The 105700-nt window shown below is 49.6% G+C and overlaps 1 protein-coding gene across 4 annotated transcripts; it reads right to left on the bottom strand.

Moving 5' to 3' along the window:
* Positions 1-420: 420 nt before the first annotated feature.
* On the bottom strand, positions 421-90319 carry SIL1 (SIL1 nucleotide exchange factor). Of its 4 annotated transcripts, none has more exons than XM_042826361.1 (11): positions 90255-90319; positions 87280-87399; positions 68765-68879; positions 65396-65531; positions 40639-40759; positions 38955-39051; positions 36574-36765; positions 31959-32080; positions 4532-4628; positions 2345-2509; positions 421-864 (listed from the first exon to the last, which is right to left on the bottom strand). In XM_042826361.1, the coding sequence occupies exons 3-11, from the start codon at positions 68867-68869 to the stop codon at positions 514-516; spliced, it is 1386 nt and encodes a 461-aa protein (XP_042682295.1). In that variant the 5' UTR covers positions 68870-68879; positions 87280-87399; positions 90255-90319; the 3' UTR covers positions 421-513. The 4 variants fall into 4 exon arrangements, with proteins under 4 accessions (XP_042682295.1, XP_042682297.1, XP_042682296.1 ...); XM_042826363.1 differs by having other exon boundaries at positions 87292-87399; XM_042826362.1 differs by lacking the exon at positions 90255-90319 and adding an exon at positions 89522-89637.
* Positions 90320-105700: the final 15381 nt, after the last annotated feature.

Raw genomic sequence — 105700 nt, 5'->3', positions numbered from 1 at the left:
TCACAGCCTGCTCTACAAAGCGGCTCAGCATTGCAACGTACTTGCAGCAGGACAGCACACAAGCAGGATTTGGGAGTTTGCACCTTCCTCATCCGAGGCCTTGGGCACTACACATCACTCTCTGCAGCCCACCTCTAAGGGCAGGAGGAAGGCAGGCAGGCAGCAAGAGGTTCTGCACAGGGTAAGGCACACTTCACCACACCACGCTCTCCTGGGATGGAAGGAGCGGACCCAGAACCACACCATACTGGGCTCAGAGGGCATCTGCATCAGGTCCTTGTCTAGATGGCTGCAGTGTGAGCTGGAACCGGCCTGCCCCTCCAGGGCACAGACCTCTATTTTCCAGAGTTGCTCAGTGCTAAAGATATGTGCCCCCAGCACTTCCATCCAATAACAAACTCTTGGCACATTTCCACTGGGGAGACTTCCTTAGCTCAGCCATTTATTCAAAGTGCACTTACACAGGTGACACCACACATCACACCGTTATCCTGACCCATCCGAGCTCCGGCCTCAGCCCAGCTCCTGCAAGATGCTGTTCACAGAGCCCAGCAGCTCCTGGAAGTACCCATCCCCATCGCCGTCCCTGCGCTCAGCAGCTGCCAGCTCCTCATACTCACTGCGCAGCAGCCCCAGCGTGGCACTGAGGGCCGTGTCCCCGCGGAAGCGCTCCCTGCAGAACGCCATCAGCACAGCCACCGCCTTCAGTACCTTCTCACGTGCGTCGTGCTCTGGCAAAGCCAGCAGCCCTGGCACTGCCACACACCAGTCCTGTTCCAGCACCGCCGGCACCAGCTGCACCCGCCGGTACTGCTGCACCTTCTCCTCTGCTTGGTCGCTGTGCTGAGAGTCCTCCAGCAGCATCTGTGGGAGGGCAAGGGGCAGATGATGACAAGGAGACGTGCGATGCACGCTGCTGCACATGCAGCTCAGTGCCAGGGATCTCAGGTGAGGTGAAGGAGGATTCAGGCTTCTGTAGGGCCAAGGAGCAGAAACCCTCAGCCAGGGGAGCAGAGGCAGAGCCGTGCCTCTCACAGTCCCTGGGGACAGTCCTGACCCCAGGGTCAGCTGGGTCCCCAAGGATGTCCGTGGCGCCTCTCCAAACCTTTCTTCTGCTACCCCCAGGTCAGCTGCTCCACCACAGCACTCTGTGCCACTGAACTGCTGGGCATAGAGATGAGGAGAAATGATACCACCACAACCCTAGTTCCCAGGAGCACTACTGCTGAATGCCCATTTGTACTTCGACATTCAGGATTTGGGGTGAAAAAAAGAGAAGACAAATGTCGTTCAGATGCTGCTCTGTACCTCAGTGCAGAGCTGGCACTCACAGGGGCTGGTGTTACTTTATGATTTTAGACGCACAGTTTCACCCAGGCAACCCCAAACCTGGCCACATCTGGCCCAGTCCTGCTCCCCACCAGGTTCCAGCATCCTCCTGCTTCCCCTGCAGGTTCTGGAAGGGGCTATGCCTGGAGAGTTGTAAGCAGCAACAGCCACATGTGGGCACAAACCTGAGGCTCTGCAGGGCCTTTGGAGCTCCTCCAGCCAGAGCAAAGCTGGGGCAGGTGGCACTGCATGAGGTGCACACAGGCAGGCAGAAGGAGCCAGGCCCATGGACCCTTCTACTGCGTGCAAAGGGGCAGGGCAGCACAGCATTACAATCAGGAAGGTCAGCGCAGTAGAAGGGCAATACAAGAGCACAGTAGCAAAGGGACTAGTGTGAATGGAATAGTGTTACAAAGGAAAGGTGCTCACCCATTTCTGAAGATCCAGGCTCACAAAAAAACTCCACAAAGGAGGGATCTCCAACCAGAGATCCTTCCCCAGTGGCAGTCAGCCCTTAAATGAGGTCTAAGAGAGGTGCAGCCAGGCTCCACCCCTTCGAGTCACACAGCTGAATTGCCTTCATCAGTGCTCCCAGGGCCCACCGGATCCTTTCCCCAGGTGCTCAATCAGCGGTTCAGGCTGGGACTCAGCAATTCCCAAACAGGGTGTCAGAGCCCACACCTGATGGGATCTCAGGCCCATCAAAATAATGTGCACCTTCACAAAATCCCGTGGAAAACAATTGTTTAAGAACACAGCTGTTCCTCTGCCGTGCCTGGAATCCGAGTGTTAAAGCAGTGATAATCTGCAGGGCAAATTGGCTATAAACAGAGTGAAAGTGGATTTAATTCCCATTCTCTGGAGTAAGAGAGACACACAAACTAAATAACAAATGGTGACAAGTAATCCACAGTATGTGAAAATAAGGCTGCAGGAGCTGCAGCTCCAGCACAGGAGCTGGGAGCGACCCTTCCCCTAGAGAAGATGCCCCGTCCCACTGCCCCACAGCCCTCACCTTCTCCACGAAGAGGTCATAGAGCAACGTCACAGCACGGACACACAGGGCTGAGGTCCCTGGCTGTCTGAAGAGCCCACGCAGCACCTGGAGGCCGCCCAGCTTGAGGAACTGCTGCTGGGCATAGGGGAAGTGCCTCAGCAGCGAGGAGAGAGCGAAGAGTGCCTGCAGGAGAGCGGTGTGTCAGCTGGGGAGCAGGGCTGTAATGCTGCAGCACAGAGGGGTGTGGGCTGCCCTCCACAGCTCCCATGCAGCCCGTTGGGTTGCCCAGCCATGCAGAGCATCCCAAACCTCTCCAACACCACCCACTCCAACCCTTGGCTGATGTGCACCTGAACTCCCTCCCCAAGCATCACTGCAGGAGTTGGTGACCCACAGAGACACATAGCCAGCACCTGCACTATCTCAGAGCATCAATCCACGCAGTTCCCTCCCTCTGCCCTCAACACTGAGCCTGGCCATGGGCAAAGATGCCCAAAGAGGACAAAGCAGGGCTGAAGGTGATCTGGACACCAGGGACACCATCTGGACACCATCATCTCTCTTGCCTCATGAAGGGAGAGGACCAGTCAAGGAGCAGTGTCACATACTGTGAGTGTGGCAGCAGCCCACGTATGCTCACTTCTAACAGATGTCCCTAGCAGACAGGTTGGCATGGCAGGGGGCAAGCAGGGGTCAACAGACCCATTCTGATGACTGCTCTCAAGCACAGTGCTGGGCTGACACCACCCTCAGGCAGAACTGCGGGGCCGTGGGTGCCTCATGGATCCAGCAGCACCAGCGCCCCGCACCACAGCGAGCCTCGTGCCCTGTGCTGCGGACAGATCCGAGCTGACAGCCATTGCTTCCTCGACCCCATTTGTTACTATTTTACATCCCTGGAGTTGCCTCCGGTAAATCAGTGATGTTTCTGTCTCCTTTTTTCCATAGGCCAAAGGATCAGGGAATGAAAAAATGCACTTCTGGCCTCGCGCCGCACAGTGCTGAGAGCATCAGTGTGGAAACCTACAGCCTGGGCACAACCAACTCATCATGGGCACCTGGCCTGGGGAGCTGGGGGCAGTGTGGGCACATGAACTGGCTGCAGAAATTTTGTCCTCCTGGAAAAGGGCCTCAGCTCTGCCCTTGGAAGCTCCACAATGCCACCCAGAAACACAGATGGCACTGAGCTCATCCCTCTCCTCCACTCTCCTCCAGCTGCTGCCAGCAGGACACGTTTGTGTTTGCTGAAAGGAATGGGTCCATACCCACCAAGGGTTCAGGAGGTGCTGGTCAGGCTCTCTGCATCCCAGCCGTGCTTCCTATCCCACAGTGAGCTGCAGGTTGGTCCCTGAGCACTCTGAGGAGTTTCAGTGCAGCAGCTGCCTGCGGGCACTGCTCCAACCCAGCAGCGAGGGTGCAGCCAAACAGCTGGGGACCGCCCAGCCCCTCCCAGGGTTTTGCCTTAGACCAGAGAGGAACATGTTTGTGGAAGCCCCTTGTTAAAACTCATGCAGCACTTCACTGTTTGCTAATGGCGAACAAAAGTGCTGTGAGTTGCATCGCCCCATCAAATTCCATCTTGCAGAAGGTCACCATGTTAAGCAGTGGGGCTGGATGTGCAGGAGACGATAGAAAACGTTGTGGCCAACAAACAGTGGTGGCATCAGATGCCAAAGCGAGGGTAATTAGATCTCACGCTCTGGGGAGCACGGCGGGGAGGCAGCGAGGGATCCCCCAGCCCAACGGACAGCACTGCACATTTGGCTGGGGGCTCTCTGAGCTGCTCACCACGCTGCGAAGCCTCCGCTGCCGGCCACTGCCAGAGGCAGGGCGCAGGGCGGGCTCTGGCAATTAGCTCCTTCCAAATGTCAGCTCCTGTGCTTGCTGCCCTCTGAGCTTGTTGCCTGCTGCGGGCATCCTCGCCTCTCCCCCAGCAGAGCTGCAGCATCCAGCCTGTGCCCCAAGGCGGGGATGTGCACCCCTGTGTGCAATGAGGGTGAGACCACAGAGCTGGCACCAACCAATCAGGGCTACTGAGCTGTGACCCGGCCACCAGCACCATGCTGGAGGGCACGGAGTCATCAGATGCCCCCAGAATGGATGCAGCACAGGTCTCATGCTCGCGTGAGCAATTATAAGGTGTGATACCCTGTAAAGAGCTGCATCCCAAATGGCTTTACCCAGAGGTGATCCCTGCCTGCTCACCTTCTTCTTGACAGCCTGTGGCTGTTCCGCAGCCACAATGACCAGCAGCTTCTGCAGCGCTCCTCCTTCAATCGCTTCTATCTGGACTTTGGGGTTGCTGCAGAAAAAACACACAAAGATGTGTCACACACAGGGGGCCGAGGGGATGGCAGCGCAGATGGGAAAACGCCTGCTGGGCCACTCATGCTGCCCTGCTGTGTGCCCACGTCCTGCCCATCTGCCCCCAGCAAGGAGCCCTCCCTCGTCCCTGCCTTGCAGCTACTGCTCCATTAATCCTCCAGCTCCGCACTGCCTCTGCTCCTTAATGGCCTCTGTGCTGGCACTCGCCTCCCCCTCGCTCACTGTTGCCCTACTGATTTACACCCACACTCCCCTGCTGCTGCGTGCCCACGCTGCAGCACCAGTCCTGCCCCAGCTTCACCTGGAGGAAGGACCCGCTGTCCCCGGGGCCTCTGAACCAGACTGTGCCTGTCTGGCCACCCACACATCTCTCATCGAGTGCTTCTCAAGGACTAGAGGAGGCTGAGTGCATCCCTCTGTCTAGAAGAATGGGGTGAAACGACAGGGCTGGGTGTGAACAGCTGTCCCAGCACAGACCCCACTTGCAGCACACCCTGGGGCTGTGCTGGGTGCAGCTGGCTCTCTTTTTGGCAGTGCTCAGTCAGAACACAGCATCCTGGAAGTCTCACACTGATCCCAGGTCTCATCAGCTCTGAGGGAGAGCTCCAGCACTTCAGCCTTTGGGCTTTGAAGCAGCAATTGCACCACATTACACAGAGGTCAGCATCCCTGCTACAGCAAACACCCACTGCTCTCACTGCTGCAGAAAGCTGCAGAACAGCCAGCGCAGAGAATCACACAAGAAATGAGACAGAGGCAGACAGGGTCATAAAAAAACAAAAACAGAGGATAAATGGACTTGGGTAGGGAGCAGCCTCGAATTTAACTGGTGGCTTGCTATTAGCTCACAAAAACACAGCAAAACCCTCAGCTCTGTGTATTGCCCCCAGGCACACGCAGCTCCAGCCCAGGGCAGCTCCACCACCACTGCTCCCAGCTCCAGCTGTACCCACAGTGAGCACATGCACAGGGGCTGCCCACAGCATCCCAGTACTGCTCCAGCCTCAGCCACTTTCCCACTTCCCCAGGGCAAAGATGGAAGAGCACGATGGCAGGACAGGTGAACATCAGCTCTCAGAGCAGTCAGGGTTGTGCTGCAGACGTGTCCAACACAGCCAGCACACAGAGGTGCCGAGTAGGACACGAACCCCCAGGCAGCAAGAGGGAAGGGAGAGCTCCCCCAGAGAGGTGGATGAATCCTGCATCGCCCTTCTGCCCAGGTGAATTTAAGGCAGACATATTCAGGGCTTGCGACTGGGCTCCTGTGGGAGTCCAGAGACACAGAACCTAGACAGGCTGTGCTGCAAGCCAGGCAGCAGGAGGGTTTCTTCCAGCCCTGTTTCCAGCAGTGACAGCTTTGGTCTCTACGTCTGTGTGTACAGCTGGGCTGTGTTTGCTTCTGCTCTGAGCTCTCCTGGTGAAACGGAGATGCAGGGGTTCAGGTTCTGCCTGGCATCTCATCCACAGCGCTGTCAGGCACTGCAGCTCCATTAGTGGCGAGGACGAGAAGGAGAATGCTGCACTTCCAGACTCCAAGGAGGAGCTGGCAACACTCAGAAATACAGTTTCTGATCCTAAAACTCCCTCCAACCTCATATTAACGTTACTCCAGGCAGGGGGGGGCAGGGTGGGTGTGGAGCAAGCTTGCAGGCAGCCACATTCTGGTTCACAGTGCACAGAAAGGAGCTCTCAGACTGCAGAGCTCTTCGTGCCATTCAAAGCAAACTGGGATCTTGAAGTTCTTTGTCACATCTATCTAAAATAAATAATAAAAAACTCCACAGCAAGGGATGTAACGGAAAAACCGCTATGCCTTTTAATGCTTGGCTGGTCACCCGGAGTATCAGATCTAATTAAAATCTCTGAACCATGGAGCTTTTGCCAAAGAGTACCTCTGGAGGTTAGGAAGCCTTCCTGGATGCTAGGTGTGCTGCTCACTTCTCAGCGTTTCTGTTGTTTAATGTCTCCACCATCAGTTGTCCACTAACAAAAAGCTCATTTGAGGGTTTTGAAAATTCAGCACAGATCTGTACAAATTACACTGTCAAGCCCAGGGAAAAGCTGCCTGAACAAAATAAATACAATGAGACAGACTGTGGACTGCTATCATAGAAAATTCAACCTGTGCTAATCTGTCACTAGATAAGGGGATGCTGGCATCAGCAGCAGAACGGGCTGAAATGCAGCTGGGAGAGTGGGGCAGAGCCTGCAAACAGCCTGCAATGAGCAGCCCTGGTTGCATGGGGAGGGCAGAGGTGTGGGTGCAGGTGAGACGACGCAGCTTCAGGGCTGGGTGAGGGTCAGCCCCATACAAGTGCTGCACTCAGGCTCCAGCAGCTTCCCACCAGAAGTGATGGACATGGGCACCAGACCTTCTTGGTGAAGATCCCAGCTGCCAGACCTTCTCCAGGGCCTCTGGTCTGCTTCTCTTCTCTGCACCTTAAAATCCCAACCCAGGCCAACTCTCCAAGCTCTTGCTCTGCAGACAGGCAGTGACTGGGGCCACCAGCACTGCCTGCACACTGCAGCAGTGAGGATGCCTGGTTTTAGCCACAAGACAAACAATACTTATGCCTCCCACTGCTGCCTCCTCCCCAGGCTCCTGAAGCTGTACCTTTGCATAGCACCAACTTAATGCACCATTTTATCAGTCCAGCACATTTTTGCTCTTTTGAAGGAGGGTGACTGTGCCCTTTGGCTGAGAAGGGGAAAACAAAAGCAAGGAGAGAAAGCGATAAGAAAACCTCTGAACCTGCCTGCTGCAGAAGGAAACACTCTGTTTTCTGCCGGTTTATATTTCACTATGCCAGAGTTATAACTTCCCACGAGGGGCCAGAAATTATTACAGCTGAGGCCTGTTTGCCAAAATACCACGAGCCTCAGAGAGAAAAATTAATACAAGCAAGTGCAGGCATGCTGTGATCAGTGGTGCTGCAGCTTGGAACGGGCAGGGAAGCTGAAAAAAGCTGGCACAGAGCTGTGGCTGAGCAGTCCTGCCCTGGGCAGGCACAGAAGGCCTCCCAGGCACCTCCCTACAGCCATCAGGTCAGGCTGTTTGCTCCAGTCTTTTTCCTCCCACTAAAGCGTCCTGTGGCAGCAGCAAGGCTGTAGGACAGGGATGGCCAGCCAGAGGGCCCACCAGTGAGCAGCACGGATGTGCTCCAGTGTAGCTGTCTGCAGGCTGGGGGACTGCAAATCCTGCACATTCATGTGGAACCAGCTCCCATTTTGCTGAAGAACAGACATAGAGAGTGCTCCCTGCTGAGGAATACCCTTACACTGTCACCTTGCAGAGCCCCCATCTTCGGACGACCCAAGGCACACATGCCCAAATTCGAAAGAGTCTTTTTCAAGTTTTTCCAGACTGCACATTGGAAGGGCGTGGGAAGACTGAAAAGCAGCAGCACAGCCCTGAGGCAACAGCGGCTCTCCAGTTAGACAGGAGCTTGCAGTACAGCAGCAAAATTAGATTTAAATTAAAAAAAAAACCAGAAAAGTCAAGTGGTGTGGAGGGGTTTGGGGACTTGGAAGCACAGAGCAGGGCAGGCAGGCAAACGCCCTCATCTCTACTGCTCTGGCAAGGACACACACAGAATATTTATTTCTTGACCTGCTTCTTGCCAAAGCAGTGTACGAACCACACAAAGCATAAACGAGACCCTGGTAGGAAGGACTGTCTGCTTGCCCTGAGCGTCTGCTGGAGCCAGGCACGGCGAGGAGCTGATGGGGGTGGGCAGTGGAGCAGGGGCTGGGCACATCCCCAAGCACAGGCCTGGATGGGAGCGTGGTGTGATGCTGGAGAGGGACGATCATCGCCAGGCTGGGCAGCACTTAATGGGCCTCTTGTTTCTTCAGAACCAGCGGACTGTGATACCGTGTGGGAAATCAAAGCCAAGGATCAAAGCCTGTGAAGCAGCCTAAAAAATTTAGTATAGTCTATTTAGCTTGTGCTGGAAGCCAAGGATCAGAAGCAGGCAGGGAAGTGGTGCGGCTTCGCTCTGATAGCAAAGAGCACAACAGCACCCAGTGGTGCTCACAGGACATTGGGGCTGCCCTAAACACAGCCCTGGGCTGAGAGCCCTGCCTTCAGAGCTCTGCACCCGGCTGGGAGTTTGCAGGGTGATGGAAATCTCTGAGAGCACTGGAAACACAACACAACGCAAGCAGTGCCACAGCAATAAGGCCAACAACTTGTCCTGAGAGGCCACTGAGTTTGGAGCTCCTGTAGCAATCATAATGTTACGACTACTGACCAACAGCAGATACAGAAACAAAACTGCCCATTGCAATGTCAGTGCTAAAAGGTTTGACTGGGATTCAGTACTTGGAGCCTCAGCCGCAGCTGTGAATTTGTGGCTCTGAATAAGAACAGAAAGGAGATGCTGGGTGATCAAGTGCTTGCTAGTACTTGTGCAGCTGAATTTCAAATTACAGCTTTAAGGAAAGAAAGCTTAAAAACGCTCCAAGTGAGAAGTGCTGTATGCAAAGAGCAAGGTTCCCCATTGCATTCAAAGCAGTGGCTGCAGCATGAAACATTCCCACGGGAAACACCCGTGTCACAGCTGCAAGGGGCTCTGCTACCAAAATGATGCCCCAGGCTCACGAGTGCCCACTAGAAGTGGGAATGGCCCAGCTGTGCACCCCTGAAGCTCTTCCAAACACGCAGCACAGCTCTGCTCCTTGCCTGCTGCACGTGGCAACCTGCCACTGCTCCGCGCCACACGCAGGCGGCTCCGGCCCCGCAGCTTCCCAGGTGCACGTGAGCTGGCTGCATCTCCTTCTGAATTTTCTATCTGAGGAGATCTGAGACACCTCAATGCAAATAATGGTGCAGCCCCCCCACCCTGCAGACCAGCCACCCGGCCCCGCTGCAGGATGCAAGCCCAGCAGGCTGCCTCTGCTGCAGCACAAAGCAAATGATGCTGACGCGCAGAGGGGAGCGAATCTCTCACAAAAATACATATTTAGCACAGAGGCTTTCCATTGCTGCAGAGTCTTGCACTATGGAAAAAGAGATGGGACATTTGAAGGCACAGCATGAGATATGCTGGGCAGTAAGATAGCCCCGAGCCCAGCGAGGCCACCAGCTCACAGCTGGAGGGGGTAGGAACACATAGCGCAGAGCCCACCCCAGGTCTACACACAGCACACCTGGCCCAGAAAGCCTGCTTTCTGTGCATCAGCCCCAAACCGGGCCCATCAGAAAGGCCTTCAGTGCTACGACCCAAGGAGACTCAAAAGCACCCAGCCAAACGGAGCCTAAGAAGTTGTGCCGATCAAAATACAGCGGAGAAGAGAAGTGGGGTGAGGGGGGAAAACTTGACAAAAGGAAAACTAGGTTTCAGTCGGCAACACAATACAACAATTTCGTATGAAAGATGTGAAGCATAAAAGAGATGTTAGATGTTCAAAAGCAGAGAATATAGGAGAGACATAAAAAAAAAAACCCTGAGAAGATGAAAATCTCCACTTCAATGCAATGCTGCCTTCTCACTTTCTACCAAGCCAGGCACTCATAGCGGTAGCGGGGGAGCAGCAGCATCCCTGCGAGAGCAACGTGTCTCAACGTGACATAATGGATTACATAGATGCAAGCATGGTTTTTAATGAGCAATTAGGTTATTGAGTATTTGTTGCTAAGAGGAGAAAAGAACTGCGGAGAATAAGATGGAGCTGAGAGCGTGATTGTGGGGTTTTGATGGGCTAATGTGATACTTAAACCAAGGGAGCGTGATTCATGCCACAAAGGCAGAAATAGCACAGAAGTGCCTGGCAAAAGCTAGGGACCTTGGCTTGCTCTCTGTGTCCCAGATATCAGCCAGAGGTGCCTGGGCTCATTAGGAGCCCTGCAGTGTCCCTGCTCAAGGCAGGATGGCCATCAAGTCCCATTTTCAGAAAAGGCCACCATGCCCAGAGCTGCCTGGGGACAGTGACGTTGGGTTGAACTGGGGAGGGCTCTGCTCCCAGATATGCTCTGGAAATGCAACCACCCAACATGGGCCCTTTCAGTGAGCTGAGAAGCCTGAGCCAAGGACGTCAAGCTCGAGGCAGAGCTGCTTCATGTGGTGCTCCCAGGATGGAGGGCCCCATGTGTCCATGTGCTGGCCTCACAGAGGAGCCCACAGCAGGTAGAGCCAGGCAAGGGTGATGTTTTGGAACAGGAAACGATTAGGCAAGCTGCAGTGCCATTATGTAGCATAACAGATGGATAATTAGATTTATACAAAGAGCTGTAAAACCAAGTCATTAAATAAAAAGATGGCACAGTGAATCGGAAAGCCCCCAGGATGCAGCAGGCCAGGTATAGGGAGCGGGCAGTGGAGCCAGAGCCCAGCATTTGTCGGGGTCACCACGAAGTGAAGAGTGGCCCAGGGCAACTGTTCCAGAGAGGAGCAGTGAGAACAGAGGAAGCACGCCGGCAGCACGGCAGAGCTGCAGCAAAGCAGTAAAACCCCTCTTGCTCCTCACCTCGCCGCGCAGCAGAGTAGAAAAGTGAATACCAGGTCTGGACAATAAAATCTTAGGTGCTGTAATAAAATCAGCCGCGGCAGGTTGTTCTGCTAAACGCTCACAAACAGCAAGATGACGGGCTGTATTTATATCTGTGGGTATAAAAAGAACAGCTGGAGATGTCACGCAGCAGCAGAGCACACCAGGCAGGACAGTCACACTTCGGCCCTGGGTGCGCCCCAGGACAGCCCTGAGCTGCTCTGCAGGATGCTGCTCACACGAGGTCTCACTGATACCAGTGCACACAGAGCCTCAGGTGCAAGCTCAGCTTCCAGGAGTTTAATCACAACCCCACAAACGATTTATGATGAAAAGCTTTCAGGTTCTCGGGGGCTATCAACTTCACACTGTCAGCACAGAGCTGGAGGTGAAGCAGCACCGCAGACGTTTGCCCAGCTTGCCTGTCCCTCCTGATGGTGAGAGATGGGCTGGGCTGCCTGTGCTCTGTGATTTAGGGGCGGCCTGGGGGACTCACACCCCATCCGCAGCCATCAGGGACGGCACCCGCTCCCTCGCAGGGCTGTGCTGGATTGCTGATCCCTGTCGAGTTACTGACGCCCCAGGTAGGGACGAGCAGGTGCTCTGCGGTGCGTGGAGAAGGGCGGCACAGGAACTCCCTCAGTGCTCAATCACCCACTCTGCTCTGAGGCGTAAATCAGCCTTAGGGCTGTATATGCCATCGTATGAAACAATATGCAATTCTGAAAGGCTGTTATTGCACCATAGGTCAAATCTATCTCATTGCCTAAGGATGGGTTTTGTTTCATCAGAGGCTGCGCTAATAAAGAGCGAGTGCTTTTCTATGAGGGCAAAACTCATTTATTTCTATGTAATTTTAGCCATAGCCAACAAGAATTGTGTTGATTTCTTTTCAAAATCACAACACAGCAAGGAACAAGAACAATATTGCAAGATTAATGCTGCGTCCTTGAGTTCCTCCAGTGCTTTTCATCAGAGCCACTTCAAAGCCCTCCCTGATTTACGGACAGGGAAACCCGAGCACGACTGCAAGTGGTGGCAGCAGCCCCTGCCTATGGGCCCCATGATGGGCTGTGCCTCTGGGCACCTCCAAACCTCTGCTGGCTTCTGCGGTGGCAAACACAGGAGCACCCAAAAGCTCCTACGTGGCTCTCTGCTGCTGCTGAAGGCCCCCGGAGCAAACCCTGCTGCAGCAGCACCCTGAAAGAGCCGCAACATCGCACTGCGTGCCTTGAATTATGCTGTAAGTTCCTCCAACAGTGAAACAAAACCCATTTGCACACCTTAGGTAAAACAAAACTGCAAAACACCATCAGAGCACCACAAGGACAAAGCCTCGGTGTCGGCTGCCAGATCCCAGCACTCCGTTTGTGTTCTTGAGAGGCAGCAAGCGCCTGGAGAACGCATCACACCAATAATCCTGGGAGACGTTAGGAGGCGGCTTGAGGCCAAGGTCTCTGATTGTTATTCTATTTATCTGTTTGCTTCCTCGTTTGAGCTGTTTTTTCTTTAAGACAAGTGCTAATAATAAAAAAAAGCATTTGTTCCCGCTGGGACGGCCGGAGGAGCGCGGGCACTGAGCAGCTCTTCCACGAGACACAAAGCGAAGTGTGAGAACAGCACTTGGCTCTTCCCTTCCAGCAGCACCTCCGAGCAGCACTGTCCTATTTTAACCCTGCCATCTGCTTCTCCACTCCCTGCATTCCTCTGGTAACTGCAGAACACAAAGTATTACATCAAGTAGATCCTGCCATCCTCCCCAGCCCATTTTGCCCCCTGAGCGTCCCCCCCGCTCAGAAGGGGCTGCTCCCAAACCGAAGGCCCATCACTCCCAAGCCTTCCTGCAACCTCTCCCACCCGATCCAAGTGCAGGAGGAAGTGCTGGATGGCAGGGGGAACGGCACCCGGTGCAGTTGTCACGTTTCCAACTTTGGCTGTTCCCGGTCCCATGGGGTTTAACAGAGTGCTATTAGAATAATTTTAAAGTGGAAAACGAGATTTGTTTCACTGAGTCATAATTCAAAGCTGAGACTCTGCTCCATTTACAAAAGCAAATCACCAGCTCGCAAATGCCAAGCACAGAGAATTTCAGCTCCAAAAGAGAAGCCTGGGGAACACTTCCAGCGGGGAAAGTGGAGATAGAACTAAAAGCTGCATTTGCAAATCTCTGTTTTTTATTTTTTATAAACACAAAGTACGACCTGAGGAATACCAGGATTCCTGGATGAATCTCCCGGGCTGACACTCAGTCAGTTGACTTCCATGCATTAACAGAGGGCAGAGTTAGGGTTAGGCAAGGTCCTTCCACGCTGGGACAGAGCGGGCTCTGCGATGCCGCAGCCCTTGGGCTCCTGAAGCCAGTTCCTGGGTGGGAAGCCCTCGAGGAAAAGCTGGGAGTCACAGAAAGCACCAGCAATGCTTTCTGCCTTCTGATTCATCCCTCCTCTGACACCCACACGCTACGGCAGAGGAGGCTGGAACTGCTACATTTAGGATGACATTTAAAATCAAGGTTGTGCTGCTGATGGTCATTAAAAATCCAGCAGCATTTTTCAGAAACAAGTGGGTACTCACAGTGGCGTCCCTGCCAAATATCAGCACAGCAGTGATTTTTCTAGTAGCTTCAGTTCAAAGATAAAGGAAAACTGCACCCACATATAATTACTGTTATTATTGCTGTTGTTGTTTTTTAAACAGTCTCTATGCACCTTTATATTTTCCAAATGTAAAATAAGACAGAAACATTTCCCCAACATTTCTAAGTGTTGGATTCATTTCACCTAACATTAGACACCTAAAATTAAGATACCTAGTTTCAACGTGCTGCCTGGGCTCCCTTGGTGGCATGTTCCAATCTGTGTCTGTACATCCCTGGAGAAGCAAACTCTGTATTTCCAAAGAGCCTGCCCAGGCTAATTCAGAAAGGTGAGTCTGCAGTCAAAAGCTCTACGTTCTCTGTAATGAGATCTATGTCTATTTGTTTTTAAGTTACTGAGTTCAGTCACTGGAAGTGAGGTAAATGCTGACTGGCCCCACAGCAGATGGTCTCAGGCCCTCCTTACATGGAATGATCCATCTCTGGGAGCTGTCTTTCTGCTGGCTGGAGTGCAGCCTGCAGTTAGCTCAGGACACTCAAATAGGAAGGCTGAAGCTAAGCACCGTGGATCGCATCGTCTGAGAAAGGCCATGAGAAATAAGTAGGAACCAAGCTTCCAAGGACTTCAAATGACCAAGCCAGCTAAAAGAATATGTTAATCAGGCAATGAATATGCATGCATAAGAAACAAAGCCACAGCAGGTACCACAGCTGAACTGAATGCTCAGAAAGGGCTGGAGCAGGAGGCGAAGCACTTTCAGAAGGGAACACTCTGCATAAAGAATGCAGTGGAATAAGACACTTATGCAAGAAGAGGGCAATTTCAACAGTGTGTCCTACATCAGTGGGATGGAGAGAAGGGACACCTCAATGCAGAAAGCCAACATATCAATTAAGTTTTCATGACCTTAAAGGCAAAGACTAAAAGCTCTCCTCTGCTCCAGTGGAGGAGGGAGCCAACAGGCAGACTTGGCAAGGAAAAGCCTGGAAGATCTTCAGATGAATACTGTAACAGAGAGCAGTTACAGGAGTGCCAGAGGTGTGATCTGCAGGACAGGAGGTAAGGGCTGAATTCCTGGGGCAGAAAAAGCTCTCAGATCTGATGAAATGCCTGGATTCAGAAACAGTTTAAATAAGAGGAGGGAAAGAGGAAGGGGGGTTCCACTTTTTCAGCACTCCAGAACTATGGAAAGACACATGCTGTGATGGCTGCATCCCATCATCCGATGTCACTGGGACGGGGTGGGAAGGTGACACAGGAGTTCACACACGTGCTGTGAAGGCACATTAGGAGAGTATACTTGTCAGCAATTGCATAAAAATTGCATAAAGCCCCAGTTGATCAAAGCCTAGTAAACAAATCTGGGTTTGCATTTCCATCTGTCCTTTGTAGGTCACAGGAGAAGAGAGGAGAGCAGCTGCCCTGCAGTGCACTCACAGCCACACTGTGTGCCCAGCTCTGCCAGCCTGTAGGGCTGGGGCTGGGGGAGGCAGCACCGACCTGCAGGAGTCACACATACGTGAAGGAAACCACTTTGGGAGCTAACAGTTCTTCCCCAGTGCCTCCTGCACAGACAGACCTCCTTGGGGCAGTGTCAGAGGCACAGGGATTGGACGTCCCACACCAGCATCATCAGCTCAGCATCAATGCCACAGGGGAGGCTGCCCCAACCTCAAGCTGTGCACACAAACCCAGCGAGGTAAGGAGCCTCCTGCACTGCACTAATGACTAACAACATGAGTGCATCACCCTCCCCGGCCATCCTCTGAACTATGAAGCCTGGCCTCCTTCCCAAGCAGAGCTGCTGCTGCTTCCTGCAGTCAACATCCGTTACGGCTGCTGCTGAAGCCATCCGCAGCCACACACCTCCTGCAGCTTCTGCCCTCACTCTGCTCCCCCAGCACCAAGGGCAGCATCTGTCCATCAGCCCCAGGACCCGCACAGCTCCACACCGTCCTGTGCCACACTGGCTGCCACTCTGGTTGGGTAACCCAGAGCTGCTGGTACCCAGAGGTAGTGGCACAGCAGGATGGGATGTGCCACCCAGCCACGGAGGCAAGCCAACACACCGACCCTGCTGCTCCCCCCTCCCATCCATTGGGCGAAAGCAAGGAAAAAATCTCAACTTGATCTCAATTGATCGATGTGATATTCAGCAGTGGGTCTCAGCTGTCCTTCACCCCCAGGAGGGATCCCTTGACAGCCACAGAGAAGCCAATTACCACACTGGGAAATGGCACTTTGCTTTTAAGTCCGTCTTGCAGAACCACTGTTTAACTCAAATTCAACTTCTTTTTGTAGGCTTTCTCCGTAATTTCCCCAATTCCAGCACAAACCTTCCAGTGTGTTTGCCATGGGATAAATCTAGGCAAGCTCCCGCTCCCCAGACATGGCTCTGTGTCCATGTCCTTCATGCTGTGCAGGGACATTACATGTCATGTAATGCCTGTGAAAATCTGGGACCCTTATTTGTGCCAAAGGACCTCCACGTTCCATGGCACAAATCTGAGGACGTACAACTAACTGGGGACACATTTCTTGTTCTTCAAATGTAGGCCACAAAGCCACTTTAGTTCTGCTTTTGCTTGTAAATCAGAGGCTTACATATGTAATTGGCCTAAACCATAAGAGCAAACAACAGCAGTGGTAACACAGTGCCAGCAATTATTCATGCCTATAATAAATGCCTGTAAAATTCAAAGCCAGCCTTTAAAAACCTGGCTCCTAAATGCACGTACCAAAAAGACAAAAAGCTCATCTGAGGGCACAGCCAGTGGAGATTTTCATCTCTGGGGAGAGGCTGAGGGGGTAAGGATTTTTTTTTTTCCTTCAGAATTAGAACCCTTTACAAATATCACTCACATCCACGCTTAGGTCATGGGTTATTCTGGCTCAATTTCAGAGTTTTGGAGTGAACCCAGCAATGTGCAGAGGACGCGTCTGCCCTCCGTATTAACAGAGATCACTGGGAAGGAGCACAGCTGATCCCAACCCTCAGCACGCAGGGAGTCTGCCATTGTGTGCCCATCACTGTGCCGAGCCAGCTGCCGGCCCGCAGACAAGATGCCGATGGCTGCAGATGACATACAACCCCAGCCCAGCACTGCTGGCCAGCAACCACTCGGTGCTGTGCTGCGAGAGCAGGCGTGCTGACCTGGTGTCACAGGCAGGTCCCCGAGTTAACGATGGCATTCCTGCTGATAAATCACCCATTCGTGCTGAGCCAACAGCGCCCGCCTCGCTCTGTGCTCCTCCTCCAGCAGCAGGGCATGCACTGAGGGAGTGAAAGTTGGAAGCTGTTAACAGATCGCTCCTTTTCACCCACGTATTTCTCACTCGCAAGATGAGAGCAAGCCCTATAAAATACTCTGCTGGAAAGCAATATCGTTTCCTGCTGGCAAAGACCCACTGGCAACAGGAATCTGCCCGCTGGGTGGTCCTCGCCAGGACAACAGGCTGCTGAGATCCTACCAACCCTAGGGATGGAATCACAGAACATCCCAAGCTGGAAGGGACCCATAAGGACCATCACATCCAACTCCTGCATCACTTCAGCAATTAGCAAGGCTGAGAGGTGTTAAGGAGCAAGCTGGGTGAGGATGCTGTGTGAGGGCTGGAGCAGACACGCAGCAACGTCTCAGGTGTCCTCCTGGACCGCTGCTTGGTGGCACACGTCACGCAGTGCTACAGGCATCCTTCCACACACATCCCATCGGCCAAGGGCTGGTGGATCCAGCAGCTCTGCCAGCCTCAGGCTCCTCCAGCCTCGTGCCAACACCTTGCCCCCAGAACCAGCAGACTGCTCCCCTCCAGCACCAACCTGCTGCCCAACAGCTCAGTGGCAGGGGCCTTCACGTTGCTTTGGGCTTCTGAGGCAGAAGGGCTGAGCTCCTGATGGGAGCTTCCTTAAGCATGAATCCTATTTCATATCTTCCTTTAGCAGCTCAATTTTTTTCCCTGCTTCAAGCAGTATCTGAGCATGAATGGGAAGAGCCCTGTAAGGGCTGCTGTCCCTCTCTCTACTGTGGAAAGCTTCCCCCTTCAGAAATTTTCTGTAACTACCGACTTTTAGTACCTTCTGAAGGTAACCACATTCATCATAGCTCAGAAGGGACCTTTTGGCCTAATCCTCACTAGAAAAACTGCCAAAATGATCCTCCCATCACACAATTAACAGTGACAGAGACTTTGTGATACTGGGCTATGCGGTGCTGCTATGACAACAGGAACGGGAGCCTTGTTAAGGGTCTCATCTAGAGGGATAACGAGCAATCAGGGCTCACAGAGAAGACAGAAATCAATGAGAGCTGTTGGTATTGCAATATTTCCCAGCTCAGGCTGGGTATTTGGTGAGCCTGAAAGGTTGACTCGCGTTGTTGCAGCGTAGCCACTGAGTACAACTTCTGAGGACAGGCAGATTCCTGGGGAGTACGGATGAATATTCATGAAGGAATTCAGTTTGGGAGAGGAAATGAATCAAGTGTGACAAATGCTGCCTATTAGGAAAAGAGGGTGGTGTCTATTTTTAGTGGAGTTAAGCAAACATTAAAGCTCACTCTCTAAGAACTCCAAATAATACCACTTGCTGGCTCTGCCTCCCCACCGCCAGGGAAGAATTTAGCAGCACAGCCAAAACCTGCTCGCCTGAACAGAAGTTTTCTGATTTAGCCCCCGTATGTGTTTTATAAAAATACAAGTTTTAATCTTCGATCTGCATAGGAAGACGTGACAGCTTCCACCAGGGTTTTTTTCCCCCTCTCCAGCATCAGAAGGCTCGAAGGAACCTTTTTAAGACGGAAGAAAACGCTGCATTCAAATCTCCGAAAAGAGCACTCACGCGGAGCTGTAATCACTTCAGATGCACAGAATTATCAGGAGGAGAAAATTCATCTCACTTAGAATCAAGACCCAATTTGAGGCAGAAAGGAAGAGGCTTGGTTTGCCACCGTGCCAAGCACTCAGACTTTTCACTGAAGTCAAAGAAGCTCCAGCTGCTCGGAGCCATTGAAAATCATGCCCAGAATCTCTAGTGAAACTTATTTGCAGAGATGACAGCAGGCTGATAAGGATGTTGACGATTCCAAATAGGCACACATTATTTTATATTTTTAGAGATACTTAGCCCAGCTATTATTATTATTAAGCAGAGGTGGAGTATTTACTGCCTCCTTCTCTGAAATCTGTGAAAATGCTGCCTTTCAGCAGGCTCTTCTTTTCTTCCCTTTAATATTAGAGTTTCCTCTTACTTTTCAGACTTGGAGAATGTTCAATTAGATAAGACAACAGAAAGAGAATACTGCCTGATAAAAAATAGCATGGTTCCCACAGTGAAATTTGAAAGGCTTTGATCTCATAACCTAAGCTGCACCCAACCTGAGCTTAAGATCAGAACATCTGGAGAGGTCTTTTCAGTGCTGTCCTAAGAGCGAGAGCTCAGAAGATGCCCTGGGCAAGACGACAGCACAAAGCAGAGGCAAGGGCCCAGGCTCAGCTCCAAAGCTGTTAGCTCAGCCGGTTCCCACACCATGCACCAAGCAGGCAAGGACCAACTCTCCCAAGTCAAAATGCCTCATTTCTTACCGACTCCTCCAGCTCCAACACCACAGGGCATTTGTTACATCACCTCATTCATAGCCTCAAAGACAGCTCACGAAGAAGCAGCTCTGCCATTTGACTTGTTGTGTACTCGTACCTGATACAGAATCACAGAAACACCAAGGTTGGAAAAGACCTACAAGATCATCCCGTCCAACCTCAGCACTTGCTGTCACCACACACGAAGAGCAGGACCCACCAGGCACCTTCCACAGCCTACCTGCCTTCTCGTCCCTTCCTTGCCTGGGAAGGACAAGAGAACTTTTTCAAAAGAAATGCAGCACCTAATGCAATTGAGTCCTCTTGAAACTCAAAGAAGTGACTCAGTTGATCAAGGTACTTTCCTTACCTTAATTTTGCTGCTTAGCAACAAGGGGAGGATCTATGGGTTAATGCTGAATCTACCCAGAATGAAAGCAGTCTCTGGAGTCCAAGTGAAAGCTCAGAGATTTGGGCTGGACAAGCTTCTGAAAGAAGAGTTGTTTGCATCCCAGGGAACCAGAAACAAGCAGAAAGATGCAGTCTTACCCAGGGCAGCCAGGCACTGGGACCTCTGTTCACCATGCACACAAATGGTGTGAAGCACATCTGTGTCTTTGGAACAGGAGGTTGTGCCTCCTCCTGATTGACCACCCCTGTGTTTCCTCTGGCTTTCAGTTAATGAGTTCCCCCTTCATTTGGAAGGGAATGCACCATCACTGATGAAGCACGGCTCGTGCCCAGCTGCACTGAGGCAAACCACACCCCCAGGACAGAGCACATAGATGTGGCCCCCTGAGAGCAGTGGCACACAGAGCTCACCATACGTTGTCCCCTTGGAGCATTACAGTCACTTATTGGTAAAGTTGGGTCTGCTGCCCTTTAGAAAACCCAGCTCTGTCCCTTGCTGTGGCCGGCCCTCAGCAACTGTTGCCATGGTTATTACATTTGAGTGCTTTTTATCAAGAAGATGCTGCAACCACTGAATTGTCTCTAGCAAGAGTTATTTAGGAATAACTAGTTAGTGAGTAGGAATAATGGGTTTAAACTGCCCACAGAAGCCAGCGATCCCAATTATTTTTGCTTTGATCTTGCCTTCTTTCTGGTCTCTGCCAGGTTCAAGTTTAAAGAGTGAGTTAGAGAAAGCAGCAAAGACTGAGTGCTTCCTGAAGGGAAACACACTCATCTCTGCCAGGAGATTAAAGGTCTCTCTTTATAGAAAGCCTCTGCTTTTCAATCAATCAGAAATAGGCTATAATAAGGCACAGCAATAAACCAAGAAACATATATCCTCATCTGTCAGGCAGAGTGGAGAAATGAGATGCACGTCTCAGTTCCATCACGTTAATTGTTAATCAAGATATGGTGGGCAAAGCCCCAGGGCCCTCCACCAGTCCTGGGGAGCGGTGATGCCCCAGCCCTGTTCTCCCACTGCAAACCTCCAGGCACGGAGCTGGGGATGGGCACGAGCCCACAGCACTGTTGGGTGCTGGCGCCTGGTGCTGAGCCGTGCTTCAGACCCACTTTCAAGATCACAGAGTGAATGAATAAAGCCTGCTGCAGGAAGCCAAGGCCTTTTTGTTTAGCTCTAACTAAAAGCTCTGAAATATGTCTGGGTAACAATGGAGTTGGTTCCCCCCCGCAGACCAGGTCCCGCAGCACAGCCCATCAGGCATTTAATGACACAAATGGCTTTTACTGCTCTGTGTTACCCTGGCACAAAATTGGGTGAGGAGGTGCATCCCATAGGGCCTGCAGAACAGCACAGCTGCACGCTGGGACCCTCTGCAGCAATCCAACCCCAGCCTCATTCACACCATGAGCGTCAGCACAAGACAAACACAGAGATGTGAGCCGAGCACATCTCACCTGGGGACGGCCAACGACCCCTGCTGTGCCGTGCAGACTCTCAGCAGAGCAGAAGCACCACGTGTCAGAAAGATGGGCATGCAGGAGCAACCAGAGGGCTGCCTGAGTTGGCTGGAGCATTGAAGCCAGAGCCACCAGGCTCTGCCACGCTGCTCCTGCGGTCTCAGGTCACCTGGCTGTGCTGGCAGGCTGTTGGAGGAGAGCTGCAGCCCACCATGGAGCTCTGCCTACAGCCCCGTGCAGCAACACCCACGGGAGATGATCTCTTCTAGATGATCTCTTCTCCTGCAAACAGGCTCCACTTTCATAACAGCAACAGGCTGAAGATAAATAGCTGCATTTCTGTGACGTGATGCCCAAGGAGATCTCGATTCAGCTTTTTCTGAGGTACCAAAAGAGACAGAAAAAGACTTCACTTATTCGAGCTAAAGCAGCTGGATTTAAAGAAATTAAATTTGTCGGTTCACCAGTGTGTAACATAGAAATGAAAAACGCATTTCAAATTCCTGATCCACTAATCCACAATCCACTGATCTGCAATCCCTAAAGTTCCCAAGGAAAAAAAGGAAAATCCACAGCAGTCTCCTACTGTTTCTCTGAGACTTCCTGGCCATGACCTGCAGAGAAAGCTCACATCATGCACCATTCCTCCCTTTACAAAATACACTGTGGCACGTTTCCTGCTGTGCTTAGAGGGTGTCACAATAACAAAGCCTCAATTGCACTTGTCAGAATAAATGAACTATGGATGTTTTGTGAGGTGCCAGGCTAGATGCTCCACCTGTTTGCTCAACTCCCTATTGATTGGCAATTTCAGCTCATTTGCAGCAGCCCTCCCACTCATTAGGACAATTACAGAGGTCCTATTTGCATTCTTAACCTAAAAGCACTGCAGGAGAGCATGCTAGGAGCTGGGAAAGACTGCCCTGGTTGGCCAAAAAAGATGTTATGTCCCTCTGCTCCCTTCTGCTCAGCTGATGCCCATCTGTGGAAACTACTCCTCATCCATCTCTCTGCCCACTGTACACACACTACACTACGACTGTTGTGGACAACATCAACTTTCTACACTAAATCCTTCATTAAATTACTATAAAACTCTCTGCCTCATTTCACCGGTCAGGGTGGAGGAATCCAAAATCCTCTTTGGTGAGCGTGCCCCGTGCCAGCACAACCCCAGTCCTGTGCAAAGGGACAGCTGCAAGCCACGGGGTGAGAAATGAGGCCATGCCTTGGGGTGCCAGCACTGTGCTCAGCTGTCCCCTCACTGCGCTCTCTAGGCAGGCACAACCCTATGGGCTGCCATGTTCTGGCCTTTGCAAAGCAACTCTGCCTTCACTCCCTGCCTCCCCCCATCGCTGAGGCTGCTGAGAACTCGCTGCCCATGCTTGGCAGTCTGAGCTGGATTTGCATGGGGAGGCCTCGATCCCATTAGATGAGGCAGAGATGTCCTTTCTGCAACACTTTTTCATTCTCCTTTCCAGCAGCTAGGTGAGAAAAGCTCTAAAAGCATGTGAATCCGGAAACATCTGCTAACACCAACACCAGCCCAGACAATACCACCCTGTATTTCTCTATTGCTCCCTTTCAGGGTAGGTGAACCCTCCACATCTCAAAAGTAAAGATGTCCTACGCACACACATGAGCCCCTCTGCCTCTGCACCTCCACGTTCCCAAGTTTGTTGGAACCCCTCCTTCCCCTTCTGCTCTCCATCACCACAGCCACACAAGAGCCATCAATGAAAGCACAGCTGTGGGAAGCTCAGGACCAGAAATAGCAGCTCGTTACTAACGCACGTCATCACGCACCAGGGACCCCGTTACACCCTTTGGTTCCTCCACCCATCGTTGGCACAGCTCTACCAGCTCTCAGGCCCTTTTCCAGGAGCAGCATGCAGCAGCAGCCACGTCAGATCACCTGGAGGGGGACAATGTGGGATGGAGACATCAGTGGTGGCTGTCACACGGGGATCCTCACCCACTGACCTGGTCTCAGGACCCTTGACTGGGCAGGACCACGCTCTGGTTCCCCGCAACTCTTGAAGGATTCACTTAATCACAATGCCAAGCCCATTTTGGGCTCCATCTGTCTTTATTCCTTCAGGGACTGATAATGCTGCGCTGTGTGTTTTCACACACTAGCTGAACTGAAATTAAGACAGATTTCAATATGAAGTGCCTGAGAAGAAAAAGCATCTTTCAGAAAGAAAATTTCAGAGTAGTTACCATTCTCAGCTTGGAAAATGCTCTTGTTAAATAAGAAGAGAGGCAAGGTATTAATTCGGAAAACATCACAGGTGAATTCCTGCTTAGTGAGAAACATGCAAACACACCAATACCCTGTTTACGGGCTCTCCTGACAAGAGGAGGGATGGGAAGGCAAGGCAGCCTGCTTCCAATGGGAGGCAAGGAGCTTGCAGAGGGAGATCAGAGGGCTCACGTGTGCAGCAGCCGACCGGCGGATTGCAGTCGGCCCCCTGCTGCACCAGGCATGCACCAGAATCCAGAAACCCTTTTAAATTCTGTCACATTGACAAAAATAGATAAAACAACAAGAACCCTTGCATCTCATCACATATGGCAGTTTTTAGCTGCTTAAGGCAGGGGAACATCATCTGCATTTCACCGTGCTGTCACCACCTTGAGCTTTTTGTTCCTACCTCCACTGAATCCAGCCACAGGTGTGTTCTGACCAGACAGACTGCACATCCACGTTAATAAGGCAATTCCTATGTTGATCTAGTGGTTTACACAAAGCTGCAGCCCTCATTATTGATCTCAGCAGATGGAGTCAAGGATGAATGGTCTCCCAACAGCCACGGCGGTGCCCACCAGCACCACGTTCACTCATTTCTCTCCCAAGGAAAGAGGCGATCCTGAGTCTGTGACAGGCAAGACATATGCATGGATGCTGAATGCACAGGGCAATAAACAGAATCAAACATCTGGGCAGGAAGAACTGAGTTGTGAACGTGGGGAGAAGTGTTGTGATGGATGGGACCTCCACCATGACCCACGTGTCCCATGGGCTCCTGCTAACACCATCCAAACCCTGGAAGAGTTCCTTCTCTTGCCCATCGCTTATTTTCAGGGCATTCTGAAAATTCTAGAAGGAGAGACAGTCTGGAAAGGGTGGTTGCAAGACATTATCTGATGCATTCCATGAGAGAATCAAGAGACAACGCCAGTTAGAACTGCGAGGAGTGTGGTGTGCTGCAGGGACAGCCAGGCACCTGTGACGGAAGCGGGGACACAGTGCTCTGATGGCTGCCTTCTGGAAGTGGCTGCACTACCTCAGAAACTCATTAAATGCAGCAGAAAGGACAAGTGACGTACAGAGAAGCAAATTAGTTTTCAAATCCATTCAGACCTCGCACAGGGGTGTCAAGGGGCTAGGACTCGGTGGGCAGCGGCAGTGATAACGTCCCTCAAATGTTGGTGATGGCTTCAAGCTGTCCCCCACGAGACCGAGAGGCTGAGAGCTCTGCCCAGCTTCCCAGGCAATCCAGCCCGTCAGCCCCTCCAAACCACATGAGGCAGCTCCAGGGCCTCCAATGGACATTTTCTTTTAAGCAGAAATAGGATCATCTAAAATACAGATCAAAACCCAGCTCACGAGAAGATGCAGAATGTCAGCACCTGAGGGAAGAAGCAAGCAGTCAACAGTGATGATGAGTTTCTTCAGAAAAAGATAATTTCCAGTAAGCTGTTGTTTTTTCTCTTGGCAGAACATTACCCTATGCAAACACGTGGAGAGCCTTGGAGGGGCTGAGGTTGGAAGCAATCTGGTGGAAGACCCGAGGAACTGTCTTCGTGGATGAATAACCAACTGTTTCAATGAATCGGAAGGCACAGGAGCAGACAGAAGAGGAGAACTTTATCAAAACACAGTAACTGGAAAACAGGCAGGCTGGAAGATGCCAGCCTAGGAACGAGGTCACATACTGAGCCTTGGTGGCTTCTCAGCCAGCACAGGCCAGGGCCAGCCCCAACGCTGTGAAAGCCTGCAGCTGCTGGCTGGATCCCCGCAAGAACTGCAAGCAGGTCCCCGAGTCCCCTATGAGAGTCTGATTCTGCCTTCACCACTCACACTGCAAACCAAACCTGGGCAGACCTGCCTCTGCATGCTGGTGGCGTAGAGCCTCCTGCCAGCAATTAAATCCAACAAAAGCTGCAATCAGGAAAAGGGTAGGAGGTGCACGTAGCAGGACCTGCAAGGAAGGGGATGGGATCCAGATCTTCCTATACATGCTCAAACAATTGACGTAATCGCTGGGTCAGTTTTGTCCACCCCAAACCCTACTCAGTGCAGGTACATAATTGAGGCTAGATCCTGCATTTCCTGCTCTCATTGTTCGTCTTCCTTCTATTTTTTTGTTTCTTTGTTCTATTCAAAGCACTTTCTCAACCTCTCTTCTAAAAACACATTAACGAGGGGCTGCTACAGCCTCTTGCACAATGTGATTAAAGAGTAGACACACATGCCTCTTCTTTGTGGAGCTTTTTGCACCTATTACTTGGAGGCAGTGCAGGGAACATGCAATGTTGGAAAAGTCACTGCAGGTCAGGAAAATAATGTAATAATGTAGGTGTTATGTAGGAAAATCTTTGAAGCCTGTGAAGCCATTAACTGAGCACGGAGGCTGTAGCAGAAAGGATAAACAGAGAGCATGGATGATGAATAAACAGTGGCTGCAGTGACAAAGGAATACATGTTGTGTCCAGTGATGAAACACTGGCTTGTGCAGAAAGTGGTTAGGTAACCAGTCTGAATGCATATTTTAAATGAAAACCACAATAACTCAACTACTTAAGCAGAGAGCATGCCTCACACATTTACTAAATGAGAGAAGACAGAAGCAACATGTTTTACGTAAGGCAGGAGCTGGCTGTGACGAGTTCTTTCTGCAGGTTGTGTCACTACCTCCCTGCTGAGGGCTGTCCAACACTGAGCCCTGTGAGCTGTGCCTTCAGGGCAGGCCTTTCCCAGGCTATGCATGGCTCTGGAGCCTCACCTCCTGGCCAGGGATGTGGGGATGGCATCCCGTGCATCGCCCAGGCTGAGCCCCGGTGCAGTGAGCAAAAGCACCTGGGACTGAGGAAACTCCAGTCCTGCCCAAGTCTAGAAAGGGCAAAGCTGAGTGATGCTAGGAGGTGAGCTGCAGGTTTTCTCACTGCTGGAGCATGAGCTAAGGCTAATCACTTTGATTTCAGCCATCAGCAACTGAACTTACACTTCTGAGCCTCCTTCCTCCTCTCCTTCCAGTACTGCAATCCAACCCAAACCCTTGGATTTGGTAAATACCTGAAAACTTCCCACATATAACAGAAGTGAAAACGTCCTCAGCCTTGAAAACAATCCCTCTGGGGTAGCCTGAGACGTCCCAGATGTCCAGCTGAGCCCCTGCTGCTGCACCCGGCCAGCTTCCAGAAACCAGCATTTAGGCAGCATTTAACCAGCACTTAACCTATCAAAGCATTCAGGAAAATGAAAACAGAGGCAAACCTTTGATTCTAGATTTTTCTCCTGGGGTCTGCTCTCCCTGTTCTCCTGAGAGGACAAGGATGGCAGTTTACTATTTAATTGTTAATTACATTTCTTGTTACATTTTAGACGCTGAAAAATGTTTAGGGATTGATTCTTCCACATAATTAACCATGATGATGAAACACAGTTTTATACCACGCTGCAGTTTTTGTTAAGGTTATTTATAATGGGGAAAGGCTAAATAGGTTGAGTTCATTATCGCTGCTGAAAAAATTGATGTGACCCAATCAAATTAATTTGAAATTAAGTGCAGTGAGGCTGCTAACTCTACACGAGTCAGGAGTTCAAATAAAAATAGAAGAGAATCTACAAAGCAAGAAATTACCATTGGGCAGGGAGTCGAGCGAGAATGACTGCATCTGAGAGGTGGCAAGCACACAAAGTTGTCAAACAAGGCCGCTGAAGCAAACAGTGAAAATGAATAAAGAGAGAGGAAAAGATTGTAGGGTGTAAAAAGAGAAGCCGGGGGAGGAAGGGACAAACATGAAGATGGATTTGAAATAAATGGGTAGGGACAGTGCTTGTTAAGCTAACTGCGTGCATTTTGCCGCCTGGAGATTCTTATGTCCTGATGAGACAGAGCTGAAGCAAGGTCGTTAATTTCACTTTTCCTGAGTCTTATTGCTTAACGCTGGACCTAAATATCAAACAGCAGTGAGCATCAACCAGTTCCATGGCGAGGTCAACCTGAACTTAAAACCACTAAATCTGGTGGGAACATCTTCCTCTGACAAAGCCACCCTGGAAGGAGCCAGCACTCCTCTGACACAACACAGCAGCCATACACTGCAGAACAGGCACCTCCGAATGCACACACAGCAGGGACGGGAGGCAGCATTCCCCCAGCCCTGCCCCCAAAGAAAAGAAGATGAAAAGCAGAAGCCAGACTGAAAACAGCTGAGCAATATATGTGCACCTGAGCAAGCCTGAAACACACCCTGGGGCAGGTAGGGGGAACAGCGGCTGCTGGGGTATTTGTGATGCACACGGGATTAAGGGATTAATCATCTCAAACTAAATGGGTAAGAGAAGCAATGGGCTGACATAAGGCATCCCTGGGAACCTTACCGGCAGTTACAGGACAATGCTCAGTCTACCAGCTGTGATGAGCTTGCTCCCAACACTTCACCAAGCCGAACAGCAGATCCTGGCAGCTCTGGGCTTACTGAAAGGTCTCCCAGCCTAAGAAGCTGAGATGGGACTGCCCAGCACGCTGCCAGGACGCACAGCAAACACAGGCTCAGAGAACTGCTTTGACACCCTGCCCGTAGCCATGCAGCTTCAGCAGAACTCCCCATGTGGCTCATTCTTCACTTTTTGCCCTCTCTGCCTCTCCCCACGAAATACCAACCGCTTCTCTTTGCCTCACAGGTTGCATGGCTTAGCTTCTCTCCATCCTCACCTCTAATTCACCCCTAAGCATATGGGGAGCATTTGGGATAAAGCTTCAAGAATGCATTCGACATAAATTATTGTTCCCCTTTTAAACGGATTACAAAAATCCTTTTATTACAAAATATTAAAATGTTCAAATTATTGGTGTGGAAAAACGTTTCCTGGTGGTAAAGTTTTTAAAAATTGAGGTTTTAATCACAAACATAATCCTTCCTGGCTAACATTTCCAGCCTCGTGAAACATCTAGATACAAATTGCAGAGGCCTGGCTGCGCTGCAAACAAAGGAAGATGCTGCCTGTAAATAGCTTAGAGGACATCAGAAGACACTTCTCTCATCAGCAATCTTTTTAGCTTAATATAGCTCCTCTTTGCATAAAACATTGACATTTTTGCAATGTTTGGACCCAGTGGTGCAAATGCTGATTGTCACCCGCAGACACTGGAGCGTACCTTCAGAAATAAGCAAGAACGTTTTACAGGCAGTAGTTTCACTTGCCTCCAAAATGCCGTCTCTTAATATTTCATACTTTATATATATTTAAATGTTAGTACCACTGGATAAACGCTAACGTGCTTTTATGCTAATGCAATCACTGAAAATCCAGATAATGCTGTGTATTGGCATATTCTGTTAGTGAATTATGGATACCTAAATGTACAATCCCACATGCCTGGCAATTATTTTTGTTAGCGCATTTAACTTTTATTTGCAATCAGAGCACTTGAGGATTGTTGAAATGAAGTTTACTTTTGTAAACTGCTGAATGGAAAACATTTTGTTAAAGGTTTAAGAACAGTGAGACTGCGATGAGGTTGCAGAGTTGCAATAAGGGCAGCGCTCAGAGAGCTCTGCCAGATGGAACGATGTTTGATTTGGTCACAAACGCGGCCATTAAACCCCAAATGTCAAAAATGAAGGACGTATAAGAGAAACAAGAGATGAAACTGTGATTTCTTTCATATCAGATCACCCTCTTCCAAGAGGGAGGCTCACAAACAGAGGCAGATGGATACCTGAAAGACAGCATCCGCCCCAGCAACACCCAGGCAAGCAGACTCTGTGAGTCCTTGCTCTGGGAGCCAGACTCCTCTGTGCTAAGGTTGCTTTCCAAGCAAGGAGCAGAAATCTTGAATTGCCCCTGCTGTGCCCTCTGCTTCCTCCTTCCTTTGCTGATTCAGTATCTTGCACGGGTACACGGCCCGAGGGCTCCAGTTGCTGATACCTGAAAACCATTCTCTTCCAACTGGGTTTTCAGCTCAGAGCCAGAACTCAGCTGGGCTGCAGGCAGGCAGCTCCGGTGACAGCCTGAGGCAGCACTGCCACCCATCCTACAGCAGCAATCCACAGTGAAACCATGGCCAAAGCAAGGGGAGAAATCTCCAACTCCTGCTCAGCCTGCAGCAGGTCACTCAGCAGTGAGAAAGTTCCAAGTGTGGGGACAGAAAGCAGCGTTTTGGTTTTAGACTGTGAACTTGGGCAATCACTGGACTCTGTATGAGAGCACAGCTGCTCTCTGTGCAGCAGAGCAAGACCAGGGTGATGCACCTGGCTGCTCCATCCCTCACCGGCTTCCTACCTGAACAGTCGGAGACAAAGAATGTCTCAAGGACACCTGAATACTGTTTTTTCTTTTACAGCTTCTGGCTCTGACTCAGACTGAGCTGAGACTGCTCAGAGCCCTGTGGTTTTTTTGGGCATAACACAGCTTTGCCTATTCATGATTGCACAGGTAAAGCTCCCTCCTCCAGGTTCAGCTACAGAAGGAGCTCCAGCTATCCCAGGCTGGCTGAGGAGCTGCTACAATCACAATCTGATTTTGGGGGGGAAGGTTTGCTTAGCTTGAAACCTCTGTCCTGAGCCAAGCTAGCTGCTCTGGTAGGTGGCCAAGCAGCCGCCAGGTGGTTGTGAGCAGGAGACTGCTGCCTCTTCAGTGCCCAGACATCCAGCACAGGACTTGGTACCAGCACGTGAGCACAGCTCACAGCCCCACAGCCCAGCATGCTGCACCTCCAGGCGCTTCAAGAACATTCCTACAGCCTGACTGAGCCCATTAGGAACAACTCTGTGGGAAAGAAATAAATAACAACCCCTTCGAAGAACAAAACTCAACCAAAAATGCGTGGCATTAAGTACTTGAAATGCCCCTGGCAGCAAAAACAGAGCACAGAGTAACCTGAGAAAATGTATGAACAAACAAATTAAGCAGCTAGCACAAAGCAGATGAGTTGGCATGTAGGTGTCTACTGAGAAAGCTTAAGCACAGCACAGTGAGGAGAAAAAAGCAAACTCAAAACCCAGGCATAATATTTCCTCACATTTTGGAACTGAGCTCTCAGACAGTGCTTCAGCTGAACCACTAGAAATTACCATCTGTCAGAATATCCTTTAAAGAAAAAAGGCTTAAAAGTTTCCAAAGTTTTATTTTCACATTGTCACGTTAGAAAAGTACAGTTTCTGTCCAAAGAAAAGCATCTCCAATTGAGGAACACCAAGCAAAGCATTAGTTTAGTCAGCCACTGCTGCATGCTCATATCATCAGACAATTAATTTCTCGAGTCCTGATAGTGTCACATTAGCTAAGTCAGGGAAGACAGGATTCAATAGTCCCTTTTTACTTCGTAGGTTTTCTTTAAATGTTTCCAGAGCCCCTGCATGACTTTCTCTTTATGAAACATAATTAAACATCCACATGCCATTAAAGATCCTACAGAAAAGATGATAACGTTGTTTCAAAATATAAATGCGTGCTGGCATAGGAAGAGCAGGTCTGCATTTCTGAAGTGAAGGAATGAATCTTATTGTGATCAGTGAGTCAAAGCTCTGCTTCGAACCACGAGCTGGATCGTTTCCTGGTGTAAATCAGGGCACCTGCTCTGTCACTGAAGCCACATTACTTTACACACGCTGTAGACCAATTGCAATGTATATAAGATTGCAAAAGAAATGTAGATCTGTGGACTACATATTAGAGTAAGCGATAAATAATTCCTAACGGTGGAGAAAGTGACCATATTTTCAGGCATAAAAATAGGCAGATACAATAGCCCTGACTTTCAATCTTCAGTCTGAGCTTCTGACCTTGAAGTTTGGGTCCATCCAACGCATTTCTGAAGTCTCAGCTGAATGCACAACACGTACATGCACAGGACAAAGCCCAGAGAGCCATCGAACCAAACGAGCGCCAACACAGCCCCTTCTGCCCATGTGGCATGCCTGAGTGACACAGATTCCCAGCAGGCACCAGGCAGCCTGGGCAGCTCCTTTGGGCAACAGCCATCCTGTAGTGAATCACAAGCATCCTCCAGATCAATCTGTAACGCTGTGCCTAATTGAAACCCTTCAGGTTATGCCTGTAGGTCGGAGGCATGCGTCCCCAGGGCTAAAAACCTTCAGAGACCATGAGAATTGCTATGTTTCTGAAATTAGCATCTCACTGTCCTAAAGCAGCGTAGGAGCAAGGAATAGGAGGGAGAAAGGAGTTCTCTGGGCAATCATAACTGCATCGTCCTTGAAATCTTCCCTCTCAAAAGGCTGCTAAGGGGAAAGGAGGAGAGGCAGCACTATTCCCCTTGGATTGTGCAAAAATGAGGAGTTCAGTGAAAAAAATGATCAGTTTCCATGCTGAATTACTTCTGGCTAAGTCTAATGAGCAGGGTGAGGATGCACTGAAGAGAAGCCTGGGGGAAGCAAAGGGCTGCAAGGAAAAGGCTGGGTCAGGGAAGAGGAAAGTTGGGCGCCGCAGGAAGAGAGAAGTTGCCAGCTCTGGCTATTGAAAATAAACCAGAAGGCCGAGGACAAGCACCTGGCACACCTGGTCTGGGGGCAGAGCTCACCTGGAGAGTGCAGCTCCCAGCACAAAGGCAGCGTGCTCCTTCAGGACAGCCTCTGTGCTGTTCAGGCCCTCGATCACCAGCCGCAGTCCGCCCATGGACAGGAAATCCTTCGCGTTGTCCACCTGGGAGAGAGCAGATCCCTGTCAGCACGGAACGGCCGCAGGCCTCGAGACCCAATTCAGCAGTTCTTCAGGAGCTCCTTGCTTCAGAAAGAGCATCATCTCCCCGGCCCTCCCCATCTCATCAGCTCTGAGCTTTAAAAGCAGTGCTAGGAAAACAGGGCAATCGTGGCGGCTGGTTCATGCAATGCTGCCGGTGAGCGATGGACGTCACGCGTGCGCTGACAGGTGGCTATTATCCGATGCAGAAGGCACTGCTGACACTTGGATCAGCTATCCAAACTTCCCTCAGCACGTGCTTTGGAGTGCAGGAAACCTGGCCGTGGCAGAAGAAAAAATTCTCAGCTCGCTGAGAGCGAGCGGGGAGCGGCCATTACTGGAACCCAGGGAATCATCTGTTTTGCAAACGCAATTAATTAATTAATGCGCTAATTGTAGCACCAGGAGCTACAAATGTCTAAGAGCCTATCAGCAGCTGCATGGCTGTTCCAGGCGCTTTTCATGACCACAATCAAAACTTCCACGCAGATGTGAACAGCAAGCAGGCAGCCCCTGTTTGGGAGCGCCAGCAAGGAGCTTCTCCCTGGGGCAGCCCATACAATGATTGTTCTAAATCCGACAATATTGGACTAAGTGCCACTAGGGAAAACTCTAAACGTTAGTGGGAATTCCTCCAGGAAATTCATCGGTCTCTGACTTGAAGGAGACGTGGGGCAAACCAGACAAAAATCACAGCGGACATCTGTTCTTAGGGAGGAAATTAAAAAAGGGCTCTGGGTGGTTTGCAAACAGAAGTCAGAGAAACAGAGCCAAGTGCTTCCAGTACAAAATTCAGTCCAAAGTCAAATCGATGCATTTTGGTTTTAAAGGCTTCTTTTTGCAGCATAAAAGGAAACGTCTGACAAATCTGCCGAATTGCTCGTGCAAAAAACTTCTTTTGTGAAAGACACAAAGACAACAGCGTCATGTTGGTGGACGCAAAAAGAACATAAAAATTAGAATAACTGCTCCAAATGACCTCCTCATTTCAGTGAGAGCGCTGAGCTGACAGAGTAGGACAGAATAAACACTGCACACCGCTTCCATGTTCCCTCTTAGCTGACAGTTCCTTCGTGCTCAGCTTTATTTTTATCTTGACCGTGTGCCTTCACCAAAATTGGCCGTACGTCAGACACTTCAGGTACCCAAGAGAACGAAGAAACTATTGAGCTTTACGTCCTACAAGACTTTACAAGCACAAACTGGGGAGCTACAGCTCGTCCGTTCTCCCCACTCACACAATAGCTGCCAATTGCTGCCCAGCTGCGAAGCTGCCAACAGAAAGCCCATCTCTGTGGGTTTGCTGCAGCTCATTCAGGACTTGCAGCAGCTGTTTGATCCCTTCAGATCCTACTTTTAACTGACCCTATAGGCTGGATCTGCCAGACCTCTTACTTTTCTGCAGGACCATCTTTGTCTACAAAGAAACCTGTACAGCAAACCAAATTCACCCACTGGCAAGGGCTTTGATGGCTCCAACTGTAAGAACCTGGAAGCTGTTTTAAGGCCAGAATTGGACATTTCCTTCTGCTCAGGAGGGAACAGACTCACTGTAACAGCCCAGAAAGTTTGCATCCAGCAGCAGCTGGGATAAATCCAACCACTGTGGCATCCTCACTGAGAGCAGAGTCCTGCGGGGCAGCTCTCCTGCCAGCCACAGAGCTCTGCCACAGCATACTAATTGTGCTGCAAAGCTCATTTTGAAGATGCATTCCTTTTTCAGCACCATCCTTTTCTTCTCTGGAGTATCTCCAGAGTGGAGTGGAGCTCCTTCCTCACCACTGAGAAAAAGAACACCAAAAACCACAACAGAAGTCCCAAACCCCACAGCTCGGAGGCGCTGACCTCTCTGGGGAGCGGAGGCTGCTGAGAGGCACTTTGCCTCGCTTCAGCCCACTGAAAACAGCACAAAGAAAGGCAAAGATCAAAAGAGCTCTTGACTAAAGTACACAGGCAAGGATGGAGAGGAGAGGGATGGGGGAAAAGCAAATATGACAGCAGTTACTCAGGGAACGCCTTCAAATTGGAAGAGAAAGAAACTGAGGAGGGGAGATGAGAGAAAAAATGTTGGAGAATAAGAGCGAGGAAAAGCTGTATGTCAACCATCTGCAATGGAGAGGAAATTAGCAACGAGAAATGGTGTAGCATGTCAGAGGAGGGAAAGGAGAAAGATAAGGAGAGTAAATAATTGAGAGAAAGAGCCTGCAAAGCATGGAGCCGGGCTTGGCTCCACACACTGTTGTGCAAGCACCGTGAACTCTGTTTATAAATGAGTTATGCTCTGGCCTCTTCACATTTGCATTTGGTTTTTATGCATCACAGATAACCTAGGAAGCCAATCCTTCCTCCAAGATGGGCTCCCAAACATGCCAACTTGAATCCTGACTGATGAGAAGCAAAGCACAGCTGGCAACCCAAACCTCAGCAAGTACGGAGCCCTCGGGCCAGCACTCGGGACAAGGAACTCAGCCCCTGCCTGCAGTTCTCCTCACGGTGAGTCAGGCCCAGGATGCCCAGGACCGCGCTGTGAGCAGGACGCGATCCTTAGGGCACAGTGCGTGCTGCCCCACAGGCGCCCTGGGAGATGAGCAGTCAGCACAGCGGCAGCAGGTTGCCCCGCTCTCTGCCTGTGCCCCAGGCTGCCGCCCCGGGCCTCCAGCAGCACAGCTCTGCAGAGGGCTCCCGGCCGTGGGTCAGCCCGCCGGAATGCGGCGCGGGCGGATCTGGCTGCTGTTCAGTAATTACATTAAGCCAGTGCTGCTCAAGTCAGTACCGAGCGGAGATAACGTTCTGGTCCCTGGAAGAAGAAAGGGAAGGAAAAGCCATGCTGGCTTACAGACAAGTCATATTTCTTATCAGCTTCCTGCCTGATGAGAAGGTGCTGCCCAGCCATCTGCCCCAGCAGCGCAGGCACAGAGCGGCGTTGTGATGGATGCACAAAGGAGCCCTCTGTGCTCCGCGCCAGCTTCCCTGCCATTTCCCCTGTCTGACCCATTTGATGCTGGATGCGGTTCCCTTTGATGCTCTGGTCAGCCCCTGGCCAGGCAGCAGAGATCATTTTCCTGCTGCTCATGATGCTCTGACATCATTCACCCCAAGCAGGCGGGATTTTCTGCTGGAATAATCCAGAACACGATGTTGAAAAGCAAAGGATCCCAGTGTGTTTGGGGGCTGCTTCTTAGCATGCTGGCCTGATGCTCTGGCACCTTTAACCACAAGAATTAGCCCGAGTATAAATAAATACAAAGCTCTGAGGGCGCCCATTGTTCACACTTTTTCTCTGAGTCAGACAGATGCCGTCAGTGAAACAAAGGCACAGAGAACAAACAGCAAGGAAGCCTCTGCGTGTGCATGACAGAGATTCAATGTAGAAACACAAGACAAAGAGCCCTGGAAATAGCACTTCTATTAGATGGAGCATGGGACTCCATCCTCAGCAGCTCACTCCTTCACCTAACTTTATTATTAAAAAAAAAAGTGTTTATTTTTAAATAAATGCCATTGCAGTGAAAGGTCTTGCACTGCTACCTCTCAAGAGTTCATATTCACCCTCAGAAATGCTGAAGTCAATGAGAGCGACTGCTCTCCCAGTCTGCTCCAGTTCTCCCAGTTGCTGGGCTCCAGTTCTCCCAGTTGCCCCCATCCTCCCCACAAGGCTGTGCACAGCCTCAATGCTTGGACACGCAGCGGCCGACCACAAAGGAGGAGCGTGATATGCTCACAGCCTGCAGCAAACCAAACCAAAGCTGAAAACGTGTGAGCATAGAGCACACAAAGAGAGATCTGAGGGGGGAAAAGAAAATGTGAGTGCAAATTGAAGAAGACAGATTTCAGGAGATATTTAGCCTCACACACAGTTAATTAGCACGGCTCAGCTGATGCTCAGCAACTGGCCGTGTGCCTGAGCTTTCAGTCATTTTTGCCACCAGCCCAGCACTGAGAGAGGCTCTGCAGACCATTTCTTTCCCATGCCAAGATAAAACGCAGGCCTTGGGTGTCTCTTGTCTTCCCTGGTACAAAGACATTCTCTGTCAGCTGGTGTAAGGGCACCTACCTGCAGCCACAGACACTTCCCATGGAAGGAGCGAGAAAATACTATTGCTTTCTTCTAGCAGCCACCACTAATGCTCACCCACAGAATTGCAGTTAAACCCATTTTCACAATATTAACACATATATAAAGAAAGAAAAAGAGGACAGGAAAAAAAGCCTGAGAACAGACAACAAATCAAGCAACACTAACCCCTAGGAAACTGCTTGCTACTGTTACGAGTGCTGATTTATTCAAACTCGGATAAAAAATAAGCCTGCAGTAGCCCTGCACTATCTGTTATTGTCCCAGGATTATGCTAATTAAGGAATTTATATTACCTGATACTGATAAGAAAAATAAAACCGCATTTATGATACCTTAGTCCCCGGATTTTACATGGTAGATACAAATGTGTTTTTGTTACCTGGTGAACATAATATTCAAGATCATAAAGCGCCGCTACTTTTTCATCCAGCGTGGAAGCAGAGCTGTTAAATTTGCTGATCAGTTTATCCATGATTTCATAATCCGTCTCCATCTTCACATTGAGCTTTTCAAACTCTTCCTTCAGTTGCTCTATGGGACGGAACTTCTTCCTTACTTCTTCCTCGTGGGCCTTCAAAGCAGGAGAAAACCAAATGAGAAGGCAGACGATGAAGTTTAGCACGCAAACCCAACCCAGGTGTGCAAGGGGAACCCAGCTGACTGCGGTTACCACAGTGCGGTGGGGGGGGGCACCCTGGGAGAGGGAATGCTTGCGGAGCTGGGCAGCTGCTTCTGCAGCCTGATGTACTGCCCTGCCTCACTGCAGGTCCCACCACACACGGGTCTCTGTCTGTGGACTGCACAGGGCAGCCTGGAACCCAGAGGCTCACAGAGCAGCACTGCACCATGCAGCACTTATCCAACCGAGTGCAGCACAAGCAGAGCAGCCTGTTAACTGTAAAACACCAGCACACATTCCCCAAGCAGCTTAGCCTGCACCTGTACACCTTTTCTACACCTTGTGAACCTTTCAAAACAACATTGAACACAGAGGTAACAAGCACTGCTGGTCCTCATTTGCCTGTATGGGGATGTTCTCAAGACCTGACTGCCCACAGCCCTGGGCAGGCTCCCCGACGTCGCAGCTGACCATGCTGAGCAGTGTGTTGCACAAAGGGAAGGCAGCTGAAGCACTGTGCCACGGGGCCCATTCTAGGACAGCAGACATTGTGCAGCACTGCTTGTACAAACAGCACCCAGAGGGCTTTGAGGAACCAAGAGCAATGGAAGGGTGTGTGGCAGGGAAGGTGAAGGCTCTGCCAGAGATCTGAGCCCAGAGAGCTGCAGTATTGGTGACAGGAGGGGCAGAGCCTGCTGCTGCACACAGGACACAGAAAGCAGAGGGGACACACTGAAGGTGGGCTTCCCAAGAGCTGGGGAAAGCAAGAAACAGAAATGGAGGTAAAAGCAATCTAATGATGTACAATCTGCACTAATGATTGCCAGCCTAATCACTATAGGAACTGCACAGACACAGAGAATGCTATCCCAACTCCAGCCACACAAAAGAAATTGCTTTTGCAATAGCATATACAGGAACATGCTTGGTGTAACTCAATTTACTTTGACACAGTTACTTCAAGGATGAATTTGCTCCCTGCAGGAGAGTTTTTAAATGGAGTACTTTAGGTCCATTAGATATAGCTGGTTTTAGCCCAGTTGCTGGGACAATAGCTATTCTAACAGGTTTTTCTAAAATATGGCTTATTTTCACATAATAGAGTGTCACTAATTTTTGCATTTAAATGACACTCATTTCAAGAAGTCCTGCTATCAGTAATGCTGGCTGCTGCATAAATAATCTTACTGTAAACAAAACACTGCCCTGATGCCAGATACAGGAGAAAAGATTTTCTGGACTCAAAGACTATTGCCTTGATTCCCACCTCGATTTTCCTTCAACTTCAAGGCAGCAGGAGGAGCTAGGGCTTAAGGAAATACTTGTAAGCAGAAAAGGAGAAAAAAGGCTTTGGTAAATGTGATGGATCATATATAATCCACCCATGCCATGCCAGTGGCTGCTCCTGTCCTAGGAACCAGCTCCAAGCAGCACACATATTCGGTTCGACTTCAGATCATCTCCTCTCTGTAACCAAACAGGAAGTTTACAGCTTCTGTAGGCAAACTTCAGCCTGTGTTTCAGCACAGCCATCTGGTTTTCGACACCCAGGCACTGAGTGAGACTGAAATCTTAAGCCATAAGATCCCTTCTAGATCCAGGCGTTCAGACCATGCTACATCCAGTGGTTGCTCACCATCACTGAATTCAAAACAGAAGGGACTGAGCAGTATTTTCTGTACTTCCTCATTCTAATGAGGACAACAAACAGCATGTAACTTCCTTTACAAACATCCCCACACTGAGATTCATTCCACTTTGGGGGTTTGCAGACATCTTTGTGAACTAAGTGGCTGTTGAACAAATAAATCAAAACAATGGATAAAAATACAATGCAAACAATGGAAAGGAAATGAGTACGTGGGTTCACATAAGTGTTTGCAAGTAATGTTTCTGTATTATTAATTCAGGTCTAATCACAATAGTACCCAAAGAGAAAACTCTCAGGGGTCAGTCATCTCACTGACTGCACCTGCTCTGGGTTCCCAGAAGAGATCTCACAATTTCACATCAGCAGTGGCACGCCAAGAATGACAGCAAGAAATGTGGTGGCTTGCTTTAACCATCATATTTCCAAGAAATGCTACATAGTGCATTTGCATCAGCAGACCGTGCTTTGCTTTAGAAACAACTGTCCTTACCATTCTTTCTGCCTTCTCACTTTCCTTCATTTTAGCCAATGCCTTTTTGAGCTCCTGGGATGTGAAAGAATTTGTGTCAATATCCATCTTGTTCAGCCTTGCAGAGGAAACAACAACAACAAAAAAGAAGCATTATATGAGTGAACAATTTTATCTGTACTATTTTCACCGTAATATATCAGCACAGAATAACAGCAGGGGAAAAGAGCTACGAGCACCAGATTACATGTATCTCACTTAAAACTGGAAAAACGCCACACTCGACAAAAGATCAGTCCCAGTGCTGCATTCTGTGTGGTTTGCTGACACCTCACCCTGACAATCACAAAAGGCTTTAGAACCTGCTGACCTCAAATCTCAGGTCCTAACGCAGTAAATACTGCTAATTAAAAAGGCTTCTGCTTTCATGTAGGAATACAGAAAAACAGAAAGCGTTTCAGAATTTAAAAAACGATGGAAAAGGACCATTGTGTCACTAGAAGATCATGCAAGCTTGAACATGGAGATCTACAGCTGAAGTTATGCTCTTCATCACACACAACGTTCCACGCAGGGTGAGTCCAACCAGAAGTTCCTCAGAAATGTTAAAAAACAAAGAAACAAAAACGACACTGCGTTATTCTTTACATGGACCTCGTTGGTTCAGGGAACTTATCTGAGCCATAAACACCTGCACAGGAAAAAAGGAAAGTCAGTCGTTGAGGCACCAGGAAGCATATGAGCTTCTTTGTACCGCAAACTAGAGAAGTGCCATCTGCAATGGCAAATGCAATGGCAAACCCCTGTGCTTCAGGGAAGAAAGTTCCTCTTAGTAACTGAACCTGACTTTATTAAAGGAAAAGGGAAAAGCCAGCATGAGAGAAACTTTGGACATCAGTCTGGGCGCAGGGAAAGCTGTGTGATCTAAGGAGCCCATCAGCAATAACTCGTGTCAACGTACTGGGCTCAGGTCAACACAAATGAAGTCCCTACAGCTGCTCCGATGCTTTCAGATAAGATTTCAAAAGACTAAATGTAATGCAGAGATGTCACACTGCAAATGTAGCTTTGGCATAGTAGAATGACCAAAGGAAAGACCTCTGAGATCATTCAGTCCAACCACTCACCTCTCACCAATAGCTCCCATTGAAACCTTGTCCCTCAGGACAACACTGAAATGTTTCTTGAGCACCTCCAGGGACAGAGACCCCACCAGCTCCCCAGGCAGCCTGTGCCAGTGCACGACCACTCTTTTGGAGAAGTATTTCCTAACGTCCAACCTGAACCTCCACAGGTGCAGCATCAGGCCATTCCCTCTAGTCCTGTTGCTGTTACAGGGGAGAAGAGGCTCACCACAGCTCATCACAGCCTCCTTTTGGCAGCTGTGGAGAGCAGTCACACCTCCCCCGAGCCTCCTCTTGTCCAGACTAACAATCCCAGCTCCCTCAGCCACTCCTCATCGTGGCACAGGAAGCCACAAAGACATGCCTGTATATCCACACTCAGCACTTCTACCCACCTTCCAAAGGAAACACAGAAGATGGGGGCCAGTTTTCTGCACTGCTGAACCCTTAAACCAGCAATTAGGTTTCCAGCAGAGACAGCGATTGAGTGTACCAGGGATCCTGGCTGCTAATAAAAGACATGAAACCACAGTTCCTCCAGATCTGTGCAGCGAGAAGACAGCAGCTTTGTGTCACTGTACCTTTTTCTCCTTCTCTCTTCTCTTGTGTCACTTTTCCCACTTTCACTGTCTGGAAGCCGGGCTTCTCTCTCTCCTGTCTGCAGATTTAACCGAACGTGTGACCCCGCAGGAACAGCTTGACCTATAAACAAGAGTGAGGTTGTTTTAGGCCACGTGCACTATTGCAGGTCTGTATACAAAGGGCTGGAATCAAATGCTCCTGCTCCAAAGAGCCACACAGAAACCCCCATCCTGCACTGCAGAGACAGCAAGTCGCTCAGTGCTGAGCACTCAACCCTCCTGCAACAGCCTTGTGAACAGGTGCTGCTTCAACCCTGCAGAAATGCCACACTGACCTTACATGCCAGTTCCTAAGCAAGCATTAAAAAACCTACATCAGGAGTGAATTCTGAGACTGTTTGGAGAAAGGGGAATAGACTGCTGAATAAAACGCAGCTGCCAAAATGAAATCAAAGCACACATCTGAGTACAGCCTGGTGGGCTGAATATCAAGCGATGCGAGGTTGTGTTGGTTTGGAAATATTGTATTAAAAGGAATAACTGATCACTGCTACCTGCCAACAAAAATACACGGAATACATTAAGCTTTGCTCTTAAATGCACAAAAGATGGGAAATTCAGAGTACTTTTCTTGGTCACAATTCAGCACAAGGACGTCATGATGGCCAGCTGTTGCACAGGGATGGAGAGAGAGCAACGTTTGGTTGCTTCCCCTTCCATTTTGTTTCCTCTCCATTTAATGGAAGAAGTTTGCCTGCTTAAGAAAGCAGGATCGCAGCTGAAGGAACATGGAGATCTCAGCTGCACATACCCAGAAGCACACAAACAGACACACAGCTGCTCACTGGCTTCTCCACATGGATTTCCTCCTTGTCTTTCCTTTGTTTCCTAAGATGATGTCTAGAATAAAACAACTCAGCATGGAGGAGACAGGTAGTGTCTCCTATCAAAGGAAAGTAAAGACAAGCATAATTATTTTGTACAATAAATGCATGTTCTCATACATAAAATTCTCTAATCTAGGGAATCAACAGATTGATCCCTCCTATTGAAGACCAAAGAGACATTTCACTGATCAAAGGATGCAGCGCTTCCTACTTAAGACTGTAACGTTTGTCACAATTCAGACAAAAACATTTCAAAGCCTAAAGCCATGCAGCAGGTACAAACACACTCACAAAACCCAGGGAAATCCAGTTTGGAGGATTTCTGAGTGCATTTCTGATTTCTCTTTCTGAGTGCATTTCTCTCTCCCACATCCTTTCGACGTTGCCTTGGTTTGATACACAGAGGGACTGATGTGATTATCTGTGTTAACTATGTGAGCCCGGGCCATTTGGCCTGCCCTGCACACAGCCCGCAGGAGAGCCTTGTAGCCCAACCACTCTACTGCTCCTTGACCTGTTACACATGGGAGCCTCTGCCAAGAGAGGAGCACCTGTCCACTTCCCAGAGGTCAGCAATGTGCTGTGATAGCAGAGTGTTCCCTGTGCAGCCGGGCTGCGATGGCTGCCAAGGAGCTTGTAAGGGCTGCTCCTCCTCTGTGTTTCAAGAGGCATCGAGGCAGGGGACTGCTGGCAAGAGAAAGATGTGTTCAATGGCTTCACGTGTCGTTAATATGCAGGATGCCTGCCTCCTCCAAGGACACGGCCACCACTTAGCCAAGGAGACAGCGAGGGAAAAGCCGGGTCCTTTCCAGCAGCAGGTGAGCAGCTCTCCTCACCAGGTCAAAAAGCACTCGGGCAGCCCAGGCTGCAACCACAGCACCTGCTCAAGCAGTCCCTGATTTGTCAAATGCAGCCAGAAATAAATGTCCCTCTTACAGCAGTACAGTGTATTCTGGCTTTCATGTTGCTGGTGCATCTGGCCACATTAGTTCACGCTGTTGCCAGGGGAGAGGAACAAGGCTGACGGGCTTTACTTAAAAGAAACATAAAAAGGCAAAGCAATGGAGCAGCCTCCAGTAGGGCTGCCTGACTCCCATGTGACCAGTCCTCCCAGTTTCTATTTTGAGCGAGCAGTAAATAAAAGAGAATCTGAACCCCAACGTGCACGAGCTCACAAACTCAGCACGACTGAATTAAGGACGCTGCCATCAGAGAAGACACAAACCTTTCCACTTCTGCTTCTTTCCACTGTCCTAAACGAGATTTGACTAAGACTGTCCAAAGCCCAGAGCAGAAATCTCAGCTCTGATGTATTTAAACGGCATTTATTGCTGCAGGAGTTTCTTCTTGCCACTGTGCACAGCAGCACAGGTTCATGCAACAGCAGGACAAACATATTGCCTTATTAAATAAAGCAAGAAAGACAACTCTGCTTTCAGTGAAAAGATCTGTGCAGTCACGTAAAATATTCCAGACGTTGGAGGCAGGGTGAGGGCCGCAGCCTTGTTCAGTTTGGGATATTCCTGAGGGTCATTCACAAAGCATGTTTCAGGGTGGGCTGACTTCAACAATGTGATTAAAACTGATTTAAATATGCAAGTTGGAAACCCTGCACGTTAATCTCACTGCAGCGCGTAGCTGCTAGACGCTTCCCTCAAAAACAGTTGATTCTCTTTGATTCCTATAATTTGACAGTATTCAACAACTAGCAGCACGCACCGGAGCTATACATATGTAAGCAATTACACAGCTTAACGTTCTGTTGATACAGAATCATATTCTTAATAGCTTTTTTTTCCTAGAGGAATTCATTTTTACTTATTGTTTGTATTAAGTTGCATTTGGGAACCAAAGCTCAATTAAAAAGAGTAACAACAATTTTATATGTAAGTGATTTTCTGCCCTTATTTTCTCCTTGATGCCTCTGAAAAAGAAAAGCTTACCCAAACAGGTGTGTTTGGGTACACAACACAAACAGGCACGCAGAACCGCGCTGTTCGTCACCTTCCAGCGACCTCAGATTCCTCCAGCTCTACCCCTTGTCCCATCCCACGCCCGCTTCCCCACGCAGGGATGAAGGCTTTCCACGTCATCAACACCTCCGCTCACATTCACCCAACCAGGGAGCGGTTGCTCGCGCTGCCAACACGCCGCTTTGGACGTGCAGAAAAGGCCGGACTCACCCAGGGAGGAACGCAGCCAACCCTCCCCCCACATCCCATCTGCGTCCTGCACACCTCACACAAAGCCCAGCTGCATGGCTTGGCTCTGCTCCACCTGTCCAGGGACCACCAGTGCACAGAAGCCCCCTGCGGCCCCGTAGCAACGAGCGCCAGGCAGGAGCTGGGTGCCATGCTGGGTCCCCGAGCTCTTAGCGACGCGTTAGCATTCGTCAGACACGGATGTGTCCTGTCTGTCTTCAAAGTTGCTTAAAGTGACACCGAGGAAGGATTTAATTTATAGCCCTACTCTTTTAATCTTGGTCAGCCAGATTTTTTCAGACATCCGTTTATTTCTCCTTATAATATATTAGATGGAGGAACCACACTGGAGTCAGCTTCAAGACAGCAACTCACTCTCAGGGGTTCTGCTGACATTTATAAACTGATCTTATTTCTCTTGTGTGTTTTATGTTATCAGCTAAACCTGTCGGCTTAAATTATTGCCTTGTAACCAAATCACAGTTATCTAGTATTCTGTTATGTGTACGTTTCTGAAGCTCTGTACCTATATCAAGTTCTGCAGGGGCTGAAAACAAGACTATAAGCAAATAAACAAATGGAAAACATAACACACTTCCATCGCATACGCTGCTAGGGGAAGAATCAGGCACAGCATATGCAGAGTAACTGAAAGCAGAGGGCTGCTGTGCAGGAGATCTGTCACATAACAAGACACAGGTAAGCTCATCACTCCGTTCCCAGACAAGGATGAAACGCCAACTGTGTGTCCTCACTGGGCAAGGAAGGCACAGTCCTGCCCAGCACCTTTCCAGTGCAGTGCTCCGTACAGGGCTGGCCATGGCTGGCCTCTGGTTTTGCCCCTCTGCGCAGGGACAAGGCACAGCCAGACTCAAACAACAATAAGCAGGCATGACAAATAACAGGGGAAGTTCTGCAGCACACGTATACAAATAAACCTCACAGAGCAATCTGTAACCTGTCTCTGAGTTTCCCCACCTCCACCAGAGCAGCGCTCCACGGACCTGCCCAGCAGCAGCAGCTCCACTCCATTCCTGCAGCAGGCAGCTGCTCTGGGTTGGCTTCTGCAGGCAGGAGCAGGGCGCTCAGCATCCTGAGCAGCCCCTGGCCCCGCTCCTCCCTTCTGCCTGCTCTCTTCCCAAGTAAGTACCCTCATTTACCACTGGGAAAAAAAAGAAAAGAAAAAAGAGTGTGTGTGTGCGTGAAAACAAACCACCAAGTCAGTAACTGGCTCCCCAGCTTTTAGAAATCACTTTGGTGTCTGAGAGTGCCACACAGCATCTACCTTTCTTTGCTCTTTGTTTCTTTCATTGCAGAGGAGTGAGGGGATGGGACTTTCTGATATAGGCAACAAAAGAATCCACAAATCGATGCCTGAACGTTCCCAGCAAAGCAAACCGGCACTGCCGGTTTGAAAATTGAAAATAATAAGGCTGCACAAGGCTGGCAGAGCATCCCTGAGAAGCTATCTGATAATCCTACATCCCTTCCTTTAAAAATAATGATTAAAAAGCACAGGGAGACAAGTCCTCAGAAGCAGAACAGCTCCACTCCACCGTGGTCCAGGAGCCAGCAGCACCATGGCAGGCGTGGAGGAGATGCTGGGGAATTCTGGCAGCCTCTGAAGCTCTGAAGTGCTGGAAGCAGCCAGCAGCAATACCAGGATCAGCCCCTGGGCACTGACCAGCCCCACTGCAGCTCAGGTCACAAACAACCACTGCCTCTTTGGCACAGAGGACAGGGGACAGAGCCCAGGCAGCAGTTGGAGACAGCTCTGCCCAGGCAATGCAATGCCGATGCCCAGCACCTCCCAGCTGCGTGCTCTGCCTGCTGAGCAGGTGGGGGCTGTGAGCACGGTGCTGTCAGCCTGCTTCCCAGCCCGAGTGCTATGTCCAAAGAAAAGAAGAGGAAACCTTACTCTGGAGTGGTTTGGAGCACGCTTCAGCTCCAGACTCACTGGTTAGCAGTGGTGAGCACAGAGGCAGCCTGGGCTTTCTAAAGGCTGAGTCATAGCACTCCTCGGGCTGCTTGTTATTTCAAAATAGAACATTTTTACATACAAAAGGAAAAGAAGATGTGTAGCAGGCACAGGTCAAGAAGAGATGGATTACTGATGGGAAGAGGAAGCACAGAGCCTGAATCTCATTTTGCGATTTTCTGCCCTTGACTTTTTCTGCTTGTGGCCTTTTACATTAGTTCACTGTCCAGCACTCACAGGTTCTCCCAGTTCAGTGCCACCTGAAAAGGGAATTAATACTACACAGGTCACCTCCTGGGGGCAGGGTTGAGCAGCATCAGCCCCCAGCCCCCCAAAGCTCTCCACAGAAGCCATCCCAGGCATCTTCCGCTGCCCCTCCTTTGCAGCACAGCAGTGAGGGAACTCCTGCTCCAGCTCTCATGCTCGCCTTTAAGCATGAGCTTCTGTGAAGCTGGACCAAACGCTCCGTGCAGGCACCACGGCCACTGTGTGTGCATTTCTTATTTCCAGTGATTCTGCTCTTCTGGGAAGTGGCAGCCTGTTGAAGCCTTTGTGAAGCCCTGTCCTACTCGCTGCCCATCTCTCCATGACTCTCAGCTCCATGCAGTGACAGCAGGGGCTCTAGTACCTGCTGTAATTAAATAGAGAGAAAACTCCCTTTTATAATTACTGCATGCCTACAGTGCTCACAACCTATTTCTTTAACAAGTGCTTGTGGCATCTGCAGGAGTCACATCCCTTCCAGGGCTGCCTGGATGGCCGTTGGCTGCCTCTGTCTGCAAACGTCAAGTCCTCACAGTGTCAAGCTGCTCTTATCACCATTATTTTGTATTATTATTGCACCTGAGAGACCTCAGTATGAACAAAGAACCTGCAGTGCAAAGTACCTACAAGGACATAGAGACATCACTTGCTGGGATTACAGAGGAAAGCACGAGAGAAGAACTTTGTCCTTATGGCATGTGCAAGCAGCAAATACAAACCATTTCTCACAACCATTGCTATGAGCTCACATTACTGCAGAGTAAGGCTACAGAACTCACAAGTCTCAGATATTCAGTCTCTTCTTACTAAAGATGAATAAAACTAAATTGCTAAATTCTTCTAAATTGGGCAAACGTAGGATCCATGCGGTGTCCGGGGCATCGATACCCCACAGACTGTTGGAAGTGGGGCACTGCATCCCTTCAGTCTTACCAGCTCTCAGCACAACTCAGACCACATCTTCCAGGAATGCTGAAACTGATGAATTATCCAGAGGCTGAAGAAACAGTTAAAAAAAAAAAAATTAAAAAAACAAACACCAAAACACCACCAAGAAAAAAAAAAAACCAACAAGGATGTTTCACATAAAAGACTTAGTTGGTCCATTTATCTGACAAATCCTCTCCATAATACTCCAAGCTACACTAATAAACACCCTGCTATTCAGCCTGTCAAAATGGTGATGTCTAAATACAAAACCTTCTCCAGTACTGAATCTGTTCCACTCCGAGCAGGGACAGAGCCATCTGAATCTGTTCCCAGATCAACTCCCAGTGCTGTTGCTGGCAGCAAAGCCACCCCCAGGAAACCCCCAGAACTCCACTGACACATCCCAAAGCTCCACCATCCCTGTCTCTGCCCAGGCATCCTTTTGTATCCCAAAGGAAAAACCTTGCTCTCTGCTGAACCTGAGTCACACTCCTCAGGGCACAGGGAAAAAAGCCTTTTTCTATTGCGGTTTCTCATTTAGTGAGTCAGAATTCACTTACTGGTGCTTCCTGGGATGCTGCCTTCCTATGGCGGATGCCACAGAGTCCACTGCACGGATTTGGAGTGCTCAGGGCTCCGTAAAGCCAAGGTTATGGGGGGATGAGTGCCCACAGCAAACCCTGGGAGAACTTAATCTTTCTTGCATCATATGATTTTAATGTCAACAGCTTGCTTGCTGCAGTAATGATGATGTCTTTAAACACCATCCGTCAGGCCCACCGCTCAAACGCATGTTTATTTGGAAAAGGTTGCAAAGCTCCTCCTTTGTTTCAGTGCAGAGAGGTCTTCTCTGTAATTTGTTTCCCTCGCCATATATAATGAAAATGTTTTTAAAATCTCTTCAGAATCCAATCCCTCCCTCTGTGAATCAATCTGCAGCTAAAGGAGAACAGTGGCTCGCAAGGAAGGTGCTTTCCAATAGGTAATAGTTGGTCAGACACGTGAAAGCATCAGTTACATTTGGACACTCGGCTGGACCGCTGCTTATGACTGCCAATTTAAGCTGAGCCAGCGCTCTCCCACTGCACCACTATTTGTGCTCTCTGAATTGTGAGCACGCGCCGAGAGTCGGGTTATTCAGGCCCGCTGTGCCCCACAAGCACTGGGCTGCGGCTCCTGCCAAACCCACCTGCTGCCTCGGCCAGGAGAGCAAAATGAGCCAGCTGCCAGCCCAAAAACCCATCAGAACTCAAACACCTTGCAGCGGGAGCGACTGCAGAGGACGAGAGCTGGCAGGCAGGCGTGGGGCAGGGAACGGCGCGTCTGCCACTTGATGGGATGCTCAGATACAGAGCGATGGCAGCGAGGGCGGAAGCGAGCGAGGAAGGCTCTCGGGTAAGGAGTGCTGGGAGTGCTCAGGGAGGACATATGGAGCCTCTCTGATGGGAGGCACTGCTGCAGCATCTGTTGATGTATCTGCTGCTGCCAGCACAGAAAAGCTTCGAATTGCAAGGAGCTCTTTGCAACAAGTGCTTCTGCCCTTCCACCTCCCTTTCTGCAAAGGATTCTCTCGTTTGCACTACGACAGCAGACAATACACCAGGAAGAAAAAAAAAGTCGTAGCACGAAGGAAGCATGCTGGCAAAAACATATGGTCTCGCTTTATAAGCAAAACCTTATCCCCAGCTTTGAGCCAGCCATTTCTTACACACTACCCCACACCCCTGGTTGCAGCCTGATGCATGTGGCTTAGCAATTCAATACAAAGCACTTCATTTATTCTCTGTACTCATATCAGGCTCGATTCTGTGAACTGCAGCAGTATGGAGAGCAGCTTGCTCCAAAGCTCTGGGCAGCAAGAAGAAAGCAGGGATCGGAGGTCCCAGCCACGCTGGGCTCATTCTGGCTCTCCAGCTCTGTGGGCACTGTGCTGACCTGTGTCTCAACGTCTCGCTGAGTCAAAATCAAGCAGACCTGTTATTTACAAAAGCCAGTCATAAACCCTCGCCAGCTCACTATGTTATTTATTCCTAAACTACTTCATAATGTCACTGCAGCCTGTTAAATAACTGTCATCCCACAGGTGTATTTGTTATACTTGGAAGCCCATCTGGGATACTGCACACTTACCTACACTCAGAGAAGAAGGCAGAACGTAGGCAGACAAGGACAATGGGGATGACCAGGAGAACTGAGAATCCACAGAAGGAAGTAAGAAAGATATTTATCCTGCCTAATTTAGGAATCTGGTAGATACTTTTTTCTGAGTCAGGCACCATTGGCTTCTTTACTGTGAAAGACATTAGCACCTCCAAAACATCAACAACTATGGTTGTCTTCATTATCTGCCCTAGAGATGTAAAAGTCACTCTCAAAGAGCTTCTTTTTCTCTCTCCAGAGAGCACTGAGATGACCACGCACAGAAAACTGCCCTGAAACAACCTGATAATGCATGGAAAGGAGCAGTTACTCCCTTAAAATCATACAACTGTTTGAGTTGGAAGGGAACTTCAAAGGTCATCTAGTCCAACTCCCCTGCAATGAACAGAGACATCTCCAACTAATCAGGTTGCTCAGAGCCTCGTCCAGCCTGACTTTGAGCATACCCAGGGACAGAGCATCCACCCCATCTCGAAGCAGATGATGCTGCACACCTCAGACAGGTGTGAGACATGGTATATTGACAGCACCTCGTGGGCCTCTCACATGAATTCCACAGCTTGCTGCAGCACAGCCAACACACACTGCACGACAACCAGGGCTGTGGCCAAGCAGACCACTGGCACCCGCTCTTGGGAGGAATAATCCAGCGGGACCAGCAGTGAGAAGCAGGGCCCTGAACAAGGCCATGATGAATCTGTGATACGAAAAGAGAAGCTGAAGTCTAAGATTCAGGGAGAGGAGCAGGGGCAAAGACAAACCAATAAAAGAAAGCCACCGTGTTTTCCAAGGCTGAGAAGCTCAAGCAGGGGTCTTCATGACCAGCTTTAAGTGGTGTCCATTCCTGCACTCACCCTCTGTGTAAACAACGCACTCAAAGCTGAAACTGAAAAGGCAGACACAAATCCTCCCTGTGCATGGCTCCAGCTGTCCCTGGGAGCGTTTCAGGACGTGCTGTACAGCTGGCAGAGCACACTGCTTGATGCCTGGGATTGCACCTCCACGAGATGTGTGTCAGCTGGCCCACCTCACGCTGCACGGCGCGGTCACAGTACAGCACAGCACCACTTCCACCAGGCCTACAGCATCCACCAGAGCCAAGAGAGAGCAGGTCTGCAGACAGTTGGACAACATTTCCCCTGTTAAGTGCTGGAAGGTGCCTGATCCGAAGTGCCTGGCTGTGACGAGCAGAACATATCGAGTGCAACGCCTGCCAGCTCTGCTGCCAAGCCATAGTGAGAATGAATTTGAATAATAAAAGCTGGAATAAGAAGATGCCTTGGAGAGCGTGTTGGTATAGCGCTTTCCTAAGCTTCAATTTAAAGCCTCATTTCTACAGCTAATGCAGTCGTAAGGGACATTAGCCTAATTTTTGTCAAGAGAACTTGTCAACACTGCAGTATTTAAGACAGGCACTAAGGACTTGTTTTATCTCACAGATAGATCACCGAGAAAGAAAGTAGCTGTGCCATGCTTGGTTCACAGGAAAATAAATAGACGTTCTTCCTGGGCCTCACTGGGAGATGCTGGGATTTGTGGGGGGTTTAAAGAACATGCACATCAGCGGCCTCACACTTTGGCCAGTGTGCAGTGCACTCCTGCAGCAGAAATCAGATCCAAACCCACAAGAGGATTAGGTATGGGAACCCACAGGAACGTACTTTAGACACCCAAAGACACAAAAGTCCTGTCCTTTCACTTCTGTATACATTATGTAAAACACGTCCTGAAGAGTCTACTGATGGTGCTCACTGCTGTAATCACAGATAGCTAGCAGACTGTAACTAGGGCTAGCAGTAGAGAATTGGCTTTGTCTCCTCAGCTGCTCAAGAAGGAAGTTAAAATGGAAATTGCCTGGCCTGATTTTGGGAGATGCTCCGTGAGTCAGCAGAAAGAGAAGAAGAGGGGCCGTAACCTGTATCTTCAGAGGAAAAAAACATTTGCACGATCCTGCTCCCATCATTGCCCTGCTGATATCTTTGGCATCTGTCACAGTGCAGCCGCTCTGCGATAAAAACTGCAAGAGCCTTAATATATTCTAGTAAGCCAGCCCTGGAACACGCTCCCTTTGTGAGAGCAAGGCTGCTCCCACTCCAACAGACACTGTCCCTGCAAGCTGTCCTTGACATCCTGGCCTGCTCCTTTCCCCTTCAGCACCAAACTGGAGCTTTCTGAAATAGTTGACATGCTCGCACAAGCTCACAGCTTCATGCTTTCCATCCACCAGCCTCTGAGCTGCATTTGCAACAAGTCCAAGATAATAATGTTGGGGCCAAGGCAAAAAAGCTCATGTGAGACCTGCAGCTTCCTCAATGCAAAGACAAAATACCCTTTCATTTGCAGGAGTGATCTGGGGCTGCAGGCTGACAGGCAGGAGGACAGCTCTGCTCTGCTACAGATTCTGTGCTCGCAGAAGAGCTAAATCATTACGATGGCCAGAAACATCCCCTGGGAAGGAAATCCTCTCAAAGATAAATCAATAACTCAGTGTAATTTTAGCATGCAGCCAGGAGAATTTACATTGCCAGGAAGGCTGAGAGCTCTGTCACGGAGACAGAGCTGCAGCAGAGCTGAGTGTCCTGCAGCACTTCCCCAGGTGAGAACCCAGGCTCTGGGTCCTGGGCACAGCGCTGCAAGCAGTCTGGACTCCGGTGTGCTGGCACTGCTGTGGTCCCAGGACACAGCAGCAGGCAAAATGACGTGGCACAGCTAAAGTTCCCTGGAAGGAACCTACCTGCATCCCGGCTGCCCTCCTCCAGAGGCAGGCACAGCTGGCAGATGCTCCTGGGTCTCAGGGGTAAAAGCACGCAAACACAAAGCAGGATGTAAAAACACAGAGCATGGGGGAAGCATCACAGCCACTGCCTTTATCCCCTGGCTGGGGGTTACAGGGGCTCCTACCAGCAAGAGCATCTGCAAAATAAGGCGAGACAGTGATGCGCTGCAGAACACGCTGTGATTAATGAGACTGCAATTTACGTAATTATATTAATGCAAAGTATGCTTGGACCAATAAGTTCAAGGAAACTAATGACACTTTACAGTGTGGTTCAACACCAAGCAGTAACTCTGGTGAAAAGAGTAGGGGAGAAAAAAAAAAAAAAAAAAAAAGACCCTAATTATTCAGTAGTTCTTCTCCTCACAGATTCTCAGGGTCAGCTTGGAGGAGAAGGTGGCCTGAATTATATTTTCGTTTCCAGAACATCAACAGAATCGTTAAGTAAGTTCCAGCAGCAAGGTCGAAGCCTGCCCACAGTTATGCATGCTGCCCCTCCTGCCTGCCAGCTCCAGCACACCGTCATCACCAGGAAGGTGTCAGGCTGACGGTGTCCTCTGTGAGCAGCTCTGAAACACACGCACCCTGTGATGTTCCTCTGGAGATGTGGCCGCTGTGCCACTGCCATCTTTTTCCTCCAGCTCCCAGCACAGAGGGATAAATTGCAACTAATTCCTTAGGAGCTAAAATGGTCTCTGTGAAGTGCAGGACTTGAACCTTACTGAAGATAAGCTTGATGAGCAAACACTCCAGTCTATTCAGCAGCAATTTACTGCATACCCATGCCACCTAAATACTGCATGTCTCTGTAACCAAACCACCAGGCAGACATGCAGCCTGTGCTGCTGAAGCACTGAGGTGCTGGGACACACAGAAGCACCTGGGGAGCTCTGAGCAGGACTGCTCAGCATCCTGCTTCGTTCGAGGTTGCACAAACATGTGCTGTTCCACCCGCTCTCCTTCAGTCCCATCAGGCTCTCCCAGCAGATGTGCCCACACCCCCTAAGTGCTGACACATTCCAGGTGCCTCTATCTGCAAATCTGGCTCTACAGGAGCTCCAGATGTGCCCGTGTTTCCACGCTATTTCAACAAGTCTTGGATTCTGCACCTCCAAAATGCCAAAGGCTGTCAGCAGAGCTGATCCAAAGGATTCACACCAGCATCGATCCAAAGAGCTGGAGAGGCAGTCTTATCACCCCAAACCCAAGTGTTACATTCTTTAGGCTCCCACAGTGCACAACATGACATGCCCAAGGAGCAACAGCAGAACAATTCTGCAATGGCAACACAAAACCACACCAACGCACCTCCACGCTTGGCACAAAACCAAACCCGATGGCAAAACCTGAGGCAGATGGTTCAGAGGTTCACCTCACATTCAAAGGTGCAGTGCTTCAAGACTGCACTCACATGCTACCAGCAGGTAAAGCTCTCCAGCCAGCTACCGGGCTCAGCAGCATCACGAAACCTGCAAAAAGCCAACTCAGAGATGACTGGGAAGACATGTATAAAGAAATGTGTCACATGGCAATTTGTGTGCACCCAAATGTCCTGCAACAAAATTAGAAATCAATAGCAAGAACCAGAAACCCTCAAACACACTTATATATAAAAATATAAAGAACACTTGTAACACTGATTTTTTTTTTTTAAGTGTCTATGAGAAGACAGTTGCAAAAGAGACTGAGAAAGCAAAGCAAAATGCCTGAGTTGAAGCCCTTTTTCTTAAAAAGACATTAATAATGGATTTTCAATGCAAGAAGAAAAACTGAAACCCACACCAAATTCTCCTGGTAATAACAGCTTTCTGCAAAGCCCAGCTATTAACGTAACAGGGACGTCCATCAATCAAGCACACAGAAAGTACTTCGAGAGCTAAAAAAGGAGCAAGCAAACATCTGCTTTTGGCAACTTAAATTTTGTCCTTAAATGCAAGGAACATAATAAATTATCACAAAGTTGGAATTGAACTCATTTTTTTTCCACCCTGGACAGCTAAGTGCTGAGCACAGGGGTAAAGGTACATAAACACAGCACTGCTGTGATTTGTGCCTGACAGAAAACTGGAGAAATAGGCATGATTTCATCTGTAGACTGAGCAACACTTGAAGAAAACCTGTGCTGTTCTCAGCACCAACACAATGAGCTCCCAACAGCAAACAAGTGGCAATGCCCACAGTGAGGTGACAGCGAGCGACTCTGAGCTAGCAGCTTCAGCTACTGCCTTTTGTACCTCCGCAAGTTCCTAGGAGCTCTTCTCGACTTCCAGACATCCTAAACCTGTCCAAGACTCTGTTTACGTGCTGAAACAATGTCAAGGTGGGATGAAAAGGCACCCAGGCTCGTTCCTAGATGACAGTCACATCCCTCCTCATTTCAGCTCTTTTCCATTTCCTGCACAGTCCCCACAGGAAGCTGCAGGGATTAAGACAGAACTGCTGGCACCAAAGGCCTCTGTGCTCGCATCTCACAACGCTCCACGTTTCAGGCCCATCCTCCCAGATGAGAATTGCCTGACTGGGGCGTCAGCAGCAAACCTAACAGCTGCTGGATTGACACCAAAAAAATACAGTTGGAAACAAAGTAACTGAGGTGCTCCTGTGCCTCTGATACTTTCTTTCTTTAAACACCACTAGGCCAAAACAAGCAATGGAGCTAATGAGCAGAATTTACTGATTCAACTAGACGGAGCTGCAGGAATCGCTGTAACTAAGTCTTAATGTATTCTAAAGAGTGACACTACAAAGTGACGTTATAGGAATCTGTATTTACCATCTCCCCATGCTTTCCGTATCCAAGGTGCTGTGTTACACTTAATAACAGTATTTCTCCCCAGCTGCCAGTGTTGCAAATCCTGCCTGACACCTGACAAGCTGACGGTTGGGGTTAACTCGTCCCCCCAGTACGTGTGTGCCTCCACTCAGTACAAAGAGTTGGTAGGGTGCAGAGGGATCAACTATCAAAGCAGCAGTGCCCACACGACGCACAGGGGAGCACAGACCACTTTCTCATGTGCTGGCTCCACCGTGCTAACCACAATGCAGCAGAAGTGTCCTTTTCTCCCCCCTTCACAGGCAGGACCAATGCAGAGAACAGCAGCTGTCGTAGGGAGGTGCCCACAGCTTTGTGTGAGGGTCCTCAGCTCCGCTACCTCCGAGATGTGCCTCTCAGTGACTTCACATCCAGCTTTTAGATCTTGAACACAATGCCCTCAATGCGGTCTCACAGAGAGTCTTGTTTTATCTGTTTGTGTAGCGTTCTTCAGTCTGAGAGAAAAATCACCTCTGCACTCAGGCTGTACGTGGCAGTGCCTTGGGTTGTGGATGGATGCTTGAGAAAAAAAGATGCTATCATCCAGCTGCTGTCTGCATCACCTGTACTGTAGTGCAGCCAAAAGAAATCAGGTAAACCATCTCTAGTCCAATTCAAGTTAAAAAGAAAACAAACACCCACAAAACCACACCATAAATCAGTCTATAAGTACAGATGAGACTGAACAGTGGAAACAGACTGTGTTTGACCTAACCTGAGGACGTGTGTTGTAGCAAACAAAGGGGAGTGTACACACTGGCTCCCTGCAGAGCAGTTGTATTAACGCCTTTCACAGACACAGCTGGACTTGGAAGAGCCTCGGCTTTTCCTCCTCCTCCCCTCCTGCCGGCAAACATGGGTTTTCCACAGGCAGGGTGAAGTAAGAACTGCCCTCTGGCCGCAGCCTTGCTCTGCTCACGTTGCAGGACAGGCTCATTCCGCTGCAGAATGCAAGCCAAACTTTTGGAAAAGAGCAGTTAAGGAGAGCAAAATAAGTAGGAAGGTGATAAAATGGGGATTAGGATGAGAAAAGCGAAAAGCCTCCCGCCTCAACTTTCAGCCTAGCCTCCGGTCCCATGGGGCACCTTCACCCTGTGGTTCAGGCAGCTGGCTGCAGCCCTGCTCAGATCCACATCTCCCAGGTATTGTCTCAGCCATACTTTACGTGGCCCCACCTCAGGGGGTCTCACCAACTCTTCCCATGTTTGTTCCACGCAGGTTTCAGCCCACGTTTCAGGAAGGAACAACCAGCATCACCAGCAGGATTTGCAGCTCCCTGTGAAGCCCACCATGAGATCTTCTGTGGTAAGAAGGGTACTGTGCTACAGAGGCACACGCTGGTGGAGGCTGCAAGATTGCCCAGCCCTGTTCAAGCAGGAACACATCAACTAGGCTGCCCAGAACTGCATCCAGTTGAGCTTTGAGCATGCCCAAGGATGGAGAATACACGACCTCTGTAGACAACCTGCTCCAGCATTCCATCACCCCACAGTAAATCAATTTTTCCCGTATTTAAACATATCTTCTATTTCCTTCCACTTCTTCTCCTGTCCCTGGGCACCGCTGGCAGGAGACAAGGCTCACCTCGATCCTCCAGCAGTTCCTCACACAGCCCAGAAGCCTGCAGGCTACCTTTGCCTCAAGGACACTTTGCTGGTTCACGTTCAACCCCGTGCCCACCAGGACTCCAGGTCTCCTGCTGTCAAGCTGCCTGCCAGCTGCTTGGCCACCAACCCGCACAGAGCAGGGGGTTACTCTCCTCAGGGCAGAGATTCCCTACAGCCCACTCCTCCATCCTCAAAAGGGCAGCTGCCCTCCCACCTTCACATCACAGTCTGTAAGCACCAGCCTTTCAGAACTCGCCACCTTATTACAGCTCTCATTACTGAAGACACCAAATTTCTCGTGTTAGCAACTGCAGAACAGCAAGGCAATCGTAATTAGCAGGCACCCAGTTAGCACATTAAGTGATCATATAATAGATGAAGAACAGGTGGGCTTTGTTTCAAATAAGCAAAGCAGATTACATCAAAAGGTAAAAGCATCTTAAAATACGGTCTTGAAGATAATTTCAGAGGTATTTTGGAAACACCACCCCACAGAAATAGAAAGGCTTCACGTGGGCTGCGTGGCAAATTCTAAAAATAAAGCCTGGTCTGGGGTTAGAATCTAAATTGTGGGTAAGATCTATTTATTCACACCCCGCAGTGATGGCGCAGACACACAGCCCAGTGTTTCTTTCTTTTACTTTGCAGGATCATAGGCACACTCCTGTTATTGCCATTGCTGCTTCCACAGTCTTTACAACCCTGGGAGATCTCCAGCAGAAGAACAGAAGAAATGCCAAGTGACAGACTGCATGCATTAATTCGGTATGCACATAACATCCTGTTGCAAGTGAATGACCCGAGCGAAACTTCCTGCAGTCTGAAGGAGAGGCAGAAAATCAGGACAGAGAAAAAAGCATCCCTGAATTGAAGGAAGGTATTTTGAATCAGAGATGCCATCTCCGATTAGAATTTCCAACACCACCACGCTCACTCCTTCCAAAATGTAAATACGTAATAAAAAATTAAACTTGAATTCAGTTTTATGAGAGTTCTTGCAATAAATGGGAATTAGTTCTACAAAACGTCAAAACAGACCCAAGGAGATCACATTTCTCTCCCGAGCTTGTGCTGGTAGAGCAGAGCTGGAAAACACAGATATATATATACATTTTCAACTCTCAATCTTCCTTGAGATGCTAAAGGAAGCTGTTTCAGTAAAGCAGCCATTGGCTTCAGCAGGCATTCAAAGAAGAACAAACGCAAAACAAGCTTCCAGACCACATCAAATACCCTTTTTAATTTACACCCCAGACAAATTCATTGCAGATTCTGAAATGAAGAGAGGGCAGAGAGCAAAGAAAACACATTGCCAAGTGTGTTGGCAATGACAGCATGATGGATATTTAGCCCTTCCCTCGGAAGAGGAAGGTGCTTTCAAGCAACAGTGGAAGAGGCAGAGCACCTGGCTGAGGGAAAGGTTTGTGGAAAGAGAATCTGCTGCTACTGTGACCCTATATAAGCGTATGGAAATGTAAAAAAGAATGGCTGCAGCCACATCTGAGGAAGGGCTCCGACTGGAGCCAGGAACTGGGAAGGAGCAGGGTGAGTGTGCTCTGCAGGATCCACTGCCCTTTGTGCTGCACACCCAGCAGACATCTTTGCCTCACTACTTAAAATCAGCTTTTATAAACATCAGCGAGGTCTCTGTGCTCATGCAGGAAGGAACAACCAGAGCAGGATCATAGAAAACACATTTTCTTCCAAATTATGAAGAAGATAATGTGAACTTGTCAAACACACAGCTGGGACCCAAACACATCTGTGTCTTCAGAAAGGGGTTCAGGAATGATCATTCTGGTCACAGAAGAGGGAAGATGCTCAGATAGGAAATACAGGATTACCAAGGCTGGATACATTCTCAGCATGCTCTCCAGAAAGGAAAACACTTTTCTTCCAAAGCACTGTTACAAGCTTGAAATAAATAGGCAGGCTGTTAGATAAAGACAGTGATAAAAATAGATCTGTTATTAAATACCTCTTCTTTAATGAGGTTCATCCTTCTGAACAGCCACAGGAAGGTTATTAACGTTATTACAGAAATACAGCATGCTTGCACATTAAAACCAGACTAAGACATTTCTCATCCCTCAGCACACACTGAAGTATCTCTGTAGCTCACAAGTTCACAGCAGTCCTGGCTTGGATGAAAAAAGATGAGAGGAATGAGAGATCTGCCTGGGAGGAGATCCCCACCAAACAATGCAAATACAACCACGTGAATGATTCCTGCTGCCTACATCCACCACCACACAGCTGATATACTCACTCCTTTAACTAATGCTATGTTTATAATGCCAGCCAGAGTATCATCAAAGCCAACTCTGAAAATATTTTGAAAAAAATGCAGCCCAGCTTCCTATGGTTGCACAAGAAAAGCAACTTGACTCCACAACACCTCCATCAGTCCTGCTGCGACTGCTCCAACCTCACCACTGAGGCACCGTGGGGGGGATGGGCTCACACAAGCAGCCAGCAGGAGTCACCAGCTTGTCTCATGTGAAACACATCAGTGCACACTTTTTTCAACTCTGCCCAGTATCTGAGCTACTGGCTGTGCTAGAGAAACTGCAAAACTTTCATCCGCACTTGGGGAGAAAAAAAAAAGGGGGGCTCCCAATTCATTTCTCTGAACCTGACACCATCACAGACCTGCTGCTGAGAACAATGGCTGCACAACTTCTCAGGTCACAGAAACAAGGGTGAGAAACATGGGGAAAATCCTCCGAGCCAGGTCAGATACAGGGGGATATCTGGATATCTGTATCTCCGAGGGGGAGATACAGCCCCACAGCTCCACGGATACAGCTGTCAGACAAGAGAAGCAGAACATTTACTTAAATGAGAGTCTTTTTTTTTTTTTTAAATGTGCATGTTCAGTTACTGGTCTATGAAGTTCTGTCATTTGCTATGGTTTCCCACTTCAGAGTGTGAAAGAAAACGGCTCTGCACCTCAGCTGTCTCCAGGAGAAAGTCATCTCGATGCCCAGCACACTGTAACGTGGTTGTTCCAAGGGTGTTCCAGTTACATGGGACAAAGGAGAGCACACTCCCAGCAATGACTTTCTATGCGAGGAGATGATGATAGGACAAGGGGGAACAGCTTTAAACTAAAGGAGGAGAGATTTCTGTTAGATGTTAGGGGGAAATTCTTTTACTCAGAGGGCAGTGAAGCCCTGGCACTGCTGCCCAGAGAGCTGTGGTGCTCCATCCCTAGAGGTGCCCAAGGCCACGGATGCAGCCCTGGGTAGCCTGAGCTGGTGGTCGGCACCCAGCCCATGGCAGAGGATGAGGGGGCTGTAAGAGCCCTCCCAACCCAACCATTCTATCATTCTATGATGACCACATTGGCAGCCACAACAGCACCTTAACAGCACGCTGAAAAATGCTTTTACAGACAGTATTTCCAAGTTCAAAGGGCTAGCATCCTTCAAACACTACCTACTTGAACGCAGGTTTCACAGACTTCCCATCAACACACCCTGTGAGCATCTGCAGCACTAAGAACTCCCTTGGTTTCACATCTCAGCACTCCACTGCACATCACCAGAGCCAGAATTGGTGCATGGAGTTTCAGTCCCAGCATCTCCGCCAGAAAAGACTTCCAGCACAAGGAAGACTTATGCAGGAACTCCTAAGGAAGGCAGTTAAGGAGATCATCCATCCTGCAGTGTGAGGGTGAGAAGTCATAGAAACCACATGAGGATGGAGAAGCCAAGAGAACAGAGCACAGAGGTATTCAGTAAGAAACTGGACAAGGCGTGAGAGACTTCTAAGATGCCAAGAGCAAGAGGTGAGATGGATAAAAAGGCAGAGGGAGCTGCTAGTGGTCGTAACTAACTCCAGGCTCTGAATATTTGCAGTTGCTCTCAGGACTGCTTGGTCTTTCCTATTGGCCAGAGCAGATGGTAACAGCTCTACAGCTGAGATTTTTTCCCTTCTCTACATCAGTTATAAACGTTTTGTTTATTTTAAAGAACTGGGAAAGAAGCATTTCATCCAGTAAAAATGAGGTTTATGCATGTCAAGCTTTGCTAAAACAAGCACACCCCTGCAGCTTACTAACTTTTTACCAGCCCTTTCTCGCCAGGGCTGACATAGACATTTCAGAGACCTGCCCACAACTTCCTGAGACAGGTCTGGGTCACCCCAAAGCCAAAGATTTGGACAGATTCATTAATTCAGCAAAGCAATTAGCAGGACTCAGGCAGCCTGGTGAGCAGTACGAGCAAGATATCCAGCCAGACACCACCTCCTGACACCCAGTGAGGCTGTGGGGAGGTCTGGCACAGGACTCCTGAGCTGGAGGGGTCCCTTTGGATGGGGAGGAGAGTGACAGAGACCGGCAGGGCACTTGGCAGCTCTGCGTGCATAAACCTGCTCCTGTCATCACCTTCTCCTCCCAGCTTTAATAAGCTCTGCCCAGCTTCCAGTAGTGCTGGCTCGTTTGGATGCTGAGTTCTCTTGAAAGACAGACTAGCAACAAAGCTGGATGGAGTTATTCCCCATCCTCAGTCTTCCTTTTTCAAACAGCATCTCAGCAAGTCTTTCAAAGCAACTTCTGAACTTACCTCCCCAGTGTGAATGTTTTCTTTGAGAATCATGTTTCCGTATGCATAAAACTTTGTTTGTGCAGCAAATGACACACAGGAAGACCTGGGACAAATACGAGCAGCAAAGATAGCTACTGACAGAGAAAGCAGCCCGAGGACCTTTGGAAGCTGCAGCCGTGGATATTTAAATGCTAAGTGATGTATCATCAGCTCCCCGCTGAACTTAAGATGGTTTCATCTTCACAGAAGCAGCAACAACAGCATGCTCGTATCAACTTCTCTCTTGCAGTTTGATCAACAGCAGCAGTCATGGCTCCTTATTTTTTAACTGCAATATAATTAGGCACTTAGGAAAATGACTCTGCACAGTACAGATGCTACAGAGTAACGGCAGGTAGCAGCATGGAGCTCTGCGAGTCAGAAGTTTAACAACAGCTGAAGGTCCAAGGCCAGCCCAGCTCCTGCAGCATGTGCTCCATCAGTGTAGATACAAACATCTGTCTTCCAAACCTGACACAGATCCAGTGCTGCTGCACGTCAGCCACTAGCACGAGATTTTGCTCTGTTACTCTGGACCAAAGGAGGGCTTCCCGAGTGCCATCACTGGCTGCTCTCAAATGGAAAGCATGCAAGGCAGCCTGTAAATATTTTCATTTCGGGGGCAGATGAGACTCCCATTTGATCCATCTGGATTTGGAGACTGGACACATTAATTCACAACTTTAAACTGACGGACCAGAAAGCTGCCAGCTAGCTCCTGCCACGCTGAGGAATGCAGAAGTGCTGCTGTCACTGAGCTGCACAGAGCCCATCTGCAGCTGCACCGTGGGACCAAGGCTCCCCACCTCGCTGGTCACTGCTATGGCAAAGGCAGTTAATCCTTTTTCCTTCCTGTTAAATAGCTGCCTTTTCTGCTTCTTCAAAGAATTACACAGCTGTCTAGAATCGCAGCAGACAGAAAAAGCCAAAGAAAAAACCTGAAAATATGAGTGGTTGTGAATGCAAGAAGGAAACAGAAAAGCAGCAAACCACTGAAACCAGCCCAGAAAGATCTCAGCTCTGCTCCACACAGCCCTGGAACCAGAGGCAGCTTCTGGAAGTACAGGGCACAGCATTACACACATCCACTGCCCTTAGTCTGCCCCAGGCACTTCCACTTGCGATGGCCGAGATGAGATGCTGGACTGGACAACCTTTGGTATAAACCAGCATGGGCACTCAAAATTACATATTAGGTTTCCTGGCATTTAGGTATCTAATAAAGTGATTCTTTACAGAGTTGCCAGTACATTTTTTTGCAGCAATGCCTTCCCTGAGGAGCAACTTCTGATGCTAATGTCAAGTGGAAAAACTGCTGCTTGGTGATGTGATTAGATAATCAGAGCAACCCAATTTTCATCCATCAGAAGGAATAGCTCTTTAACAAAGAAGAAGGAAACAGGGTGCCCAAATGACAAAAACAGGTAATGCTTTGTAAATGAAGTATTAATGTGCTTTAGAATGCTGTGCTGAGGCTGCATGGGAACATGGCATACAAATGCATTTACACACAAGAGTCCAAAAAATTGATCAATGTGATCAATTGTGAAGAGCAGTGTGATCAGTGTGAACAGCAGAGCAGAAGGGCCATGACAATAATAATCTCAAGGGCAGCCTCACCATCATGGCCACCCACACAAACACAAGAAATGGTCCGCACTTCTTTAACAAGAACCCCATCCAAAGCTTCCAGTGGTCTCTGACATCGCAAAGACTAAGGATCAGGTTTTGGTTACACCAATCAACAAAGAATGCCTTGAAAAGCATGGAAATAGGGCGCTCCTGCATGCTGACAGACTCGCCTCCATGCACTTGGAAGAGCTCAATACAAGAAACAAAAGCAGGTCACTTCTGCTGGTTTCTCCAGAGAGCTTTGAGTTCATAAGGGTACCATTATCTGCTGAAAGTGCAGCTAGAACAGAAAACTTAGAAGAAGCATTTCAAAAATAAAATTCTGCTCTGTGATGGGACTTGAGATGGGACATGATGCAGTCACCGGTGTGAACACTCATTCCAAGAACACTGCAACGCCACTCATTAAAATCCAAGCATCCCACAAGTTCTGAAAGATGCAAACCACAGAGAGAAAAGCCCTGCAGACATCTTCATCATCTCCCTAGGTGATACCAGAAAGACACGTGGAGGAGCCGGGAGACGTCTGACGGGGCACGTATCCTTTGTGCCCAGCCCAGCAGCGCCTGCTCTATTATTCAGTACCATGTGCAAAAGAAGCAATGCCTAACAAATGCATTAAAGGACTTGGTGAAGTTTCACCAACCTTCTGCAGCTTGTCAGCTGCCCGGCCTGCTGGCAGAGGAGACAGCTGATCTCCCAGCTTCCCGATTGCAGGAGGCAGAGCTCTTTGGGTAACTGTCTCTCCGTGTTTGCATCCAGCTACCTCCAGCAGCTTGAAGCGTGCACAAAGCACAAGGTAGAACTTGATCAAAACCCAGCTCACATTTTAGGCAGCGAGGGAACGACTGTACAAAGCAGCGTTACATATACAATAACAATTGAATTTCGTGGAGAGATTTGACAGGTTACAGGTTGATGACACTGCTGCAGTCTCGGTGGAAATGCGGTTTGACGCAATTAGCAAAAAGGAACAAGAAAAGCAGCAGAATAAAACCAGCAATACAGTATAAAATTTGAGCAGCCGTGGGACCGGACACAAGCATAAAAACCCTGCACTGAGCTCAGAACAGGAACGAGATGAAAAACGAACGCGACAAGGGGCAACGGGACCCCGACCTCTCTTCTATTTAAAATTGAAGATCCAGAGTGTGAGTGACATTTGCTCCCTCTGGCAAAGAAGGACACAGGTCGCTACACAGATAGCAATGGAGGACAGCAGGAGGTCAACCCAGAGCCGGGCAGAGGACAGCAGAGTTGGAATGCTTGGCTGCAGCCTCCCCTGGGCAGCGCCGAGCACACAGCAGTTGGAGCAGCCAGCAGGGCACGCAGCTATGGGCACAGGAATCACGTCAGGAAACAAGGAACATGCAGAGCTGCTGGACTGGTCACACTGCCAGCCCGCATCCCTCTGTGGAATGAGCAGAACATGTGCTAACAACACAAGCACGCGGCCACCACAAGATTTCACTTCAGCCAAACCTGCAGCAGGCAAAAAACAGGCTGGCAGGAGGCTGCCAGAGAAGACTCCTTTTATCCTGTTGTTTCTGACCAAAGCCTGCACACATACCTGTAATGAGAATCTGTCACGAGCAGGCCACCATTTAAGCCTTTTTACAGCAGTAATTGAAATTCTTTCCCTACAGCTGACAAGTGCTCTGCTTCCATAAGTCCTTTACTGCACATACCTAATGTGGAATTTCTACAAAAATAAAATGGAACAAAACACCCAAGCAATGGAGAAGGTACTTCTGAACAAAAACGGCAATGACATTTATAATAACTGCAAGTATATCCATATTCTGCTTCAGCAAGGGTGGTAGGGATCTGCCAGTCTGCATACTGAGCAGGGACACCACATGCCTTCCATACATAATGGTACAGAAATGAAATCTAAGTGTACAGTGCAGCTTTGATAAATTTAGGGGCTTTTGCTAGACATTTCTGTTAGAGAAAGACTTGTATTTGAAAGGTAATCTTGCTCTAACTGGCAGAAATTTCAAGATAAATGGATCCCATGTTTGTTCTTTCAATAATAATACTGAACGCTGAATAGAGCTCTTAGAAATTAGGAGCACTTCATAAAAATTAATTACTGCTTAGTCCATGCTTCTGAGGTGCGATGGCACATTGTGCACACATGAGGACAACAGTGCACAAGTGGGTTAAACACCTTGGCCAAAACCACCGAGTTTACTTAATGATCGTCCTAATTACCAAAGTGGGTGCACTCGTGCATTTCCACATGTTTAAATGGGCTTATCCTCTGCAAAGCCTTGCCCACAGCACAGGATTTGCAGTGAAGCAGCCTGCTCAGTTGGTGCCTTCTCATACACGTCGTCCCATAAATGTCTAACAAAAGATACCAACTCAAAATAACTGACGAGATTTTTTTTTGTGGGATGCATGGGTTAAGATTTGAGGAATAGAAGCCGTGGTTCATTCAGCTAAGGAACAGAAATCCCATTGTTAAGAAGCTGTGTAGTGCTACAGTGACAATTCTTAATCAGACTGCCACCGAGCTGCGTGTCACCAGCCCACACTGGAGCGCAGCAGACCTGAGGTACCGCGTGCCAGCAAATGCTATAAAATCTGAGTCTTGACAAGCACACAAAGAGAGAAAGGGCTTTGGAGCTAGTGACCGAGACACGTCACCACCTACAACGTGACCGGCAGCCCGCTCGACCTGCCCTGCTGAACTGAAAGCACTTCAGCAGCCACTCTTGTTGCCAGCCGGTTTGGTGATGGTGGCTTTTCTCTGTACTGGGTCACTGGGTCCGTTTCCTCTCCGTCTGAACAGCAGCAGAAGAATACATCGTCATGGGAACAAATAGGTATTTTTAGTTTTTCTGCACGGCTGCTGTCGGAGGTGTCAGATGAGGTTTCAGAGGGACGCTACAATTAGTCACCAGCGTTACCTGGACGGACAGCCTGCCACTGACGCGTCGGGTAAAACACTTCCAGGTCCTCGGGATCAGCGCCATCATCTGCTATTGGCTCTTTCCCGCTGCCATCTCTCGTGTCGCTCTCTTCTATTTTCGTAAGGGCAAATTCCTTTTGGACAGAAGAGATTCAGCTCATTACAATCGCATCTGGCTAATTCAGTGCCGGCTGAGAATACCAAATTTTTCCCTCGCCAGCAGATTTTTTTTTTTTTTTGACATCCCAGATTCTTTCCACATGGTTAAATTTAGATTTAAAGTATATTAAAGGTTAAACATGCATAACTAGCATGACATTTGTGCTGAACAAAGCAACGCAGCTTATTTCCTATTCCAGGGCAGGCTGCAGGCTTAAAACAAGCTTCTGCAGAGCCTCACCTATCTTCTGGCTGGAGCCACGAGCCCTGACTATTATTAGGCCTTGTGTAACATCGTAGGACCCTGTTTTCCCTCACCTAAAAATATGTCAAACTTCAAACTTTTTCAGCTGAAATTTTCCACACTACTGGAACGCCTCAAGCATTTATTTTTTTTTTCCCTTAAATGCACTTATTTCAGGCTTGGAGACGATTTCAACCAAAATAGTTCAGCTATTTCCAAAATAGGACACATGAAAACACACCGACCGGCCCGCGCGATGAAGACACGAGCATCCTTCTCTTTGCACACCCCAGTGCCCTACAAGCCCTTTCAAGCTATGAGGCAGTGATCTACACACCACTCACCTTGCAACTGCTGCACGTGGACACAGAAGTGTGGTAGAACAGTTAGCAGGAGGGGCATGGAGTTGTACAAAGGGAAAAACAGGGATGAAAAGCAGGAAAAAAAATCCTTGCCCCCTAGGGAAAGCTCAGTATTCACTGCAAGGTCTCCCTAGGGAGCTGGTGGGAGTCACCACAAACCTCAAAGGACAAAATCGTTCAGAGTGCATGGCAAGTAACAGCCCTGTACTATCTCACAGCAGACTATTAAGTGCTTGGGAAGCTGGGTTTTGCTGTTCTGGTTCTCACAGGAACAGATAACCCAGTCCAGGCTAATCATCCAGATAGCTCTGTTTCCATTGCAGGAAGCATTATCTGCTTCTGATACTGCCAAGAATGGCACCGCAGAATGATTTCAAATAGCCAGTCCATAGGGAAAGACAACTCCTAATTGTTGGCAATTAGAATAAGAGTTACAGCCAGCTCACTTCATGAAGTGTTGTGATATTAAATCTTACAATATTTTCACAGAGGGGAAAGAAAAAACAAGATAATTAAGAGGTTAACTGGAAGTTTCAGGCCATGTTCTGCCTTCACTCCTTTCACTCCTTGGAAAAAAGAGTGTATGTTTGCTGGCAGAATCTGGATGCTTTGCATATAAATATTATCAGGTCAAGGAGAGCGCTTCCGAGCGAGAGAAACAGCAGTCTGAGCAAAACACATCCAATTAGCCATGATAGTGTAACACATTAGAATGGTTGACAAATCTATAGAATGCTTCTATCTTGCCTGTCAAAAGGGATTGAAACTTCAGAAATCCACTGGAAAAAACAGAGCTTAACAGAGCTTTCGCTCAGTGCATTAAAGGCTTGAAATTGTTAAGATTATGACAAATGGTTAAAGCTCAGTAACAATCATAAACATAAAAAGCCAAATTTTACTGATGAAAATCAATGTTAACATTTTCTGAGCCCAGACTCAACAGGACCGAAATGAATGAGTGAGCGCAGTTATTACTTAGCTTGTTTGCACTGCTGTATTATTATCCAAGAGGGACTTACCCACCCAGTCCACTGTAAATTCACTGACAGGCCTCTGACTGCTGTATCTGTTGAAACACTTAATGGAGATGGCTGATGTTTACGGCCTCTGCTCAGCAGAAGAGCTGTGCTCTAAATGTTCTAGATGGGCAAGAGGACGGGTCCCGGCCTGCTCAAATGTAACTGTCAGAGTTTGGCCCCAAACTGCTTTGCAATACCCTGTGTGTCATTAACATCTCCAGAGTGGTGAAAAAAGGCAATGCCACACAAGCCTTCATTTATGCAGTGACAAACCACATCGTTATGCAGAATCCTTTTTGGTTTGATTTCACAATTAAGAAGAAGAAAGATGTTTTCTAAAGACCAATGGAAATTTCCTTAAAGCTATAAAAAATCCTCCTTCCTTGGATCAGTCTGAATCCACTACAGTAAGCTGAGGACCATCGGCAGGGACAGCTGAGACAACCTGCAGCTTATTCCCAGGGATGCAGCCACCACAGAGCCGATGCAAAGGGAGCACAGGAAAAGGGGATCCAAAAAGTAACGACCTACTGAGCTGATGGGACTCGTGATCCTCCACCTCAGGCTGCCTGCCAGCTCAGGCAGGTGCACTGGTGGTCCCAACACCCGTTCCCCAGCTTTTTGCTACAGCTGAGCTGACCACACTCCACCTCCAGCCTCTTCCCTGCCCTCTCTGCAGCGAAGACAAATTATCACATCAGTACCTGACTCCACATGGATCCTAGGCCTGCAGAGCACATACTTTATTCTGCCCCTCACATATGCTCCGGTTAATAGCACAGCCCACACAACCAACAGACCAGCAAGCTGTGACACATTAGGCAGGAGCAAGCATCCAGGGACATGGGAGGCCAGTAATCCCCTGTGGGTGTTGCTGCAGAAATCAATTTTAAGCCACAGCATAAATTAAGCTAAATAAAAACCCACACACAAAATCAAACATCCAAACAAACAAAACTCCACTCTGCACTGCTACAGAGTGTCCTTTGTGCAAGCACCTCAAGGAAACCTCCCAGATCTGATCTGGCAGGGCTGGGCACCTGGGCTTAGAAGCAGAATGGGGGTAATTCTGCATACCTGGACAAACGCAAAGGGCAGAAAGCTTCCACCCACCGCAGCCACAGCTTCAAAATACCACAAGTAGCAAAATGTGGGCAAGTGAGATACGAGGACCCAAGAGGGTGCTCTTCTAAACCTGACTCACTTGCAGTGACTCAACAGAGGCACAGCTAGCAGAATAACTGAGGCCATCTCCTCTTGCCACTAGACCACATCATTAGCTCTGGCTCTTGGCATGGAGGAACATGTGACAGCCCCAAATAGAAACAGTGACACCCAGCAAATGAGAGCTGCCCAAGAGCACAGCTCCCTTTGTAAACCCTTTTAACTGACATTACAGTGCAATTCCTGAGGCCGAGGCAAAGTTTCAAGAAAGAAGCCCTTTTGAAACGTTATTATTGAACAGCTATTGAGGAGGGGAGCAGCAACAGACCAACTGCTGTCAGACTCCATGTGACAAGGGAGGTGTGACCCCACCAGAGAGGCTGAACAACCCTCTGCAAACCCAGTATCCACACACTTACAGGAATTCTGTCGCTTAGGCTTGACCAGAAAAACACTGCAGAAAGCAGTAGGAGCAGCAGGCTGACTCTGGCAACAGCGCAGGGGAAACCGGCCCAGTGAGACATTGCCACTCACCTGCAAAGCAAAGGAAAACAAAACCAAGAATACTTTAGAACAAATTTTCACAGGTTTCAGCATTCTTTACACAATATTGTTCACCACTGCACAGGCTCAGGGCTGTGAGGTGGCAGGACACATCAGACCTAGGTGTCAGCTCACGGATCTCGTCCAGGGGAACGCAATGCACAGGGTGCCTACTTTGCTGCTAATGGAGTTTATGGCAGGTAATGACAAAGCACTCTGCACTGACCCTGCAGGGGCTCACGTCTCCTGGAAAATATGAAGAGACTACCAGGAAAAACAGAACTCAGTTGTGGTCCTGCTACAGTTTGTTTACAACATTTTGCAGAGATGAACAAGATTTACTCAGCAGTTCCTACAGCACCAGGCTTCCCCGCCTGCCCTGGTGCTGGCCTTCCCACTGCGTGCACCGGGGCTGGCTCTGCTCGTGCTGGAGGGACAGGGCACCCACACAGCAAGCACATGGGCTCTGGGCAGAAGCAGGCCACCAGCCAGCCTAGTGCAGAGCTGCAGGTTTATTTACCCATAAAAAGAACAGCCACGCTCACGGCAAGGCAGCATGCAGCTCAGCCCGCCTGTCCTCGCGCTGGGTGGGGAGGGGAGCAGGCTGCCAGCATGCAGGCTGGAGAAGCATTTCCTTTGATTGGCTCTAAATTTACACGCTGCTAAATTAAACTAAATGAGGTCTTTTGAAAGAAGATGGGACTGATTAGTTCCGTTCAAACACTCCTTCATTACTCATCCCTCCATCAAGCCCGCTCCTACTCCTATCCAGGTTTTAAAGAATTTCCTCCCATACATGCAGTCCTAAATATCTTTCTCCCTCTGTTGTCCATCAGGATGGCAAATAGCATCACAGTTTTTTTCTCCTTCGCGCAACCACCTTCTACTTCCACAAAATCAAAAACAAGCTTTAAACAGAGCTGTCAGGACCAAATCCATCAGCTCTTTCCTCAGCCAAACCTGCCCTGATGCCAGCGAGGCTTACACCTGAACTGGCACCTGCCCGAGTCCGGGCCCATGAAAGCTGCTACTCCATTCCACCTGGCCTGCAGGAAGCCTGGATGCTGGGGAACCACAGGTGCACCTGACACCGGCTCCTGCCAAAGGAGAAGGACAAGGAACAGCAGCTTCTATCTTGAAAGCTCACCAGCCCCCAGTGGAATTACTTTTTTAATGTTCTTCCCCACCCATGAACTTGTGTAATTGCTTTTGGAGTAGATGTAGGCCAGCACCTTTCTTTGATAGTCTCCTCATTTCTATCAAGGCAAAGAATCACACCAAGGAAGGTAGCAAAGTCAACCTGTGGCCAAAATCCACACTTCTCGCTTAGGATGCTGCCAAATGCAACATAGCTACAACTAAAACCCACAGAAGTACTTGTGGGCTCAAAATCCATCAGCTCTCAGCAAGCACGCGTGTCCTTCTAGCCAATGCCACACTCAGGACCCCAGACTGACCAAAACAAAAAGGTTCCCCCCTGCTCACCTCAGAAGAAACTGCTGATTTTTTACATAAGAAACAGGTTGTTCTCCTAATATTAGTGGCAAAAAAAAAAAAAAGTGGCAAAGCTGGGATAATGAAAAATTGATGTATCCTGAACATTTCACCTGCAAGTCTGGAAACAAAAAGAGAAAAGAAGAAAAAGAAATTCAACAAAGCAGTGGTTGAAAGAAAATGCGCACTCCCATATAAATAGAGCTCACGTGTACCGAGGAGGCTGGTAGCAAGTGACAGCACAGCCTCTTTAAAGCCTACAACCTCATGCTTGCCTGGAACACGACATCTGCACAACAATTAGCAGCCGGCCTGGGTCCCAGGTAGGCAGGAGGAGCTACCATGTGAAACCTGGGGGTTTGAAGCTCCTGGAGAGAAGCCCATGCAAGCTCACACCTCGTTGTAAGTCAGACGTAAGCAGACGGTGTGAGAGAGCTTCCAAATGGAGTGTTACATGCATACAAAGCATTTCTGGACACAGCCCTGCAACTGGCAAAGCAGAAGGAATGGTAACTGTGACCCCACCTGCACAGAGAGCGCTGGCCCTGATTTACAGATGTCATTTTGGGATGCAGCAGCACCCCATACAGCTGTGGCCAATCAGTACTATCACAGCTGCAGGATGCCCACCCCTGCCAATTCCCCTGGCAAGGAGCAGGGCATTATTTTCAATCCTCCTCTTCTTGTGGGTAAAAATCGTGTCATTGGGGAAGAGCAAAGTCCACCCTCAAAGAGGTGCCAGCTGCTGGCAGCATCCCCTCGTAACAGCAGGCAGTGTGCCCGTGCCACAGCTGGCCACCAGCTTTGCAGCACAGAGCAGTTGTGCCCCACGGCTCCAGAGGAGCTCCCTGCACCAGTGGCTGCAGAAGCCCTAACATCCCCACTGCCTCCTCTGCTACAGGAGATGTTTTACTCATTTCACTCGCTAGCTGCACATCAGTAAGTGCTGCGCAGCCCCGCAAATGCAGTTGCTGTAGTCATAGGTGACAGTTCAAAGGAAGTCAGTAACAGGAACATATTTCATTAATGCCTTCTGCTGCTGGGAATGCACCACTCTTTCATGTCCTAACTCAAAGCGTGTACCGCGCACACTGTGTCACTTCAATAAATCTATCCAAAGCCTCATCTGAATTCTGATCAGCTGCTTCATAAGAGCACACAAACATCTCAGAGAGCTCCCCAGCCCGTGCTCTGTTTTATGGCCAAGAGGAAGCAATAACAATAAGCTAATCCTTGTTCTCATCTAGGGATCAAGGGTGCAGCATGGGAATTGTAAGCCTGACAAAACAGTGTGAAAATTTACTAGTTTCAGGCTCGGTACCTGTGCAGTCAGCCTTCATTGAGACCAGTGATAAGGAAATGGACCCATAGCACTTCGTGTCTACAAGCAGAAATGTATATAAAGTTCCTCTTGCTGAGCAGAAGGCAGCAGGGAACGCGATCAAACAATGAAAGGCACGGAGGAACACATCCCAGCAACCCTGCAGCTGAACTGGTGACACGCGCTAAGCACCCAGCACTCAGGTTCAAGCCAAAGTTTGACTGCCAGTAATAAACAGTTCAGAAAATTGTTTTAAAGACAGCTGTGTAAATGGGGATGCTGGACTGAGGAGATGCACTCAGGACAGGAGATGCTGCAGTGCCAAGTTACAAGATCCTTGTTCAAAAACAGTATCGTTTCAATGAGACTGCATCCGTGGCCAAGGCCAGCGTGACATGCGAGGTGACGTGGAAACACAACAGAGAAAGAAAAGGAAATTCAGCTGATCCAACCTAAAATTTTCTTTCTCTGAGCAATAGGGTTCCCAGATCCACAGGGAGCACCCATTTCTGTTGATTTGCTGAAGAGCGGAGGAGCAGAGAGATGTCTCAGAAGCAGCCCAGGGTTTGCAGTCCCTACCTCTTCTGACAAGCCGTGCAGCTGCACGGACAGGAGGAAGAGGAAGGTTTTATCTGAAATGCAGCCTTAGTGAATGAGAGGAGACATTTGTGGACAACCAAAGTGACACAACACGTTCTGCCAGTGCTGCATATGTGGCAGGACGCTTCTTTCCTCAGGTCTGCCATAGAACAAAGGGATGCTCCTGTAAGGTGCCAATCAACAATTTACACAGCGATTTAAGAAATCTGTCATTTATCACACACTGCTCCTTAAAGGCATCAACAGACTGCTCACAGGTGACACAGTTGTGCTGACCGACTCAGTTGCTCAGAGTGGCCTGGGTAAGGTCCTCCTCAGTGGCACAGGTAAGCTATTCACCAGTCAACAGCCTGCAACTCATGGACCAGCAGCCTTCGGCCTCCACACTGCTGCTCTCCTACCAGCCAGGAAGAGCAGCTCCCAGTTCAGAGTAGCTCCTGCCAGCTGGTCCAGGGGTGCTGCCTGGCAGAGAAGTCTGATGTCATCAGACAGAATATGAGAGGTCGACAGCATCCTCGACTGTGGCTCATCAGTGGGTGAAATTAATCATAAAAGTACCATCCCTTGTCAATTTGACAAGTGTACTTATCCTCTGCTTCAGTACGCCCGTGCTTAAACTGTTTGTGTTTCATTTAGTATGCTCATTTTGAATGGTTCGCATTTTGCTTATTGTGCTCACGTTTAAATCATTTATACTTTGCTTAGAAATAGATGTTCTGCAGTAAGTCCCACTGCTCCAGTAAAATCACTGAGACCCGGCATTTGGTTTGCTGTCACTTTGTTGTCAGGTATCCAGAGAACACTGCTGTCCTCTCACAGTGCTTTGCTTCAATCCAGTGGGCACAGCCCTCACCTCCAAACAGACACGTGGGGTCCTTCTGCAAATACCATTCTCTTGTGACCAGGATAAGACAGAGCAGCCTACAAACACCTGTCTCTTGGGGGACACAGCCCCAAGGGATCATGTATCTGCTTAGCAGATCACAGTTCTGATGCTCCACCTCAGCTCTCCACCCTCTGACGACACTGTATTGCAGCCTCTGACATCAAGCACAGGATTTCTTGGGTATCACCAAGATGGGAGCTGCGAGGAAACAATCTGCCTGTATTAAGAACCCAGAGGTTCTTATAAGAGAGAAAAGGTGCTGACTTCCAAACATGCCTGCGTGCCAGTGGCAACCTGCAGAGCATTCCAGCATGGAGTACTCAGTAGGAAGATGCCAGCCGAAGAGCAAGAAGCTGCAAGAACCTCAAGGGGCAACTAAACCTCATTCCCTGTCTTTGCAAGACGGCTGCTGGAATTTGCACAAAACCTCCCTTGCTGGAACATGCCCGAAGCCTCTTCAGCAGACAGGTCCTGAGCAGCAGCACTCCCAAAAGGAAGCAGGAGTAAAGCTTCCTTCTGCGTAAAACCAATGTTATAATGTCAAGAATCTCATCCCAATGAGACACTGTGACGTCCACAGCTCCGTGCAGAGCCCCACCGCTCTGACAGCCACCAGCCCCCGCCAGAGGCACAACCTCAGCACAGTGCCTCACACACAGCTAGTAGGACAGCACACACAGCCTGCAAACACCTCACCCCATGCCAGACTTCAGGATGGAATGAAGTACAGATAGTCCTATTGATATCACTTAACAAACCACTTCTAAAACATTTATTCTCCTTGCGTGCTCCTCATCACTTACTCCTACCAGGACTGTGCTGGGTGTGTTGAAAGCACTCCTACGCAAGGAAGAGGTAGTGGGAACACCTTGCCATATCTGCAGCCTACAGAGAGCCCACACAGCAAGGAGGCTGTGCTTCTAGGTTTACACAAATAAGTAACAGAGGGACTCTGCTGCTCGGGCACAGATTGCCCTGGGACAGCAAGTCCTCCTCTTCAGTGGGTCTGAATTTGGACGACAACATGGAGAGAAACGTTGAGTCCAAAAAGGCTATAAATCAGCCATGAGGTCACTTGGGTAACTTCTCTCTGGATGGACCTCGCAGGGAAACTCAAGTCCCAGATGCTTGGCTGAAACCTCCCTTCTCCATGGAACCTGGCAAGGACAGAACCAACGCGGGACACAAGAGATCTCTGGGCACAGGTCTGCAGAATGTGGGACTTGGACAGATGATGGCAGGGCAGCCAGGACGATCAGAGAGCTCCACCAAGCTCTGTCCCACACCGTGCCCCAGAAGGGCTGGCTGCCAGGCTGCTGCAGACACCCCACAGAAGCTCTGCACTTCATCCTACGCTGTCCCACAAGCAAAGTTGTACAGGGAAGACATGGACAACCATAGCAGAAACGTGTGCTTACACAGCCTGGCACCCACTGTTGCATCATGCAATCTTTACAGCCACTATTAATAATTTACAACAATAAATACGAATAGCCCCTGCAGGCCTAGCCTTCAGCTAACATTAGCAGTCCACCCCACTAACAGCTACAATACCCACTTAACTCTGCTCTGCCCTACACCAACATAACTGAGAGCAGAGAGGGAATCTCTCCAGCACTGCAGGCACACAGGTTCAGAGCAGAGGTCTGTAAGGCATCAGTCCTCCTGACCCAGCACTGCCTGGGACAGCCAAGGAAAGAAATCTCCAGTTTACTTTCTGTAAGAACTGCTCCTCCTGGGCTGCATTCTGGGGAATGAGCATCCCCCCAGCCAAAGCTTCTCACCACACTAAAACCTCCTCATTATCTAATTTTTCATCCAAGTTGTCACATTACTTCCTGCTGCTGTATTTACTGCTATCATACCATATCCACAGATAAAGCCTGCACTGCTCTGTCTGCGACCACAGCACAGTGTGACACACTCACCACCATGTGCAGTACTGATGCCCAGCACACGGTGATGCTGAGGATGACAGAGGAGTGCTGAAGCAAGCGATGGAAGCTGCTGCTCAGCTCCATCATCCCGATGATCCCAGCAGACACATCTGCAACACTGACAGCCCTAAGCAGGAACATTCTTTGAAACCTAATTAGTTACTTAAATAGCACAGTTTATATAAATGGCAAACACTTTAACACTGAACATCATTTAGTCTATTTATTAAATTTACTTCATAAATTCATTCAGAAACTTCAGCATCCGCAGAAAATGCAGCTCTGCACAGGGCAAGGGCATAGCTTCATTCTCTGGGTGCCTGAAGCCTGAGCAGGGCTGTGCTCAGCTCATTAACAGCAACTACAGAGGGTCTGGCTGCACAGTGCTGCGTGGAGCGTGCAGAACCAGAACACACCTCAGAGATCAGAGAACTGAATTTATCATTAATTATTGATAAATAACAAATGTATTCAACGTTACGACAGCTCTGTGCCTGCCTGCCTGCACACACGCCTGACGTTCTCGCTCAGCACTGTCAGGGCTAAAGATTGAATCAGAGCACAGGAGCACGCATTTCTACCAGCTTAGGACTTGCCCAAAGAGAGGAGAAACACAGACAACCTTTGGACAAACATCTTCCTGAAGATGAATGCCGGAGGAGCTGCACCTCACACTGCACAGCCTGTGCTCCAAGCTGCTGCGCTGCTCGCCACTGCCTGTGCCAAAACCCTCTGCCAAACCTGTCACAACAAACAGCACCCCCCTGCCTCTGCCTCCCAAACATCAGCCAAAAATGCCCCTCCTTTTGCCTGTGCCTGTTCCCTTCTCCTGTTCCTTGCTGCAGTTCCCCACGCTCTGCTTAAGATCGAGTGGTTTTTCCATCCTAGTCGTACCTATCATTTCCATCAGCTCCTACTTGCCTCAGCTCAGACTCACCACCCCAGAGAGCTCATGCTGGAGAACCGGGGCTCTTTCAAACATGAAGGAAACCGCACCAGGCAGCTCTCAGGGCCGGGCATTCCCAGCCTGTCTGGGAACAGCCTTCTGTGCTTTCCACATTCACTCTCACGGCTCTCGCACTGAGTAATAATCCCCTTTCCCTCTTCAGATATTGCCTTCTCAATGAAGAGACTCGGTTAAAAGATAAGAAATGAGCAATGCTAATATCATAAGAGCATGTGCCAGCCTGCACACTGATCACCACAGCTGCTACCCCTGCACAGCCCTGGTGCAGTCAGTACAGAAGCCACCTGCACAATGGTTCCCACGCTCCTATTGAGGCATTTCCCACCTGGATGAAATAACAAGCCCTGCTACCCAAACACAGGAGCTCTCACACTCTGAAACAAAAGCAGGAGAACGGCCAGTCAGCAGCAGGCAACATTTGTTAAGCAATTTATTATTTTTTTTTTTTTAAAGGAAAAAAAATAAAATTGCAAAGAGCTGCAAAGACTGCAAATGTAGAACTAAAGGCATAGACAGGGGAAGCTAAAAGAGAAGGTAACTCCTCCCCGTTCAGGTTCTCCATCACCTGCCACCTCCACTTTGGGGATGTTCCTTGCCTTCCTGCCTGTGAGGTGCCTACAGACAGGCAGGTGCTGACACCACCACGAGGATCAGGATGCTCTGCTCTCTGCTGGTTCCTGGGCTCCATTTGAAGCATAATAAAAAAAATCAGGGAAGAAGGAAGGAAACTGCCTGCACACAATGCACCATCAACTGCAAAAAGTCCACAACTTAAAAATACTTTTCTTCTCTGATCTCTTGTCAGATGGAGCTATTTTAGGTGTTTCTTACAGCGATGCATGGAAAAAACAGATCAAAATACGACAGTGCAGCATCCTTTTAATTATAGCTATCACTGCCTCACAGCTGTCACAGCCCCTCCAGCTCTTCTTCCAGAAAACACTTGGAGCAATCGCTCGGGTGCCGCAGAATCGCCCCAAACCCAGCGCACCCACGGCACCCCATGAGGCAGATGCAGACTGAGCGCTCAGTGATCAGCAGTTTTACAGATCCCCCTGGGAGACAAATGCGTTACCAGACAGCCCTCACCATCTACGCAGCTCTGACCTTCCCATGCAGTCTTGCTTTTCGCCTTATCAGCCTCCTCTACGCAGAGCTTTGATCCACCGAGTGACTCCAGGCTCAGAGACCTTCTTTCCTTTTGCTGCCCAGACATGAAGGATGCTGAGTTCGGGTTCCTGAGCACCTGTGCTTCAGACAGGCAGCCTTTGATGCTGTACCAAGAGCTGGTCTCTGCAATTCCCCTGGTCTCTTCAAACGCCAGCAGAGTCCACACTTGTGATCTGCGTGAAAGAGTGTTTTCCCTGAGGAAGAGGAAGGAAAGCCACGAAAGCGCTCGTCTCCATCTTGTCACTGCAGAACATGCTGTATTGATGCTTCAAAGAGCTCCTCAATCTCAAATCTCAAACCCTGTGACAATCAAGGAAGGGCACCAGGCCCAAACTTTGGTTTCTCTTTTCTTTGCTAAACAAAAGGTTGGAGGACCTCCAAGAAGTAGTAAACCTTCCATGCAGCAGGACTGCTCCAACCCCACAGACCCCTCAGCAGCTCTGCAGCTGTGCTCACCACCACAGGGCTGTTAGGAGCAGCCTTTCAGCTTCATCCTGGTGCCCCTCAGCCCTGCTGTGCAGCTCCTTGGCAGGCCACGATGTCTCCTGACATCTCCCTGCTTGCAGTAAAAGCTAACAGCAGACTTTCGGCCACCAATATTCTAAGTTCTGAAGAAAGGAGCGTGTGCAGCAACTTCCTCCTCTGACAGGGAACATTCTGAGCAGCCTCCTCTCCATCCCGCTGATGCCACACACTCATCTTGCTCTACCACTCAGGGAAACAGGCAATCCATCGCAGGACATGTTTGTACAGAGGAGGCTTCTCCAACTGAGACCACAGATCGCTGGCAACGTTTATCATGAGATGGACAAAACACTGCACAGCTTTTACATGAGCTGAAATTCTAAATGAAGCTGCCATGTGAACCAAGGCTGCTTCAGTGCTGGCCTCTGCAGTGACTCCCAGTGACCACAGACGGCACACGCCAAGACAAGCTTTGGCAGACTGATCCAGGGCGTGAGAAATCTCAGTACAGCCAGAACCTGGCAGAGATGGCTACTCACAAGGCTCAGGGTTTGCAGCATCAGGGTCAGACGGCTCGCTTTCTCCAGGGCAAGGGCCCTGCCATTTGTGCGTTAAGCAGTTCCAACATTTATTCTACTTTACTGGAAGAAATAATTACAGTGGCCTCCAGTCTTCAAGTCTTTGAATCTGTACTTAAAGAGCAAAAAACAACCAAAGCAAACCGCATCTGTACAAAAATCTCCGAATTGGCTTTTAGTGCCCAGACAAAAGAGGGTCATCTGGGGAACCGCTTCCCTCTTTGTCCTTTCTAATTCCTATTTCATAACAGCCAGGCACTGGGGGAAAAGCGCTGCAGGGGGCAAAACACTGCTTGGGTGGCTGAGCAGCCAGACCTCCGGCCTCAACCCAGCACTGCAGGTGTGTCACGACTGCCCAGAGACCCAGCTGCTTCTTTCATTGCAGAGCTGAAAGCGCTGAGCCAGCCTCTGGACGTGGAGGTGCCAGAGGAACACACTCACACACATTTACACCTAGGGGATGCTCTCTCACAGGCATTTCTAGCAAGGATAATTCTCCTGCTAATCAAGCAGACAGTCCTGTCTCGGTGGAGATTTACAGAGGGTTTTTTTCTCTTGAAAGCAATAATAGATGGACAACAAGAAAGAGACAAAATTAATGCACAGAGTAATTATGCCCCAGGTTGCAAATAAGAGTGATTCCTCACCCTGAGACAAGTCTGGAAAACAAGATTAAAATGCTTAGGGGACACATTCTTGAAACAGCAGGTAATAGAAGAGATAAAACGTATTTACAGTATCTCACAGGGGACATGTACTTTTTAGGTAACATTACTAGATAGTAATTCTGCTGAGGAGAGTAATATTCCACTCCTCATTACAGAGTTAAAAGGGTGCGTAAAAGAAAAGCAACTTAACAAAGCATCCTTAATGGCAACTGGGTCCAGTTCCAGAAAGGCAGGCTTTGCCCAAAGTGCAACCAGAAACACAAGAGCATCTGCAGGAACACTCAGCCCACAAACAACATTAATAATCTATACAAATAGCACCATTTAACAACAAGCAAAAAGAAGGCTGGGATGGGAAGCAGACTGCAAGAGCACTCCTGTGACGATGCTGTCTAGGAGTGCAGACGTGCCTTGCCCCACTTCCCCAGTGCCCACAAAGCCAAGGCTGCCAGCTAACAAACTGCGCCTCAAGTACCCACCAGCAGAAGCAATTTGTCATGTGTCACATCAAATCAACTCTTATGAGACCACTGCACTCCCTGAAGCAGACGGCTGCCAAACTCCAAAAGAAAAATCCGAAAGAAAAACCCAAGCACTCGGGTCTCGTGCTGGCCAGCTGCAGACCCCAGCGCTCACAAAGCCCAGACGGCTTTCCGTTTTTAAAGCACATCAGCACACAGCAATCTGTTCCTGCACAGCACCTCCTCTGTGAGGCAGACACCAGGAGCATCCATTACGAAAAAGAACTTGGATTTTAAATTATCACTCTGGGCTGAAGCTCCTTATAACAGAGACTTCACGTTCCTCATCCAGCAGCACAGCATTTCACTCATCCCAGGGAACCATTACGAAGGCTAATGTTGGTAGACAAGCCTTAGTAACGTGAAGTGCTGCCAGCCTGCAGTGGGTTATCATCCATCTGAGCAAGCGCTGCTCCTTCCCAGCCAGCTTCATACTCTCCCCCTCCTTCACTTCAGCTTCCTTCCTCCATCCCTCATTCCTCCTCAGCTCCTTCCCACCCAGGGCACGTTTTCCTCTCTCCTACCCCTCTCCTGCTCACCCTGCAACCACAACAGAGGTCCCCAGCGAGCTACACCAGTGCCTTTTAGAAAGGGTGATAATGCAATGACAAAGCTAAAACACGCTTGGAAACCTTTTATGCATAAGTAGGGATTTCAGTTCCTCTTCCCTAGCCAAACCTTAGTGTGAGAAGCACTACCCTGCCCACCATGGATGCTCACCAAGGGTCAGCATCACTTTGTTCCTCTTCTAGAACCCTTTTTTGGGTGAGTTCCCAAACACTACCTGTACCCTGGCCTCAACTCAGGCCTCACAGCCCGGCCCCCCGCAGGTCCCATTCTGCTGCACAGCCCTGCACATTCCACTGAAGCCCAGGCCCTGGCTCCCCAGTGCTGCCTCTGCCACAGGGATCAGTTCCATGCTTGCCCTTCTTTGGTTCTGCCTGCAGCATTTTAGCCACTCCATTTGCCACATTCAGCTAGCAGGTGCCAAAACCGGCACAAGAGGTCCCACTCCATTCCCAGCTCAGCAGCTCCATCCCCGAGCTCTCCCACTTCAGCCACCAAAGGCTGTTCAGGACCCAGGACCAGCCAGCACAGCCTCAGCACAGCTACAGCAGCCCTACAGAAATGCAAATCGTCCATCCGCCCCTGCAAACACCAGCCTTCAGAGCAGTTAAGAGGGCAAACTCCCCAGCCCAGGACTCATCTGCCAGCTCCAGAAGTTCCATGCAACCGGGCTTCAAGTGGTGTTACCCATCTGAGACCAACCACAGCTAGAAAAATGTCTCCTGCTGCAGGAGATGAACACTGGCCCCAGAAAAGTCTGTCTGTAGGAGGAGGCCTGAGGTGGACGGAAAGCTTTATAACCCACAAAGGAGGCTGGTTTATTTCAAAGTGAGAGTGAATTGGAGAAAGGTAAGAGATCTAAAGGAAAGATGAGAGAAGTAGGAGACACTGCCTCCAGTCACCAGAAAGCAATGTCTGTCCCAAAATCTTACAACAGAGTCTTGACTGACACTAACATAAACCAAAAAAAAAAAAAAAAAAAGTCAGAAAAGAACAAACTGGCAAGCCTAGAGCAAAGAACATGGGAAATACAAGGCAGGCAGGCACAGGGCATTCCCCTCGGTATTGGGAGCACCAGCACAAACCTCAGCAGCAGAACTTACTTAAAGAGCATCTGATGTTTCATGACAAGTCACATCCAGACGCTGTTTGATGCATACTGGGATTTCTCTCCAGCCACAGGAACAGGACACGGACTTGCCAGCCTCGCCGCTTCCTGCGAGCACCTCGCCCAGCACAAGCACGGCCAGCTGGCGCGTGCAGAGAACCGTGGAGTGCTCACGGTGCTCACTGCCAGCAGCACAACACGCAGACTACTGCCATAACACGGCAAGGGTTACACCAAAATATCCTGGAGGAGGTGGATAGCAGACACGAGGCTGACATTCCCAGTGATGCTTTGCAGGCAGCTACAGCTGCAGATGCCAAGCCAGGCTCCCGCCATCTCCCTCAGACTTCACACACTGCTTTCCAACAAGCACGGGACACGGACCTCCCTCAGCGTGCACCTACCCACCTTAAAGGAGATGCTTGAGCAGCAGGCAAAGTTCCAGGTGGAAATCCATAGCACAGCTCCAACTCCCAGCTCTGAACAGAGGGCAGGAGGTCCTCCTCTGAGAAGTTTACTTATTTTCAGCATTCTGACTTGAGCGGATTTCAGAGAGAAATCAAATGGACGCAGTGCTGAGGAGCTCCAGGGCACCCGCACTGATTTTCTCAGCAAGTTCCGATTATGTTTTTAAACAATGGAAAATTTTCTGAACAATAAAGAGAACAAAAGCCACGCAAGCCACCAGAAAACCAGCGAGGACTCAAAGCTGCTTCAGACAGCAATCTCACTCTCTCCCAAAGCGATGCTCTGCAAAAACCCAAACAAAGGAACTCATTTACAACATCACCAGTGAATTGCTTTACCCCTACAGAACTTGTAAAAGTGCCACACTAGTGAGTGCCATTAAGATTTGCAGCAGCCTCCTGCTGACTTTCAGCAGACTTTGCAAGCTTCTCTGCACACATTTTGCACTTGATTACTCCGTGCTCATCAGAAGAAAAGGAAAGCAGTGCACTAAAGCAAAGCCTCTTGCTTATTCCTGATGTGGATGCAACAATGCGGACTCAACAACCTCACTGCCACCGCAGACAGGCACTTCCACTGAGGAGCCACAAGCCTTGCACCTCACTCTGCAGCTTTTCACCCTGACAAGGACACAATGCTACAAGCCATCAAGCATTAAAGCAACAGCAGCATATTCAAAACTTTCTAAGCTCGGAGCTTCCAGAAGAATTTAACTCACTCGAGGCTGCTGCTGAAAATTGCACACAGTGTAAGAGGGTCAGGCAGGAAGAGATCAAGAAACACGAGACAAATTACTTGGAAAAAAGTCCCCCAGAAGTAACCACAGTACAGTAGAAATGGCAAGCTGGCCAAGTGCATTTTAAGGGCTGCGCATTTCCACTGCCACAGCCTCCAGAATGAAAATGGAGTGAATTCATGTTGTATGCGTACTGTCCACTATTTGTTATTGCCTAGCTATTGATGCTTACTTGAAAAATAAAATTTAATTAAACCCCACAGTACAGCTTAGCCTGCCTTTGAAAGATGCCTGCATTAGTGGATCATTACACTAAATGAAATATAGCTTCATATCATATCTTTCAAGTAGCGTCCTAAAACATTTACAAATTAAATAATACTCTTGCAGAGAGAAATTGAGACACGATGTTTAGCAAGGGCAAAGAGATGTTTACAGATGAAAACTGAAATGAGATGTGGAGGCAATGAGGCAGAGAGGTGCCAGAGGGCTCCTCCAGACCTTGCTGGGAAGGTTCTCCACGTACCAGAAGCCACGCAAAGCAAGCATATGCCAGCGCCAGGCGAGCAGAAAGGGCAGCATCCCCAAGCCCCCAGGAGGCCAGCAGAAGCTCATCCAGCACTTGCCGTGTGCTGGCACAGCTGGACAAGCCCGGAGGTGCCTGAGCTCTTTTGCATTCAGGAGAGACCCAGCAGCAGTACTGCAAGGAGCAGGAAGCCGAGGAGGGAGGAGAGCAACCGCAACAGCAGTGGAAAAGGAAGAAGGGTGTTTTCCCACATGCTCGTGTCACACAGGTTGATAATCACGACGTCAGAGCGCCAAGTAAGCATGAAAATAGTGGTAAAGCAATAGAAGCTCAACTGGAGAATGTTTAACTCAGCTGTGAAGATCAAACCGTGTGCATAGGCTTAATAAAGGGTCCCTTACATCCCTGCCACAAGCAGCCAGCTGTTGTTTCCTAGCAGTGCAGTCAGGCATCTGCCGGTGCTTTCCCATCTCTGGAGGACACGTGGGGCCTGCTCACTCCTCCTCCCAGGTTTCTGGTGCCCACAGGAGGCAAATCCACACAGCCCCTGTCCAGAGAAGGATGCCCCTTTTCATCAAATATGGGAGAACTCTGCACCTCTGAGGGCTCCTTTGGTGGCCTGAAACTGGCCAGTGCTGAAGAACACACCAGGAGGGAGTGGGAGGAATGGCAGAGAGGAGGTCAGTGTCCCCATGTGCCCTTCAGAAACCAGGCCTGAGGATTCAGACCAATGAAGATACAAACTCTCAACAAACTGAGAAAAGGGATGTAGAAAAGCACTCTTGTGGCAGACAGCACAAGATATACTGTGCTAACATTTACATAGAGGGAAAAAAAAAAAAGGGAGCTTTGGTTTCTTAGGCTGAAAGCACAGACAGGTTAATGAGTCAGCATCAGTCACAGGAGCAATGTCTGATGTTGAGAGAAGCAAAGCAGCAAGTGAATATTGCATGAGCTTTACAGCTCGGGCTTGAGGAGATCCGAGATTTGTCTTTTCCTTAATAGCATCTGGGGCAACGCCAACTGTTCTTAGACAAACTATTTACTCTGAGAAATAATTTTCTTTAAACAAGGGTAGCCTGAGACTGCATCCTTTCACATAAGTCTGGGAAAGGCTGCACCCTGCAGCTCCCATCTCCATGGCAATGCACCAGCTCACACACAGAAGGAGCCGATGGCAGTACAAATCTCAGCACGAAGGCAAACCTTCCCCAAGAAAAGACTGGGGGTGGCAGAGCCCTCTCCAGTGCCAGCCCGTGAGAAAGGTGGGCTGAAGGAGCCAAGTGTGTGAGATGCTCACTTTTGTGAGAAGCAGAGCATGCCAGCCCATAAGAAAGAGAAAAGAAAACCCTGTGAGGGCACATCTGGATCTGTCCTTCTACAGGAAGATGACGGAAGATTCACAGCTGCTGCTCCTGCTGGGGATCAACAACCAACAGTCGAATTCCCAGTGGTCCTGCTGACTTATCAGCATGCTGAATGTCTTAGAGGCAAAAAGTTCAGCCTGCCATATAACCATGAAAGCTGTCAACTTTCCAGCCTATCCTGGGCTTCCTCTGTGGGATCCTTCCCCACTCCTCTCCAGCATCACTGCAAAATTAAAATAAGCAGCTGTGGCAAGAAGCAATTCATTATGCATTGAGCTCCTAAGACACACAGCACAAAGCAAGGATGGGCAAAAACCATCTAAGTGTATGAAGAAACAGTCCAGGATCCTTCCTAAAGGAAGCATACAGCAGGGGAGGTGAATCAGAGTTGCACAGAAGAACTGGTGCACAGAGCATCCCTCCTGCATGGAGGACAGTCTCTGCTATGGCCCACACAGGCCCAAGCTGTCGCTGGCAAAGCAGCCAAACCTGCCAACAACACGGCTGTCCCCTACCTGCAGCCGTGCCCCTTCCCTTCCCTCATCAGCAGGGAGTGAGCACTGGTGCACAATCTCCTGCACTCCTCCCAGCCCCCCTTTCCTAACAGCAGGCAGCACAAAAGCTGCATGGCAGCACCAAGGCAAGCTGGGTCTGGCTTTGTGCTTCTCAGACTGAGTCAAAGCCTCCCTGACACTTAAAAGCAGCACAACCAGCTCGCGTAAAAGATGAAGACTGCTGAGCCTCCCCCAGCCTTCCCAAGGCGAGATCAATCTGTGTGCACTGCAATCATCAGGCAGCAGGAAAGCAAGGCTAGACTGCAGCACAAGGTTAAAAATGACCGGGCTTCCCATCCACAGCTATTTGAAGAAACCTGCTCATCTACTGCTCACCAGCCCTGCTCTCCACCTCTGACTGTAATGAAAACAAAGTTTTAACACTCAAAGCAGACCGTGTTGTTCTTATTTGTTTGAGGAAAGGCGTGGGGTGTCTGGTAGGGAGGAGGGGGTGCAGCCCAAACATCTGCAGAAGAGTGCCCATTTTCTCCTTAAACATTTCATTTGCACTAATTCCCACGCCTGCCTCTCTCAAAGCCATGCCAGGTAATTAGAATCATTATAACTATTATTAGACCATAATATTATTATAGCATTTTTGCTACTCTTGACATCTGTTGGCTGATAGATTTAAGTGGTACATAAGAAATAATTGCACATAGATTTCTTGCAAATGAGCATCAACATAGAAGACATAAAAATGTTCTATGGTGAAAAAGTTAATTTTGTGAAAGCATGCTTGAAATAAAAAAATCTAAAATTAACAGTTAAACCCTTAAAAACTCCCATTAAAGCAACTGTTCTGGTTTTAAATAGGCAGCTGCTTAAAAAAAAAAACACAAGGCTTTTCCTTAAGGACACAAAGCTATACACCTGGCTTGGCATCTCTTTCAGATCAACACAAGCATGCACCTTCTTCCCACTTACTCCAGTGACCCACAGGTTTTTATAACACCCACCCATCTTCCTCTTCCCCCTCTGCAGCAGGCCTTTGAATTATTTGGCAGAGATTCTGACTGTGCAGAGAACCAGCATAAGCAGGTCTCTTATCCACTCAAAATCCCACAGAATTATCAGCAAACCCACATTCAGGACAAAACACAGCTTCTTGCATCACAGGAAGCCCAGAGGGCTTTACAACCTGGACTCAGGTTACCATTTATCAACCACTGAAATTTAGCTGTACCCAGTGTGGAACACAACCTTTTCACAGCTGCAGCACAGCCTCCCTGAGAGAAGTGAAGGAAACTGCAGCAGAAATTGCAGGAATGCTGTAGGGAAGCTGAATTTTCCACCCTGGGACTGTAATTTGGTCAGAGCACTGACATCAGTTGTGGAGCAGTAAAGGAGAACAGGGCACAGCTCTGTTATGCTGATGATGGCCTCGAAGCACTGAGGGAGGTAACAAGGACGGCCTGGTACCTCCGGCTCCAAGCCTTGAGCGGCAGGATAGCTGAAACACAGAGGAACTGGCCTTCAATTTGCTGGGGCCAAGTTTCACCTCCAGCTACACAGATGTGCACAGAAAGATGGTAAGTGGATGGAAGTGCATTTCTGAGGAGGATCAGCCTCCCAGTCTTCAAAAAGCTGAAGACAGCAGCTCACTATTGACCAAATTCAGCCATCTGGAGCCAGCCCTGCTTGGACAGTGACGTTCTCCCTAGTTCAATGGATTTCACTGGTTAAAGCAACACCTCTTCCTTAAGCATAGTTCACACTGAGGAGATGACAAGCAAAGCTCTGCTGGAATGAGGTATCCTGCAACTGCTCCCACAGGAAAACACCATTCAGGAATAAAAAAGCTATTATAATTAATTAACCCACAGCAAGCCAGTTTTATTCCAGGGTTGAGCAATCACATGAGGAACTTTCTTGCAACTACATGAGAGGAAAAATGTATTTTACATACCGACAAGCCTAACTTTCACTATGGACAGACTTACAAAGAAAATACAGCAGTGCACTTTAGACGCAAACTCCCCAACGTGCATCCCTCTGCAACCAAAGCAGAGAGGTTTCTTCACTTTGTGTGCTGCTGCTCCAAGGAAGCTCATCTCAGGAGCTGGCCATTTCTTCCCATCCCCACCCTCTGAGCCGCTATAAGACCGGCCATGCAGGAGGTGCCACCAGGCACACAGACTGCACATGGCCCCAGGAAGGAGCACCTGCTCCTTGGTAGCTGTCAGCAGAGGAGCTGGGCTGGGAAACTGAGAATTGCTCTGGGACAGGCTGGGTTTGTGCCACTGAGAAGTTCGACTCGCAAAACACAGCACCTTCAGAAACAGGGCACAACTACAGCTCTACAGAACAGCCCATCGCATCTCCAGCCAGCACACAGCAGTTACAGCAGCCTTTTCCCACATCCACCACTCTTAGGGAACTCAGAAGAATTCAGACTAGGTGAGCCCACCTCCATGAGGCAGAGCACTGAACAGAGAAGGACAACAGAGTGACTCACCCACACACGCACCCCAGGGGTAGCTATCAGTGATTCCTTGTTTCAAGGGGAGAAAATGTCACGGAGTGGCCCTCAGAGTTTTGTCCAGGCTTGATGCTATTCATCCTTCTCATTCATGGCCTGCACAATGAAAGAGAAAGTACTTTTATAAAAGCTGAAAGGGTGCCCAGCAGTTAAGAGCTTGAAGCACTCTAGAGGTCATGATCGGAATTGATAAACTTGGAGGAAAGTTCCAAAAATACCCACAGATCAATAAAAAGAAAAGCAGTAAAAACAAAGCAAAGAACTACCCTTGAAAACAGCAAAAACAGATCAGACACACAAATACAGCATGAGGGAAAACTCCAGACAGAGAGAGCTAAAGAAAATCAGGGACTAGACTGAAAATGCAATGTGTCAATGTTGTGGCACCACAGCTCCAAGTGCAAAGAGCTAGAAATCAGTCTCAGATTTCATTGTTTAACATTCATAATTCTCTAAGATCAGAAATAGAATTACTAAGTGCAGCTAAACATGGGAGAGTAGAACAGGAAGACCACACTACATGTTGGTATCACCCTTAGAAAGTCACAAACTACCAGGGCTGGGCCACAACAGGAGCAGTCAGTGGCACAACACGTGCAGCCTGAAGGAAGCTGTCCTGCTGCCCTCCAGACTTGTTATCAGCTCTCAGCACCAACAGCTGCTTACAAGGGCAACAATCAGTTTGGTCGCCCTGTTTGCTGAAGGCAAGACACAGAGCAGGCTGCCAAGGAGAGTCGGGCAGCAGCAGCAGCACATCACAGCTCACCCTGACTGCGAGGACACAGAACACACAGCTGGGGACGTAGAAGCCACCAGGGCACCGAGCAGTGCCCTGTGACACCTGGTCTGGGCCTCGCTCTGAGCATCTCTTGCTGGCCTCAAGACAGGGGTATAGACAAGGCAGCTTTTCCAGCCCCAAATTTTATTTTAGCATCCTCCATCTGGCCACTCCTACACCACTACAGCAGTGACATTTAAGAGCTAAATTAACAGCCTTCTCTTCCCAAAAATACAATAGAGCTGCTCACACTGCTGAAAGGGCACCCGCACAGCAGCACACAGCACAAGCACAGCCGTACCCATTCCAATTCATACCTTTGTTACCTTTCATAAATGGAGCTCTCCAGCTCACCTTGTCACCAAGTCAACCTGTGCCACAGGCTGCGGCCTTTCAGGGTCCTCAACTAGCTCAGCTCAGCTCCCTATCACTCCAAAGGAATCAGCAGCAATCACTACCAAAAGCACTGCAAGGATCTGATGGCTCCCTGTGTCAAGGTACTTCACAGAGCAGCTGTGCCCCTGCAGCTGACAGTACACACACAGCTGCACCAACTCAGCACAGCCCTCACCCAGGGCTCCGCCAGCAATCCAGCAAGTGGGGAAGATCTACAAGTCGTTTGCAGAATTGGAACGTAACTGCAAGGAACATTTAAGATTCCACAGTAACTCAAAGACTTTTTTTTTTTCTTGGATCAGAGGTTTGGGAGCACGCTGCCTCACGAACCAAAGCCAGAAGATTTGACAAAGCCTTTAACCCACGCTGTCTCTTTCCACATGGCTGTTTCCCAGAGGATCCCATGTTGTGGCATTACACATCTCAGGCGCCAAGAATATCTGTGTGTTAATAATAAATAATAACCAGCTTTATAGGGAGCTTATCAACAAAGTGCTCGACAAATCTTAATTAAAGCTGATTCATCTACTCCAGTAGCGAAAGTTAAATATTATTTCTCAGAGGGGAAACCCTGAGCGGTAACAGAGCTGAGGTGGGTTATGAAAGCCACAGTCAGTAGCGGAGAGGATCAGCACACAGAAGGGCTGACTTTAATCTCCAAATTTATTGCAATAACCCACTGCCTTGCATACTGTCAAGGTAGAGTTGATACGTTTCAGTCACATCTGCAGAGCTTGACCACATCAGTATTTTATCAGTCCTCCACGTCCTTGCAAGGTAAGAACAGAGAAAGGAAGGGCTCAGGGGCCACAGAAGGCTTGTGAAGCGTTTTGTTGCTCATACTAAATAAATTCTCAACAGAGAGAAAGGAGATGGCAGTGGCAGAACCAAACCAGCTTCCTCCAAGGCGTGGGGACCGCTCTGTAGGCCAAGGGCAGTGCTGATGACTCAGCAGGAATCACCTGTTTCCAGCTAATTTATCTAACAGGAAAATATTTGCGTCCCTTCAAGTCTGCAAACGGAACCTGCAGACACCGTTCTTACCTCCATCAGCTGCACTCCTACCACAGAGTGCTTGGCAGAGGTCTCTGGGACAATATTTAGGATGCTTCCACCACTGCATCGCCTTGCAGGTGGCTCAGAACACAAGCCAGCCTGGCATCGTAAAGGCTGAGGAAAGAGAAAGCACAAAGCCTAGCCCTTGCTAACATTACCCCCAGAGCAGAGATGGACCCACAGCGAGCAGCAGGGCCGCAGCAGTGCTGGGGCAGATGACAGAGCACCGCCCGCTCCTCGCACTCAGCTTAACCACAGCTGGGTGATTAAAATAACTGTCTGCTCCCAGGCAGGCCCAGCCATGACAGCTCGTCACACGTGCCTGAAGCTGAGCGGCAGCGCCCCAAGCAGTGCGCACACAAGGAGCCCCGCACGAACAGCCCGCGTAACTTCCACACGGGTGCAGATCCGCAAGCAGCCCCGCAGCTCGCTGTGCTCGGTGCGAAACCTCCTGAGCAGAGCCCGTGTGCTCGGACAGCGGAACCCCGCCGCCATGAGGGCACGAGGGCTGCGGCCGCAACCCAGCTCTCCCGCAGCGCTCTGCGTGGCCTTTTTTCGGCTGCTTCCACAGAACGACAGGCCGGGAGGCCACCTCCATCCGTCACGCTCCTTTACAGAACCGCAGAGCCGGCCCTCGCGGCCTCGGAGCGGAACGAATCCACTCCCGGGACAGCCGAACCCCACGGGACGGCCCTCATAGACCACGCTCCCCCCCACTCACCGCTCTGCAATGCGCACGCTCCGCCAGGCCGAGGGCGGGAACATGGCTGAGGGGCGGGAACACGGCTGAAAGGCGGGAACACGGCTGAGAGGCGGCTGCGCTGTGGAGATTTCGCCTCCCGTCCTCCGTTTGCGCCCGGTGGGAGTGTGCTGCATCCAGAGGTGTCCTTCACTCCTGTTAAAGTCACATAAGCAGCAGAAGTCAGGGAAAGAGGCAGATTTGCTCCTCGATCGTCACTTCCTTGCAGCGTGGCTGGGGAACGCAGCACTGCCCGGGGGCCCGCGCATCCCCACTCCTGCCAGGAGAGTGAGAAGGGCCAAAAGAGCACTGCAAGAACTCCCCAGGGGCTGCTGGTTTCAGCGAGTGGCTGGAATCTCTGTCCCCCCCGTGCTGGGCTGTTAGAGAAAGTGACGAGCAGACGAGCACGCCTCCATGACCTGCCGTGGGTCTGCCCTGTGCCGTGGGTCTGCCCCTGCACTCCTCATCCGTGTTGAGGTAGATGGCAAGGCAGAATGAAGGGTGTTAATCTCAGGCTCAGCACCTGGCATCCACCCATAGGAAGGCGGGAGGTCACTGAGGGCACGGTGTAATGGAGGAGAGAGCTGCAAGCTGTGCCCATCAGCAACCAGCTTCACACACGGGTGTTGTTACCCCTCAGCCATCAGCAGTGCTGAGAGCTCTGGCGGGCACAGCACCAAGTGCTGCCACAGGTGAGAATTCAGTCCTCCTCACACCTCATGTGTTCTGTGTGCCTCCAGGAGCAAGTGATTGATTGTAGGAAAGTCTCGGCGTTAGTTCAAAGTAAATGAAATGTTTTCAATCTTTCCAGGTCGGATATAAACACCTCAGATTTAGAATCGAAGCCCACTAAGCCTATCCAAAGTGCCTCACAGATTTATTGAGTTTCAGTGCCATGATTTTTCAGGTACGTGATGGGTTTTTTTTGGCCAGGTGTGTGATTTTTGGCAAGGCACAGCTCCTGGTGCCTGAATGCACAGAGCTGAAGCGCCAGGTGCTGCAGCCCTTTCCCCCATCCGCTGCTCCACCAAGCAGTGCTGCCTCCAGCTCTGGGCAGTACCTGACCCCTCTGTGCCGAAGCCCTTCCGCAGACTCTGGCTGGGAGTCCCAGAACCAGGGATAAGCCAGTGACAGCAGGGGCATCTCCTCTCCAGAAGGATAGAGGGTTGCAAACTGCTTTGGCTACTGACCCTTTTTCTGGTGACTGCTAGGAGCACCCTGTCCTGATGTGGAGGTGTGACATGGGGTTCATCTGTCCCTCCAGCACAGCCCAAGGGAATGCTGTGCTCCATCCTCGGGCAGCAAAGAACCTTGGCTGCAGGTCGTAATTGCTCTGTTGCAGATAGTAGATAAAAAATAAGATTCAGGCAGCGGGTGTTGGAGGAACACCAGCAGGAGGCAAAGAGCTTCTTTGCGTAAGCTCCACCCCAGGTCTCCTGTTTATTGGGGTTTTATTGGAAATCTTTTGCAGCATTGAGAATGAAGTCCTCCTCCTCCCCTGAAAGACAGATCTGGCCTAAAACATGAATCCCAACATCCCCCAGCTTTCAGGGAAGGGAGAGCTACAGTGACTGCTGCCTTGGGGGTGACTGAAGCTGAGCTGGGCTGTGGGCTTGGCCCCTATGGGAGGAGCTGAGCCATGATGGTAGAGCAGAATTGAACCATCTGGGGCATTCCCGTGGCTGCTGCAGACCCACAGCCTCTTCTGGGCGCTTGGGAGCTGCAGTGGAAGGTGGGAGCCTGTGCCATTGATCTCAGTGGGAACGGCATCAGATGCCAGCCCCAGGCAGCCTGCAAAGTCTCACTCAGATGCTTGGTCCAGAGAGAAGTGTGCTGCATCCGCGGGCAATACCAGCCTAATCCCTTCCTCTGAAATCACTCACACATCAAAGAGATTGAAAAAACACGCTCTGCATGCATTATCTTTTGCATTTCAAGACTGAGTTCTTCAACAATGCCTGTTTGATCTGATAGGATAGAGGATTCTTCCAAAAGATGGGTGTAAGAGAATAATTTGGGGCTGGGAATAAGTTTTTATCAATGTACTTAAAGGCAATCACAGCACTAGGAGGGAGGCCTAATTGTGGAGTTGTGTAATTAGCTTTTATGTCACTGCAATTATTCTGTTGGCTACATATAAAGAACATGGCAAAATGCGACACAATTTTAAATCGGGACTTGATTCTCTTTTAGTAGGTAATTGATGTTGATCACATCACTTAGCAGTGACTATAAAATGCACTATTTAGATTGTAAGAGGATGGAGAAAAGGACCAAGCAGATAGGTAATTGATGGATCACGGACTGCGCTGGTGGGAGGCAGCATTAATCCATCAGGCTTCAGCTCTATCTGGACACTGTTACTGGCCCAGAGCGCTAACGAACACAGAGCCACTGCTCCTGCAGCCCGAAGCATCGCACACTGCAGTGAGCAGCCACTTTGCCCCCAGATGCTGGTGTCAGCCGATGAATTTGCACTTAATGCAATTGATTCCTTGTGTTTAAACACTTTCTTCTAAAGGCAGGCTTTGTTTTCTGCTGCTCGGCTTCAAGCGCGTGCTAGGATTTTGCTCCAGTGAATCAAATAAAAGAGAAGCTGAATCGGTACAAGTTTTCCTTGCCTTTGCCACTGACCATAATGTCTGATTTCTGCAAGCAGTTTCACTGATGAGGTGAGGGCAGGCACGATGCTCTCACACTGTGCTGGAGCAGAGCCAGCAGGCACAGCTTTGGGGCCGTCCCACAACTGGACAAAAGGACAGTGCTGAGGGACAAAGGGTAACTTGGGGTCATCTGATCACAGATTCCTTCAGTGGAAGGCATGTGGGTTTTTTACTCAGGAATGCTGTGTGCTCTGCTGGAGCCACTCTCCTATTGACTCCTGTATTTCTAAAAAGCAATCCAGGAGGGTTGTGTATTACTTTTTTTTTTCTAAAACAAAGCCAAGACCATAAGCTGCACCATGCGCTCACCAGAAGCACAGCGCCCAGTGAGCACACCGAACATTTAAGGAGGGATAACGGCTGTGGAGTAATGGCTTGGTGTTTGGGCAAGATTTCATGCTCAGCATGTGTGGAGCTCAGCACTCGCAGCCATTTCCTAAACTGACACGTGGGTAGTGGTGTTGGGGTGTCCTGGCACACAGACGAGCAGTCCCCAGGGCTGAGGCTGGAGAGGAGAACCATGCAGCATGAAGTGATGAAGTGTGCTGTCCTGCTGGACAATGAGCAAACTCAGCAGGATGAGGACATCTTCTGCTGAGTTTCCTGATGTCAGGACTGGGCTTTGCATTCTACAAAAGAGGTGGATTTGTTGTCCCAAACACTGTTCCTCTCTAACCTTTCCTCCCCTCCTTCCCTCATCCTCTTGTCTCTTGCCGTGGTTCCTAAATAAATAAATAAATAAATAAAAATTAAATTCAGGTTCCACCAGTGTAACTGTGTGAAGAGCTGCAGCTCTGGCACGGTGCTCCTTTGCCTCCCAGAGCTCTGGTAGTAGCCATGGCCGGTTAGTTTCCGCAGTGAGATGATGAAATGCAACTTTACAACACAAGTAGTGAGTTGTGACCCAGCCTGAGTGCGGTGCAGGCTGTTTCTGTAGTGCAGATGGATCTGGAAAGGACAGACTAGAGCGGATGGCATCGGAGCTGCAGGGCTGCCCCGCATCCTTTTGAAATGCTGTTTCTCACCCACGTTGCATGTTTTATTCCTATTTTTCCCCTCCCCTGGGCACAATGTTCCCACATGCCTGAGTCTCCTTCTTCCTCCTGTCTTGTACTGGAGCTGAGGCCAGTGTTGCCTCCCAGAGCTGCCAATTAGAGATTTTGGAGGCTACATCTCTGCTCTCACTGCTGGGACCCGGCAGCTTCTGCAGGACCAGTTCTGCCATTTCAGCATCGCCCTCTCCAAATCACTGATAATCAGCCAAGCCTTGCCTGCAGTCTCCAATCCCCTCCAGCCCAAGTGCTATTCTGCTTGCCATCAAAAAAAATCCATCTTGCCTGCAGCTGGTGGGTGAATGGGGCTTTGCTGTCAATCGCTTGAAGGCTCTGGAGTGGTAAATGGGACACGATGAGCTGAGAGACCATCCCCGCTCTTGGGGAAGCTGTGCCAGCAGGGCCAGTGCTGGAGATGAAGCATGAAGGTTTGCAGGCAAGCTGATGCAGAGCCCGGGGCTGCGATCCCAGCAAGTGTCAGCCTGTGACACTGCTTCTCCCACTCGGGTGCTTCTGTGGGACGGCTCAGCCCTGCGGCTGCAGCAGGGCCCGGGTTATTCCCAGGGCCCCACAGCTGCAGACTACCCCAGCACTCCACCACAAGCTGTGGCAATGTCATTCATCGCACCAGAGCGGTTTGTTACACACAGGCTTTCCACTGGACTTCTGGGATTTCCTCACTTGCTTCCATTTTATATTGGGTTTTGATTAAATTAGATAAAGCTGCGAAGGCGATCAATTCAAAGCCCATTTCCTATGAAGTCACACATGATTTATAAGCGGAAAGGAGAATAAAGCATGGAACAAGAGCAAAGGGACCTGGGTGGTGCATAACCGGTACAAAGGAATCATAAAGTTTTTGTGGCTGCCAGCTCTACTGCAACAGGTCTGGGGCTGCAGGCTGCAGCTTGGCTGCATCAGTCCATGGCCATGCCCAGTGCTGCTACCTCCTCATCCCCACAGCTGGACATCTCTGGGCCACAGCGCACACTGGTTTGGGAGTAAACACCAGAACAATTAATAGAACACTTCCCATTAGGTGGAAACAAGGAGACTTTAAACTTCGGCAGTTCTGCATGCTTAAGGGAGAGAACTGTTATGAGAAGTTACCCCCTGCAAAAATGGACTTAAAATTATCACTTCTCACCAACACCTAGTGCTGCATGCACTGAAGAGATCCAGCACAGCATTTGCAACTCCTTTCCATCACACTGCATGCAAGAGACCCCAAAGCTTGTCGCCTGGGGATATTTGCTTTGTGTCAATACCTACATTCTGCTGCTGCTCAATGGACAGTTTTTCACCCTGTCAAATTTTAGGTACAAGTGGTTACCAAACCCACACTGTGTTTCAGTAGCACAGTCTAACAGAAGAACACCAGGGAAGCCCATCAGTTGTGCCAGACAGTTCCTAGGAGCCCATATGGTGCCATGTAAAAGCAAATCAGTGCAGCCCCTGAGACAGCTCACAAGGGCTGAGTTTAGGTGATGCTGAGTCAAGGTGATCCTTCATCTCTCGGTTCGGGATTTCAGAAGTTTGGCTCCCTCTGGGCTAAATGACACAGGGGAGACCCCACCATTGGGGTGTCCTTTGCTTGTACCTGAGCTTCAAGGGAGTATTTACCGGCACCTGGGAAGCAAACAGCCCCAGAAAGACCAACAGTGGATTTTTAGGGCCCCAGCTCCATATCCCCGTACCAACAAGGCTTTGGGAACACAGCTGGGCAGGTCTGCAGTGGAGAGAAGGCGACGATGAAGCAAGGACCTGTTTTCCCAATTCGTCCTGGCTGCAGCCTGCCAGCAGCGTGGCAGGGGAAATGAAGATGTTATCGAGCAGCAGCACGCAGCAGTAATTGAAAGCCTTTTTGCTGCTGGAAATCCTCAAGGCTGCCAGTCTCTCGTCTGAGCTGCCACTTGCAGATACTTTTTCTTCTCATTTCCTCTCTCTTTTGCTTCAACTTTCCATCGAGTGCGCCGATTCCTCATCATGCATCCTGAATCACAATGTTAAATATGTAAATACAGAGGTATTTACACCCCCTCTCCTGGGTTGTTTTGTATATAAATTTGCCCTGCTCGCAGCCTTCCTGTCTCTGCAAACGCTGTGAGCAGTGAGCTCTGCCTGGGGCTTGGCAGGGTGAAGCTTTGAGGAAACCAGTGCAAAAGAACATCCAGCATCACTCTGGCTTTGCTGGAGGATGCCGACAGCCAAATCTCTGGGTCTTCATAGAGAAAAATATCAGCAAAAGGGATGGAACAAAACAGGCTGCTCTCCTGCCTCCCCCCTGTGCCTTCTTGCTCCCTCCCCCCCCCCCCCCAAGGATTTTGGTGCTGGTGTAAATGGGCGAAAGCAACAACTGAAGAGCTAAAAACGTGAAGTATGAAGAAAGGCTTTAATTTTCACAAAATCTCTTAATCCATTAATCACAGTGAGACTTCTGTATGGAAACCTCCCTCTCGTTTAATACCGCCTAAAGATCATCAAGATAGCAATGACTGTTTTGAGGGGGAAGAGGAGGAGTGAGGTGGGACAGGCTGAAGGTGTGGCCTTGTCTCCAAGGAGAGGAGATCAGCCCTTACCAGCATTGAGCCAAGCACACGGAGCTGCTGCAGAAGCTGGGCGAATCCACTTGGGCATCCAAAACAGCTTATAAGAGTTTTAGGAGCAGTCTCAAACGTCCCCTCTCCCACTCCACCACTATGCCTTTCCTCCTCCACATCCGTGCTGTTCCTTCCCTTGCCCTCAGAAGGCTCCAGGATGCAGAAACTATCCCAGACACAGAGAGAAGCATCACCAGCTCACGCCCCAGCCCTACACTGAGGGGAAATGGACCTGGGACACCTTTGGGATGTCTTTGCTGCTGACTGGATCTGGAGTCTTCCTTCATCCTTTCATCTTTTCATTTCACACAGCACCAGTGGGAATCAAAAGCAGCACAACAGCAGGGTGGAGATGAACACAGCCATGAACTCCCAAGCGGGCCCAATGCTCAGGCTCTGCTCCCTTTGAGAAGGCTTTTGCAGTGGCTCCAACTGTAAGAACCCCCAAAAACCACTGAGAGTCTCTGCGGTGCCTTTCTGCTGGGCACTGGGGCTCTCCTCAGTAACTGAAGGGACTTTTTAATCTTCTGCCACCTACCACTGGATTTCAGCGTTAACATAACAGCAAGGGGTGAGAGACCCCAGTAAATCCTGAGGACAGCAGGATTAACACAGTGGAAACGTCGTTTTATTGCTTTGCTGTTCTTCATATAAAGAGAGGAGAAAGGGGAGAGGAAAGGGAGAGCCAAACCCTGCCGAACGTGGAGGAGGAGAGCCCCTGAAACAAAGGCGATGCTGTAATCCCCGCTCCAGGGCTGCCCTTTGCATTTGGGTTTTCACAAGGCACTGCTCATGTTGACTGTAACACACCTTCCCCTTGCAAAGAAACATTCGCAGCTGACAGCTGTTGGGCGCTGTCTTCCCTGCGATGTCACTGGCACTAACCTCTGTTGCAGGTATACCAGCTGCAGAGGGAATGGTCTTGCACGATTCATTCGTGTTACAAGTTTGATAATGTCTCCATCCACCAAAACCACCTTCCAGCCCAGGTCCTCTTGTCCAGAAACAACCAAGGCTTATTTCCATGAGAAAGGATGACAGGTGAAAAAAGATTTGCTTTCATGAGTTGTGTGGCATGTTGTAGGGGCTGCAGAGCACCTCGGACCCGTGGTTCTCCCTCTGGGACTCCAGCTCTCCAGGTGGGAAGCTAGTAAGCACCAGTTCCCAGTGCAGCAAACCATGCAGTGCTGGTCCCTTGGCTTGCGTCCCATGATGGAGACTGATTTTCTAAAATGTGGAAACCCTTTGATGTGTTACGAATGTAAATTGCAGTAAATACACGTATCAAAAAAGAGGAGAGAGCCGGGAAATGAAGTCCCTCGGAGCAGTTATACCACTCTCACCTCTTCATGCCTTCTCCCCGCTTCTTCAAGTGCATTCACACAATACAAACCCTGCCCTGCACCCTGATCCAACCGAGGGTCACCACCGCTGGGGGCAATTTGCAGAGTGACCCATTCTTTGTCTTAGATGCCGCCAAGCTGCTCTTGCAAGGACACAGCCTTCAATTCATCCTAGGTTCAGCTTTCCTCAGGCTTAGCACATTCTGCAGTAGCTCCATGTGCTTCACGCTAGCAGCTTCAGACCCAGGAGCCAGCCAGAGCAGTCGAGGTTCCCTCCTTGCCACGATGGTTGCACAGACCTCAGACTGTCCTGACTGTGATGGGGAACACAACATCTACAAATCAGAGTGCTTTCCTGAAGCTGTTAGCCTGCTTTCCTCACGGGAAGAAGACAGGAGGAATTAGTATGCAGCATCTTCCTCGGGAAATCAATGTGATTTCAACTCGCTGTGAAGTTCCCTGACTGTGTTAGATATGCTGCACTGGTAAAAACTAATTCTCAGAGGAGAAAGAGTGGAAGAAAAAGAAAGAAAAACGCCTTTAGACAAGGCTAAAATATTGCAGAGGCTACATCTTGCCAGTGCTAGGGCTGGCCTGGAAGTCTCAGAGCTGAGAGGGCTGTGCAGTGCAGTCATTCCAGCTACTTATCACACAGCTAAGAATTGCTCATGATTGTAAATTCTAATTAAAGCTTTTTTGGAAAAAAAAAAAAAATAAAAAATCAAGAGTGTCCTTTAAAAAAAAAAAAGAAAAACAGATATTTCAGCTAAATTAAAAATTCAGGTTTTTTAACATAGGGAAAATGTTGAAAAATTTGAAACAACCCATTTCAGCACTTTTGGGATGAAAGGATGTATTTTGTGTTGTGAAATGCATCATCGATTCAAACGTGTTTTATCTTACAGTATGAATAACAAAAATAGTTTTCAAACCAAAGCAAAACGGTATTTTTAGGCTTTCTCTTTAAAAAAGCCTAACTGGAGGTTTCTGTCCTAATTAAGACTGATTTTTTTTTTCTTTTTTAAAGAAATTGAGTAATTTATTTCCAGCTAACTCCAGTCTAAACCACTTGTTCTTTCTTGGCTCTCCCACCCCGTGTTTACCAGGCGTACAACCTGAGCACCCATCCGCAGTGCTTCCATCAGCTCCAGGTTCCAGCACTGCCAGAACCCCCCTGGGATTTGAGTCGGGCTTGGTAAGACCTCACAGAATCAAACCAGCATCAGCAAAATGGCTATCAGAGCACCTGGGTTTCAGTGTCTCAGTACGAGTTGGAGTGATTTCAGAATCTGTGTAGAGCCACTGTTTCTTGACATAGAAGGCTGAGATGCAGAACAGCCCAACACCTCTGCAGGATCAGCACATCGCTTCCGCGGTGCCAAGGAGGTGTTTTAGGATCTGTTAGATGAAAGGCACCGGGTAACAAAGAGGTGACAGTATGCAATGTATCTTCTGGATGAGAGCACGGGAGGGAAAGAGAGAAGAGAAAAATAGGGTTAAATGGGTACTGGGAAAAGAAGGGGGACAGCAGGGGAGGGCACTCAGCCAGAGGGGAGCTCAGAGAGGGGAGTGGAGGGGAGGGAAGGGAGCAGAGCATCTGCAGAGCTCTGCCAGAGACCAAAGGGAAAAAAGAAATTGCTCTGCAGTTAAATGAGAACCAAGGGAAAACTGCACAGATGCCTGAGTCGCCTGAGTGCACTTTGAACAGTAAAAGAGCCAGGCACTGGCAGCGAGAAGAGACACAGGCAGGCCTGAAGGGGCAACATGCAGAGGATCTGATCCAGCTACAGTCTCAGATCTGGCTTCCAAAAAAATGAATGGAAGGGCCTTTGGGAGGCTGTGGGGCCCTTAGCCAGGAATTGAGGTGCAGTGAGACCACTGCTGCATCTCATACGTTCTCACAGGGAAGCACTGGTGAATGAAGCCTGGAGTGCCCATTACCTGCAAGAAAACTGAGACTTGCATTAACACAGCTCTGTCACAGACAGGGAACATCGCAGCAGGACACCCCTTCCCACGGGGTGCCAAGTAGGCCCACGGTATTGTAGAGTCGATGGAGATAAAGAGTGTTTGTATTTGCTTTTGCAACAAGATAAGATCAAGTGTCAGCTGCCCCTAAGGGAGATAAAGCAAAGATGAGCCCGGCAGCAGTACCATCCTCACCGGCATGTTGTGTCCCCCCAGAGAGCAGTGGGCAGAGCCAGGCAGTGATTACAGGGCCCAGCAGCAGCTCCATGCACAGCACACAGACACACAGGCCCCGCCATGGGGTTCAGGCAGGAATAAGATGCCATGAGACTGAGATAGGAGACATGGCCACAACACGGGTCAAAAGTCCCTCTGGGAAGTGGGAGGGGACAGAGCTGCAATGCACGTCTAAGAAGTCTGTCCAGGAGAAAGCCTGGAATCAGACACTGCTGCAGCATCACTTACAGAGTGAATGTAGCCGCGGGCTGAGCTTAAATGGGGTCCCAGCCCACGGATACAGGTGGAGGCAGGTGGGGTCAGGGTCATTGAGAGCATCTGTGCCTTCAGAGCTACACAGTGTGTAACTTCAACAAGCACTTGGGAAGCTTGAACAGGGCGCAGCAAGCTAACAGCAGCTGAAGGGAGCGCAGTCCCACATGAGCCAAAGGCTGTGCTGATAACCCTTCTGAGTGTGAAGGAGGCGGCACTGCGGGGCAGGAGCTTTCCCACTGAGGGGTGAGGGAGGCCGAGCTGTGTCCATCAGCCCTGTCCTGCTGAGGGTCGTGCCAGGGGCAGTGTTGAGGGACACAGAGGGGTAACGCAGCAGGGCTTTGTGTGCCGCGCTAGAAGCACTCTTTGGTTTTCAACAAGACATATCCAGCAGGAGCATTTTTTCTCTTTTGTCTTTATTTTACAGCTGTGAATTATTGAAAGCTTTACTATTGCTCTCCCAAATCATTCTTGGGCAAACAAAAGATAGCTCTGAATGTGCTTTCCAACGAAAGCAATCGAGATGCATTTCACTCATGGTTCAGCGTTGCCTCTCTTTTGCCACATCTTAAACTACTTCACCACTTGGGCTGATCAGCAGTGTCCACTCCACGGCAGAGGGGGCAGCGGAAGAGCCTGAGGTGTTGCAGGTCAAGATGAAAATGCTGCGTGTGCCATTAGCTGTCAAAACTATAACGAGCTTAAATCAGTGCAATTAGATTGCTCATGGATTACAGGAGCCACCGCTGCAGCTATCCATTGCACACGCTGCGCGATTAAACTGCGGTCCTGACATTAAAGTGACATGATTAAAAGCAAGTGTCGAAGGCTCAGATCTATGGAAAGCTCAGCAGGCAGGGTTAAGTCCACAGCTTCTTTAGAGGTCTTCTGGGGTTGAACACTCCAGGGTCTGGGAATGATCTCCAGCCCCTCAGCAGAGCCAGCTCTGCTTTTAAGTCTGTAATGCCATCTTGTGATTATATCCGGGAAGTGGAGACCACAGGTCCCCTCTGTGGAGTTTGATGCAGCACGTGGCTCTTGTTCAGGCAGATGGAAAGCTCAGAAGTACCCCTGTTTAACAAGTTTGGGGCTAAGAGGAAATCTGTCTCTGACAGAAAAGTCCCTACTCTTGCTCTGAGAGAGTGAAAATGATTCATTTCATTAATATTTATCCTTCTAGTCCAATTCTCTGGCTAAGAAAGCAATTTCTTCCAGGCTGAAGAATTTGATTTAGATCTCTCTTTAGGTACTGAGGGCTAATTTTCTCTTTCAGTGTGGAAGGAAACAGTGCCACATTCAAGCAGTAAAGGCACTTTTCTTCCCTGATTGAAGCCAGAGTTCAGTGAGGTCAGCTTTGTTGTAAGCATCCACACTAACTTGAATGCTGAAATGCACTTTGAAGGGCATGGAGAGCCAGCATAGGAAACACAGGATCTGTGGAGCTAGAAGCAGCAAAAACAACCACCAGCTGCATCAGCTGTCAGGAAACGGCACAGGGCAGCCAGCTGTCTGCTCACCCCTCGCACTGCGCTGCAGACACACAAGGCAGGACGAAGCCATCAACTGCTTCCTGCCCAAGGGGGGCAGATGTTCTTCCTGGGTGCAGGGACACGTGTTCATGGAGGTCATTCTGTGTAGGCTGCTCCTCTCCTACACAGCCTACCCTGCCTCGTCCCAGGTAGTGCTGGGCTTGTTCAGCACACAGCAGCCACAGCTCTGTGCTGGGAGGGTCACTGGTGCTCAAGGTGAGGAGCACTGGCTGCTCTCCATTTAGCACTGAGGCTCACAACTCATTAACTTCCCCCATCCTATCCCTCGAATATCACAGCAAGAAGATACTGTGCCAGAACTCCACAGAGCTGCACCACAGGCCAACATCAGCCCATCGGTGGAGGCAGAGCCCTTGGTCTTGTCACATGTGAGCTGTCTCCATGGGGCTTTCTCAACACTGACTGCCCACAGAGGATGCACTTGGAGGAGATCCTCCCAGCACAACAGGCAACAGCCAGCAGGCACATCACCCCAGCTGCACACAAACCAGACAGGATGGTCAAACTGGAAAGGGCCTGAACAAAAGTCACCAAAGGAGGCATGCCAGGAATGAAGGACAGTATTTTCTCAGCTGTGCTCCAGGATAGAAAATCCAGGGTTATCACAAGGCTGGTGCAAAGTTTCAGTGATGGAGGAACAAGCAAACAGATGTACTTTGTGATCTTTTCTTGAAGTCTTTCTGCCTGTGATCAGGGCCCAGACAATGAGCTCTGCCAAGCCCTGACAGGCTGCTTAAGAAACCACTCCAGTTTGAACCAGTATAATTCATGAATGCAGTGTGGGCCCATACTCATAACCTTAAGATGTCTTCAGCAGCACCAAGGAGATGCTTCCAAAGCTTTCTGAATGCCAAAGTCGGCGAATCTGAATGTCAGCAACACCCTGTAACTTCACAGCAAGGGTTTCCTTGTGTTCCTGCACAGCTTTCCTATCTAGTAGTTGGGCACGGAGCATTGTTTCATCTCGTGCAGTGAGGCAGGCTCAAGCACACGCTTGCACATCACTTACAAACCTTGGATAAAAGCTGTCGCGCCAAGTGAAGCACGTCAGCTCTGCCTTGGGTATCAAGTCAAGCACAGCTCCTGCCACAGCTTCCTGGCAAACGTGCCTCCTACACCTACCACAGCTCTTCTGACTGCTGAGAGAATGCTCCTGGGACGGGCTGAGCCCAGCAACGCCTTGCTTGGAACCTGTGCCGCAGCAGCCCTGCCAAGCACCGGCTCTCCAAGCTGAGTACAGCCGCACAGTGAGTGCAAGCAGTGCCAGTCCTCCTGCGTGCCGAGCTGCCTGCTGAGCGCCGCACACAGCGCTGCCTGCCTGGGCTGACCTGCTGCCAACAGCTTTCATAGAGATTTCATCTGCTTAATTGTGCTGTCCTTCCTCCTCTCCCAGGCAGGATTTCAGCTACAGCCGATGTCAGCAAACATCTCATTATTCTTTGATACTCAGGCACTCGCTGGACCTGTTGTTCATCTTAGCCTGGTGGAAGCGGAACGCATTCTTTTTTTCCCACAAGTGCGGTGTCAGGGATGGACGAGCGCAGACTCTTTGTTTCAAAGCAGATTAGAGATAGAAGCTACCACAAACAGAAGCACCGCCAGCCTTCACAAGAGCTCCTCTCGTCTAGACACAGCATCCCTGAACTCCGCGCAGCCCAGCCAGCACCGCAGCGACGCAAGCGGCTCCAGTAGCCCGTCCAGCCAACGCTCGCCCACCTCAGAGCCGCGGGGACGGCGGCTTCTAGGCGGTACGGCGCCCGCTTGGAGGAGCGGCCCGGGCTCGGACCCGCCTCGAGGGGCGGCGCGTGCGGAACCACCCGGGCGGCGCGGGGAGGCGCGGCCTCTTTGGACGCGGGCGGCCGCGAGGTGAGGCTGTGTTCCTCGTTGCGCGCGTGTCCTGCAGCGCCGTGCTGCGCTGCGCCCAGCGGTAGTCAGCCTCCCCCGCTGCCGTGCGCGGGCGGTGTTATGCCGCTGGCAGAGCAGCGCGCTGCCGCGCAGCCCCGGCGCGCCGTGCCGTTCTGGCCCCGGGGCGCCGGGGGTCGGCAGCCTCCGCGTGCCGAGAGTGGGGAGCTCCGGCGGGTGGAGCTGCTCCTAGATGGCGTGCGGACAGCCTCGGCTCGGCTCTCCGTGGGGCGCCTCGTTTAATGCTACGTCTTTGGAATGAAAACGGAGGCCGGGAGGATGAAGCGGGTAAGGAAGGGCTGGGTACGACTCGTGTTAACTCTTCTGTGTGTGTTTAAATTGCAGGCACGTGGATTTGCGCGTTCCTGCGGGCAGTCCGAAGGCACAAAAAAGCTGCCGGCGCTGCTCTGACGGTCCCACGTGGAAGGGTTTGTGTAGAGGAAGATCAGAAGCCACGCTGCTCCCAGAGGAGCGATGGTTTCAGGATCCGGCCTTAGCAGATGGAAGTAGCGAAGGGCGCTGCGTGAGGTATAATGAGAATTTCACAGTCGGTTGGTGGTTAAGCCACGCTCACTGCTAATTCAAAATCGTATGGTTTTCTTTGGCCTATTAAACTTACTTAAACGTGATCACTGTTGTTTCTGTTGTGTGGTAGGGCTGTTGGATATGGAAGGATCTGTGGTGTTGAATGCAGTCGAGAGGGACAGGGAAGTAACGCAGCACCCTGTCCCTGCCGTGTGTGCACGCTTCCCTCCATTGCTTCTGCAGGGAGATCTGTGCCATGGCTTGCCTTCTGTCCTCCTGCACTGTTGCAGGTCGGAGGAAGATGCTGCTTAATTCAAAAGTGGGTAACTGAGGAGGGGGGGTATCGCTCCCACCGTAGTGCCTGACCCATCTCAATCAGCGTGGTGAGCAGAGCCCCGTCTTCTGTGCACTGTGATGCTGCAGGATGAGCAGCTTTTCAGGGCAAAGTTTTCCAAGTTATTCCGTGGTTTTGAGTCACATTACGTTACAATTAACATACAGATGCCGCTGTAGCTGATGTGCATCTGTGAACAAATAAAATGAGAGGCAGTGATGTGAGCCTGCCCCTTTCCCAAACACCTGGTGCTGTTTCCTTGGGCACACAGTGCTGAGTGCTGAGCTGTGGGGCGCACAGGCTGCTGCCCTCAGGAGGGACAGGGGCTCGTGTTCTCATGGCCAAGGCTTTTAACCTGCCGAGAAAGAGACATTCTGGGTCAGAGATCTCTCCTGCTGAATTTCTGGAACTTGGCAGGAAATAGGAATATCTGCTCTCAGCCACAGGAAAGCATGGGCGATGTGGACAATAAACACGTGCCAGCTGGCTTCTTCCCTTGAAAAAAGTCTGATAGCTTCACCTCTGGGCTGCGCTGAGGCTTTGAGGGCCTGCTGCACTCTGACACAAGAAGCAGTAGGAGGGGCAGAGATGGCTCATCGGTGTGACCCCAAAGCTCACCCGCTGCTGGCAGCAGTGCTTGGGGTGCCCTGCAGAGCTCTGCTCAGCACAGGGGATGGAGATTAAAACCCGTGGGGCGGAAATGGGGTCAGGAGCCCGGGGTGCTCCCAGGAAACCGCCTTTCCCCGGGAGCTGTGGGCTCCCACAGCGCAGCTTCCCGGCCGATGGAGACGTGGATTACACGGCCACGAAACGAGGCTGGAAACGCTCCGACTGCCGAAGGACTTAAAATGATAAATGTTCCCGTCGTTTCGGCGCTGATGCCGGCGGAGGGCAGGAGCGAGCGGCGCGCTTCCCCGCTGTGGCGCGAGGTGGCGCTGTGGGCCGTGCCGAGGGAGGCCGCGCCGCCGGTTCGTGGCGCTTTTTTTTTTTTTTTTTTTTTTT

The sequence above is a fragment of the Centrocercus urophasianus genome, unplaced genomic scaffold (genome assembly GCF_019232065.1).
Source record: "Centrocercus urophasianus isolate 14NV4802_14NV808 unplaced genomic scaffold, USGS_Curo_1.0 seq_26, whole genome shotgun sequence".
Classification (NCBI taxonomy): Eukaryota; Metazoa; Chordata; class Aves; order Galliformes; family Phasianidae; genus Centrocercus; species Centrocercus urophasianus.
The sequence above is the reverse complement of the archived record's forward strand: the minus strand, read 5'-3'. Positions and strand labels throughout refer to the sequence as shown.

What these genes read in the sequence shown, in the direction of transcription:
- SIL1 (XM_042826361.1), bottom strand. Translation starts at nt 68,869, where the DNA reads ATGTCTCACTGGGCCGGTTTCCCCTGCGCTGTTGCCAGAGTCAGCCTG. An exon ending in GAAGAGAGAAGGAGAAAAAG is followed by an intron (nt 39,052 to 40,638) that starts GTACAGTGACAC and finishes TTCCTCTGCAAG; the next exon opens with GCTGAACAAGATGGATATTG. An exon ending in GTGAGAAGGCAGAAAGAATG is followed by an intron (nt 36,766 to 38,954) that starts GTAAGGACAGTT and finishes CCTGCTTTGAAG; the next exon opens with GCCCACGAGGAAGAAGTAAG.